At 36.9% G+C, this 144179-nt stretch overlaps 9 protein-coding genes and 1 long non-coding RNA gene across 19 annotated transcripts in view; 5 read left to right on the top strand and 5 right to left on the bottom strand.

Moving 5' to 3' along the window:
- Positions 1–3963, top strand: part of LOC121974724 — a 5413-nt gene extending 1450 nt beyond the window's left edge. Inside the window, exons 2-5 of the mRNA XM_042525907.1 lie at positions 2511–2625; positions 2723–2812; positions 3434–3532; positions 3626–3963. Of these exons, the coding sequence (XP_042381841.1) occupies positions 2511–2625; positions 2723–2812; positions 3434–3532; positions 3626–3727 (406 nt within the window). The 3' untranslated portion in view covers positions 3728–3963. The remainder of the gene's footprint in view (positions 1–2510; positions 2626–2722; positions 2813–3433; positions 3533–3625) is intronic.
- Positions 3964–27856: 23893 nt separating this feature from the next.
- LOC121974723 (NAC domain-containing protein 53-like) lies at positions 27857–31989 on the top strand. The gene is made up of 5 exons (XM_042525906.1): positions 27857–28440; positions 28547–28732; positions 30106–30825; positions 30901–31039; positions 31228–31989. The coding sequence occupies exons 1-5, from the start codon at positions 27955–27957 to the stop codon at positions 31659–31661; spliced, it is 1965 nt and encodes a 654-aa protein (XP_042381840.1). The 5' UTR covers positions 27857–27954; the 3' UTR covers positions 31662–31989.
- A 617-nt stretch (positions 31990–32606) lies between these two features.
- LOC121974722 (superoxide dismutase [Cu-Zn], chloroplastic-like) lies at positions 32607–35763 on the bottom strand. 4 transcript variants are annotated; one of them, XM_042525905.1, is made up of 8 exons: positions 35462–35763; positions 34623–34684; positions 34508–34547; positions 34191–34286; positions 34061–34092; positions 33810–33857; positions 33654–33707; positions 32607–32764 (listed from the first exon to the last, which is right to left on the bottom strand). In XM_042525905.1, exons 1-7 carry the CDS (start codon positions 35691–35693, stop codon positions 33687–33689), a joined length of 531 nt encoding a protein of 176 aa, XP_042381839.1. In that variant the 5' UTR covers positions 35694–35763; the 3' UTR covers positions 32607–32764; positions 33654–33686. The 4 variants fall into 4 exon arrangements, with proteins under 4 accessions (XP_042381839.1, XP_042381838.1, XP_042381836.1 ...); XM_042525904.1 differs by having other exon boundaries at positions 32607–32886; positions 35462–35762; XM_042525902.1 differs by having other exon boundaries at positions 33810–33885; positions 35462–35759.
- A 2087-nt stretch (positions 35764–37850) lies between these two features.
- LOC121974721 (protein SOSEKI 3-like) lies at positions 37851–41484 on the top strand. Of its 2 annotated transcripts, XM_042525900.1 has the most exons (7): positions 37851–37962; positions 38038–38350; positions 38463–38532; positions 38608–38723; positions 38801–39749; positions 40524–40847; positions 40929–41484. In XM_042525900.1, the coding sequence occupies exons 2-7, from the start codon at positions 38137–38139 to the stop codon at positions 40999–41001; spliced, it is 1746 nt and encodes a 581-aa protein (XP_042381834.1). In that variant the 5' UTR covers positions 37851–37962; positions 38038–38136; the 3' UTR covers positions 41002–41484. The 2 variants fall into 2 exon arrangements, with proteins under 2 accessions (XP_042381834.1, XP_042381835.1); XM_042525901.1 differs by lacking the exon at positions 40524–40847 and having other exon boundaries at positions 37851–38350.
- A 1753-nt stretch (positions 41485–43237) lies between these two features.
- On the bottom strand, positions 43238–46648 carry LOC121978111. The gene is made up of 6 exons (XM_042530491.1): positions 46478–46648; positions 45242–45346; positions 44814–45063; positions 44214–44301; positions 43526–43592; positions 43238–43444 (listed from the first exon to the last, which is right to left on the bottom strand). Exons 1-6 carry the CDS (start codon positions 46646–46648, stop codon positions 43391–43393), a joined length of 735 nt encoding a protein of 244 aa, XP_042386425.1. The 3' UTR covers positions 43238–43390.
- A 29131-nt stretch (positions 46649–75779) lies between these two features.
- Positions 75780–78740, bottom strand: LOC121978110 (U-box domain-containing protein 33-like). Its single transcript, XM_042530490.1, has 8 exons — positions 78533–78740; positions 78112–78233; positions 77842–77936; positions 77611–77688; positions 77389–77536; positions 77151–77276; positions 76626–76964; positions 75780–76519 (listed from the first exon to the last, which is right to left on the bottom strand). The coding sequence occupies exons 1-8, from the start codon at positions 78738–78740 to the stop codon at positions 75821–75823; spliced, it is 1815 nt and encodes a 604-aa protein (XP_042386424.1). The 3' UTR covers positions 75780–75820.
- Positions 78741–79747: 1007 nt separating this feature from the next.
- Positions 79748–122538, top strand: LOC121974718 (lysine-specific demethylase 5B-like). 6 transcript variants are annotated; one of them, XR_006110081.1, is made up of 36 exons: positions 79748–81144; positions 85051–85108; positions 86277–86399; positions 86673–86730; positions 86828–86964; positions 87744–87902; positions 88002–88088; positions 88212–88412; positions 89366–89518; positions 89601–89792; positions 89898–89963; positions 90246–90341; positions 98795–98881; positions 99013–99129; positions 99263–99470; positions 99554–99618; positions 100441–100499; positions 100607–100738; positions 100814–100970; positions 101053–101388; positions 101993–102175; positions 102267–102328; positions 103485–103560; positions 103991–104140; positions 104218–104351; positions 105515–105635; positions 105740–105813; positions 110192–110336; positions 110468–110617; positions 111659–111754; positions 111831–111926; positions 112006–112214; positions 112857–113044; positions 113737–113865; positions 117232–117403; positions 121852–122538. XR_006110081.1 is itself a non-coding variant. In XM_042525894.1 (35 exons), exons 1-34 carry the CDS (start codon positions 79799–79801, stop codon positions 113814–113816), a joined length of 5601 nt encoding a protein of 1866 aa, XP_042381828.1. In that variant the 5' UTR covers positions 79748–79798; the 3' UTR covers positions 113817–113865; positions 121852–122538. The 6 variants fall into 6 exon arrangements, 4 of the variants coding, with proteins under 4 accessions (XP_042381828.1, XP_042381831.1, XP_042381829.1 ...); XM_042525894.1 differs by lacking the exon at positions 117232–117403; XM_042525895.1 differs by lacking the exon at positions 117232–117403 and having other exon boundaries at positions 79749–81144; positions 113758–113865.
- Positions 115858–117661, bottom strand: LOC121974720. The gene is made up of 2 exons (XM_042525898.1): positions 116669–117661; positions 115858–116576 (listed from the first exon to the last, which is right to left on the bottom strand). The coding sequence occupies exons 1-2, from the start codon at positions 117499–117501 to the stop codon at positions 116162–116164; spliced, it is 1248 nt and encodes a 415-aa protein (XP_042381832.1). The 5' UTR covers positions 117502–117661; the 3' UTR covers positions 115858–116161.
- Positions 122539–127915: 5377 nt separating the features above from the next.
- LOC121974717 lies at positions 127916–132811 on the top strand. Its single transcript, XR_006110079.1, has 2 exons — positions 127916–128360; positions 132364–132811. It is a non-coding gene; the product is annotated as an uncharacterized LOC121974717 (long non-coding RNA).
- Positions 132126–136520, bottom strand: LOC121974716 (FT-interacting protein 7-like). The gene is made up of 2 exons (XM_042525893.1): positions 136291–136520; positions 132126–135376 (listed from the first exon to the last, which is right to left on the bottom strand). The coding sequence occupies exon 2, from the start codon at positions 135340–135342 to the stop codon at positions 132334–132336; it is 3009 nt and encodes a 1002-aa protein (XP_042381827.1). The 5' UTR covers positions 135343–135376; positions 136291–136520; the 3' UTR covers positions 132126–132333.
- Positions 136521–144179: the final 7659 nt, after the last annotated feature.

Genomic DNA, 144179 nt, shown 5'->3' with positions numbered 1-144179 from the left:
TATCTGCAAAAACCTGTTGGACATTTTCAAAAAATATAGTACATAAAAAATTCAGCCATGCATGCAATTTTCTATTTTTGTCAAAACAGCGTTACTGATAGAGAACAATTATAGAAACATTTATGCTATTTTATAGAATAGTTAAATTGCATCGGAGGTAATGTTTTCTGGATTATGCAACACTTTAAAGGTTTTAGCACTTGAGATTTTTGCAAATATGTTTCAAGTTTTGAGAATTTATAAGTTATTTAAAGTTAACATTGAATGTAAGAAAATTATAAAAGAACCTGAAAGTCAAAACAAGATCTAAACATTATATCTGAAGTTGATTTGGCTCAAACAAACTTACATGGAGTATCATATTACAAGTGTTAACAAAAGAAATATTCAATCTGTGCATAATTGTAAAAAAAGATAGGATTAATGATCATAAAGATATTTTCTTCAATTTTCTTGCAAATACCCTTTGCCCCTTAGGTAGTCTTGAATTGTTAGTCTTTGATACTCTCTGTTCCTTGAAGTAGAAAAATCCAATGACTCAAGATTTTGAAGATGTTATGAACAATTCTAGGCTTTGTTAATCACAGTAAATTTAATCCTTTGAAGAATTATTACACTATTATATTTTTTTTAACATCGTAAATTGTTTATTCAATAATGTTAAAGGGGATTCCATAAGCACTCGAAGACACTTCTCTCATATGGAATTCAGTAAGCACTAGAAGACACCTAACAGACTATGTAGGCCAGTTGTAGTAGATTCGTTACTTCTGATCTTCCACCGGAGAGGAACCATCTTTAGAGAGAGCTACCAAATCACCTTGCTTGTAACCTACTAACCTTGTAGATAGTTTACCTTTCTTCTTACTCCAAATTTGATCAAGAACTAAGATCTTAGTCTATCTTGTCCTCTGATTCATTAAGATACAAGACCAATGTCTAAAAGGTTAACTAGTGAGAGTCAAATGAAAATTGAGATCAATTTAGAATCCCAGTCATAGTCAGAATTCTTGAGGATCCAATCCAAACCAAAGTCAAAACCAAATCCTATGGTAAATATCTTGGGTGTAAGAGTAAATTTTCTAGACCTAAAAAATCCAAACTAAAACTAAACCCTAGATGAGTTCTCTTAATTTGTTTGAATGCCTAAGGAGAATAAGACGGTAAAGCATCACCGCTTCAGCTATGCATGTGAATCTGGCAATCATCTTGCTTCTTCGGATGATTCAAATAGAGAAAATTTTCCAAAATTTCAAATCCCAAATTAAGAGGACACATGTCAACCTTCATAGATCCTGTGTTATTTTTTTTCATATTATTTGTTTAAAGATATGGTGGTGATTGGAGCAAAAGGTGATATCACTCATCTCAACCGGGCTAGTATCGCCCTCTCCCGGTAAGATACAAGCAAATAAATCACAAGGGGCATTTTACCCTAGCGTAGCGGCACTTTGCATGGGAGGTCAGACACCCAACAAGGTATTTTGCACGGGAATTGACCCTAGATAGGTACCAACTGCACCAACCCGTGAGGGTGAGATATGATGGTGATTAAGCACATAGAAGGTTGCAAAACAAATCTCATCATGTTTATAGTTTGTAGGATTTCTTAGTTTTGTACAAGGAACATAAAAAATGGCTTGTACTGCTACTATCGATTTTACAAACATTGGCTAATGCTAAAATTCAAATGGTTGTGCATACTTAATTTATTGTCTCGATTCCTTGGATATTAGCAGTGTTCTAAAAATTAGCCTAGGTAACCGCCTCGGCGCTAGGCGCCAGCCAGCCGCATCGAAAACATGTTAGTCGCCAGTCTAGGTGGCCTTGGTGCCTAGGCTGGATTAGGTAGCCTTAGGCGCCAACTAATCGGTTGAATCGTCTAGGGGCTACAAAAATAGTACAGAGTTTTCCTGATTTGTTTTAGTTTGAACTTTTAAATTTAAAGCTCAATTAAAAAAAACTGAAATGTAACCTTAAGTTTGTGCCCGATGATGATATTGAGTTTGTGTCCAATGAATAACAAGTTGTTGAAAATTATGGAAAACAAGAAATAGAATAAATTTGCGATATTTTATTTGTTGTGTAATTTTGAACTCATTTTAAATTTGATGTTATTGTGTTAGAGTCATAGAATGTGATTTATTATGTAATTTATGTTGATACCGTGGAATCCACCTAGGGGTGCCTAGTCCCCGCCTAGGCGTTAGGCGCTGGTCTAGCGCCCGACTAACGCTTAGCGAATTTTAGAACCTTGGATATTAGTTGTTTATCTACATGTTGGTTTCATTTTTTATAATTTCTTTGTTATTTGATTTTATTGATTTGAATATTACACTTTGATTCTAGTTCAAAAATGCATATCATAGTTTAATCGCTGCATTTCCATTTGGTAACTACTTGGTAGGTGATTGATTTTATGATGAACCTCATTTACAAAGGAAACTCTTCCTTTCTAGCAGTTTTGTTTTTAATCCTAGAATTGGTAGGTATTGATCTTTTGTTTTCAGGGTCATTGAATTTGGAGTTGATGGTGGGCCAGCAGCAAAGCTTCTTGCTCCAAAATATAATGCTTTTGCGAATCATATCACCTCACATCTAGGAATAAAATTCCCGGAAGTTGATGTAAGAATTCCTCCTTTTCATGTTTGTGTTCGGTATTTAGGGATCGAGTGATAGTTGATTAATATTCAGGAAATTGCACCTTTTCTCCTTGCTTCAGATGAAACATGTAGTTTCTGCTGCCATAGCTCTTAAAGGCCTTGGTGGTCTTCTATTCATCTTCAGCAGTTCCTTTGGAGCGTATATACTGGTTAGTAATGTTTCTCTTTGTTTGCCAGTATTTGGTAGCCTTTGGTTCTTGTTTCCCATTGCCAGAACAAAGACCAGATTGATAGCGAGGATTTTAAGATAATTTTAGAATTTAGATACTGCATAATTCAATCAGCAACTCATTGAGGCTGTACTTGTTCAATGGTGTAATATTATTTATCATTTTTTTTTTCCGGAAATGACACGATTCTTATAATTTTGAGTCCAAATAGATGAAGATTAACACGATTTGTTAATAATGTGATGCAATCTAAAACTATAGGTCTAATTTGTTGCAGTATAAAATTTGGATTAAAATATGATTAAACCTTGTAAGTTTATATCAAAAGTTTAGATTTGATAGTTTTAAATTTTACAAGTTGTTTTAATTAAGAAGTTGTAGAGTGTTTAATTGTTCTATGAGAAACGCCTCGAACCCCAATTATAAGTCATCTTTCAAGTTAATAAAATTACTAATCTTCGTCAGAGTCTTCTCCTTGTGGGAGTTTTAATTTCTCTATTAGATATTTCTCTGTGCTGTATCAATTTAGTATCGTTGCTCTGTATGAGATTTTTAGATTTTGTTGCTGCGATGACCACTGACACGTTGTCTCTCTTGCAGCTGCTTTACTTGACTTTTGCGACTCCAATCCTGTTCGACTTCTACAACTATGATATTCAAAAGCCAGAATTTGTAGAACTTTTTACCAAGTTCACAGAGGTTCTATCTTATATATATGTATCAGGTTGTTCACATCTGCCAAATAATCAACTATCGTAGTCTCATACATCGAGATTCCATCTTTTGCTGCAGAATTTGGCTCTTGCCGGTGCATTACTCTTCTTCCTCGGCATGAAGAACTCGACTCCCAGGCGGCAGCCCAAGAGGAAGGCCCCTAAATCCAAGACCCTCTGACGGAATCTGGTTTTGGTGGAACCTAAAATAGAAGTGTACCAGGTGTGTGAACTTCACGTCCTTGTAAAACACTCCTAGATTTTTTGTTTTTTCAATGACAACAACATTTTGTATTCGTACCAGGTTTCCCTTCTCCTTTACTCTCTATTAGTTTATATCAAGTGTTGACCCTTTAGATGATTTTGATCATTTAATTTAATCTCATGTATTGCTTTGTTCTTGCACTTCTCATTCAATCACAATCAAAATGTTGAAACATTAGCTTGGAACTTACTTCTGGACTTTTTGATGATTTTGGTAGATGATAATTCCTGTATAAGTGGACTTTTCAATTAACAACTAATCACAGTCGTTGCTTCGTCGACAAGCATAATTTAAAAGACATGTACTGGACTAATCGGTTCTGTCGAGTGACCCTCTGTTAGAGATCCGTTCCGCAGATCGCATCGAAAATCTACGGTTCCTTATCCACTTTGATTGCGTTAAAGCTTATTGACTTTTTCAAATATTTCGTCTTCAGCATGGACTTATATCCTGCATTTCCACTGGAGCGTAATTCATGTAAAGGAAAACTCGTAGATTAAAAAACAAAATGGAACGAAGCCTAATTCATAACGAACTAGGGGTGATCATTCGATTAATTTGATCCATAAATTGATCGAATTAATTAAAAATCGATTTAGTGGGCTAACTGAGTCAAATTAAAATTTATTAAAATTGAATTAATTGAATTAGTTATTTCATTTAACACCAAATTAATTAAATTTGTTTAAAATAATAATAAAAAAAATTATACAAAATTAATATCAAATTAACCGAATGCTCACCCCTATAACGAACGCTTTCTTTTTTCATTGTCAGACAAAAGAAGGAAGAAATATTCCAGCTTCTTTATGCAAAATCCTTACTTTTCAAATCTCAAAGGATTCGTTTTTTGGTTCGGATTTATTCTTGATAATCTTAGTTATCCATCCAAGGTTATCAACAAAAACTTTATTTGGTTTAGGTAATCGATGATTCTCGATTAATGTTCCATGCCCGACACGCCAGCAAAAGAGGCATGCAACCAGGAATCGGAAAATCTAAAAAAATTGAGGTTTTTCTTGATTCCGGGGTTAACAAATTTTTTTTACCCAAAATACCCTCGGGTAAGAGAAAAATATGACAAAAAAAACGTAAAGGAAAAAAAAATTTTAAAATTTAAATAACATAATTTTTTTTAAAAAAACATTAAAAAATATAAAAAACATAAAAATGAGAAAAAAACTTTAAAAAATAAAAAAAAACGTTAAAAACATTTTAAAAAAAATTGTAAAAAAACATAAAAAATTTAAAAAACGTAAAAAAAAATAATAATAATAATTATTATTAAAAATTAAAAAATTAAAAAATTTAAAAACTAAAAAAATAAAAACATCAAAAAACAAACAAAATAAAATAAATAAATAATATATAAAAATAAAGAAAAACGTGAAAAAGAAAAAGTAAAAAATAAATGTAGAGTTTAAATAATAATAATAATAATAATAATAATAATATTATTATTATTATTATTATTATTATTATTATTATTATTATTATTATGTATAGTTGGTTTTGTAACTAAGGGTAATATAGTAAAATATTAAACTAAGTTATTCATTAAAACCTTCAAACAAACAAGTTTTTGTTGCATTACCTAAATTGAATCAAATAACATTTGGTTATGTTTTATTCCCCATAACCTTGGTTATGTGATTACCAGGTAATCACATAACCAAGGTTATACATGATAATATGAACCAAACACACCCTAATTTTTTGACATCTTCTGTCCAAGTAAATAGAGCGGTGGCTAGGTAGGTTGCTGATTTGGCCTCAACTATTATCCTTCCATGGAAGGTACTCACCCCCAAGTAAACACGACTTAGTTGTTGGTGCAACATCCCTCAGGTCAAGGTTGACCTGGTTGACCAAGCTTGAGTCTTGGTTTGGGTTTCGATGTTTGACAATACAAGGTTGATTGAAGAAGAGTCAAGTAGGTCAAGGATGACCAAATACTTGACTGGGAAGTCCTAACTAGGATGTTAGGCAGAAGAAAATCCTGGTGAGTGAAGCTAGATAGAAGAGAAGTCCTAGTGAGTGAAGCTAGGCAGACTGGAAGTCCTGGTGAGTGAAGCCAGGCACGGGGAAATCCAGATGGGTCAAGATTGACCAGACATCTGGTGAAAGTCCAAGTAGGTCAAAGGATTGACTAGATACTTGGCACGGAGAGATCCAGATGGGTCAAGGTTGACCAGACATCTGGTGAAAGTCCAAGTAGGTTAAGGTAGTGACCGGATACTTGGGAAGATGAAGAAAAGTCCAAGTGGGTCAAAGGGAGTGACCGGACACTTGGTGAGGGAGTCCTAGCATGTCAAGGGTGACCGGATGCTAGGCATGATGAACCAACATGTCAAGGTTGACCGGATGTTTGTTTGGGAGGCGTGGGACTTGGTTTTGGGCAAAAACCAGAAGCCGAATCGATCAGCCGATCGATTGGCTGGAGCCCAATCGATCGGTCGATCGATTGGGGTGTCCTTGCGAGAAGCCTTCGTCCCAATCGATCAGTGGATCGATTGGGAGGAAGTTGCGAGCGCACAGAGTGCCTCTGGATTGATCAGCCGATCGATCCAGAGGTCCTAATCGATCAGTGGATCGATTGGGAAGGTGTTGTATGTCGCGATAAGCCCTGGATCGATCAGCCGATCGATCCAGGCGAATTTTCAGAGCACAGAGGCGCTCTGGATCGATCCGTGGATCGATCCAAAGCCTCCCCGATCGATTGGGAGCAATCCAATCGATCGGGATCCGATCGTTGGCGCAGATAAAGGCCGTTGACGTGCGTCTTCTTCGGGAGAACTTCTACTGTTCAATTACGATCTTCACCAGCAACTCCACAGCTCTCACTAAGCTCCAGATCGCCAGTTCTTGAAGGTTCTTGGAGGTTCTTCCAAGTCAAGAGGCGGATCAAAAGCAAGAAGAAGAAGCTAGGGTTAGGGTTTTTGTACTCATTGTAAGCTTGTGCTTGTATTTCATTGCCTTTCCCTTTCTTCTTGTATTGAGAGTCTTGTAGAGCTTCTCCGCCTTTGGTAGTTACCATAAAGGAGTGTTTCATAGTGGAGGGTGCGTGAGTAGGTGTGGATCCTTGAACTAGTCACCTCTTGTGAGGTGGATACCAAGTAAACCATCCTTGTTAGCGTTGCGTGTTTTTGTTTCTTGTATTTCCGCTGCATATCTCTGAAGAAACAAGCAACTGTTGGGGTTGCAAGATTGCAAACATAGTCCCATATTGGAAACACATGAGAAAGATCATGGGTTTATAAGAGAAAAGATATCTCCATTGGCATGAGGCCTTTTGGGTAGAACCCAAGAGCAAAACCATGAGGGCTTAGGCCCAAAGTGGACAATATCATGTCATTGTGGAGATATCTAAATTCTTTTCGATCCTACAATTGGTATCAGAGCCCGGACTGCCAGAAGGTTTAACCACCGACTGTGCACAAGAGCTATAGTCTGATTGAGCCATGTGGGTACAATATTGACCTCAAACAAAGAAAGTGGGGACTCCTATGTTCGGTTCAAGAGGACCAAACACCAGGCAGGAAGTCCTAGTTGCGACTAGGCAAGGAAGTCCTAGTAGGTCGGGTGGACCAAGGGGCAGGAAGACCTGGTGGGTCGAGAATCGGACGTAGGAAGCCTATGGTCCTTTGTTTGAGGGGGGGATTGTTGGGGTTGTAAGGTTGCAAACATAGTCCCATATTGGAAACACATGAGAAAGATCATGGGTTTATAAGAGAAAAGATATCTCCATTGGCATGAGGCCTTTTGGGTAGAACCCAAGAGCAAAACCATAAGGGCTTAGGCCCAAAGTGGACAATATCATGTCATTGTGGAGATATCTAAATTCTTTTCGATCCTACAGCAACGACGAGCACCTAGCACGCGACGAGCTATTCACCCCCCCTAGCTACTTTTCGATCCCAACATTAGTGACTTGTGATTTAGAATAAATATTACTTAATGAAAAATCATAGCGATTAAAGGTAAGCAACACAAGTTTGATAATTTAAATTTATTTATTTTTTAATTTTATTTTATAATTTATTTAGCATATTAAAAAGAATTTTATTAATGAATATAGTTTGTGAACATTTGTGTTGTTCACGAACATTAACGAACTGAACATATATGTATGCAAGCTTCTTTGGTTAGTTTAACGAGCTATTCAAGTTTATTTGTTTAATTAATCTTGTGTATATTGAACGAACATAAACAAACTCTTACCAAGCCGAACATCAAGTTTGTTCACGAATGCTTGGTTCATTTATAGCTCTAAATGAAATGTAGGCGTTCTGTATTGATTTATTATTAAAAGAGCGCTCATCCCAATAAAATGATGCAATTATATTTTACTATAAATTAATAGTTTATTCTCATTATTATGTCTCCTATTTTTTCCACCTAAATCAATGCTTCGTAGCAACTATAAACTCACAGATACTACACGGTCATAGCAACTATGGTATCGTAGCTGTTATAACTAAATTGTCATAATTATAATAGTTAATGCTCCGTAGCTGCTACAACATGAAAAAATTAAGAATAAAATTATTCGAAGTCTTTAAACAAAATTTAAACGATATTTTTTTAGCATAAAATTTGGTCGTTATGGGTTTCACCTCATAACAAGGTGTAGATATTTGAACAATCTTCAATTTAATATATTGTGCATCTCGTGGTTTAACCCAAGTCAAACGTTATGACATCTCAAAGTTTAAAATTTAACATTCACGTTATAACAACTACGGTCTTGTAGTTGTTACAATTAAAATGTCACGTAGTAGTAGCAGCTACGGTTTCGTAGCTGCTACAACGTGAATGTTAAAACTCTAAACTTTGAGAGGCTATAACTTTTTGTTAGTGTGTGCACTTATATGTCAAGACACTTCTTATATATTTTATGGATAATTATTTCATAAAGGTAAGTATTTATCGTTAATCAATTACTTTTCTGTACATATATGATTAATAATAAAATTTCATGGATTAATGAGTATATTAATCTTAAAACATTTCTTGATCAAATAGATATCTAAAGGGGAGATGGATATTTAGATCATTGTTGAGTATGATTAGGTCGAGATAGATCGAGAGATGGATATCCAAATTGTACTTCGGGGTGCCTTGAGTTTAGAGATACACTGGACACGACCCGCTTAAGAAGATACCACATATTAAATATCATTAGTAATTTCTCTTATGAACGAGTATAACTGATCTTTTGACTTGAGACCTTCATTTATTCTATGCGTAGAGTTATGTACTTTGATGTCGTTAAAAATAGTCGTTAATCAAATTGTGATTAATACAGTAGTTAGGTGTATAACAAAGCGTAGAGAAAATAGTGTTAAGTCAATAAAAATTCATCGCTCTTTTGGATTAACAGTTACATTCTAACTGCTTGATAGAGATATTAGTAACTTGAAATTCATGGCCATGAGAGGAATTATTTTATCATTTAAGAGAAGTTTATTATATCTTGGAAATTAAGTAAAACAATAAATTTGATAATGATGCATAATGTACCGAATTAATTGGGATGTAGGTTAGATGAAGAGATTAAATTACATAGTAATCGATTTATGGTGGTTTATAGTTTAAGACTAATATTAATTTTATCATGTTATGTGACTAAAAACTGCTCCTAGATGGTTATTTTAGTCTATGTATGAATTTATACTGTCTTCATGTATAAAATCTAAAATGTCGTATGCATAACATGTAGACGTGAACATTATCTATAATTGATTATTTTAGTAGATATTAAAATTAATCAATAAGAATTAATTAGATTTTTTAATTAATTCTGAAATATTGGAAGCTAATACGAGTCAAGATCAAATATGATTTTATTTGATTAAAAAAAAAAGGAGTAGAGAATTTGGATAGACACAATCATGATGATCCTTGATAAATTTGAAGAGTATAACTTTTCATCTTCCTTAAAATATTAATAGAGGTCATAATTCTACTTAAATAAAGAATTAACGGAGATCATAACTCTTCATCTTCCTAATTAATGGAGGACAAAATTCTACTTAAATGAAGAATTAATAGAGACCTTAACTTTTTATTTTCCTTGGAGGCTATAAATAGCCACCTTTGGAAAGGTTGGAAGGATGATCTCTTTTTTCTTCTCTCTTTCTTCCATCAAAAAGAATTGATAGTGCTTCCAAAATATTATGTTGATCCAAGAGGCTACCACCTAATCAATCGTATTAAGTTCATGATCTAGTGCGCGTGGATACCGTTAGAGAAGTCACACATGAGGCTCTTATTTGTTTGTGATATTATTCACGCCTATCAAGGACTCAAAATATAATTTTTTTTTTATTTTGTTTAAAACTATATGTACCATGAAGAGATCCATGATTCAAAAGAATTCTGCTACGCTCCAAATCTATCACTATTTACTCGGGTTGAACCATTAAATTTAAACTCATTCAGAGATCTTTAATTTGACATATTGTGAGTTCTATGGTTTAAACTGAATCAAAAGTAATGTTCTTTCAAAATTATAAACTTTGGGAGACTTAACTTTGATTCTGATTGAACCATGAAATATACAATATATCAAATTGAAAATCTTTAAACGAGTTTTAATTTGATATATTGTGTGTTTCATGGTTCAATACAAATTAAAAGTTATGGTCTCTTAATTTTTTTACCATGTTATAGTAGCTACGAAATCATAGCTATTATAACTATGTAATAGTTATGATACTGTATCTATTACACTGCATCGATTTAGATAGAAAAAAATAAAATAAATATAATAATAAGAATAAATTATTATTTTATAATAGAGGAGAATTATATTATTTTATAGTAGAGGATAGGTGTCCTTTCATAATAAATTATGGGAAAATTTGCATGCACTCTCCGATCATAATTTTAATTTTACATGCACTCTCCATATCCTAAAAACTTTATTTCCACTCTCTAGCCGAACATAATAAATGAGATAAGTGCACTTAAATATTATTAAAAATATATGAATCATATTTTATGATTTTTTAAGTGCATAAATCAGGTTTGCGATGGTAGTAATTTGTTTGCATCGAGAGAGAAAAAATGAGGAAAAAAATCATACAATTGCTAATAATATATTTTTCCAACGATATTTGGGTCCATTTCATCCATAATTTATTATTTATACAGAACAATAAAGAATATTTCAAAAATAAAGAAAAGATTAAAAAAAAATATTACCCGACGATTGAGGAATGCGAAGGACGTTTTGTCGTATTCTGAGATTGAAAGAATCACCGACGAGACGAGGGACAAAAAAATACAGATTACAAAGGATGAGGCTTAGAGAATGAAAATATGACTAAGATGAGACTTAGAGAATGAAAATATGAGCAAATCAAATTCTGTAACGGTAGTTTTATATAGAATTCTAAGAGAATATAATGATTATAATTAATATATAATTAATTGAAGTTTTGTTTCCTATTGGAATAGATGTACACCATTGGAATAGATGGTTGTACAGTGTGCACTACTATGCACGAAAATCGAAGTGACATTTTTGAAATTGAAACGTCAATACTAAATAGGGGTTCTAATTAGAATTAAGTTTCAATTATTAAATATATTTTAAAAAATGTTAATACTAATGGGCCCTATTTTTATTGGGGCCCTAGGCATAGGCCTATAGGCTTTATTGACCTATGCCTTCAGCCGGGTCTGGTTTAGTTTAACGAGCTGTTCAAGCTTGTTTGTTTAATTAATCTTGTATATATTGAATGAACATAAATAAGCTCTTACCAAACCGAACACCAAACTTGTTCACAAACGCTTGATTCATTTATAACCCTAAATGAAATGTAGGCATTCTGTATTGATTTTATTATTAAAAGAGCACTCATCCCTATAAAATGATGCAATTATCTTTTACTATAAATTAATAGTTTATTCTCATTATTATCTCTCCTATTTTTTCCACCTAAATTGATGCTTTGTAGCAGCTATGAACTTATAGATGCTACACGGTCATAACAACTATGGTATCGTAGCTGCTACAACTGAATTGTCACACAAATATAATAGTTAATGTTCCGTAGCTACTAAAACATGAAAAAAATAAGAAAAAATTATTTGAAGCCTCCAAACAAAATTTAAATGATATTTTTTAACATAAAATTTGGCCGTTATGAGTTTCACCTCATAACAAGGTGTAGATATTTGAACAATCTTCAATTTAATATATTGTGCATCTCGTGGTTAAACTCAAGTCAAAACTTATGATATCTCAAAGTTTAAAGTTTAACATTCACATTATAATAACTACGGTTTTGTAGTTGTTATAATTAAAATGTCACGTAGTAGTAGCAGCTACGGTTTCGTAGCTGCTACAACGTGAATGTTAAAACTCTAAATTTTAAGAGGTTATAACTTTTTATTAGTGTGTGTACTTATGTGTCAAGATACTTCTTATGTATTTTATGAATAATTATTTCATAAATGTAAGTATTTATCGTTAATCATTTACTTTTCTGTACGTATATGATTAATAATAAAGTTCCATGGATTAATGAGTATATTAATCTTAAAACAATCCTTGATCGAATAGATATCTAAAGGGGAGATGGATATTTAGATCAATGCTAAGTATGATTAGGTCGAGATAGATCGAGAGATGAATATCTAAATTGTACTTCGAGGTGTCTTGAGTTTAGAGGTACACTGGATACAACCCACTTAAGAGGAGACCACATATTAAACATCATTAGTCATTCATTTTATAAACGAGTGTAAATGATCTTTTGACTTGAGACCTTCATTTATTCTATGCATAGAGTTATGTACTTTGATGACATCAAAAACAGTCTTTCATTGGATTGTGATTAATACAAAAGTTAGGTGTATAACAAAATGTAGAGAGAATACTGTTGAGTCAATAAAAATTCATCGCTCTCTTGAATTAGGAGTTAACATCATAACCGCTTGATAGAGATATTAGTGATTTGAAATTTATGGCCATGGGAGGAATTATTTTATCATTCAAGAGAAGTTTATTATATCTTGAAAATTAAGTAAAATAATTAATTTGATAATGATGCATAATGTACGGAATTAATTAGGATGTAGGTTAAACAAAGAGATTAAATTACACAGTAATCAATTTATGGTGGTTTATAGTTAAAGATTAATATTAATTTTATCATGTTAAGTGACTAAAAACTGTTGCTAGATGGTTATCTTAGTCTGTGTATGAATTTATACTACCTTCATGTATAAAACCTAGAAGGTCGCATGCATAGCATGTAGACGTGAACATTATCTATAATTGATTATTTTAATAGATACTAAAATTAATCAATAATAATTAATTAGATTTTTAATTAATTCTGAAATATTGGAAACTAATACGAGTCAAGATCAAATATGATTTTATTTGATTCAAAAAAAGGGAGTAGAGAATTTGGATAGACATAATCATGACGATCCTTGATAAATTTGAAGAGTCATAGCTCTTCATCTTCCTTGAAATATTAATGGAGGTCATAATTCTACTTAAATGAAGAATTAACTAAGGTCATAACTCTCATCTTTCTTATTAATAGAGGACATAATTCTACTTAAATAAAGAAATAATAGATGTTGGTGCAACCTTAGGTCAAGGTTGACCTGGTTGACCTGACTCGAGTTGACCTGACTCGAGTTGTGTTTTGATGTTTGACGAGAAGAGAGTTGTATTCTTGATGTTTGACAAGAATAGGTGTTAGGGAGATTGTAGGTGCAACCTTAGGTCAAGGTTGACCGGGTTGACCTGATTCGGGAAAAGTCCAAGCAGGTAGCTTGGCACGCGAAAAGTCCAAGTATGGAGACTTGACACGGGGGAAGTCCTGGTGAGTGAAGCCAGGCAAGGGAAAGTCCTGGTGAGTGAAGTCAGGCAGTTTGGAAGTCCTGGTGAGTGAAGCCAGGCAGATTGGAAATCCTGGTGAGTGAAGCCAGGTGAAAATCCTAGTGAGTGAATCTAAGTGAAAGTCCTGGTGAGTTAAGCCGGGCAAGGGAAAATCCAGATGGATCAAGGGTGATCGGACATCTGGTGTTGGGAAGTCCAAGTAGATCAAGGGAGTGATCGGATACTTGGCACGAAGAGGAAAGTCCAAGTGGGTCAAAGGATTTGACCGGACACCTGGTGGGGAGTCTTAGCAGGTCAAGGGAGTGACCAGATGCTAAGCATGAGATACCAATAGGTCAAGGTTGACCGGATATTGGTTTGGAAGGCGTGGAACTTGGTTTGGGCAAAAACCAAGCTCTGACCGATCCAGTGATACGTTTGTGTATCTGATCGGTCTGGTGACCAATCAGATAACAAACAGAAGGCGATCATGGTTCTGTGGGCTTACTGATCGGTCTAGGGACCGATCAGCATGGAGCCTGATCGGTCCCCGGGACTGATCAGGGACGTTACCACCTGAGGTGGGATCGGTCCAGGGATCGATCAGATTCCACACAGAGAGTTGGGCAACTCTCTGTGAAGCCTTCTGATCGGTCTGGGGACCGATCAGCACAGGGCCTGATCGGTCCCCACGACCGATCAGGCAAGGCCCAGACCGATCAGGGTGAAGCCTGATCGGTCTGGATCTAGCCGTTGTGAGTAACAACAGCTAGGTTCTGCGTCTTCTGTCTTCGTTACAGGTTCTTCACAGGCACAGGTAATATAAAGAGGTCGAGGGCTACAGGGCTGAGCATCACTCTTCTTCCTCTCCTTCTTCTAGCTTGCTGCTGCTTGCGATCTGAGCTTTGTTTGAGCTCTCCCCAGTAAGCTTCGTGTGAGCTTCCAGTCGACGGTCAGCTGCTGCTGTTGTCTGAGAAGTTGTTGAAGGCGAGTTAGTGTTTGTACATTGTTCTTGTCTTTCTACTTGTATTTCTTGTACTTCTTCTTGTTGTTGCAAGTTATTGTGGCGAGGTTTCTCCACCCACAAGGAGTATATATTAGCCGGTTCTCCGGGGACTCATCCACCGACGGATTGATAGGCTTCGTCCAACTTACGGACACGCCGAGGAGTAGGAGTATCATCTCCGAACCTCGTTACATCGCTGCGTCTAAGGTTTGATCATCTTCGTTTCGTTTCTATTTAGTTATTTCCGCTGCGCTAACCCTAATCGTAGGAAGAAACGCGAAGATTTGGGGTCGGCTATTCACACCCCCCTCTCTAGCCGTGATCATCGGTCCTAACAAGTGGTATCAGAGCAAGGTTGCTCTTCGTCGGATTAACACCCGGGGGAGCACAAGCTAGAGAATGGATCAACTCGGAGAAGACATCACGTTTCCACCATTCTACGAGTGCTGCGACTTCGCGTATTGGAAGGTAAGAATGAGGTATTTTCTTATGACTAATCTTGAAAATTGGAGTTGTGTTCAATTAGGTTTCAAGTCTCCGATGGACAAGAAAGGAGAAACCCTAGAGAAGAAGGAGTGGACCAAGGAGCAAATCCACCAATCAACCATCAATGATGAGGTAACGAAAATCATTGAATTTTCTTTACCTAATGATATATTGTGTAAGATAGGTGGTTACAACAATGCCAAGGAATTGTGGAACAATTTGGCCAAGCTCCATGAAGAAAGCTCCATTTCAAGTCATGAAGAGGAATCAAGTGAGCTAAGTAGCTCACACCATGGGGATGTGGATTTAGAAGTTGAGGGCCACTCAACATCTAAAGAAGAAGAGGAGGAGATTCCTTCTTCAAGTTCGGAGCAAGAAGAAGAAGTTTCTACCTCCGGAAGGGATGAAGGAGAGAGCGTTCATCCATTCTCAAACCTAGGTAACTCAAGCCATTTAATTTCTAGCAAATTACACATAATGTGCTTTGAGTGTAGGGAGTATGGACATTACAAGAGTAAGTGTCCAAGGAGGATTAGGAAGACTCCACCGGCACCAAAAGTCAAGGAAGCCGGAGTCCCGATACGCAAAGGCAAGGAGCACGTGGTGTGCTTTCAATGCAAGCGAAGGGGGCATTATCGGAGCCAATGTCCAAGGGGGAGGCAACCTCACAAGGACAAGAGATCGAGCACATGTATAGGGGGAGCTAGGGCAAACCCTAAGGTAATCTCTAAGGCACATTCTTGCAATTCTAGTAGGATGCATGCTAGTAGCCTTATTGCTATTGTCAAGAATGATAAGCATGTTAATTCTAGGAACCAATATATGTGCTTAGGTGCCAAAGATGTTAGTCTAGGTAAGGATAACACTAGGAAAGCCAACCCTAGGATTAACTCATCTAAGGTTAAGGGAAACCTAGATAGAAATCCCAAATCATCTAGACATATGCCTAGGAATACCTCAAAGAAAAATGAAAAATTAAAAATTGAGGTATTAGAGAAGGAGAATCAAGTCTTGAAGTCAAGACTTGATACTTTAGAAAAGGCTCTTAAGAACTTGGAGAAGTCATCTCTAGGGTTTAAGGGTCAAAAACCAATGTCCAAGGACAAGAAAGGTTTGGGTCACAAACCTAAGTCCCAAGTGGTCAAGCCCACTTATCACAATGTTCCATTCGATTATGGAACAAAATCTAGGGCTAGGAAGATCATCACCAAGGTCACAAGGGGAGTCACCCCTAGAGTTGATCTTGATGAGTCCCAAATGACCAAGGCTTTAAAGCCTAAGAGGGTCATTAGGAGGATTGCTAGGGAAGTCATCCCTAGTGAATATTTAGTGAACCCAATGAGCTCCAATAGGTATTGGGTTCCTAGGAGCGTGATTTCATCACACTAGATGAGTTAGGGTGTGCCAACCTTACTTGAATAGGTAGTTAACCTAATCATGGCAAAAGGTGGCACTTTAGGATTTTTCAAGGTATAATCAAGCCTTGAAAATGAAATTAAGAATTATTCCTAAGGTGATTAGGATGTGTCAATCTCATTTGAGGAGTTTTCTAGGATCAATCTAATTGGCACATGGTGATCTAAAAATCTTTAGTATATGATTTTAGGTCTATTACACTTAGAAATATAGAACCTATGGCAAAATGATCAAAATTATCAAAAATGGCAACTAAGGCTAGAATTAGGTATTTTCTATACCTTTATGTGCTATTTGCCATATATTGTTTGCCATATGCCATGTCATGACATCATATTTAGTTTATGATCATTTAAAATGTCATGATAATGCTTAGGTTATCTACATGTCATGCTTTATTTAAGTTTCATACTTTATGCCATGACATCATGATATTGGCACATGTTTTCATTATGATATCTTTTTATGTCATGTCATCATTTCTTGCATTTATAATCAATGAAATTGATCTAAGGATAAACAACACAATTTGATATGGAGATCAAGTTGTTGTTTTAGAAAATGCATGAAAACTTAGCCTAAGATAACCTAAACTCATATCTCACATCAAAATTGATTTGGATGTGTTTTATACACCTTAGATGTGTGTGAGATATTAGGATCATGAGTTAGGATCAAGGTGCATAGTTCTTGTACCTAGATGAGCCTAATTCGAAAATGGGGATCATAGGGAAAGCCTATGTACAAGTCATGTACATATAGCCCTAAGATTGTGGTCCTAAATTAAAAGGTTTAAAAACATTTTGAAATTGGTTTGAAAAACCTTGAGGAAGCTTTTCTAGTGATAGCATTCATCATTGAGCAAATTGATACAAAGATGAGTTAACTTTGAACTATTTCAAAGACTTTTGAACTTTGTATCAAGATTTGAAAATGGAAGTTATTTTCATAGAAAACTATTTTTCCTTGATAGTATATGGTATGAGGAATGTATTCTCAAAATTTCATAATTTTTCGAATTTTCTGGAATTTGTTGTGAGTTTCTGAATTTCGGGAGAGAAGAAATCAGAAACCGCCTGATCTGAACTTGGATCGGTCACTGGACCGATCCAGGGAAGGCTGGATCGGTCTGGGGACCGATCCAGAGGGGTCCTGATCGGTAGGCGTGCTGAATTTGCTGAATTTCGACTGTGGTCTGAAATTTCAGCTGTGGGAGTTGAGTTCGGGTTTCTAAAGGTTTGAAACTCTCCAAGACATTGTTGGTGCAATGGTCAAGGGGGAGTTGACCTTTAGGGGGAGTCTTAACTAATTGTCAAGGGGGAGTTGACTTTTAGGGGGAGTTTTTACTCCTTAAGACTTTTGAGGATTAGTGATATGGGATTGTCACTAAGTTGAGTGTTGAGTTTAGTATCAAGGGGGAAATTAAGGGTTTCAATGAAAAGTATGAGACTTTCATTAGGAAGAAACCCTTGACCTTGATTCCCTCTTTTTGATGTGTGTCAAAAAGGGGGAGAGATGTCCCAAGGGGGAGAGTGTAGGTTTTGGAAGAATGTTCAAGGAAGAACATTGGAAAACCTAAGTTAGGTTATCGGAAAACCTAAGTTAGGTTATCGGGTTAACCTAACTTGATTTTGGACTTTGTCAAACATCAAAAAGGGGGAGATTGTTGGTGCAACCTTAGGTCAAGGTTGACCTGGTTTGTAACACCCCAAATTTCATGATTTGGAGTCCTAAAAGATCTTATTAAAATCTAGAAATGTTTTGGAAAAATTCTAGAGATTTTTAGGAATTTATAGAGTATTTTTATGCAATTTTTGGAGTTCGGTTGGTATTTTTACCAAGAGGAAGAAGTTTAAAAAAAAAAAAAAGAAATAAAAGTGTTAAAACTGGAGTTTTGAACCCAAGACCTCGGGCTTGACCGAAGTCAGCCAACCAACTGAGCTAAGCAAGTTTTGTTAAATATATGGTGCGAAATATTCTTAAGCAGTAGTTAGAAACCTTTAAAATAAAAGGGGAATAAAAAGGTTGCGGCAGGATTCGAACCCGTGACTTCAATCACGAGCCAAGTCGTGGCTAACCAGGTGTGCTGCGGATGTTTTGTAAACAAATTTACAATGACTTGGTCTTAAGCCATAACCCTAGGTTATAAAAGGATAGGTAAGAGAGGGGTTAAGTTATATTCTTTTCTCTCTTTTCCTCTTCTCCTCTCTCGCGTCGGCGACTCCTCTCGGGCGAAAAACGCAGCCGAGCTTTAGGGCGTCTCCGGTGGCCGGCCAAAGGCTCATTCAAAGGCTTCTTCATCTCCTTGCGTTCCTCTCGTCGAGGAGGAGCCGTGAGCACAAGGAGGGATCGAAAGCTCGAGTTCTCCGAAGCCCTAGAATGGTTCTCGCCGGTTGTAAGTCCAAGGAACCGAGGTAAGTCGCTTACTCACCTGCAGTAGGATAGCTCCGAGGTTTAATCTTTGATTCTCTCCTTGTTCCCGAAGCTTTGCATGAGTTTCCTTGCTTTCTCTATTTTCGGATTTAAGTTAGCTTCTTGTTTGGATTTCGATCCTATTTTTCTGATTCTATGGATCATAGTGTGTTTTCATTGGTGGTTTCCTGTCCTCCGGAATAGCAGAAGGGTAGGGATGGATTGAAGTTTGATTTGATATGGTTTTGTTCCTTTCTATGGTTGAGATGTTCTGGACAGAATTGAAGCCCTATAGAAGTATAATCTTTACATAGGTATCAAGCTTTACCTAAGTTTTAAATTCCAGCAGATTCTAGCATTCCATCATCTTTATGTAGCAATTTCTGTCATAGTAATAGCATTTTTACCTTATGCCTTGCTTTGCTGGAAACGATTCAGAACCTGTAGACCTACTGAATGCATGTTTTAGTATAATCCTTGAAGCACTAGGTCTAGTATAGCAAGTTTTAGTTGCAATTTATCAGTTTCCTCATGCTTTGCTTTGATTGGAAACAGTTTAGAAATGTAGACCTATTAAGTGCAGATTTTTGCATATTATAGCAGTACAAAGCTTTGCATATTATAGCAGTACAAATTTAAGTTTCTTTGTTAGCACAATATGCAGATTTCTGTTAGCTAAATATGCAGATTTAAATTCAGTTCCCTGGCATTGATAAGCATGAACAGCCGTAGCTATTAGTATGCAGTTAGAGGCGTGTTATTACAAGAACAGTCCATAGATCATGAACATAAGCTTTACATAGTTTCTGTACATGTATTATGAGCATGCAGCTTTGCTTCTAGTTAGTATATATGCAGATTTCTATTTAAGTTTCAAGGCAGGTTCTGTTAAAGCTTATAGTATGTAGAATTTTGTAGCGTAGTATACAGAACTTTAGTGCAGTTTAGATCTCTTGGTTGTGCAGTTTAGTACTTCAATGTTAGGAATTGTTTTAAACATCTCAGTGTCTTTTTAAGAAGCATTCTTTTATAAGAAAAGTATAAGAAAGATAAAGAAAAGAAAAGAAAAGGCCGAGGCCTTAAGTAGATCCCAAAGTCGAGACTTTAGGGATTTTTGGCACACAAGGTGTCTATTAAAATGCCAAGGCATTTAAAGAAGAAGTAAATAAGCTAAAAGTATTTTACTTTTAAGAAGAGGCTAGTACCCGACATCCAAGAGCTTGTCGTTAAACAAATCCAGGTGTCCAATTCCGAGGTCTTGGCCCTGGTAGACCGAGGTCTGCTCTTTTAGGATTGGTGGCTCGCTACCCCAACCTATTAGGGAACGCGCATAAGATGGTACTATGCCTGGGCCCAAGAAGAAGTTGATTATTATTTTGAAGTATTATAAGTATAAGCTTTTGAACTAATAAAACAATGTGTTTACAAAAGTTTACAAGTATTAAAGAATAAGTTTTAAATAAGTGAAATAAAAGAATAAGTTTTTAAGCAAGTTTAATAAGAATCAGAAAGTGTTTAGAATTCAGTGAGTTAAATTCTTTATGCTAGCATGATAGTATAGACTTGTCTTACATGTTTAGCCTTTCAGTATGTTTCTTTACTATTAGAAGAGCATGAGTTAGCTTACTGTTATTTGCTATTTATGAGCATGAGTAGCTTTACATGTTAGCATTCAGTTTTAGCATGTTTTTATTTATATACATGCACATCGAGATTTTGTGAGTTAGATAGCGCTTACTAAGCAAATTTTGCTTATAGACTACACTTCCTCTTACTGCAGATACAGGAAAGGAAAAGATATAGAAAGGAAGGCGACAAGGAGGTGTTCGAGGGATGTGTGATGCCAGGACTATGGAAGCCTTGGGACTTAGTTTAAGAATGTATTAAGAATGTATTAGATGAGTCATTTAGTCTTCCGCTGTTAGTTAACTGTATGTTTTTATTTTGTTTCCGCTATTTATTACTTGCATGCTTTGATTTCATTAAACTGCGTGGTGATGTTATTCCTTTTGGTTGTGAAAATATATGTTCCAGCCGCCTGTGGCTGAGTATATTGTTGATTTGGTCACCGGTACAGGGGAGGCTCTGCCGGAATTTTTCGGTAGGGTTTCCATGTGATTTTTTAATCATACCGGTTAAGTAGAGTTAGTAGTTAAGTAACGGTCATCCTTAGAGAGTAGTAGTAGTAAGAAGGGTGGTCGTTACAGTTGGTATCAGAGCAGTTCCCATTCTCCAGCATCACACATCAGCACTATCCTTGCCGTCTTCAAGTAAGAAAGTATTTAATTTTTCTTTTATGCTTTCTTTATTATTGCAGTATAGAGTATCTACTTATACGTGCTTTAGTAAAGATAGAAGTTCTAGTTTTTGCTATTTCTTATATATAGAGAAATGTTTAGAAGTACTTGCTTGAATAAGTTTAAAGTCAAGAATCAGGATTAAGTAAGGTATATCTAGAAAGTATAGTGAGGAAGAATTTATAGAATTTAGACAAGGTGACCTAGCCAAGTGGTTCAGCCTCAGTCAGTGCAGATCCAAGAGGATCTTAGCTATGAGAGCAGATCTACATAGATAGTGGACAAAGAAGTTAAGAGACTAAGAAACAGAGAAGTGCCACTAGGAAGTTAGTTGGAAATGTGAAGACAACATGAGACAGAAATGTCCAAGAATTATTCTAAGTTCGGGGACGAACTTTTTATAAGGGAGGGAGAATTGTAACACCCCAAATTTCATGATTTGGAGTCCTAAAAGATCTTATTAAAATCTAGAAATGTTTTGGAAAAATTCTAGAGATTTTTAGGAATTTATAGAGTATTTTTATGCAATTTTTGGAGTTCGGTTGGTATTTTTACCAAGAGGAAGAAGTTTTAAAAAAAAAAGAAATAAAAGTGTTAAAACTGGAGTTTTGAACCCAAGACCTCGGGCTTGACCGAAGTCAGCCAACCAACTGAGCTAAGCAAGTTTTGTTAAATATATGGTGCGAAATATTCTTAAGCAGTAGTTAGAAACCTTTAAAATAAAAGGGGAATAAAAAGGTTGCGGCAGGATTCGAACCCGTGACTTCAATCACGAGCCAAGTCGTGGCTAACCAGGTGTGCTGCGGATGTTTTGTAAACAAATTTACAATGACTTGGTCTTAAGCCATAACCCTAGGTTATAAAAGGATAGGTAAGAGAGGGGTTAAGTTATATTCTTTTCTCTCTTTTCCTCTTCTCCTCTCTCGCGTCGGCGACTCCTCTCGGGCGAAAAACGCAGCCGAGCTTTAGGGCGTCTCCGGTGGCCGGCCAAAGGCTCATTCAAAGGCTTCTTCATCTCCTTGCGTTCCTCTCGTCGAGGAGGAGCCGTGAGCACAAGGAGGGATCGAAAGCTCGAGTTCTCCGAAGCCCTAGAATGGTTCTCGCCGGTTGTAAGTCCAAGGAACCGAGGTAAGTCGCTTACTCACCTGCAGTAGGATAGCTCCGAGGTTTAATCTTTGATTCTCTCCTTGTTCCCGAAGCTTTGCATGAGTTTCCTTGCTTTCTCTATTTTCGGATTTAAGTTAGCTTCTTGTTTGGATTTCGATCCTATTTTTCTGATTCTATGGATCATAGTGTGTTTTCATTGGTGGTTTCCTGTCCTCCGGAATAGCAGAAGGGTAGGGATGGATTGAAGTTTGATTTGATATGGTTTTGTTCCTTTCTATGGTTGAGATGTTCTGGACAGAATTGAAGCCCTATAGAAGTATAATCTTTACATAGGTATCAAGCTTTACCTAAGTTTTAAATTCCAGCAGATTCTAGCATTCCATCATCTTTATGTAGCAATTTCTGTCATAGTAATAGCATTTTTACCTTATGCCTTGCTTTGCTGGAAACGATTCAGAACCTGTAGACCTACTGAATGCATGTTTTAGTATAATCCTTGAAGCACTAGGTCTAGTATAGCAAGTTTTAGTTGCAATTTATCAGTTTCCTCATGCTTTGCTTTGATTGGAAACAGTTTAGAAATGTAGACCTATTAAGTGCAGATTTTTGCATATTATAGCAGTACAAAGCTTTGCATATTATAGCAGTACAAATTTAAGTTTCTTTGTTAGCACAATATGCAGATTTCTGTTAGCTAAATATGCAGATTTAAATTCAGTTCCCTGGCATTGATAAGCATGAACAGCCGTAGCTATTAGTATGCAGTTAGAGGCGTGTTATTACAAGAACAGTCCATAGATCATGAACATAAGCTTTACATAGTTTCTGTACATGTATTATGAGCATGCAGCTTTGCTTCTAGTTAGTATATATGCAGATTTCTATTTAAGTTTCAAGGCAGGTTCTGTTAAAGCTTATAGTATGTAGAATTTTGTAGCGTAGTATACAGAACTTTAGTGCAGTTTAGATCTCTTGGTTGTGCAGTTTAGTACTTCAATGTTAGGAATTGTTTTAAACATCTCAGTGTCTTTTTAAGAAGCATTCTTTTATAAGAAAAGTATAAGAAAGATAAAGAAAAGAAAAGAAAAGGCCGAGGCCTTAAGTAGATCCCAAAGTCGAGACTTTAGGGATTTTTGGCACACAAGGTGTCTATTAAAATGCCAAGGCATTTAAAGAAGAAGTAAATAAGCTAAAAAGTATTTTACTTTTAAGAAGAGGCTAGTACCCGACATCCAAGAGCTTGTCGTTAAACAAATCCAGGTGTCCAATTCCGAGGTCTTGGCCCTGGTAGACCGAGGTCTGCTCTTTTAGGATTGGTGGCTCGCTACCCCAACCTATTAGGGAACGCGCATAAGATGGTACTATGCCTGGGCCCAAGAAGAAGTTGATTATTATTTTGAAGTATTATAAGTATAAGCTTTTGAACTAATAAAACAATGTGTTTACAAAAGTTTACAAGTATTAAAGAATAAGTTTTAAATAAGTGAAATAAAAGAATAAGTTTTTAAGCAAGTTTAATAAGAATCAGAAAGTGTTTAGAATTCAGTGAGTTAAATTCTTTATGCTAGCATGATAGTATAGACTTGTCTTACATGTTTAGCCTTTCAGTATGTTTCTTTACTATTAGAAGAGCATGAGTTAGCTTACTGTTATTTGCTATTTATGAGCATGAGTAGCTTTACATGTTAGCATTCAGTTTTAGCATGTTTTTATTTATATACATGCACATCGAGATTTTGTGAGTTAGATAGCGCTTACTAAGCAAATTTTGCTTATAGACTACACTTCCTCTTACTGCAGATACAGGAAAGGAAAAGATATAGAAAGGAAGGCGACAAGGAGGTGTTCGAGGGATGTGTGATGCCAGGACTATGGAAGCCTTGGGACTTAGTTTAAGAATGTATTAAGAATGTATTAGATGAGTCATTTAGTCTTCCGCTGTTAGTTAACTGTATGTTTTTATTTTGTTTCCGCTATTTATTACTTGCATGCTTTGATTTCATTAAACTGCGTGGTGATGTTATTCCTTTTGGTTGTGAAAATATATGTTCCAGCCGCCTGTGGCTGAGTATAGTTTGTTTGTATTGTTGATTTGGTCACCGGTTGTCAGAATTTTTCGGTAGGGTTTCCATGTGATTTTTAATCATACCGGTTAAGTAGAGTTAGTAGTTAAGTAACGGTCATCCTTAGAGAGTAGTAGTAGTAAGAAGGGTGGTCGTTACATGGTTGACCTGACTCGAGTTGACCTGACTCAAGTTGTGTTTTGATGTTTGACGATGTTTGACGAGAAGAGAGTTATATTCTTGATGTTTGACAAGAATAGGTGTTAGGGAGATTGTAGGTGCAACCTTAGGTCAAGGTTGACCGGGTTGACCTGATTCGGGAAAAGTCCAAGCAGGTAGCTTGGCACGCGGAAAGTCCAAGTATGGAGACTTGGCACGGGGGAAGTCCTGGTGAGTGAAGCCAGGCAAGGGAAAGCCCTGGTGAGTGAAGCCAGGCAGTTTGGAAGTCCTGGTGAGTGAAGCCAGGCAGATTGGAAATCCTGGTGAGTGAAGCCAGGTGAAAATCCTAGTGAGTGAATCTAGGTGAAAGTCCTGGTGAGTTAAGCCGGGCAAGGGAAAATCCAGATGGATCAAGGGTGATCGGACATCTGGTGTTGGGAAGTCCAAGTAGATCAAGGGAGTGATCGGATACTTGGCACGAAGAGGAAAGTCCAAGTGGGTCAAAGGATTTGACCGGACACCTGGTGGGGAGTCTTAGCAGGTCAAGGGAGTGACCAGATGCTAAGCATGAGATACCAATAGGTCAAGGTTGACCGGATATTGGTTTGGAAGGCGTGGAACTTGGTTTGGGCAAAAACCAAGCTCTGACCGATCCAGTGATACGTTTGTGTATCTGATCGGTCCGGTGACCAATCGATAACAAACAAGGCGATCATGGTTACGTGGGCTTCGATCGGTGCGGGACCGATCAAGATGGAGCTGATCGGTCCCGGACCGATCGGGGCGTTACCACACGAGGTGGGATCGGTCGAGGACCGATCAGATTCCACAGAGTTGGGCAACTCTGCGAAGCCTTCGATCGGTGCGGGACCCGATCGGCCTGATCGGTCCCCACGACCGATCAGTAGCCCACCGTTGGTGAAGCTGATCGGTCGATCTAGCCGTTGTGAGTAACAACGGCTAGGTTCTGTTGCAGGTTCTTCGCAGGCACAGGTAATATAAAGAGGTCGAGGGCTACAGGGCTGAGCATCACTCTTCTTCCTCTCCTTCTTCTAGCTTGCTGCTGCTTGCGATCTGAGCTTTGTTTGAGCTCTCCCCAGTAAGCTTCGTGTGAGCTTCCAGTCGACGGTCAGCTGCTGCTGTTGTCCAAGAAGTTGTTGCTTCACAGGCAGTCGACGAGAAGGCGAGTTAGTGTTTGTACATTGTTCTTGTCTTTCTACTTGTATTTCTTGTACTCCTTCTTGTTGTTGCAAGTTATTGTGGCGAGGTTTCTCCACCCACAAGGAGTATATATTAGCCGGTTCTCCGGGGACTCATCCACCGACGGATTGATAGGCTTCGTCCATCTTACGGACACGCCGAGGAGTAGGAGTATCATCTCCGAACCTCGTTACATCGCTGCGTCTAAGGTTTGATCATCTTCGTTTCGTTTCTATTTAGTTATTTCCGCTGCGCTAACCCTAATCGTAGGAAGAAACGCGAAGATTTGGGGTCGGCTATTCACACCCCCCTCTCTAACCGTGATCATCGGTCCTAACAATAGAGACCTTAACTTTTCATTTTCCTTGGAGGCTCTAAATAGCCACCTTTGGAAAGGTTGGAAGGATGAACTCTTTTTTTTTTCTTCTCTCTTTCTTCCATCAAAAAGAATCGATAGTGCTTTCAAAATATTTTGTTGATCCAAGAGGCTAGCATCTAATAAATCGTATTAAGTTCATGATCTAGTGTGCGTGGATACCGCTAGAGAAGTCACACATGAGGCTCTTATTTGTTTGTGATATTATTCACATCTATCAAGAACTCAAAATATATGTTTATGTTATTTTGTTTAAAACTATATGTATCATGAAGAGATCCATGATTCAAGAGAATTCTGCTACGCTCTGAATCCATCACTTTTTACTCAGGTTGAACCACAAGACTAAAAAAATATTAAATTGAAGCTCGTTCAGAGATCTTTGATTTGACATATTGTAAGTTTTATAGTTAAAACTGAATCAAAAGTAATGTTCTCTCAAAATTATAAACTTTAGGAGACTTAACTTTGACTCTGATTTAACCATGAGATATACAATATATCAAATTGAAAATCTTTGAATGAGTTTTAATTTGATATATTGTGTATTTCATAGTTCAATACAAAACAAAAGTTATGGTCTCTTAATTTTTTTATCATGTTATAGCAGCTACGGAATCATAGCTATTATAACTATGTAACAGTTATGACACTGTATCTATTACACTGCATCGATTTAGATAGAAAAAATAAAATAAATATAATAATAAGAATAAATTATTATTTTATAGTAGAGGATATGTCTCCTTTTATAATAAATTAAGGAAAAATGTGCATGTGCTCCCCGATCATAATTTTAATTTTACATGCACTCTCCATATCCTAAAAACTTTATTTCCACTCCCTAGCTAAATATAATAGACACCTTATATTTTTTAGGTGCAAAAGTCCAAAAATAAATATAATTTCTCTTAAATTTAGTACATTAAAGTAGAATCAAGTATATTTTTCATCAAATTGAGTATGCCTCTTTTTCTTCCTCAATTGGATAGAAAATATGCCAGATTCTTTTTAAATTAAATGATATTCAATTGGATGGAAAATATATTAGATTATTTTTAAATGATACTGAATTTAAAAAGAATTATATTAAACGAAAAAAATAATGCTCAATTTGATAGAAAATATATTCAATTCTAGTTTAAAATATTGAATTTAAGGAAGTATACTCATTTTTAGATTTTTTTAACCTAAAAAATATATGGGATAATTTAAATATAAAATATATTCAATTCTAGTTTATGTGTTGAATTTAAAAGAAATTATATTTATATTTAAATTTTTTACTTATTTTAGATTTTATATATATAGGAATAATTTGATAATGATATTATCTAGGAAATAATTTTTTTTAATATGAAGATTGTATATAAAATTAAAATTACGAGGGGAGATTTTTTTTCATTAAAATGCGAAAAGGTCTGCACTGCCCTGATCTGACCGCTCATCAAATGCATCACGACTCCTAAAGGCAACTACGTACGCAAGCGAAAAAACTTGACATCTCACCGTGGAATCTTCACACGATCGGACCCGATTACGTGGCATTTGAAAGAACCTTAGATGGTACGCGTAATATTTCGCGTAAGAAAGATAAGTGGGCGTAGGTTTCGTAGTCTCACGGGAATCAAAGGATCAAAGATAAATTAATGAGAAATTTCTAGAAGCTGTGCGTTCCGATCCTTTATTTCTTTCCTTTTTGATCGAGTCGGAACCCTCGACTTTTTTTTTCTTATCCAATCCCTAAATCGATCCGGCTTCCTTCCGATTCATGAACGCTGACGTCGCCTCTTCCTCCGATCTCCCGCCGCAGCCTCCGCCCCCTGTCGCGCCCTGCCTCGCCCCCGGCTTCCGTTTCCACCCCACCGACGACGAGCTCGTCTCCTACTACCTCAAGCGCAAGGTCCGCGGGCTGCCGCTCCGCGTCGATGCCGTCGCGGAGGTCGACCTCTACAGGTGCGAGCCCTGGGAGCTCCCGGGGCTCTCTCGGATCCGCAGCCGCGACAAGGAGTGGTACTTCTTCAGTTCCCTTGGCCGCAAGTATTCCAACCAATCGAGGACCAACCGCGCCACCCCTCAAGGGTACTGGAAGACCACCGGGAAGGATCGACCCGTCCTCCGCGGCACTCACATGATCGGCATGAAGAAGACGCTTGTTTTCCACGCCGGCCGGGCGCCCCGAGGCACCAGGACCAACTGGGTTATGCACGAGTACCGTCTCGATGACGTGGACTTGATCAAGACTGGAATTTCTCAGGTACTTCTTGTGACCGATCGATCCTTTTTTCCCCCTTTTTTCCAAAATTGGAATCAAACTGTTTTGATCGAATCAAGTATTGAAACAAGAGTCATGGGTGGGGAAGGACGCTTATGTTATTTGCAGGATCTTTGAAAAGAGTGGCTCCGGGCCAATGAACGGGGCTCAATATGGAGCACCGTTTCTTGAAGAAGAATGGGAAGAGGAGGCCGACGGTGTCGTTTTGTTGCCAGATAGTGGGGATTATGTAGCCACAGAACAGGAATATTTTGAGCTCAGCGATTTCATGCAGGTTTGAGAACTAGTTACTTCGTTTTCATTTGGATATTTATCTTTCGTTGTATAATTATAAGTTATAGTACAGTTAATTATGCGGCCTGGAACTTGCGTATGTTGATTAATTTCATTTTGTTCGATAACATATTTTTCTACGTTTATATAAAATTTAATCGAGACAAATTCTCAATTTTTGGCCCCATCCCCTCTAACTCTCTCTCTCTTTTTTGTTTTTAGATTATTTATGTTGCTGTTATGCCTCTATAGTTTTTTTATTATTTATATAACGCATTAGTTCAACAATCATGAGTTAACTGCTTGTCCTACAGTCTATTGCTTTGTTTCATCTGTTGCAAGCTGATTCGAAACAGCATGCTGTTTTTAGTTTATGCTTGAGTTTGCATAATAACTCCCTGCTTCTAGGCCTGATTGCACAAAGATCACTGTCGACTTCAGAATCTATCTAACATCCCTTTTCAAATTGTTGATTTATATTAGTCCGTGTGATAGTTTTCTGAATTAAGATATTGGTTTCAAGTTTGGCACTTGTAGATGCTTAAGCAATTCTCTGATGTTGAACATGTACACGACAAATTGGAATCTTCAAACTTTAGGAAGAAGCCTATTTGATGTATCAGTAGTCATTGTATTTCAAATTAAGCCTCACATTCAAGTATCTGTCAAGCTTTGCACTATTATATCACAATGATAGAAGTATTAAGTTATGAGTTCATTTTTTTCTCTTGTACATTTTATAAAGTGAAAAATCTGCTAGATGTCTTGAAATGTTGATATTCTGAAACCAAACACTACTAGTGACTGTTTATGGGAAAAAACATTACTTTGACTTTCTTCCAGTATATCTGTTACAAATCCGTTGGGATTAAAAGTGTGAAGGTTTGAGAGACCAAAAAAACTTTATGTTATTTAAAGAGTTCTAAATGAGTTGGTGTCACTGCTGAAATGCCCTTAGATATATTGATAATTGGCTAGAAAAGTAATGTAACACCGGAAATAGTTAGGACTGAGTGTCTTATAGTGTGCAGATAATAACTCACTTTGTTGGATCAAGGGAGGAATTGCTTGTCTACACTTGTTGTTGCTTCAGCGTTATTCATGTGGAAGTGCCTGCATCAGCATAACATGGGGCCACTTCTTTCTAATACCATTGTAATTGGTATGAATTGATGCATGTAGTGGTTTTTTCTAATAATTTATTTGTGCATATGACTAGTTGCTGTGTTAATTGTTATCCACAAAATTATTCTGACAAAAGTTCCTTGACATAAGCTTGTCTAAAATAGTCTCAACCAGGTGTCAATCTCAATTTCAAACTTGGTTTGACAATGAATTCTTACTAAATAGTTTGCACTTTTCAATTGTTTTCAGAGTGAAGATTCAAAGAATCAACAGGAGAATGCTTCCGACTTTACAGCAGATTTAGACAGGAAGGAGTGTGGTAGCCTTGCTGAAGATGCAACCAATTTCCCAGATGAAATAATTGAAGATGATAATTTTACCAACTTGGTTGATGAGCCTAAGCAGCAGAGTGTAGCTGCTGTTGCTCATGAAATGGAGAAGCAACTTCCTGCTGATGATTGTATTCATAACCAAGACAATCCAAATATCAAGGAAGAATATGTGGAGTTGGGTGATACAATAAATGCCACAAATCTTTCCTATCAGGAATATGATAATTATCCTATGAAGACTTGCCATGCACAGGACATGCATGTGATTCATGAGAATATCAATTTACGGAAAATGCTTGAAGTTGAGGAATACTTTGACTTTATCAATGAAGATACTGAGCAACCAGAACAACAACAAATATTCCAGCCGGAGGATAATATCTATGTTCAACCAAATAATTTGAATTTTGTATATGATGGTTCCCTTTCTAGTCAAGACAAAATGGCATTATGCAATGCACCTAGTGATGATCTTTTCCTGCATGAAAATACAGAAATCAATGGACTTCTCTACTCACCCACCTTGGGACCGTCTGATTTTGAGATGGTTGACGACTTATTAGCATTCTTTGATGCAACCAACGATACTGGTTCACAGAGCATCAGTCCACCAGACACATTTGACTTTGTTGAAGAGGTAAGATCCAGTATATATCTGATATAGCTGTCATATTAAGACTCGGACCATAATTTATTCCTTTTTGCTCTACAGGTTGGTTGCTCAACTAGTAGGGCAGCAACTATGGTGCCACATACGACTATTATCGATGGAGCTTCATCCTCGGGTTCTTCTGGTGTTCATGTTGAGTCTGGGGATGCATATAAGGAAATCGTCATAAAGCCAAAACCAGGTACCATAGTGTTCTTTCTTAATGATAACACTTTTTAAACAAATATACTAACTGTACGTCTGTACCTACAAAATGTATCATCTACTTTGCCAATGGTTTGTTGGGTCAGTTAAACTATCAACCACTCTTGATACGTTAAGTGAACATTAGGTTATTTGGTGTTTGATTGTTAAACTTTTTTGATCCAGATGACCCTACCGAAGAACCTAACAACAAAACTGCAAAGAAGCATCTCATGAGCGTGCTAGGTGTAATTTCTCCACAGGCGCCATTTTCTGAGTGGGATTCTCTACCTGGAAAGCTGTCTACTGCTCATTCGGCTAGCCCGGTCCATGTCACAGCAGGCATTATCCAAATCTATGGTTCAACCATGACTGAAGATGCTGCCAACTGGTCCTTGCAGAAGGATGGGCGTGTGCATTTCATCCTTTCCTACAGAGTAGTTGATGATATGGTTTCAAAAACTGCAGGCCATGATCTTACATCAAAATACCAGATTAATCCGATTTCAATGGCACTCCGAGGTGGCCTTTACTTGACCTTCGTGTCATGGCTAATTCTGGCAATCGCCTATGGTGTGGGGATGAGATACATGGCGAAGAAGTTGGTTCTATACAACTGATTCACAGTTGACCGTAAGGGAATTGAAGAAACACAAATGCCACCGATTCTATGTTCTGCAAATGTCACGGATAAACAATTAATTGTTTCATCGCTGGAGACCACACCAATTCAAGAACTCAAGGTAGCTGACTCACTACATTTCGTTGTTGTGTCTGCTTGAGCTTTTGTTTTAGTTTATCAAACCATGATGTGTAGTTATAGCTTCAACTATCTGTGGTTTTTAAAACCCAAGTGGACCGGCAGTCCAATCGGTTGAATCCAAAAAGTTAATTGTGATGAAAACTGATATAGAAAAAGAAGAAAAAACCAGATTACTTGGCTTGTCATTTGTTGCAGTTGACGCTTTTCCTAGACTTTATTATTTTTCTAGTCGGTATTTTGCTCGGTGAATAAGTTTCTGGTTAGTTCTTTAATTTCGTTATCAAAACATTGACCATCGTAAGTGCCATGGTTGTGCCCTTCTGAGATTTGTTGGGAAGTTCTTGTGCTACTGCAGGGGAAAGAGTTTCTACTATTCCCAATATGGCTATCAATTTTCTTCTTGAAGGGCTAGTTATTCTTTTACATGAAACGGAATCATGTTAAGACATTTTGGATCAAGACTATTGCAGCACTATTAAGCTCATGAAAATTCATTGAATTATAATTTGATATTCATTCATAAATTTTTTTATGAAGTGGGCAAATCTTTTATAATTCCTGCGTTATCTACTCTGTCAAGCTGTTTTTCTTATAAAAACATTTTTATAATTTTCGAATTGGATATTTTTATTCATTTCTTTTAAAATTCTATCAGACTGCATTTGAATGTTAATAATTTATATTCAATCGTTAGGCTAATTCTCTGAAGAAAAACAATCGTGAATAGGAAAAGAGTAAATTGATGATAATAAATTAAACAAGATTTCCTTTGAAAAGAGGAAAGCTTCCATGTTTAGAACGGTTTCTGGAAATGGATTAATTTATTATACTTCAAAAAGATATTCTGCACAATCACTTTTAGACAAGTAAAAGTAGTACCAGTTACGGCAGCATCTAAAGAAACTTTTCAACGCAATTCCTTTCCATCTCGTCGACCGGATTCATTTCCAATCCACATGCCTGAAAATTGTGAAATTTAATCTAATGTATTTGACATAAAAACAAGATTCGATCTCTGATATCATGAAGCCACTAAGAAAGCGTCTCAAGTAATGACTCCAGTAGAGTCAAACCAACAACACCTGCACAACAAATTTTACAAACTTAAATCAGGAAGTCCATACGGATAAGCAAGAGCTAGTCAATCAATCCGCTTAATAATTAATATCAAGAGCAATCCAAATCTCACTGGTTCCTGGTAAAAATTGGTTGATAAAGGAAAAAAAAAAAAGAATTCCTGAAGAATGTATACCTGCCCTTAATGGAGAGACCATGGCCATAAGTCGAGTGAAATTTGATCAGGAACAGGAATCACCCGAACTAGAATTAGTCTCTCCAAAGTTAGATGGGTGAGGTTGAGACATTTGTTAATTCGACTGAATTACTTGCGGGTTCAGTGGAAGTGTTTATGTACGAGGAAGTTTGGAATGAGGTAGATAGTTGTGATGGTATTAACGAGACTATGACAGGGTGTTGTCTTAACTAAGGGCCTAGATGCTTTCTGTTAGTTTAATTAACTAACCTCTATTACTTTACTCGTATTCTCCATCTAACAATCCATTTCACTAAGTAGGTATTTAATCTACGTTAAAGGGCAAACTTTTGAACAAGAAACACGAGTAATATCAAAGCATTACACTTGTGCTTGTGTTTGAACATTCAATGTATCATTAGATCCATCAATGCATAGCAGATGCTCTTGACTTGTGTCATCCCCTTTTCTTATACTAAGACTACTCCAAATCCTAAGCTTCTATTTTCCTAGTGAGCCTTACAAACTAATTCTCCTTGCATTTTTTGCTACTTAAAAAAACAACAAAATAATTCTTGCAAAATGTGTATTACATACCGCATGCCAATCTTCCTCCAGCATTTCCAGTGGTCAGGCTAAGTTCATGACCACCTAGAAGAATCAAAAGAATGAGTGACGAAATTCAATAGAGATCATGAACGGATAAATTTGATAGCAATAGATCATTGAAAAGAAATAGCAACTATCCAGTACCTTTACCAAGATCATCCTCAAGTTCATGGACCACGAAGGCACGGCCAACTACAGAATTCGGGCCAGATAATGGTATCTACACATTCGTTGGAATGAAAAAAAAAAATGGAAAAAGATGCAAAAAAAATTTTAAAAAAAAAAGAAAGAAGAAGTCAGGAATCTAAAAGGATTTGGCAGTGTAGATAGTAAAAAAGGAAACTACAATAATGCACGGTAGTGAAACCAAATAACATTTGCATCAAGAGTAATACCTGCTTATCCACAATTGTAGCCTCAGCCACACCTGCATTACCGGAAGAACAATCATAATGCAACTCAATCAGCTCTCAATTAGTACATCAAAAATATACATGTAAAGGAAAATTATAGATGGATGTCTACCTTCAAAGTCAGCAACAATATTTCCTAGGTCACCTGCATGACGTATTTCATCTTCAGGAGCACCGTGTGTCATTTTGTTAGGGTTGAAATGAGCCCCTATTAAAGTGGATTGGTGTTCAAAAGCAAAAACGATAAATGAGAATGAGATGGTAACAAATGAGCAAAAGACACATACCCGTTAACTAAGAAACCGTAGTAAGTATATGGAAGCTAAACTATAAACCATAAGAGAATCAAAACCACAAGAACTCAGTGACCAGAGAAACGAGAAATCTATTACACAGGCAATAAGAGTCCAAGGAGTAGCTAAGCAAGACCTGTTGATATGCAACCATTAGTTGTATCACCATACTCATGCTGCAAAAGAAATACATTAGAAATTATTGTTTACATTTTGAAGTGAAGCGATGAGTATCCATGCATAGAACTCACAAGATGAAAACCATGAAGTCCAGGAGTGAGTCCAGTGACACGAACATTCACAATTGTAGGACCTAACGCAGAATTACAAGGAGTCAAATAAAAAATTAATATGCATCTTACTCAAAAGATAATAACAAATTCTGTACAAATTGCATTAATATGGTAAGAAAACTTTATATTTGAAACTCTTTCTATCATTAGAGGGCATGTCCTAATTCACAACTAAGAGATGCACAAGAAACTCAACTCTTCTCGTTTTGCCAATAACCTAAAAAAAAGGTGCCATATATAGAACAGTTTTTCCCAGCATTGAAAAAACATGTGAGCTCGGATAATTTATAAAACACTTAATTTTTGTGTCTTAAGCTAGAAAATTATGGGTACCATCTCTATCAAACAAAAATCTAAAAAATCTAATAAACAAGTATAATTCTTGCTACTACTAAACAAAAGACGGAGCATACAAAGGGTTTCAATCTATGACTTTTTCATGATCTAGAACTTTAAATTCAGCTTTGACTCGAAGCATAACTACCCTTGTTAGAGAAAATATGAAGAAATATATTTTCTGATCCGATAATCAATTGGCATACATTAAAAGTCTCCTAGAGATAGTGAGCCCTGCAGACAACAGGTATTCAATTCATTATGTTTGACCTCATTTCATTATCTAACAAATCAAAAACTTTCTGCGATAGCTAATTTCAAGCCAGTATAAATCCAAATCAGCATCCAAAAAGCAAATGCATTTCACTCAAAACGACCCAAAATCACTCTCCAGCCTTTCGCTAAGCCCCAAAACCAAACGAAACAGAAGAACAAGGAAGCGAGCTACATAATTAACTGACCATCATTTTCCTGGACGAGGGTGACGACCCCCTCTACGTTGGAGGTACCCTTGAGGACGGCGACGGCCTTCTTGACTGCAGCGACGACCACGAGGCGCCTAACAGCGGCAGCTCCGGGGGCGAGCGAGGAGGTCGAAAGGGAGAGGCCGAGCGGCCGGGCGAGGAAGGCGGCGTGTAAAGGGCGAGCACAGGAGGAAGAAGAGAGACTGAGGGTTTGGTATTGCGCTGCCATGGATGGCTGGAGCAGGTGTCCACGAGAGCAGCAGCGAACGGTCGAAAAGATAAGGAAGAAGTCTCTTCGCTTCGCCAAGAAGCGGCGTCGCTACTGCGGAAGGACCATTAGGCCCAGTCCGTGAAGCTTCATTCTGATTAATGGGCCTAGTTATTGCCCTTAAATGGTCTGCCTTACTGAATACTTAAGTTTGTTGAACTACTAAAACCCGTTTGTCTGTGAGAACAAATATTTAATTTTCGCTATAAAAAAATTGATCGAAAATTATTGAAAGAAAGAGTATTTCACACACACAAAAATGGACCTTAATATTTAATATTTTTGAAAAAAGATTATTTAATTTCAAGTTAAATAATCAAGTTTCTTCTTCACATAATTAACGTGTGACGATAACGGTCACCTTATGTATCCCTTCACAGTCCATCCTAAAATTTATAAAAGGATGGTATATTATGATATTGAACTATGGGTAAAATAGAGAAAAATCTTTAATCATAATTTGAATTTTGCATGCAATCTCACTCATAAAAAAGTTTGTTTCCACTCCCTGTATATAAAGTTTTATTTGCTTCAACTCCCTGATGCAAATATTGTGACCTAATTGTCCTCAGATTTTTTAGGTATAAAAGGTCCAAAAATGAGTATAATTCCTCTTAAATTCAGCACTTTACATTAGAATCGAGTATATTTTCTATTAAATTGAGCATATTTTGTTTCCTGTTTTAATATAATTCCTCCTAAATTCAGCACCATGTAAAAAGAAAATCTAGTATATTTTCTATCTAATTAAGTATCATTTAAAAAAAATATAGTATATTTTCTATCAATTGAGTATCATTTAAAGAAAATTTAGTATATTCGAGTATATTTTCTATTAAAATTGTCTTCATATTTTTTTAGGTATAAATAGCTTAAAAATGAGTATAATTTTTATTAAATTCAGCATTTTAAACTAGAATTGAGTATATTTTCTATTAAATTGAGTACGACTTTTTTCCTATTTAATATAATTCCTCTTAAATTCAGTACCATTTAAAAAAAATTAGTATATTTTTCATCCAATTGAGTATAATTTAAAGAAAATTTAGTATATTTTTCATTCAATTGAGTATCATTTAAAAAAAATCTAGTATATTTTCCATCCAATTGAGGTGGAAAAAAATCGTATTTAATTTGATAGAAAATATACTAGATTCTAGTTTAATGTACTAAATTTAAAATGATTTATACTCATTTTTAGACTTTTTATACTTAAAATATCAGGGGCAATTAGGTAAGTATATTAGACTAAGGAGTGTAAATAATTTTTTTTTTCAATAAAAAATGTATGTAAAATTATGTTTACCAATAGAGACGACATGTAAATTTTCCCTTGACCTATCTCATAGGTGGGGCATAAAAACCAACTCTACTCTATTTAGATGGGGGAAGAGAGAGATGATTGTTGCTGAAGGAGAAAAGGACAATGATTCATGAGTTGTTGCCTGGTCTACTGAAGTTCTAAAAGCATCAAAATTATCTTGTTCAATTATTGCAATAGAACCATGCTCATGGCATCATAAACCCTAAAAATAGGGATGGCATCACTGTAAGACAACCATGACATCATAAACGCGATCATATTTAATTTTAAATTTTCTCCCTAAATTATGTTTCAGATTAATTATATTATGAATATGATTAGTAGTAGATTTCCATGTTAGTATGAATATAAATCTTGTGTGAGAAATTCTTTGTAATTATTTTATTTATTTATTTGTCCTGAATTTTACATCTTCAAAAAGTAATTTGACAATATACTAAATCTCAAAAAAAAACAGCAGTAAAAATAATTAAGGCTAATTTTGTTTTTATGAAGAGATAGAGACAAAACTTTTAAAAATAACCAAACATGACAGAGCAATCGCTTTCCTGATTCATATTGATTGTCTGCTTCTTTCTTTCTTCATCTAATTTTTAATTTAAAAGTTTAATTAGCCCCACAAATCCAATCTTATTGATTGCCTAATTTTTAATTCGTTCGAGGCAAACAAACAAAAAAACAGATATTTTAATTTTTAAAATTAGATTTATAATTCATAAAAAAACTAAATATAATATAAGTAAATTGCATGTCTATAAATGAAGAATTACATCGTTCCCTCCCCTCCCATAATAATAAATCACATTTCATCTCGCTCTTCCCTCGTCGTGTTAGAAGGAGGCGACAGCGAGCTGCTGCCCACCACCAGCAGTCCACTACCTCCTCATCCTCCTCCGCCACTCCTCCGTCTCACCTCCACTATTTTATACTTCCTCTCCTCTTTCTGCTTCCTCCTCCTCCCTGATTCCTCTTAATTCGCAGCCATTGTCGATTTCTCCGTCCAATTCCACCAATGGCCAGCTCCTGAAGCATGGCGTGAGGGAAAGGACGGGAAAGGGGTTTGAAGCGAGGAGAGTGTCAATGGACGCCAGGATGAGGAGGTACGCGCCGCAGGTCAGCCCGGACCGGACCAGAGTGTGGGCGGAGCCGCCGCCGAAGCACCACTTCCAAGCGCAGGAGCGCCAGCAAAGGGGGAAGATTCCGGTTGTCTATTACCTCTGCCGTAATCGACACCTCGAGCACCCTCACTTCATTGAAGTCCCCCTTTGCTCCCCCGAGGGACTCTACCTAAAAGGTAAAAATTGGAACTTTCTTTTCTGTTGAGCGGATGAGGAAGGGGTTTGCTCCTTTCTTTTTCTTTAAAAAAAAAAGGCGTTTTTCATTCTGTTTCGTGTTTGATTTTGCAGATGTGATCGAGAGGCTTAATGTGCTGAGGGGGAAAGGGATGGCCGCCATGTATTCGTGGTCTTGCAAGAGGTAAGCTATCGAAATTTGAGATTGTGAGAACCCTAGTTTGCTCGAGTTTGGTTGGATGATTGGGTTTTGGTGCAGGGGCTACAAGAATGGCTTCGTGTGGCATGATCTCTCCGAGGACGATCTGATTCTGCCGGCACAGGGAAATGAGTATGTGCTCAAGGGTTCCGAGCTGATGGATCAAACCCCTCCAGGTACATTGCAGACTTGTATCCCTCTCTAAATTTTACAGTTCTAAGGTCGGGTATAATAATGCGTTTGTTCGATTCAGAACGGAACAATCATGGAATGGGCAATGCTAAAATTCAGAATCTGAAGCAACCCCCTCAGGATCCATCACCAAGCAGTTATAAGGTCCAAGAAGCTTCTTGTTCTCCATCTTCAGTCGGGTTGGTAACTAAGGACACAAAGTTTCCCCCACCATCACCTAAATATTCATCACCTCCTCCTGCTATGCAAGATGCTGAACTATTCCCTTCAACCCATCGATTGACTTCCTCGGGGAACTTTTCGCCAGAGCCTGGTGGTCAAAGTGCCCCACGTTCAGCTGTGGGCTCTCCGAACCCGGACGAGTACAAAATCTGCAATGCTGTGGTTGGATCTCAGGATGCTTCAACCCAAACTGAGGGTGGAGATGTACAAAGAACCAAAAATAAACTGCAAAATGTTAGTGTCTCTTTCAGTGATGGTTCTCCACATAATGGCTACAATGAGAGCCAAAATGAGCAGACTCTACGTTTTAAGTTGGAACCTGAGATTGCTATAGTTGGGAGATCACCAGCAACAACAATTTCAAGTGATATTTCTTCTGGGAGGATGAATACGTTAGAATCCTTGATACGAGATGAAGTGAACAGGAGGAATAATCTTAGTGTTCTGGAAGGCGAGGAAGATTTCCACCTGAATGGACCGAAATTTAAAACCACAAGTATGCTTATGCACCTAATCACTTGTGGGTCAACCACTGTTAAAAACCACTATGGCTTTGGATTTGTGCCAACTTATAGACCAAGGATCACCAATATGAACTTCACCTCGCCATTGTCTACCAATTCACTTGTTATGGGTGAGATAAACTGCCTTGCAGAGAGCCAAAGAGAAATAGGGAAGGGGCTAAAGCTGAACGAAAGTTTTGGAAGGAGCATGATTGAAACAAAGTACAATGAAGAAATTGGCGGACTTCCTCGTATAAAACAATCTTCATCTATCGATGAGGACAGGTAGTGCAGAATTGAACTCAAGATTTTAATTTATTTTATTTTATTTTTTGAGTGAGATATTTCTAGTGTTGATTTTTCATTTTGTATAAAAAAACCACTAAATTTGTTTACTTTGGAGTTTACTTGAGTTTGAAGCTCACATGCAAATGTTGTTGCCAATTAGCTTGTTCCTTTTTGCTTAAGCTATGATTATTTACTTGTTGCAAAGCAATCCCTTAACAGCTTAGGAGCTCAATAGGTTGCCAACTATCCCATACAGTCATTTGTAGCTGAGAAGATGCTAATTGAAATTTTTTCTTCTTTCTTGGTATACCAGGAAGAGCAACATCGCCTGATTTTTTAGAACAAGACTAGGACTCTTTTCAAATTGTAGTTCTTATCTCCTATCCATTGATCCCTTTGTCATTGTAGCAATTGGGAACCCGAAATTCTGATTTGTCTGCACAATCATCTGTTACCCAACTATGTAGATTTAGTACATTTAGAGATCCTGATTTTTGTTAAATTTTGTGTTACATTCATCTCTTTTCTCTTTTAGCATCTACATTGTCAAAGCTAATTGTGTCTGACAAATTCACAGAATCAAAATCTCATATGCATCATTCTATGCATTAGCAAGAAATGGTGGCACAAAGGCTCGACATTTAATACCAATCCCTTTTTTTTTCTAATTTTAATGTCGTCTTTGTACCATCCTACATTAATGATGTATAACACCCTTGTTATCTAATTTGAGATCCATATAAAAGAAGTAAACACAAACTTCCAATGCAGAATTCTTGACGTGCCTTATAATTCCAGAAGAGATGGCAAAAAGGCTGTCGATTTATCTGAGTCTAAGTTTCTCCTTAGGACCATCAAACTTGCAACCTCCAAGCATTCAAGGAACGATCAGAATGAATCAGCGGTGAGCCCAGTTTTAGATACAAGGATGTCTCCTGCCATGCCAGCTATTTGCAAATCCTCACCACTCAATTCATCAAACGGGGGAAGCAAACGAATTATAGAGAGTTCCTCAATAAATGGAACATCTGCTAGGTTAGAGTCTTTTAGAAACAGGACTCCTTGTCAAGAAACAGTGATTCAAATTGAAGAAAGGTTGAATTATATTGCCCTCATTCCCTGCCACTTGACATTTATGATTCTCATGTCCTCATTCTTCTTGTTTTATTCCTTCAGGCTTACTTCAGGAGCTCGAGTTATCATCCAATCTGGATCTCGGAGTGACAATAGTGAAGGTAGTTCTGATTGACAACAGGATCTACTAATGTCTCTCTCATTTTGCAACCGGTTGTTTTCTTACCAGCTGTAGTTGGAGGGAAGACAGTCTGTGGCATTTATTAAAGTTAAATCCTTTCTCCATTTAATTCTAGTTGTTTTGAGTTGCCTTCACTTCAACAACACTTGTAAGGAACTTTATAGTTCCCGACCTGAAAAGGAACCTCCTTTTTTCCATAAATGCCTTCTGAACTTCTAAGCCATCTTGAAACGATTGCGCGGGAAGGATACTGCTTTCATTGTACATCAGCAAACTGAGTTTCCACTCAGTTATTTCCGGAATGAAGAACAAGCGGCACAAGCTACAAGACTGTCTTGAGATTTTGTACAGATGTAAAACACTACAAAGATTGTTGCAATCTTTGAGAATTTGTATCCAAGAGTAATTCTAGAGCCTATTGTGATAGTTTGTAGTTTCTATAGGATGTATGACATCTATGAAGCAATTCTTTCAGTAAATGATCTAGAAGACTGTATTACTATCGCTTTATGAGTCAAGTGCAATCCTCTTCTGCAGGTTGTTCACCTGAAACAAGCTGCGAATTTAACTGATACTTCAGAAAAAGGTTAGAAATTATCATATTTAATATGAGCAAGTCCAAAGCATGTCCCTGGGCCCTGGCCATGTAGATAGTTGCCAAAATAGACAATGTTACAGCATCATTAACATCTATTTTATATTTTTAGAGACCTCAAAAGACATCAACCAACTAAACTGTCCTCATTTTGGCTATATTCTCATTTTTTAATGAGTCTAATCAATAGATTACATCTAACAATTTAGTGTGATTTTTTTATTTATTGCATGCTATCTTCTTTTTTTTTCTGTACTTGCATTTTGAATTCATGATATGTCCCTGTATTGGTGTCTGGTGAGGCCACCAGCAACAAACAGTTCGAACTTAAAAGGACATTTGTTATTGTGGAGAACATAGAAAGACGATATGGATAATTAATCTTAATTTACCTTAAAGACTTTGGGCATTAATTAAACCTGTCGTTTTCTGCTGTATAACTACTATTTGTCTTTTTGATTTGCTGGCGCAGGGAAAAGACAATGATCATGTGACGAAGCACATCAATCTTCTTCCAAATTATATTTAATAAATGCCCTCTTTTGCATAATTTCTTAATTTCTCTTGTTTAGGGGCATATAAATTCCTTATCTGCTCGAATCAAGCTGGTGGTCCTGCTAAACAAAGATTTTCGAGTTTAGATTTTCCTTTCTAAAATGTTCAATTCAGATTCTATCTTATCGATAAGACCAATTTTTTTTGTCATCAAAATGGTCCTCACCAAACAGTGTGATAGACAAAAGACAATTAATGGGGGAAAAAAACAAAGTTGGTATTTAAAAATTATAGATCCATTTTTCTCTTAGTTCATTTTGTAACTTAGATTATGAAAAATTATTAATTTATTTGTGTTTTTTTGTAGTTTATGCCAAATAATCAAAACCAAACCAAACTCTCTAGCTACAAAATTAAGTAAACTTTTTAAAGAACGTAAAAGTAATACATAAAAAATAGAAAGTGAAATCTCCTTTTTCACACCAAAGCAATGTTTTTTTTTAGTTAGCATCAATTATCAAATTTACATATATTAATTCTAAGATGATCATCTAGCCCTATAAAAATTTTTCATCGCCCACTAAAGTAAATCAAAAAAATATTCGCAAAAATTGTCTCATCAATTTAGCATTCTTAAGTCATCTACAGTAAATATGATCGTCAAAGAAATATTATATCGTGTGAAAAATTATGAGCTGGTTTAGTCAATTAATGTCTTTCCTATACATGTAGGGCCTTGTGACCTTATGTTAGAGTAGTGGATCTTATACTAGAGTAGTTGGTAGGGCATTCAATTAATTATATCATGTTAAGTCATTGCAAGTATATATAATTTATGAATTTACATAGTTTTTCTAATAATAATTGCATAAAATATAAGATTCATAATTTAAAATAGGAACAATAAATAAAATCCACTACCCACCAATTGGCATACAAAAAGGAACAATAAAACTATGAAACAATAAAGCACATTGAAATTGTCTAACACTCCATTATTTTCACCTTCTCCCATCCTTGCACAAGCAAATCTTATTAGCATACCTTTTTTTTTTTAGTATAGCAATGAGTGGCTTGAAACATATTTAACGTTATACTATTTGGAAATCAAAACCAATATATATATATATATAAGTTCCATGAGCAAATTTTGTACAAGAAAATGATCATTAAAACAGAATCTTAGAATCCAAATAGATTAAAATAATTACATAAAATCTTCAAATATATCAAGGCAAATTTGGTTGTTATGTGAGATAATCTTCCTTGCTTCTGAAGATATTAAATCATCAGCTAGTCATAGAGACCTTCATCATGCCAAATGTCAACTAAAAAATCAACCATTTCCTGCAAAATAAAGTAGGATGTTCAAGTATGTAGCAAGATATAAGACAATGCATGGAGTGAGTTAAAAAGAATTTGACTCACAGATAATGGAATTGCCTGTGGGAAGGGTCGACTAGTGGATAGCAAGTCATCGTATGTTGAGAACCAGCTGAAAAGAAAAGACGAGAAGGTTAACAAGACGAGGAAGAAAATTTTAGCGAAAAACATTAACACATCGTTGCAAGATTTTACATATTGCATGGGTCAAAATGTAGCACACTTAAAAAATAACATAAAAATTACTGTAATAGAATGAATTCTAAGATGGAGAAACAATGTAATTAGAAGTGATTTAAGAAATATGAATTACTAGTGATTTAGTCTTTATCCGTAGTTGATCCTAAATGGTTGCAACAATTATGACTTCACAACATTTATCAAATTATAAAGATTCTGAAAGACGAATTCATTTGTATTGTGTCCTACGCATCAAATTTCTCTAGTTACTCCAGCATGGATTTAATTCCAAGTCAAACTTTCTTTGGTTCTAAGATAACCATAGCTGAGGTAACTATTTAAGAATAAGTAATGTCTAGATTATTCTAACAACCATAATAAAGTAAGAATACTATAAATATGAAAATGCCTTTAAAACTATTGGAAAGCTAAAATGGAAATTACATTATTACAAATAGAAAATGGCCAAATATCAATGAATGCAAATGGTTCTATACAATACACAAAAATGCTAAAAGTGACTCTTACAGCTAGAATAACATATATGTCTTACGTTATTGATGGTTCACTTGGTATTTTGCGGCATTTGTTTGAATTGTCTCCTAACCATTCTCGTCTCATCTCATTCCAAGCTATAGTGCCTAAAAGAGATGACACACATTTTTGCATAAAGACAGGTTTATTGCAAATTTTTTACATAAAATTAAAAGTAAACCATGGAACAAGAAAGGATGTCAAACAACAGAATTTTATTGAAAATTTTGGTGTATAGATACTATCACTAAGGCCATATACCGAAATGATAATAAATCACTGAATCACCGAATAAGAAAGTTATCATAAGATGTAAAAAGAGGTCTTTTCAATTGATTAAATAGTCATCTCTGTTGATCACATTCTTTTCTTTGCAAAATGTTAATGAACATCAAATTTCTAGGTGAGTTGGTTATGAGAACTAATTGTTGGTTATGAGAACAAAGGTAACATATGTAGGAACAAAGTAGACAGATAAAGACCACGAGCATAACCAAAAGCTAATAATAATATAGTAGATAATCTGCAATCTGTTAGCTGGGCAAAGATGAATTTTGTCCTAACTTTTGCTAAGATTTTGAACAGATATGGATATTCCATTCAACTATTTGAGACGAACCTTGGTTAACAAAGGAGTCATTTTTTGTATTCTCAACTGCAACTTTTGTGTCCTCACAAACAGATATGGGACTTGAAGGTAGGTGTGTATCAAGCAAGCTAAGGCTGTTGACATTATTCTCCATATCTATAGGGTTTGATGAGCATTGCCCTCTCCAACCTCTTGAAGGCTGATCCCTTTTGAAGGGTGACTTCAGTGTCCTTTCTAAACTTGATCCGACATCACCTAGGAGTCCCAAACAACAGCTGCTCTGCACAAACTTGAAAGAAAGTAACTTGTGTCCATGCTATGCTTTTATGACTAGGAAATACAAATTACACTTGAAGATAATTACAAGATTGCAATTTTAATATTATCCAAAATAGACAAATCCAAACTTAACAGAATTAGAAAGAATAGTCCTTATTTTGAGAAACAGAAACGCTTACCCCATGAAAGCTAAAAGCAGGTGTCTTTTGAAGCAGCATCCATCCATCAAAATCATGCCTAAATGACAACTCAACTAGTGATGCAGAACATAGCTTCCAAATTTCCTATTCAGTGAAAAGTAAAAAAATGGATAAGTTTCAAATAGGAAGTAGCTGATGAAGCATTTTATTAGGGTAATTAAGCCCATACATAACAAGTTGTGATTTTAATGCTGAATTAGCACAATCTAGTCAATTGAGCACAAATCACGATTCAGTGGTAGACAATGTATCAGTCACTTATGGATACTAATAGATGAAGAGAATAAATCTTACTTAGATTTAATATGCTTCCATAATAATAAAAATAAAATCCAATCCTATAACTCAACGTGATTGTTGGATCATCAGAATAGTAGATTGGGGAAAAAGGTAAAGAAGATGGGAAATAGCTCTACTAGAAAATGGTTAGCCAACCACTTATTGGAATATTTCAATCTACTAATATGCATGCCATCATATCCTGCAGTGTTGGACTAAAGAAACCAATCGACCCAACCAAACTAGCTAATCATCTTTGCATTGTTCGACTGATGGTATCCAACGATGATATTTGACAAGGATCCTGGTGATCGTATGTTATCCTGCTGGTAATCCTGGTTAGCTAGGCATGTGAATACACTACGTATAGGCAACTACCCGCATCATTTTGCTCTAATTCAAACCAAAATTCAATCTCGAGCTGGGCTTAGTCTAAGGTCCTAAGTCCAAGCATGACCAACGGAAAAAGGGCTCATAGTCATCGCCCAATGCTTCATTAACCATCAAACAAATGTAGATTGGACAGAACCCTAATCCAAAATTATGAGCCAAACACTTAGAGAGATCTTTCGACCTATTCATATGCATATCACCAGATCTTGCATTTGGCAAGAGTTAAATAGCCGTAAAACCAAACTAACCAACTTCATCCCCTCTGCCCCGTTCATCAAATCTAAAAGTGCCCAATTTGATGTCTGCCATGGACCAGAAGGATGCTTCGTTTTTAGAGAGAAAAACAAAGAATAAAAAAAAACACATCGTAACAAAGATAAGCCTACTGAGCAATCCAAAGGAACATTTTGATAAGACGAGCAGACAAGCCTCGAACCGAATCGAGATTTCAGGGAGAAAACCAACACATTTCATCATCAATTCCCGAATTCCAATACAACGCACGGGAAGAAGGGCGGCGAGTCAAGGAGCAGAATTGCATACCTTCGGCGAGATCGGTGGAATTCGGATCGGATGGGGTTGAACGCAAGGATTGGATTTGCTACTTGCCTGGATTCCGCTCGCTCGCCCGCCCGCTCTTCTTAAAGGCCGCGGTATTGCGGCATATCGAGGTGCGCGACGCTGTTTCTTTGCTGCTCGATTGTCCAAACGCATCTGAACCTTCCCATATCGAACCCCCTGTTTGTCGGTTTCCTAGAGAGAAATCTGAGCCGTTCATTGTGCTTGAAAACTACACACGTAATCTGAGCCTTTGATAGTTTTGTGGTAATTTTTTTTTTCCTAACAAGGATTTACATAATAATATAAAAATCATGAATCTTCCATTAAAGAATCGACGTGAATAATGCAATACCGAGTAGTAAAATATTATTTAAATTTTATAAACTTTCTATTTAATTAAAATTAACTAATGCATATATTAAACTAATTGTTATAATAATAAAAATTATTAATGAAAAAAATGAAAAATCAAATAAAATGGGCGATTTGGTGGATGAAGCAAATTAAATATAGAGAACTCAGAATATTAACATTTAATCATTTCTCCTATCTAATATGATTGAGAAATTAAAAAGATACACGCTGTCTATGGAAAAATCCAAAAGGTTTTCTTTACTCTTTGCTTGTACTCACTACTAGAAATATAATATATTATGACATTTTCTTCGTGACATTTAATTTTAAATGTCACTATAAATATTTTTTAATGACATTTATCAAAAAAAAATATTTTAAATATAAAAATATCAATTTAAAATAAAATATAATGACATATTTTATCAATGTCATTATATACCATCCTAATAATAACTTAATTAAGTCATCTTTTTATTTTTGCCCTACTCTAATCTAACACTAAGCCCTCACGACGCCGATTGTGGGGCATTGCTGAATATGGAAGGAAAAATAAAAAATAATCTTAAATCACGACTTGATTTTTAAGAAATGGGGATAAGAACATCATTTCATCCTATTGAGAAATGATCAAAAAAAGTTTATTTACCTCCAACATCTTTTTCAATTGGGGAAAAAGAGAAGAGCATATTTTGCAAGGTTCTAAAGCAAATTAAAGTTTCAGATGGCTATGCATCTAACATATCACGATGTGTTCAAATGAAACCGCCAAAATTAATTGGTCTAAAAAGTCATGACAAACACATTCTGATGCAGTAATTGTTGTCAGTAGCACTACGTAGAATCTTATCTAAGTTAGTTTGAATTATGTTGATTAGATTAAGCAGATATTTTCGAGAGTTATGTAGTAAAGTAATCTCTCATATGGATATGACTCGTCTAAGGAGAGATATTGCAGTGATCCTTTGTGAGTTGGAAAAAAAATTTCTCCCTCATTTTTTTATATAATGGTTCATCTAACTATTCAATTGACTATTGAAGTACAACTTGTTGGGCCAGTTCACTATCGTTGGATGTATTCAATTAAAAGATAATATATACATCTTTTTAATGTTATTATATTTATAATATATTATTTGTTAAATAATACTAATTGTTGTGTTTTTGACATAAGGTACCTAGGGACATTGAAGTCCTATGTTCGAAATAGAAATATGTCAGAAGGATCTATTGCTGAGGGATATTTGGCTGAGGAATGTTTGACATTCTGCTCTTTATATTTAGCAGATTATGTAGAGACAAGATTTAATCAATCATCAAGAAATGATAATGTAAATATTGACTCAACATTTTTATTAGATGTGTTTAACATATCTGGCCATGCACTTGGAAAGGTCATTGCAACTAAGTTTGATATTGAGATATTAAAGAATGCACATCAATATGTGTTATTCAATTGTCATTGCTTACAATCTTATATAGAGTATGATTTTATATAATTCATGTTGTTTAAATATATAACTATTTATTCATCATTATTTATGAAATTAATATTACTAATTTGCAGTGAACATCGTGGAATTGTGCAACTTAGTCATTCTCATATTCCACTATACCAAATTGAACGTATACATAGTGAAACTTTTGCCTCATGGTTTGTTAATCATGTAAGTTGTGTTGTAATAGTTAATAAAAATACATATTATTTTTTTTCAAATATAAATGAGTAAGTCCTTCTTGTACGATAGATTGAAGATACAAATCTTTCAGAAGATGATCCTGTTTCAAATGATTTGAGATCACTTGCTAGAGGCCCGAATATCATTGGGATACAATATCATAAATTCGTTTCAAATGGATTTAGATTTCATACAAAAGAAGTGGAACGTAAGAGGAACACTAAAAATTATGGTGTGATTGTTAGGGCAACTACTTCAAGTTATTCAAGTATAAAAGATCACAATCCAGTATTAAGCGAACTTGGTTATTATGGGATTTTGTAAAATGTGATCGAGTTGGATTATGGGGGAGATCGAAAAGTTACTTTATTTGAATGTGAGTGTGTCTCCAAAGGCAAACGACTAAAATTTGATGAAGATGGTTTATGTTGGCCAATTTTAAAGATGTTAGGCGTCGTAATGAGCTTTATATTTTAGCATCTCAGGCTATGCAAGTATTTTATGTGGAAAATCTAAATGATTGTGATTGGCATGTCATTATCATGATTGATGCACAAGTGAAGTATAATATACACTACAAGAAATTTTGGATTTAACCACACCTAATAGACAACGATTTTTCAAGAAATTATTGTCTTTTACACATTTAACAACAGTGATCTGGCGATAAGAATGGGGGACCCACAAATGGGGTCCCGTCCTAGCGGAACCAGAGATTACCCAGCCAAAGGTTTGGGTTTCCGACGCCAAAGCAGGAGAACCGGAGCCGAGTGGCCGAGCGGAGGTGTCCGCTCGGCCGAGGACAGAATGGCCGAACGGAGGTGTCCGCTCGGCCGGAATCGTGGCGAGGTAACAGTGGTTAGCCGAGCGGCCTATTCGCTCGGCTCGGGATATGGTATGTCAGCAAAGGCATGATGATTAGACTGTACGCAAGATGGCACTATTAAAGGCCCCACCATCACGTCACGGAAAGGTCGATACAGTAGCAGTATGGTCTTATGGATGCCCTTCTGACAGGCCCACACCTAGGCATGGTCGAAAGCAGGTGATTGCTTCGATTGGTGTGCCCAGGCTCCTTCGAGAGGTCTATATAAGGCCTCCACTTCTTCAACCGGAGGTATGCAAAATCTACATTTTCTAAGCGACTTTCTTATTCCTTCGCCTAACTTGAGCGTCGGAGGACCGTCGCCGGGACACCCCCCCCGACTCGGTTTTGTTGCAGGATCGCCGGAGCATCGTGCAGTTAGTCGGAGACCCACATCAGCAGCAGGGGAGCGCCACGTGCCCAGCGTCCGTTGGTTCAGCATTCAGACAGGATCAATTTGACGCCGTCTGTGGGAACCCTCCTGCATCCGAACGGGAACAATGGACGAGGCTGGACGACAACACATGGTGACGCTTTCCACGGAGGAACTCGACGCTCTGGTCGAAATTAGGGCCGCCAAGCTTGTGGAGCAAAAACAGAAAGCAACAGCCGAGCGGCCGGAGCAGCAAGCAACGTCTGCGTCTGGTGGCCGAGCGGAAGCACCGCAGGCCACCGTGGTATTTCATCAGGCTCTATTCCGCACCCCTGAGGCCGTACCAGCTCATAGAGATAGGGGATCTTCTTCGGATGAAATGCCTAGACGAGATGATAGAAAGGGGAAAGCCCCCCGAGCGGACGCATCACCCGAGAGGATTAATCGCCAGTTTTCAGAGGCTATTCTGCGAGATCCTCTGTCGAAGCACTACGTGCCCCTCGACGATCGGCGAGTATAATGGGACAACCGACCCGGATGATCATCTGGGTAAGTTTGATAACACAGCTACACTCCATCAATACACAGATGGAGTAAAATGCCGAGTTTTTCTTACCACTCTCTCGGGATCGGCTCAACGGTGGTTTCGGAGGCTGCCGGACGGATCTATCACCAGCTTCAAAGACTTCCGAACGGCCTTCCTCCACCACTTTGCAAGCAGTCGGCGATATCAAAAAACCAGCGTTAGTCTGTTCGCCATCAAGCAAGAAGCCCGTGAATCGCTCCGAGCTTACATCCAGCGATTCAACAAAGTGGCGATGGATATTCCAACGGCCACATCGGAGACCATGATGAATGCCTTCACACAAGGCCTAGTGGATGGGGACTTCTTCCGATCGCTCATCCGAAAGCCGCCCCGAGATTATGATCACATGCTACACCGGGCCAACGAATACATCAACGTGGAGGAAGCGCAAACCGCCCGGAAAAAGGAAACTCCAACCGAGCGGGCACCTACTCATGCCGAGCGGAAACAGCACGCCGCTCATCAGCCGCTCAAAGGACCGAGGGCCGAAGCAATCCGATCCCCCCACGCCAGATCACACGTGCAAGAGGTAGCTGCCGCTCGGCCCAAGCCAAAGAAGAGATGGACCCCGATGTTTTGCTCCTTCCACCGGACGGATACGCACAACGCAAGGGATTGTCGAAATCTTCCCTTCGTGGCTCATCCTGTGCCTCGGCATGCCGAACGACGGTCGCCCTCAGTCGACAGGCGACAGAGAACACATGAAGCCGATCGGACGCGAGCTGATAGGCCACAGCAGCAACAGACTCCTGATCGGCGTCGTTCTCCAAGGCAGGAGAATCGCCGAGCGTCCAGAGAACGGTCCCAACCGTCCGCTCGGGAAGAGGAAAATAGAAGCAATACTTCCCGAGGCGAGATCAACGTTATTACTGGCGGGTCGACCGGAGGAGACTCCAACCGAGCTAGAAAGGCGAGCGTCCGGCAACTCCAGATTCATGCAGTCGGCTGCAGCCAAGAACGGGTGAACGGACCGGAAATCAGTTTCGGACCAGGGGACTTGGAAGGAGTCGAAGTACCCCACGACGATGCCTTGCTCATCAAAGCGGTAATAGCTAATTACACTATTCACCGCGTATTTGTTGACACAGGGAGCTCGGTCAACATCATATTCAAGAAGGCGTTCGATCAGCTACAAATTGATCGAGCCGAGCTGCTGCCCATGACGACCCCGCTCTACGGGTTTACGGGCAACGAAGTTCAGCCGGTCGGACAGATTCGGCTGGCTACCTCGCTGGGAGAAAAGTCGCTCAGGAGGACAAGGACAATAAACTTCGTGGTGGTCGACTCTCCCTCATCCTACAACGTAATTTTGGGACGACCGGCGCTCAGCGAATTCCGAGCGTTCCCCGTGGAGGACAAAGTGGGAGAAGTACGGGGAGATCAGCTAGCAGCTCGGCGTTGCTATATAGAGATGATCCGAGCAGAAGCCTGTTCTGCTCGGAAGGCGCCCCGGATCGAGGTAAATGTCATCACTGAAAAGCCACACTCTTTAATTTATGAAGAAAAAGAGGAAGTGCAGATTCACCCCACCCGATCGGAAGCCACAACCTTTATTGCGTCCGATCTGGAGGAAAAACAGAAAGAAGAACTGATCCAATGCCTCCAAAGGAATCATGATGTCTTCGTCTGGTCGACACACGAGCTGCCCGGAATTTCGCCGAGCATAGCGCAGCACGAGTTACATCCGACCGGACGCTCGGCCAGTGAAGCAGAGAAAAAGGGATTTCAGTGCCGAGCAGAATGTCATCATCCGAGCGGAAGTAGAGAAACTTCTGGAGGCCGGCCATATACGCGAGGTGCAGTTCCCGAGCTGGCTGGCTAAGGGCGGCAAGTGGAGAGTCTGCATCGACTTTCGGGACTTAAACAAAGCATGCCCCAAAGATTTTTATCCCCTGCCCCGGATAGATCAGCTGGTGGACTCTACGGCCGGCTGCGAATTAATATGTATGCTCGACGCTCATCAGGGATATCAGCAAGTGCCGCTCGCCCGGGAAGATCAAGAAAAAGTAAGCTTCGTAACGGCCGACGGCACTTATTGCTATAATGTGATGCCGTTCGGACTGAAGAATGCGGGAGCCACATACCAGCGTTTGATGAATAAAGTATTCAGAGAGCAGATCGGGCGGAATCTAGAAGTTTATGTGGACGACATTCTCATTAAGTCCGTCCGAGCGGCCGATCTCTTCAAAGACATGGAGGAAACCTTCCGAACGCTGCGCAAGTATGGAGTCAAGTTAAATCCCCAGAAGTGCCTGTTCGGAGCAAAAGGAGGGCATTTTCTGGGGTATATAGTGACCGAACGGGGAATCGAAGCAAATCCCAGCAAGGTGAAAGCTCTACAAGATATGCCGCCTCCAAGAAATACAAGGGAGGTGCAGCGTTTGACCGGTCGGATAACCGCCCTATCTAGGTTCATCTCCAAAATCGCCGACCGGAGCCTTCCTTTTTTCAAGATCTTACGCAAAGCTACAAAATTTCACTGGGACGAAGAATGCCACCGGGCGTTCGAAGATTTGAAGGCATACCTGAACTCCCTCCCGATATTAGCCAAGCCGACTGCGGGTGAGCCACTTCATATGTACTTGTCTTCAACCGAGCATGCAATCGGCTCAGCTTTAGTGAGGCCGAGCGGAGAGCAGCCGGTGTATTTTCTGAGCCACATTTTAAAAGATGCTGAATCTCGTTACACCGGGCTCGAGAAGTTGGCCTTTGCTCTGATTCTAGCCGCTCGGCGCCTCCGACCATATTTCTTGGCTCATACCATCATTGTCCGGACGAACAGTCCACTGGGAAGAGTACTGTTAAATCCAGAAGCGTCCGGACAGCTCATCAAATGGACTACAGAGTTGAGCGAATTCGATATTCAATACCAACCCCGTTCGGCAATCAAGGCACAATCCTTGGCAGATTTTATCACCGAAGTGCAAAGGCCAGAGCCAGAAGCCATGTGGAAGATATTTTGTGGACGGATCGTCCACTCGGCTCGGAAGCGGGATTGGAATATTATTGCTCTCCCCTGAAGAAGAGAAGATGCACTTATCCGTCCGGCTGGATTATAGGGCTACAAACAATGAAGCAGAGTATGAATCCCTCATAGCCGGCTTGCAGGCAGCACGGCATGTGGGAGCCGGTCGGGTGACACTTTATTTGGATTCACAGTTGGCCGCTCAGCAGCTTTCTGGCACCTTTGAAATCAACAGCGCTCGGCTCAAACTATACGCTGAGGCCTTTGAAAAACTCAAAGCTAATTTCCGAGAGGTTCTTATCCAGAAGATTCCCCGAACGGAGAACCAGGCAGCCGATGAGTTGGCCAAACTAGCAAGTTCTATAACGCCGGTCATTATCCCTAAGCCAATTGAACAAGTATCTTTGGTGGCACACATTGACCGGATGGAAGGCCTCATGTTTCCGGACGACTGGAGGACACCCATCACGGAGTTTTTGCGCTCGGGCGCCACACCGGCCGATCGGGATGAAACCCAGCTGCTCCGGAGGAGGGCCGGTCGGTTCACACTTATCGGCGATCAGCTCTACAAGAAGGCTTTCTCTCGCCTGCTGTTGAAATGCGTGAGCTTGGAAGACTCGGCTTACATCCTCCAAGAGGTATATCAAGGATCGTGCGGAGGACATCCGGGCGAACGATCATTAGCTAAGAAGATCCTGCTAGCTGGATACTTTTGGCCGACCTTACAAATAGACGCCGCTCGGACAGTATCTACTTGCCTTTCGTGCCAGAAGTATCACAACTTCTCCCACCGACCGGCAGAGGAGATGAAGGCATCAACCGTTTCATGTCCGTTCGATTAATGGGGATTGGATATTGTGGGTCCATTTCCGATGGCGACTGGGCAGAGGAAATTTTTGCTGGTGGCGGTCGATTATTTTTCCAAGTGGGTGGAGGCCGAGCCGCTAGCCAGGATCACCGAACAGATGGTCAAAAAATTCATCTGGCAACACATCATCTGTAGGTTTGGTATCCCTCGCCGATTGGTTTCCGACAATGGGCGGCAATTCACAGGGAAGGTGCTAGAAGATTGGTGCAAAAGCTACGACATCGAGCAACACTTCACGTCCGTGGCTTACCCCCAAAGCAACGGTCAAGCCGAAGTAGCCAATCGGGAAATTCTCCGTATTCTGCGCGCTCGGCTCGACCACTTGGGAGGAAGTTGGCCGGATGAAGTGCCGGGCGTTTTATGGGCCATCCGAATGACTCCTAAGGAAGGAACGGGCGTCACACCCTTTCATCTGGTGTACGGCGGCGAAGCGGTCATTCTGGTTGAAGTCGGCGTCGAGTTCGTCCGGGTCCAATGCTACGATGAAGGCAACGCCGAGCGGAGGAACATGGAGCTGGATTTGGTTGACGAGGAGCGAGCCAAGGCATCCGTTCGGCTGATGGCGTACCGGCAACGGATGAAGCAAAACTACAACCGGCGCGTCATTCCCAGATCATTCCAGGTCGGCGATCTTGTCTGGAAGAAAGTCAAGCCGGTCGGCGACGTCGGCAAGCTTGAAGCTCCGTGGGTAGGTCCCTTCAAAATCATCGAAAAGCTCCGCTCGGGCGCGTATTATTTGGAGGATGAGGACGGTCGGCAGCTAGATAGGCCGTGGAGCGTGAACCACCTCCAGCCTTACCGGGCGGGGTGAAAGGTGTGCCGATATAAATCATCCTGTGTACTTTTTTCGACTGAATACTTGAAATGCAGAAATGAAAAATCAAGAGAACAAATATAAGGCATCGTCAACGAGGAACGAAGGCCCCGAGCCGTTCGGCCGGAGGTAAATTAGTCGAGCCAAACGCTCGAGGACCGAAGGCCACGTGCAGGAAGCGAAGTGGTGTAATATGGCGCTAATTCTTTGTATATTTTCTGTTAGCCTATATCCTCATAATGCAGGAATCAAAAGTGATAAAAAGGATGGCAAAAAGCTTCGCCGAACGGAACGTCAAAATTAGCCTTAAAGACCGTCTAGCCCAGACGTTAAACCGTAGAGACGAGCCGGCGTCTATAAACCCTCCGAGCGGAAGACCGTCTAGCCCAGACGTTAACCCGTAGAGACGAGCCGGCGTCTATAAACCCTCCGAGCGGAAGACCGTCTAGCCCAGACGTTAAACCGTAAAGACGAGCCGGCGTCTATAAACCCTCCGAGCGGAAGACCGTCTAGCCCAGACGTTAAATCGTAGAGACGAGCCGGCGTCTATAAATCCCCGAGCAGAAGACCGACGAGCTCCGTCGTTAAAAATCGAGAGACGATCCGGGGTCTATAAACCCTCCGGCCGGGAAAACCGGGAGACGAGCCGGCGTCTATAAAAATCGAGCGGAAAACCGACGAGCACCATCGTTAAAAATCGAGAGTCGGTCCGGCGACCATAAATACCCCGGGCGGACGAACGAATATCAGAGAATAAGAAACCGCGGAAACCACAAATATTAAAACATTTAGGCCCGCTCGGGCGTTGGTCCTTCGATACTTGGCGTTTGTTGACTTCACACAGGCTAGATACGTGCAGAGCGAGTAGGCCCTCCCGCTCGGACTTTGTTTAATGGGTTAAGCTGATCGGCCGCGTGACGGAGAACACTTAGAGCATGACTGACTCTAAGCATAAACGTTAAGCAAACAGAAGAATATTATGGATAATGATCAGGAAGACGCAAGCAAAGACATAATTGCATTAAAGGGAAAGCATGCCGGACGGCAAGTACAAAAAGTTGCGCTGGGCGTAAGAAACGCAAAAACAAGATAGAGACGAGGAACACTCTTCACTCGGGGTCTTCAAAGTTGAAGAAACCGTCCGGAATGTCGTCTGTCATGGCCGCCAGATCGGAGGCGGGAATGTGCATTCCCGCAGGAAGGTGGCCACCCTTCTTCAAGTAGGCCATAGTGACCTTAACAGCCTCGGCAAAGGTTGAAGAGACGCTGCCGCCAAATTTCGTGCCAAACCTCTCTGAGCGGAGGTAATCTTGACGTGCAGCAGCCAGACGACTCGGCTCCCCTTCCTTGTACTTTCTGAGCGCCGCCCGGGAGGCAATTAGTGAATCTTGGAGAACTTTCTGGTCCACCTCCGCTTTAGTGCGTTCAGCTGAGCGCCCATCCGGTTCGGCAGTTAGTTGGGCTTCCAGCTCCTTGGATCGCTGATCTAGGGCTCGGACTTCAACTTTCATCTTGTCCAGATCAGCGATCGCCCGCTTCTTCCGGCTACTGGCGCGCTTCACGTCTTCGTCGCGCTTCTTCACCAAGCCTTCAAGTCGAGCCACCTCTGTAGCCAAGTCGGCGGCCTTCTTCTGTTCGGCCTCGCGGGCTTGTTTCTCCTGCTCGGCCGATGGACCCCCCGAGACTTGGAGTTTTTCCATGAGACCCTCCAGCTCGGCCAGCCGATGGCTAGTGGCGATTTGCTCAGCCCAATGCTGTAAGGGAAATAATAAAATCAGGAACCGAACAGTATCATGGCACAGGAAGAAAAATGAACCTACCTGAGTGGCCTGCTGCATGTGGTTATCGCCGAGCTGCTTGGGCGTCATGAGGGCCACCCGAATCTGGGCGTCCTCGAAAAGTTTGGCGAGCGGGCCCGTCAAGGTTATTTCATGAACGGGGCTTGATGGCCGATCGGCAGACAATAAATATTCCTCCGATGGGAATCGAAGGGTAGTCTTGATGGTCGGGTGGCCGGCCGCCACTTCCTCAGCCGCAGTCGTCTGGCCTGAGGACTCCCCTATGGTTGAAGTTTCGCCCAACCGTCGTAAGCGACGACGAGTCCGTGTAGGAGAGCTAGAGGGCTGTGCGATGGGCGAGGCCACGGGGGTCCTGATCTGCGACGGCGTGCGATCTGGAGAAGCGATCTCGAGCGGCGCCTGTGGTTCGCCCTCTGGGGTCGGCGGAAGGCTGGAGTCTCTTCGACGTTTCCGCCGAACTTCCAGTGGTGAATCCCCGGCCTGGGGGACTCCCAGCTCGGCTGGAGTAGAGGAAACAGGATCCGCCTCAACCTCCGTTGAAGCGGATTGAGTAACTTCTGTTTCAGGGGCGGACTGCGCCCCCCCCCTCTCCTGCATCTGCCGAGCGGCTGGGGATAAGACCCCGCTCGGCGAGTTCTTTTTTGGTAGCCGCCTCAATTTCCACGGCCTTCAATTTCAGATGATCGGTAGCCTTGGAGCGCCACATGACTTCAGCTGCAGTGGAAGAAATTAAAATCAGTTAGACAAAAAAGGCGAAGGGAGTAAAGAGTCCTTACCAATGCGGTAGGGGAGATTGGCCCGAACGGGAGATAATCCAAAAATATACAACACCCCCTTGAGAAGCAACTGGTCGATTTTGTACCTCTGACCGGACAAGCAATTTGCCGTATGAAGGTAGGCCGGATTGCTTCTGAATTTGCCGAGCTCCGGCTGGGTCGGCACAGCGGTCTGCCATTTGGTTCGGAATGCTGGCCGCTCGGGAAGTCGTATATAGAAGAAGAACTCCCTCCAGTGCTTGTTGGAGGTTGGCATGTTCTCAAAAAATTTGAAGCCTATTCTACTTTGGAAAATAAAAGTACCCAACTCAGATTGTTTGGGGTAGAAGAAGTAGTGGAATATTTTGGGGTCAAGTGGGATACTGTGCAGCCTAAAGAGGACGACCACCCCGCTCAGTAGCCTAAAGGAATTCGGCACAAGTTGGCCGAGCGGGATGCGGAAATAATTACAAACTTCCAAAATAAATGGATGGGTAGGAAATCTAAGGCCGCCCTGGAATTGGTCCAAAAAAAACAAATAGTACCGATCGGCGGGTTATGGGGCCGGTCGGTCGGGCCGGCTACAACTATTTCATGATCGTTCGGGATCCCGTAGATCCTAACAGCGCGTCGGGCGCGCTCCTCATTGAACCTACTCTCCATACTCATATACCACGGACCGTGAACCTCGGTAGCGGGTGCAGAAGTGCTCGCCATGACTAAAGAAGGGAAGGAAGCCTAGCAATACTCGGAAACAAGGGGACGAGAGAAGAGAAGAAGCTTACTGAGGGAAGATCAAAGGAAAGAATCCCCAGGAACTCGAAAACCGCCGGAAAGCAAGCACTGGGAGTCGCCGGAGTAAGCTAGCAGCAGGCAGCTTCGACAGAGGACGCGCGATGAAACAGAGAGTGCGGCGTGAAGGCCAGAACGAGGGCTTTATACAAACGAGACCGCTCAGCCTCGTCCGTCGGATGCAGGGCACAAGAGACGAGGTCGTCATCTAGCCGTTCATTTCAAAACAAAGGGTGTCCCATCGTACGGAGCGTCATCGCCACTAGAGACGAGCCACGTGGCGCTCTGTCACCGAGCGCAATTAATGCGCCCATACCGCGCATGCTTCGGCTTAATGAAAAAGACTTGCGCGATTTTTAAGAGGATTTAGACAAGCAAACATCCACGTTGGGCGCCAAGGCATACAAAGCGAAGAGCCGAGCGGCTAAATTTGGCATGAGGGCCGAACGGCTCAAGGGATATCAGTAGCAGCGATAAGGCGACGACCGCCCGCTCGGACACATAGTCCAGTCAGTCGGGCTCACTGCCTCCTTCGACTAGACTTGAAGGGGAGACGAGTGATCCGGCGATAAGAATGGGGGACCCACAAATGGGGTCCCGTCCGAGCGGAACCAGAGATTACCCAGCCAAAGGTTTGGGTTTCCAACGCCAAAGCAGGAGAACCGGAGCCGAGTGGCCGAGCGGAGGTGTCCGCTCGGCCGAGGACAGAATGGCCGAACGGAGGTGTCCGCTCGGCCGGAATCGTGGCGAGGGAACAGTGGTTAGCCGAGCAGCCTATTCGCTCGGCTCGGGATATGGTATGTCAGCAAAGGCATGATGATTAGACTGTACGCAAGATGGCACTATTAAAGGCCCCACCATCACGTCACGGAAAGGTCGATACAGTAGCAGTATGGTCTTATGGATGCCCTTCTGACAGACCCACACCTAGGCATGGTCAAAAGCAGGTGATTGCTTCGATTGGTGTGCCCAGGCTCCTTCGAGAGGTCTATATAAGGCCTCCACTTCTTCAACCGGAGGTATGCAAAATCTACATTTTCTAAGCCACTTTCTTATTCCTTCGCCTAATTTGAGCGTCGGAGGATCGTCGCCGGGACACCCCCCCCCGGCTCGGTTTTGTTGCAGGATCGCCGGAGCATCGTGCAGTTAGTCGGAGACCCATATCAGCAGCAGGGGAGCGTCACGTGCCCAGCGTCCGTTGGTTCAGCATTCGGACAGGATCAAACAGTTTTATTGAAAACTGTTGTTGTTCACCATAATATTTTTTAAATAACAATAGTTTTTCAAAAAACTGTTGTCTAATGTGTGTCAAAGACAACGGTTTTAAAAAAAACTATTGTCTTTTAGTGTTGCTTATGTGATAATATACAACAGTTTTATTAAACTATTGTCTATTGAATGTTGTTGAATCCTAAAAGTGGAAGTTTATTTATTTAATAACCTACACATATAAATCTAAACAATCTCATGTTTTCCCCCATTCCTCCTCTTCTCCTGCCGATCTCACCGTCACCACGATCTCCTCTTCATTGCTGACCTCCGACGCAGTCGCTGTTGCCCTCACATTCCTGAAGCCACAACCATTGCCACCCGTCGAGGGTGCTGCCGGTTACTCCCAATCACCGCCGCCCTTTCCCCTCTCCCGTGCCCTAGTTTCCTATTGCAGCCGCACCGCCGCCATCGCAGATCACGCTGGCACCACTCGAATACCGCCGCCTCCTCGCGCTAGGGCATCGCCATCTATTCACGGTGTCAAGCCCAGCCTAACAGTGTCGCCGCATTCCTCTGTTGGTTGTTACTCGGAAAACCTATAGGTTCCACTGTACAAAAATTTTGTACAAAGGTCTGAACCTTTTCCTATCTACCATGTGTTCTTTTAAATTAAATTTTGGATCGCCTGCGGAACTTAACATGTTTGATCCAAAACTTAATCTATTTGTTCTTTTAGGTTTTGACTTGGATCTCCTGCGGAACTTAACACGTTCGACCCAAGTCTCCTTAAGTTATTAATTTCATTAAATATTAATTTCCATAATTGGTTCCCAGTACTGACGTGGCGAGGCACATGGCCTTCTTGGATATGGGAGCAACCACCACCGACTAGACAAAACCTTTTATAGAAATCTAATATTTAATTTCCTAAAATAACTTTAGGTTAACCGAAGAGAACAATCAAATCACAAGGAAAAGAAAAAACAAAAGAACACAACATCGAAAAATATATTCGAAATTCTAGAACGTAAGCCTCTTGTATTTGGTATTATTTCCATAAATAACTAGTATAATGCGGAAAGAAAAATTACTAGTTATACCTTGTAGAAAAACCTCTTGATCTTCTACCGTATTCCTCTTCTAACCTCGAACGTTGTGTGGGCAACGATCTTCCGAGATGAGAAACCACCAACCACCTTCTCCTCCTTGCTAGGTTCGGCCACAAAGGAAAAGCTTCACCAAGGAAGAAAATCAAAACACTAACCAAGCTCCAGGAGATACTAGCTTTCTCTCCTTCTTCTTCTTCTTCTTCTCCGAGTAGTATCCGGCCACCACAAGAACTCCAATAGAAGAGGGAGATTCGGCCACCACAAGAGAAAGAGAAGGAGATGATGGCCGACCACACCAAGGAACAAAAGAGGGAGAGAAAATAATAGAGGTTGTATCTCATGAAGGCACCCTCACCCCTTCTTTTATATTCCTTGGCCTAGGCAAATTAGGAAATTTAATTACAATAAAATTTTCTTAATTTCCTTGACATGATTTAATTGAGAAAAATAAAATAAAATTTCCCAATTAAATCTACATTAGCCGGCCACATCATTGGAGAACAAATTGGACAAGTTTCAATCAACAATTAAAACTTCCTAATTTGTTTCCGGAAATTTTTAAAAATTAAAATTTCTCTTTAAAAATCTCTACATGGTTAATAAAAGAAATTTCTATAATTTTAATTTTATCAACATGTGAATAATTTTTAAAGAGAAAATAAAATATCTCACCAATTTACAAATAAGGAAAGAGATCTAATCTCTTCCTTTAATCTTTTGTAAATTTTACAAGAGAGATAATTTAATTTTAATTCTCTTTAATAAATTATTTCTTCCACATAATAAAAATTAAAATTAAAATTAAAATTCTTTTTAATTTATTTTGGCCGGCCCCACTAGCTTGGGTTCAAGCTAGGGTCGGCCACCCAATCTCATACCTAGGCCGGCCCTAGCTTGTTTCCCAAGCTAGCTTGGCCGACCCCTATTGGGTGGGTATAGAAGGTGGGTATAGGTGGGTATAGAACTCTACAAGTAAGAGGCTACGATAGGGACCGAGAGGAGGAATTGGTTTTGGTCTCCCGATAAAATTAAGCATCCCGTGTTCGCCCCGAACACACAACTTAATTTTATCAACGATAATTCATTCCACTAGAGAACTATCATTGAACTACCGCACCAATCTCAAATTACATTTTTGGACTCTTTCTTATTATGAGTGTGTTAGTCTCCCTGTGTTTAAGATATCGAATGTCCACTAATTAAGTGAGTTACTGACAACTCATTTAATTAATATCTAAGTCCAAGAGTAGTATCACTCAACCTTATTATCATGTCGGACTAAGTCCACCTGCAGGGTTTAACATGACAATCTTTATGAGCTCCTCTTGAGGACATTATCAACCTAGTATCTCTAGGACACAGTTTCCTTCTATAATCAACAACACACACTATAAGTGATATCATTTCCCAACTTATCGGGTTTATTGATTCAACGAACTAAATCTCACCCATTGATAAATTAAAGAAATAAATATCAAATATATGTGCTTGTTATTACATTAAGATTAAGAGCACACACTTCCATAATAACTGAGGTCTTTGTTTCTTTATAAAGTCAGTATAAAAGAAACGACCTCAAATGGTCCTACTCAATACACTCTGAGTGTACTAGTGTAATTATACAATCAAGATAAACTGATACTTAATTACACTACGACCTTCTAATGGTTTGTTCCTTTCCATTTTGGTCGTGAGCCACTGTTTATAATTTATAAGGTACTGATAACATCATCTTCTGTATGTGACACCACATACTATGTTATCTACAATATAAATTAATTGAACAACTACAAACAAATGTAGATAATTTGACCAAATGTGATTCTTTATTCAAAGCAAATGTTTACAAAAGCTTAGGCTTTCAGTATACACTCCAACAATCTCCCATTTATACTAATGACTAAGCTGCCATATCTTCTACCATACATCTGATTCTCATTCCCTCCACATGCCGATCGAAAGCTTTCGCCGGGAGGGCCTTAGTGAAAGGATCTGCCAGGTTATCTGCTGATGCAATCTTGGCGATGACAACTTCTCCTCGCTTCACGATATCTCGTATCAGGTGGTACTTGCGCTCTATATGTTTACTTGCCTTATGAGCTCGTGGTTCCTTCGAGTTTGCAACTGCACCGCTATTATCACAATAAATTGTGATGATTTTGGGCAAACCAGGAATCACATCTAAGTCCATTAGAAAGTTCCTGAGCCATACTGCTTCTTTAGCTGCCTCTACTCGACTTCCATAGTTGAGTCTGAAACGTATTTCTGCTTAACACTCCTCCATGAAATGGCTCCACCTCCTAAAGTAAACACATAGCCTGATGTAGACTTACTGTTGTCCCTATCTGATTGGAAATCTGAATCCGTGTAACCCACAGGGAGCAGATCGTCTGCTTGGTAAACTAGCATATAATCTCTAGTCCTTCTAAGGTACTTTAATATATGCTTTACCGCAGTCCAATGTCCTTATCCAGGGTTACTCTGATATCTGCTGACCATGCCCATGGCAAAACAGATATCAGGTCTCGTACATAGCATTGCATACATTAGGCTTCCTACAGCCGAAGCATAAGGAACTGCTTTCATGTCCTCTATCTCTTTCGACGTCTTTGGAGACATCTCTTTAGATAGAGCTACTCCATGTCTAAAAGGTAAGAAACCTTTCTTGGAATCCTGCATGCTAAAACGAGCAAGGATTGTATCTATATATGAAGCTTGGGATAGACACAACATTCTTTTCTTACGATCCCTTATAACTTTGATCCCAAGAATGTGTGCACAATCTCCTAAGTCCTTCATATCAAATTATTTGGACAACCATACCCTTACGTCTGATAATACCTTGACATTGTTGCCAATTAACAAAATATCATCTACGTATAGTACAAGAAATACCACCACGTTTCCGTTACACTTCTTATATACACAAGACTCATCCGGACTTTGAATAAATCCATATGACTGGATTACTTCATTAAACCGGATGTTCCAAGACCTTGAAGCTTACTTCAGTCCATAAATGGACCGATTGAGCTTGCACACTAGATGCTCTTTGCCTTTTTCAATGAACCCTTCTGGTTGCTTCATATGGATGTTCTCTTCAAGACTTCCATTAAGGAAAACTGTCTTGACATCCATTTGCCAAATCTCATAATCCATATGAGCAGCAATGGATAAGAGTATCCGGATAGACTTAAGCATGGCTACCGGTGAAAAGGTTTCCTCATAATCGATTCCCTCTTTACGAGTGTACCCTTTCGCAACAAGCCTAGCTTTGAAGGTTTCTACCTTCCGTCATCCCTCTTTTCCTTTGTAGATCCAGTTGCATCCAACGGCTTTTACACCATCGGTGGTTCTACAAGCTCCGGACCTTATTAGAGTACATAGACTCTATTTGAATTCATTGCCTTTTGCCAAGAATCGCATCTATATCTTGGAGTGCTTCATCATATGTCGGGATCAGGTTCATGTTTACCCGGGATCAAGTCCGAAGACTCTCCCAAAAACATGAATCTCTCAGGCTGCCTTACAACCCTCCCACTACGACGAGGCACTGTCTGTGGTTGTGTATCATGTGTGACACGTGTTGCAGTCTCTTGTGGTACTTCATCTTGTATTGTTGGTACTAAAGTAGACGTGTCCTCTCTAAGTTCTTCTAAAACAACTTTGCTACTGGGCTTGTGATCCATTATATAGTCTTCTTCTAAAAACTGGGCATTGGTGCTAACAATGACCTTATGATCTTTAGGACTATAAAATAAACCACCTTTTGTTCCTTTGGGATATCCTACAAACACGCGAACTTTTGTACGAGATTCTAACTTATCAGCATCTGGTTTCAGCACATGTGCTGGACTACCCCAAATCCGAATATGTCTTAGACTGAGTTTTCGCCCATTCCACAATTCTATGGGAGTAGAAGAAACTGATTTAGAAGGTACTAAGTTCAGAACGTATACTGCTGTTTCCAGAGCATATCCCCAAAACGAATTTGGTAATTCTGAATAAATCATCATCGATCTAACCATCTCCATAAGAGTCCTATTCCTTCGTTCTGCCACACCATTCTGTTGGGGTGTTCCAGGTGCAGACAATTGGGATTGAATCACAGCCTCTGATAAGTAATTCCTAAACTCTCCTAAGAGGTATTCGCCACCACGATCAGATCGTAGTGTCTTGATACTTTTACCTAATCGTTTCTCCACATCAGCCTTGTATTCTTTGAACTTATCAAAGCACTCAGACTTGCGGCACATTAGGTAAATGTATCCGTATCTTGAATAATCGTCTATGAAAGAGACAAAATATTCAAAACCTCCTCTTGCTTGGACAGACATAGGACCACACAAATCAGAGTGAACCAATTCTAACACTTCTTTGGCTCTATACCCCTTGGCCTTGAACGACCTCTTGGTCATTTTTCCTTCTAAGCAGGATTCACAAGTTAGAAAATTTTCCAACTCTAATGAACTCAAAAGTCCATCGGTTATAAGCCTCTGAATCCTACTTAAGTTAATATGACCAAGCCTTAAATGCCAAAGATATGCTTGGTTTATTTCCGAAGGTTCTTTTCTCTTATTAGAATTAGAAGATGAGTTATAAATTTCCATGTTTTGCTTTGTGGAATAAATTGGATTTAAAGTATACAAATTGCCAACTAATGCACCAGAACAGATAATCACTTTATTTCTTTTAATAACTACATCGTTACTAAAGGGAACTGAATATCCATCTAAAAACAGTTTAGAAACTGAAATTAAATTCTTTCTAAAACTGGGTACATAAAGACAATTTCTTAAAATCAAATTTCTATTTCTACTAAAAGATAAGTAGACGTCTCCCACTGCAACAACTGCCACTTTAGTAGCATTGCCCATGTAGACGGTAATCTCTCCTTCAGATAGTTGTCGGGTTTCCTGGAACCCCTGCAGGGAATTGTAGACATGATCAGTGGCTCCCATATCTACACACCATGTGCTGGTAGATAACACCGCTAAACATGTTTCAACAACTAGAGCATGATATATACCTTTGTTTTGGTTCCTACGAGGACAGTCCGCCTTCCAATGTCCTGCCTGCTTGCAGATGAAGCACTTGCCCTTTGGCTTCTTCACTCCAGCTTTAAATCCCGTACTCTGAGATTTATTCACTTTTTTTGCTGAGCCAGCTTGTTTCTTCTTCTTCTTTCCTTTCGGTTTAGAAGTAGAACCATTTTCAGCATAGTAAATTTGAGAATTATGACGAAATAATCCTTCTGCTGCTTGAAGTTCTGTCAGTAGTTCCCCTAATGAATAAATCCTTTTATTCATATTATAGTTCAGGCGGAACTGCTCAAAACTTCTAGGTAGTGTTTGGAGGATCATATCGATCTGGGTTTCCCCATCAATTTCTCCTCCAAGGATCTGTATCTCGTTCAGATAAGCCATCATCTTTAGGATATGATCCCTTACAGGAGTACCCTCTTGCATGGTGGCAGTCATTATCTTTCTCATGGCTTCTTGCCTAGAAGCCCTATCCTGATAACCAAAGAGTTCCTTGAGATTGTTCATAATATCATAGGCTGTTGGTAAATCTTGATGCTGATGTTGCAATACATTTGACATTGAAGCCAAAATGTAACACCGCGCCATCTCATCTGCTTTTACCTATTTCCTATGAAATTCAATCTCCTCTTGGGTAGATTCACCAGTAGGTGCTTCAGGGCACTGCTCAGTCAGTACAAATTTATAGCTTTCAGCAGTAAGAACAATGTCTAGGTTTCTTTTCCAATCTATGTAATTAGGTCCAGTAAGTCTATTCTGTTGAAGTATGATGGACAGTGGGTTGAAAGTCATCCTAAGAATCACAAATAACTTTTGGTCATAACTCTAAATTTAGAATAATATTGATTCCTCAAACAATACTATTTTAAATTAACCAACACCTCATAACACCGTGAATTTTGTATGCCACGTTAGTGTGGACGTATACAAATTCAACATTTGTAAAAGGAGGGTTTTAACCCATTAATTTTATTATCTTGTCAACCTAACTTTTGACAAATAAAATTAATAGTTGGTATTATTTGGTCACACAAATAATAATAGTGACTCCGATGGAGAGGATACTATTAGATGTGTCTAAGTGTATATCATTACTTGACACTAAGTCCATTAATAAGATTATGCCCCTTCCGTTGGGGAAGATCACACGCTCTTAATTAACTTCCTATAGTCATCCAAAAATGGAAGTCTGTTCTAGTGATCCGCAAACAAGCTCATCCGTTATGAAGGAAGGCACTCAGAGCCAACGCGCAAGCTTGTTTGCATCACTTACAAACCAGTAATGGAGACCATGGGATTTATTTAAAAATCCCTCTCCCACTTAGTTATTTATAAATAAGGAATTTTAACTATGCTAGCCTACTAAACTGGTAAACTAACATGCACACACAGCACAATATAAAAGCAATAAATAGAAAATCTAATTTCAACTATTATGGCTTTTATCTCTAGTTGTCCTCCGTGTGTTGTCATCCCAAGCTGCTGCCATATTTGGCCACCGCCACCGGATCTAGCTGTCGCATCTATCTTGCTCCTAGTTCCGCTGCGCATCTGGTCCTTAGAAGGTTCCACGCTTTGCAAGATTCGATCCGAGACATAAATAGAATTTTACATTTTTGATCCTAATAAAACTAAATACAGCTCCTACTGTATTTTAATACAATCATATACACACATATAAATGCCCTTGACATGTCCAAGGGTCCAATCACACACATAATAACTAAAAGCCATAATAGTTGGATCCTGCATCCACAAAGTTAGCACATCCTACTATTAACCTGCCTAAATTATGTATGACATGTGCATAATTAACCTAATACCAAATACACAGAGGCAAAACCCTAGCTCTGATACCAATTGTTGGTTGCTACTCGGAAAACCTATAGGTTCCACTGTACAAAAATTTTGTACAAAGGTCTGAACCTTTTCCTAGCTACCATGTGTTCTTTTAAATTAAATTTTGGATCGCCTGCAGAACTTAACACGTTTGATCCAAAACTTAATCTATTTGTTCTTTTAGGTTTTGACTTGGATCTCCTGCGGAACTTAACACGTTCGACCCAAGTCTCCTTAAGTTATTAATTCCATTAAATATTAATTTCCATAATTGGTTCCCAGTACTGACGTGGCGAGGCACATGACCTTCTTGGATATGGGAGCAACCACCACCAACTAGACAAAACCTTTTATAGAAATCTAATATTTAATTTCCTAAAATAACTTTAGGTTAACCGAAGAGAACAATCAAATCACAAGGAAAAGAAAAAACAAAAGAACACAACATCGAAAAATATATTCGAAATTCTAGAACGTAAGCCTCTTGTATTTGGTATTATTTCCATAAATAACTAGTATGATGCGAAAAGAAAAATTACTAGTTATACCTTGTAGAAAAACCTCTTGATCTTCTACCGTATTCCTGTAACGACCACCCTTCTTACTACTACTACACTCTAAGGATGACCGTTACTTGACTACTAACTCTAATTAACTGGTATGATTGTTAATCAAATGGAAACCCTACCGAAAAATTTCGGCAGAGTCTCTCCTGTACCGGTGACCATATTCAACAATACATGCAATATATACTCAGCCACAAGCGGCTGGAACACATATCAATCAACCACGCAGTTAAATAAGTATCAAACACACCAATATCTACTTACTAAACTGAACTCATCCTACATGCAACCTAAACAGAATAATCTCAAATGACATGAACTTAAAATACAACTCAAATGTTTACAATAACTAAAATGCGGAAACTAAAATTAAAACTTCTTTCCTAGTCCCAAGGCTTTCATAGTCCTGGCATCACACATCCTTCGAACACCTCCTTGTCGCCTTCCTTTCTATATCTTTTCCTTTCCTGTATCTGCAGTAAGAGGAAGTGTAGTCTATAAGCAAAATTTGCTTAGTAAGCGCTATCTAACTCACAAAAATCTCGATATGCATGTACATATATCTATAACATGAACTAACTGAATGCTTACTAAAGACTACTCATGCTCATCTAATAGAAAAGAATCAAACAGGCTGAAATGCTAAACATGTAAGCAAGTCTAACATAAACATAAACATAGGCATAAACATGACTTGAACATACTTGCATGCGTACTTATAAACCTACTATTGTGGTGATCTAGTTGCACTTAGCAGTACCGTGACATAAGTTGTTGATCAAACAACTACTCTAGCGCTAGGTTGGTAGGGATCCGAACTTAGGACCGGAGCCCCCCTTTATTCTGGCGCGCTCACCGGGCTTAGGTCCCCAGATCATACCACCATCCCAGAACATATCTTAGTTGATTCTGGCGCGCTCACCAGGCTTAGGTCCCCGGATCATATCACCATCCCAGAACATATCTTAGTTGATTCTGGCGCGCTCATCGGGCTTAGGTCCCCGTATCATACCACCATCCCAGAACATATCTTAGCTGATTCTGGCGCGCTCACCGGGCTTAGGTCCCCGGATAATACCACCATCCCAGAACCTATCTTGGTCTTTTCTTTCTTTTCTTATCTTTCTTATACTTTTCTTATAAAAGAATGCTTCTTACAAAACTGAAATGTTTAAACAAATTCTAATACTACAATGTTTAAACAAAATCTGCATACAAGTTTAAACAGAAAGCTTAACTAAAATCTGCATATTAAGCTTATCTAAAATCTGCATACTAAGCTTAACAAAATCTGCATACTAATACTTTATTAAATTTACATTGATCAACATGTAAATCTCTTTTCTCATTTTCTAAACTAAACTTCTATTCTGAACTTATTACTTGCATATCTAAACCTCTAGCTCAGATTTAACATAAGAAAATTATCTAAACCTCAAGCTCAGATTTAACATAAGAAAATTATCTAAACTTCATGTTCAGATTAAACATAAATAAATTATCTAAACCTCAAATCTATATACTTGAATGAAAGTAACACATCTAATTGGATCTTCCACATAACAGGACAATCTCATTGAATCCATACTAACAAAAGGGAATGCGCTTACAAAACTTTATAACCAACCCTCTAACATGAACCTCCTTAATTTAAATAAAAACTTCCTTAATTTTTTTGCCATGAAAAGGAAAATTTATTTAATTAAAAATAATTTTTCTCTTCTCAATTTACAATGGCCGGCCATTATACAAATCTCCAAGCAAATACAATTTTAAACACAAATTAAAACTTCCTTATTTGCTTCCGAAAATTTATAAAATTTTTCCAATAATTTTTATCCCTTCATGATTGGTTTATAAAAAGGAAAATTATAAATTAAAATATCTCTTTTAAACATGTGGATGATTTATAAATAAGAAATTTTTTTATTAAAACTAAAACTTCCTTTTAAAACATCTCTCCACAAAAAGAAATATTTTAATTAAAATTCTTTTCATCTTAATTCCATGTGATCACGTTGGCAATTGGCAAGCTTCTCACGTTGACTTCATTGCCAAGCAAAAACGTGACTTAATTGCCAAACCAAAACATGAGTTGCTTAAAAAAAACTTCTCACGTTTTAAGCAAACGATATGTCACAGCAAGTAAATATGAACTTGCTGTTCACGTTGATCACAACAACATGAAGCATTCTTGGATAGTAATGTCAACAACATGGACTATAAGATGAGCTTAGATGGATACACTACTTTATATATAGAGAGGCTACGATAGGGACCGAGAGGAGGAATTGGTTTTGGTCTCCCGATAAAATTAAGCATCCCGTGTTCGCCCCGAACACACAACTTAATTTCATCAATAATAATTCATTCCACTAAAGAACTATTATTGAACTACCGCACCAATCCCAAATTACATTTTGGGCTCCTTCTTATTATGAGTGTGTTAGTCTCCCTGTGTTTAAGATATCGAATGTCCACTAATTAAGTGAGTTACTGACAACTCATTTAATTAATATCTAAGTCCAAGAGTAGTACCACTCAACCTTATTATCATGTCGGACTAAGTCCACCTGCAGGGTTTAACATGACAATCTTTATGAGCTCCTCTTGAGGATATTATCAACCTAGTATCTCTAGGACACAGTTTCCTTCTATAATCAACAACACACACTATAAGTGATACCATTTCCCAACTTATCGGGCTTATTGATTTATCGAACTAAATCTCACCCATTGATAAATTAAAGAAATAAATATCAAATATATGTGCTTGTTATTATATTAGGATTAAGAGCACACACTTCCATAATAACCGAGGTCTTTGTTTCTTTATAAAGTCAGTATAAAAGAAACGACCTCAAATGCTCCTACTCAATACACTCTGAGTGTACTAGTGTAATTATATAGTCAAGATAAACTAATACCTAATTACACTACGACCTTCTAATGGTTTGTTCCTTTCCATCATGGTCGTGAGCTACTGTTTATAATTTTATGAGGTACTGATAACATGATCTTCTGTGTGTGACACCACACACCATGTCATCTACAATATAAATTAATTGAACAACTACATTTATCATAAATGTAGACATTTGACCAATGTGATTCTTATTTCTAGATAAATGTTTATACCAAAAGCTAGGCTTTTAGTATACACTCCAACATCTTGGAGCTCTTGTGGTGGCCGGATACTACTTGGAGAAGAAGAAGAAGAAGAAGGAGAGAAAGCTTGCATCTCTTGGATTTTGGTTGGTGTTTTGTTCTTCATCCTTGGTAAAGCTTCTTTATTGTGGCCGAACCTAGCTAGGAGGAGAAGAAGGTGGTTGGTGTTTTCTCATCTCGGAAGATCGTTTCCCACACAACGTCCGAGGTTAAAAGAGGAATACGGTAGAAGATCAAGAGGACTTTCTAGAAGGTATAACTAGTAATTTTTCCTTTCCGCATCATACTAGTTATTTATGGAAATAATACCAAATACAAGAGGCTTACGATTCTAGTATTTTGAATATGTTTTTCGATGTTGTGTTTTTTTTGTTTTATTTATCCTTGTGATTTGATTGTTCTTTTCGGTTAACCTAAAGTTATTTTAGGAAATTAAATATTAGCTTTCCATAAAAGGTTTTGTCTAGTCGGTGGTGGTTGCTCCCATATCCAAGAAGGCAGTGTGCCTCGCCACGTCAGTACTGGGAACCAATTATGGAAATTAATATTTAATGGAATTGATAACTTAAGGTGATTTGGGTCGAACGTATTAAGTTCCGCAAGAGACCCAAGTCAAAACCTAAAAGAACAAATAGATTAAGTTTTGGATCAAACGTGTTAAGTTCCGCAGGCGATCCAAAATTTAATTTAAAAGAACACATGGTAGCTAGGAAAAGGTTCAGACCTTTGTACAAAATTTTTGTACAGTGGAACCTCTAGGCTTTCCGAGTAACAACCAACAAGTATCATAATTGTCAACAACTTATATGCATATACAATTTCTTGGATACAAAATAGTGGTCCATTATGCATTTTATCAAATGTGTGTCTCCAATATTTTATATCTAATAGTAGTCCCATGCGGGGTTGAAATGAACAACTATTTCATTTTTTACTATATATGTTTGAATGATATATAATTACATGTATTTCCTTTCCATTTTTAACTATTGACCTTTTATTATTTATAATCTGTTACTAACTATTATTTGTAGTATGAATGACTCTTAAGCGTTGAACTAAGAGGAAATCTCATTTTAAACTTCAAGATAAGATAGATATACAACCACCAAGTATAAATACAAATCACACAAATCATGAACAAGGTAATGTCTCATTTTATGCATGACAAATTTAGTAACTAATTGTATTTCTTCATATTTATCTTTTCTTAATGAAATCAATACTTTTACAGATGATCAAAACATATAAGGTACCTTGAATAACCAAAGAGATGTAGTTTCAAATCAACTACATATTGATATGCAAGGTGATGACCCACTTGTTGAAAACATGTCTTCAGTTCCAGACCAAAATGATGATATGAACCAAGAATAAAATGAAGGTAACATATATGAAAAATGTAATAATTTAATTGAATCATTATTTTAAAGTTGTATTATAACTTTTTTTTTGTACAGCTAGTGAAAATGAACATAATACTAAGAGGAAAAAAAAGGTCCTACATTAATCAAAGAAATTTGGGGCCGACCTAGCACACTACCACACATTAAAATTATACGTGATGATATGGGACGTCCTATAGGAACAAAAAAAAAAAAAATTACTGATTTTTTTTGTTCTTTAGCAAAAAATGGTAAGTATTGCTTAATTGATGTAGAAGATTGATATAAAATGGCAATGGACAAAAAGAAAGATATGTTAAATGTTATCAAGATAACTGAATTACTTTGTATAATTTTACTATTTAAAACTTTTAATTTATGCAATAATAATTTGTCTATATAATTTTTTACAGGATAAGTATGACCTTCCTTTAGGAACAGAAAATTGGACATTATACTCAATAGCAAAAAAATAGAGAAATTGAACGTCTAAACTAAAAAAAAAGTACTATGATCCTGAGTTGTCAATTCAAATTCTTTTACAACAAAGAGATGAAAGAGCTCAAGTAGAACAATATACGAGACTAGTTGCTTTTTGGAACACAGAAAAATTAAATGTATATATTTTATTTATTTAGAATATAATGTTAATAGACTTTTATTTTATGTATTATGTGTAATTTAATATATTACGAAAGAAGTGAAAAGAATAAAAATGCTATAAAGCAAAGGATAATGAATCAGACCACGGAAAGGACATTTTTTTCTCAAGTGCAACAAACACTGGTAGATCTTTTATCATATTATAATTTTATGTGCATTTGATTATAGAAATTAATAACCAAATATATTTTCAAGAAAAAAAAGGAGCATCCTTTAACACGAGTTGAATTATTTTATGCCTGTTTTACTCATGCTAATGGAAGTCCCTCAAGTAATATTGTAAAAGAAAGATTGGTAAGATACTTTACACTCTTCATTTATTTTATTTAAAAGTATTTTTTAATTATCATTATGTATTAACTAAGTATTAACATGTTTTAAAGGTTGCAATGAAAGAATTAAAAAATCAACTTCCTGAATATTACAATGATCAAGTGAACCCGAATGATATATTTGCTCAAATCATGGACCAGATAAACCTGGTCGAGTACATATGCTTGGTGATGGTATTAGCCCATCTGATTTATGGGGAGTAGTTCCTAATCGTGACACATGCAATCGACTAGTTATGGAACAGAATGCAAAGTTAAAATAGATGAATGAACAAATCAAAAAGCAAGACCAACATATTATACAATGTTAGAAATAAAGATTTCTGAACAATCAAGCATAAATCCTCTTTCAAATTGTAATAATAGTCAACACACTTCATTGAGTAGTAATCCACAAGGTTCTATTCCATCTCATCTAACTTTACAGGTAAGATTTTTTTAATTTCTATTTTATTATATATTCCACACATCTTGAAAATTTTTTGCTATATTTTTCACTTTCATGTAGATTGGAAGTTATGTCTTGATCAAAAGTTTATTTGATTTAACAAAAATTGTGGCAAAAGGAGTACTCCTCAACATGGATCCAAATAATATAGTATGGAGGTAAAAACTAGAACCAAATTGGTGTGAAGTACAAGTACTAGTTGACCAGAACACGAAGAAAATTTAATTAGACCTTATAATATTTTACAAAGGTTTGAGGATACACTTGGAGAAATGATAACTTGGCCTTGTTATCTGGTATGATTTAAACCTTTTAGTAAAATGTTATTAATTTTTTATATTTATCATGTTATTAAAATTTTAAATAAATATGAAATGTATTTGCAGTTGGCAATAAACGAAGATTTCTATTAGTACATATATAATAATACTTTATATGTTTCTCATTTGATAATTTTGAATCTTTTAAATTATGTTTATTAGGTTTATATTTTCACTGTTTAATTTACTTATACAAATTTATTGATTGTATTTGTAGGTAACAAGTACTTGGATTTTGCATATGATGGTTGAAGATGGTTGATAGTAAATTAGTTGAGTTGTTATTTTATAAGACTTTGTTAGTTTTAAAACTCAATGATTTGTTAGTATTTTGTTAGCATTGGATTCAATACTTTTACATTAGTATTGCATTTGTACTTTTGTGACGATGGGACGAATTGTGATGATATGGTGAATGAATTGAATATTTTGGATGTAAAACGTGTCTATTCTTATTGTGGTGAATTATGATGATGGTTAAATTGTAATGATGTGTAACTTTTTTTATCGTGTGATGAATGTGTTTGTATTCTGAATAAATATTAGTAATTTATTATGATGTATTCTAAATGTTTCTATTTAATATTTTCAGAGTATCCTCAATGGGGTGTTAAATGAGTATTATAGAGTGTTCAAACCTTTGAACACACACTCTCTCAATTTTTTTAAAAATGTAAAATTCTAATATTATTTAAAAATATAGTAAAAAAGATGAGTGAGTGGACGGTGGAACCCATAAATAATGAGTGTTAATATTAAAAGGGATGTGAGTGAAAGAGATATGTTGTTATAATGAGTATGCGACAATGAACCCTGTGTTTTTTGATGAGGTGGTGGATGTTATAATGAATTAGCATTGCGGATATTCTAATAAAATATTATAATTGATATTTAATAATGTCATTATAGATTATATAAGATGACAGTTTAAAATATCCCTATAAATTATCATTACTAACATATTTTATGTCCTTATATAAAAATCTAAATAATTTATAATTATCAATATAAATTAGTTTAGGTAATATTTATATTTACCCTTATTTAGATAATAAAAAGACATGCATAAATGTTCATGAAATATTTTTTCGTGACATTTTCAATTGTCATTATATTCCTATATTTAAGATATTTTTGAATTTAGCATAAATATTTTATAATGATATTATACAAATATAAGAAATACTAAAGTGTCTATGTTAATACCATTTCAATAATTTTTTTTTAATGATGTCACCATAATTTTATTGTCACTAAAAATATATTTTATGTGTATCCTTACATACCTTAACTAGTGACTTTAATCTGCAAGTTCCTCAAGATAAAAGAGACAAACCATGTTCTTCCCATCCATGATCCATGAAATTCACAAATCCTCCCATATTTGATTACTAAATGGAGCTTCCGAAGGAATTAGCAGCCATCGCTCGCAGTCTATCGAGTGCTCTCCATTCCGCCGACCTGAGGCCGGGCCTTTTCTTCCTATCAATATTACAGCACCTCAACGCCAGTTGCAACAGCTGCTTGGCGTTCGCCGCCGGCCAGTCTCCGGCAGACGCATCGAGGATGCAGTTCACAGCTCCTTTCCTGATCGCCTCCTCGACTTGCTTTGCAATGTTCAGCTCGGGCGAACCCGTCAGCAGCCGCAGAATTACGATGCCAAATGAATATATATCAGACTGCGGAGTCAGCTCTCCGCTCATCGCGAAAGCAGGGTCCATGTATCCGGGCGTCCCCATCGGGTTGGTGTTGTGGCAGAAGGTTGCCTTCTTCGATAAACCCCGATGCATTACCCTCGCAGTGCCGAAGTCACTGAGCCGACTGATATCGTCCTCGTCGAGGAGTATGTTGGAGAATTTTAAGTCTGCATGCACAATCGGTTGCCCTCTGTTAGGGCTCGAGTGTAGATACATGAGAGCAGAGCGCTGCTCGCTGATAATTCGAATTCGATCCTGCCACTCCAGACCTCGAGCAAGCCTTTGGCTCAGGCTGCGATGGGGCAAGTACTCGTAGACAAGCGCTGACAGTTCTGAGCAAACCCCGATGAGTTTGACAATATGAGGGTGCTCGATCATACTTAATACTTTCAACTACGAGAAGCAACGAAATCTTCATCATATATATATTTATTATATGTAAAATTGAATCGAAATTCAATACAAGAGACTGGAAGAATTTGCAGCTACCATTATTTACCTCTTGATGGTATTCCTTTTGGCTCTGATTACTCTTGGGGCTTAGCATTTTAATGGCGACGTCATTTCCTAGGAGCCTTGCTTTGTAGACTGGTCCGTATCCACCTTCTCCGATTCTTTTGCATTCACTGAAGTTGTCAGTTGCCTTCTTAACTTGAGTCTCAGTGAACTGTCTGATGTGTGGTGGAGTTGCTGGATCATCGTTGTCTTTTCTTCTCCTATTGAAACTACTGCTGATCAAGTTCAACACGGGCGCCTTCCTGCCCGCGTCAGGCTTCTCTTGTTCAGTTTGACAAAGCTTCTCTCTGACTTCTTGAAGTAGCATTTCATTTCTCTCTAACTGCAATCGGTAACCTTTAGCTAGTTCAGAAGTTCTCAGAAAACTAAAACTGAAACTAAATCATATCGGCATTGTTCTCGTTTATGTGCACGAACAGGTCATACACACCTGACTGATACCTACAAACTACGCATGCAAAAACCTGGTGTGTAGTAAAGCTTTATTTTAACAATTTAAGGAAAAAACCTCGACTGAGATTGAACTCGTGGTGTCCGATCTTTCATTGCTGTATTGTCTGAGCAAGTAGTTCAGAGCTTCTTGCCTCGAGTTTACAACTTCTCCAATATCCTGATCAACCCCATCTCTCTCTTCCTATACACAACCACGGAATGACATTTACCAACAGAGCACAAATCGACAAAATTAAACGAGGAAAAAGGCTTTTTTTGCTTGCATAATTTTAAGGTTTTTTTTTCCTACATACCAGTTCATTTGCCGGTGTCACGTCAAGTTGACCGTCATTGACCTCTGAAATTCTGGAAACCAAATGTGATGCAGGAACCTGATGAGTTCCATATTCTCGCTGTGCATGCACATGAATTTTCTCAGAAATAACTTCGCTGCAAGGAAATCTGATTACCAGTGTAAGAAGGTAAAGTAGCAGTTTTCATATCTACCAGTGAATTAATTCTAGGATTAAGCGTACCTAGTGGATATGAGCTTTCCTTTTCGCACATGCCAGATCTGACAATACTGGAGGATAGAGATTTGATTTGCCATGGACCTGCATTTTGAGCTATTGAATCAACTGGAAATTGATAAAAAGTTGAACTATAACTTAAACTACTCAAGTCTAAATCACTCGCAAAGATGACTCAAACTAGCATAAATTGGATCATATTTGAAGAATATGACAGATAATCATACGAGGGCTTACCTTGAACCAATGACAAGCCTCTTAATTTGACATTTTTCAACAAGACATTTAACCCCTTCAACTACATCTTCGTGTTCAGTGTGATGTTCTGTGACCTTGATGTCAAGAGATTATAAGATAAACATTATACACTGATCTGAGTGCATCAAGAAAAGTGTAAAATTTCTTCACATTTTAAACAAAAGGAATGAGATTAATAGCATGTACAGAGAAAATAATAAATGAAAAAATTAAAAAAATTGTAAATCTGAGTACATAGATGAGTGCTACCATCCTTTCAGCACACAAATCTTTGTAATCATCTATCATGTCTTGCATCTTTCTCCTCTCGTCCTCTCTGTGTTTTGCTTGAGATTGTTCATTCCCATACTTGTAGTTAAATTTAACTCCGACTGCAAGCATGCATCGTGTAAACAACTTTGTAACCATAACAACTAATTTAGGATGGCAATTCGAAGTTTAACCTCAAAATAAAGTTTATCAACGACTGTCTACAGATTGCATACTAACATTACTCGTTTTGAGTAAATGAAGAAAGAGTATGCAACGATCTTTAGATCCCACTAGGAATAGAGTTCATCAAGTACCAAAAACTAAATCGGTAAAAAAAAACAGAAAGAGGGAAAGATGAATCTTACATCTCTGTAAACGAGAGGTACTGTACAATGAGTGAAAGGTTCAGAGATCTTACAATCAGTGGGTATCCACTTTGAATGCCAGTGTACATGGACAAGGCCTATGGTGTCACGTGGGAAATTCCTCATCACCCAGAGCAGGTTTTGCTTTTCTTTCTTATTTTCCTTTCCAACAGCCACATGAATGGTTTCACTACTGCTATTGAATTTCCCAATTGCTTCTTCGGCGACAGGTTCTAAAGGAAGGTCTGGAATTGGATCCATCATTAGCCAACACTCATCCACTCGTATGTTATTTTCCTCTCGATTTTAAAGGCTAATGGAGAACCATAAGAAGTAACTGACAACCGTCAGAAACAAGGAAGTTGAAAGGAACTGAATGGTTTTTTTCTATCCAACTGATTGCTCTAGGTGATGTTGTTCTCTGTCCATACTGTTGCATCGTTTGGCAGTAGTTATGAATGCTTTAATCCAGGTGGAAAATGGTCTTAATACGAACTGAATGGTTTGGTTCTATGCACACTAGGATTTGTTCAAAAGAATATAAAAATGGATTCATTGTGGTGTGCTGTTTTGTTCTACGAATTCTTTCTTTTTTATTCATCAGCAGATGCTTCATTTCGTCGGATGTGCTGTTAAGTGCTAACGGATTTGGTTAGAAGGTGGACACTCAATTATGAATATTGCTGATCCATGCATCACTGGGAAAAGAGGTTCTTTACTTCGTTTGATTCAAACATCCAACGATCTGAGGAAATAGTATTCATCAGCCGGCCGAAAAATTGACTGCTTGTCAGTTTTGCAATTTGGAAGTCCTCATCCGATAATAATAATAATACTAAATAAATAAAGGCCTTGCTAGAAGATGAAACCCGCCTCGTATAGGGTTTCTCTGGAGCTAGGGAAAGCTAATCCAGGTTGAAGAGGAATCAATTGCTCGCAGTCGGCCTTCAAAAAATTAATTAATCTTATACTTATGATTATTTTTTATATTTATCTCATATATTTATTTGCCAATCCTAAATAATAAAATCTATTACAATTTTATTTTGAAAAGGCTAAATCGTAAAGCCAATCACAAGGGTTCCTAACTTCCTATACTCTCTTAATTCCACAAACCAGTCGACCAGTGTCCTGCTTGGACGTAATTTCGTGGTCCCCAGAGAGCAGACTCGTGAAAATGCACTGACCGTTGGATACAAATCGGTGGACCCATCATCGTGACCTGTCACACCTTCGTTCTTGTGGATGTTAACTCCTCGGCTTGGTTGATTCGCACCTTCTGCTGAACCCTACTCGGTCGAACCACTGCCCCACTCACGATGGGGAAAGGGCGACCACGCGCCGTCGAGAAGGGTGCCCTAGGGCACGCCCCCGGCGGCGGCGCCACCGCCTCCTCCGTCTCCACCTCTTCTTCCGGCGTCGTCGAGGCACCTGTCTTCTACCCCACCGAGGAGGAATTCGTCGACCCCTTGGCCTTCATCTACAAAATCCGGCCCCAGGCCGAACCCTTCGGCATCTGTCGTATCGTCCCTCCTCGGTCCTGGAATCCCCCGTTCGCGCTCGACCGCTCCGCCTTCACCTTCCCCACCAAGTCGCAGGACATCCATCTCCTCCAAGCTCGGCCTCCTTCTTGCGACCCCGACACATTCCGCCTCGAGTACGGACGCTTCCTCGAGTCCCACCTCGGCAAACGGTCAACCCGTCGGGTCGTATTCGAGGGCGAGGATCTCGATCTCTGCCGTCTTTTTAATGCCGTTAAGCGCTATGGTGGCTATGATAAGGTCTGCGCGGGTAAGCTCTGGGCTGACGTCGCACGCTTCATTCGTCCGGCATCTAAGATTTCCGAGTGCGCTAAGCACGTCCTCTGTCAGATCTATCGTGAACACCTGTACGACTTCGAGGAATACAACAGGCGATTGAATCGGGGAATTAGGAAGAACAGGAGTTCTAAGCCGTCCATGATGCGGAAGACTTTAGCCCAGCAGGAGGCCCCTGGTCGGAAGAGAAGAAAGAGAGGTGTGGGTTGTGATAGATTGAAGGAGGTAGTCAAAAAAGAGGAATTGGATCAGATCTGTGAGCAATGCAAGAGTGGTTTGCATGGCGAAGTCATGCTTCTATGTGATCGGTGTGATAAAGGCTGGCATTTGTACTGTTTGTCCCCGCCTCTACAAAGCATTCCCCCGGGTAATTGGTACTGCTTGGAGTGTGTAAATTCTGATAAGGACAGCTTTGGTTTTGTTCCTGGGAAGCTGTACACAGTCGATGCTTTCAGACTGATAGATGATCGAATGAAGAGGAAGTGGTTTGGGCAGACAATTGTCAGTCGTGTTCAGATGGAAAAACAATTTTGGGAGATCGTTGAAGGTAGAGGAGGGGAATTAGAGGTCATGTATGGCAATGATTTGGATACTTCACTATATGGGAGTGGATTTCCTCGACCAAATGACCCCATTCCATCATCAGTAGATCCAAGTATCTGGAACCAATATATATCCAGCCCATGGAACCTCAATAACCTACCAAAGTTGCCAGGTTCTATGCTTCGCTCTGTCCGTGAGAATATTGCTGGCGTTATGGTTCCTTGGCTCTACATTGGGATGCTTTTTTCATCCTTTTGTTGGCATGTTGAAGATCATTGTTTTTACTCAATTAATTACCTTCATTGGTATGCATCTATTTCATCACATGCCATTTTCAACTTGATACCAATGTGCTTTAGTAAGGTTCACTGATGTTGTGTGTTTATGGTGAAAATAAATGTTAAGCATAGAAAGATATCATGAGTCATGACCACTCAGTACTTATAATCTGATTTACTTAACACATTACATAACAAAGTTTATATTATCTATTGTTTGTTTTACTAGAACACTTATGAAATCTCTTTTTTCATTAAGGTTCTGTTTTCTCAAGATATTGGAAAGTAGGGTTTTTAAAATTTTGGAAGGTAGTAAAGATGGATGAGGTGAAATTTTTTCCATAGTTTTATTTACTTGGGAGAATATTTCTTCCTATATTTACTTGCGATAAAAATTACAATTTAGGCAGATGACATGAGTGCCCTTAGGTTGGCATGTTTGTAGGTGATTTGATAGGGGCATGTTATCTTAGGTGATGCTACCATTCAATGTGTTAGAGAAGTATGATGCAGTTTGGGCCTGATAGGTGTTTGCATCAACTAGGATTTTGAGGAACTTGGTTATTGTGTAAATAAATGGGTAGTTTAGTCATTCAACACATCAAAAACTTTATTGTCCATTTCCATCCATTGTTTATCTGGAACAGAAAAGGTGGTGGTAGATAAACAAGAAAAAGCTACACCGTGCTGATTCTTTTTGGATTTATTTTTCCCAAACTAGACTACAATGGAAAGAGAGTGCCATGCATTCGGTTTGTACTTTGTAGGAGTCTCTCTCTCTCTCTCCCATTGGGTTGTTTTTTTTCTTTTTTCTTCATCTCTAAATAAACAAAATCAAAAGTGAATGAGGGGTTTTTAATACATCATCATCATTAAGCAGTGGTTTTTCAACTATTTAGGGTTGGCTAAATAGATCTTATAATTCAATTTAGTTCCATGGAGCAGTATATCATTAGTAATATGCAAACCAATTAAATCAATTTTTTTTATTATGTTAAGCTTAGTTATGCTTAGTGAAGGGGAGTCTTGGCGCAATGGTAAAGTTGTTGCCATGTGACCAAAAGGTCACGGGTTCGAATACAGGAAACAACCTCTTGCAAAAAGCAGGTAAGGCTGCGTACAATGGATCCTTTCCCGGGACCTCGCATGGCGGGAGCTTCGTGCACCGGGCTACCCTTTTTTTTTTTGAGTTATGCTTAGTCTTGTTTTACGAGTTACAGATTTCACTCGTATCCGATCTATTTGTCTCCTTTGAACATTTTAGGGCCATCTTAATATATTGTTTCTCATTTTGCCATTTGTTGAATTGCATCTAAATGTTCCTAGATAATTGCTTTTTTTTACCTATCTTTTGTTGTAACCTCATTTATCCATATTTTAACATCATATTTTTACTTCATTAACTTTTGATACTTGTTTCTATCCATATAGATTGCAAGTCGTACTACAATCTTTTAGAGTTTCTCCTTAGTCTGCTTAGATATCAATTGCACATAGATGGATGATTTTTCTCAGTTTTTAATCAGTTTCACAATAATGATGGTCTTTATATGTTATTTTATGACTGTTATCTTGATATTGTACTTGTTCTTGAGAACCCTTCACAAAGATAACAATTTTTTACACATATTGTTTTCTTCTGACTATGGTTGATATTTTTGCCTATTTTAATTGATTTATACTAATGTGGTAGTTTTCCTTATCACAAACAAATTATGAAGCCATAATAATTTGAATGCAATTTGCTTGATGTGCTTGGATATCAAAGAGTAAACCTTTAAAGAACATCTTTATGGTTAATGTTTGACTTTGTAAATATCTTGGGTCTCCTATGGATTTAGTGTTACTTAGAGCTCAATGGCAGGAGAAAGTCAATGTTAGGATACATGCCTTTACTGTTGTTGCTTCTATATTTTGTGAATCCTTTGTTAAATGTCTCTTTCTAATCCACTTGTTGTACAAGTTATAGCCTTTAAACTCTCTGTTTCTGGAGAACTGTGGAAGCAGCATAGACCTGAGAGTTGAGTTTTGTCTATTCAGAATTAATGTCTAAGTAATACGTACTAAAAGACATTGTTGTTGGAAATGACAACTTTACTCATGCACATCTTCCTGATAAAGTAGGGCATTTTAACTTTGGTTAGTCTTTGACAGAACTGAACCATTTTCTTGTACCCAGATGGGTTAACCAGTTTTTCCAAAAACTTGCCAGCTCAACTGGTTTGTTTTTCCTTTTTTTTTGAAGCTATTTCCTATTTTTTCCCCAATGGGACTGTTGATTCAGGTTAGGTTTTATAACTACTGTGATATAGATAGCAACTTTTGTCTTCTCTAGACATTTTAGCACCAGGATTCTTACATATGATAACTATTAATTGTATTACTGTTGGATTGAAGATGAATCATTATCTATACCAAGAGCTTTTTCATTGGTTTTTCTTCTTGGTGATCCTCTTTATGCCCTTACTACAAGTTTTTGTTTTTTTGGGAACTTCTAACTAATGTTAGGATGTCTCAATAGTTTTTTTTTTTCAACATTGCTGTCACTACTGATCTTTACTATGTTGATAACTTATTATTTCATTTATCGCATTGAATCTTTAAATAAGATTTTGTTTGTATTCTGGTATACTGTTGGTTACTCATCATCCTAAGCAATATAATTCTTGTGGATTGTTCATGGATTGTCTTGTTTCAGTGTTCTAGACTCATTAAGGATCCTTAGCTATCATACTTGTTAAATATCCATAATTTAGGCTATTTAGCCTTGTAAAACTTGGAAATATTTACAAGTGATGGTTCATTTTTTCTGTGCATCTTCACTTTTCTTGTCTACTGTCTTGGAAGAACATTTGTCTAGTCTGTATATGGTTTTGTTTGGGCATGTTAAATATTTTTTGCATGCTGTAATTAGGTGGTCCTGTGCTTGCCTGTTATTTAACAAAGTGCAATCTAGAATTGCATTTGGTTACACTATACAATGTTATGTAAGGCGTAGGCAGTTAAAAATGTGTCATTTTGCTGGTTGTGTTGCTTTATCGTGGTGATAATGAAACATAACCTAGGTGGTTGGCTGCTCCACATAAGTGGACGGTGGTACATATGCATGATATAGTTATTAAGCTTCAGAGGCAATCATTGCTCTCCTTATGCATGCTGACTTGTGTTGGACATTTAATAGAGGTGGGCCAAAATCTACTTTGTTAGATTTTTTGACAGACAACAATTGCTTGCAAACATGGGTGGGAAAAATAACTACTACAACAACAACCAAGCCTTATCCCACTAGGTGGGGTCAACTATATGGATCTTTTTACGCTATTAGGCTCTATTCCCTATTATATCATCATTTATACTTAAATAAATTTTATCTTATTTTATTGTTGCTAACCAAGTCTTTTTTAGTCTTGGTCTTGGCCTTCCTCATTTGATGTCTGTGTTTGTCATAGTTTCACGTCGCTTGGAGCTTTTATTAGTTGTCTAAATATATGCCTGTAACATCTTAAACGTGTTTGTTAGAGTTTTCTCTTAATAGATGTAATTCCGACTTTCTCTCTAATGCTTTGAGAGAAAAATAACTAAATTGAAAAATTTATTGTAATGAATCTTTTGCTTTCGAACTATGGGTAGGACATATTGCTATAATTTCTTTTAATTGGATATACTTGGATTTCTTTTCCTTGTTCCATTTTTAATTTAAAATTTCTGTTGATTGTGGTAGGTAAAAGTGGCCATTATTGTCTTGCAGAGAGTTTAGTAGTGGAAGGGATAAGATTCATGTCACTATTAATAACATACATGTTTTTTTGCTCAACAGTCAATTAGAAAGTCTAAATATTTATATATGCACGGATATTGTGATAAAACTTTAAGACATGTTCTTGTGGCAAGTATGAACAAGTATCAATATCATTTTACATTCTGTAATTTCAGGGGAGAACCAAAGTGTTGGTATGGTGTACCTGGTAATAAAGCAAATGCTTTTGAAGAGGTAATTTATTATATTATTTTTAATTTTTCTTAGCCTTCTGAAACTATGTGTATCTTTATTTCTAATTTACTTACCTTTCAATGATTGAACTGGAGATAAGAGTCTATAAGGTAGAGTAGTTAGATGTGACAATGAAGTGGTTTTATAACTGAGCTCTCTTCCTATTTCATGGATGTTGATTTGCATTTTGTTATAGATCGGACATGAGTTATCAAGGTAAGGTACATATAAGTCAAATTAAAGAAGTTACTGTTTTAATGCCATTCAATCTTCATTCTGAGAGAACTATGGTAGTATGGCTTTACACATAGTGATAATTTTTCAATACTTATTTTCCCAGTCTTGAAACTCAATTAAGTTTAGAGAAACATAAGCTTGCAAAGTTTTTTGGTTCCTGATATTTACATACTATATAATAATAAGCCACTTTCTGCATTATGCATTCTGCCGATTCAGTCTTTGTGAAGTTCATTGTGTTTGACCTGTAAGGATGAAAATGGTCAGATACTGTTAAAGCCATGTCTAAAGTCGAAACATAGATCCCAATTAACTACTGCATACCTGAATTTGTCCTACACTCTTTCAGATTCTTATATTGTTTTAAACACTATTTGGTTTAGTGTGCAAGTTGTTTTATAAATCAAGCTTGACCACCTTGGTTTGTGCATCTTTACCACCATTCCAGAGTCTCTCTTTTAGATGTTTTATGTATTTGTAAATTTTAAGCAACTAGAACCTGCGCTGTGTGATATCTCCATCATGGTGACTTGGACAAACCAAAAACATGTGATCTTCCTTTCGGTTTAAATGACTACAGATGTGTAACTTGCATAACTTCTCATTATTTGCACAACTAACCTCTATGCTTCTGTCTGATATTTACTCATTTACTATCTTTCATTTTCAAGAGACATCTAAAGTGCAACAGAGATAGACCATCTGTTGCATGCTGATGTGCAAGTACATTTTATGTTTTTTTATTAGACCACATAAGTACTTGTTCATTAATTCTTCACATTGCGTTACTACATTTCCTTGGAGATCCTCTTTTTATGCATGCTCAGGAACACTATCATTCTGATTGCAACTTGGTTGCAGACTGTCTCTTTCATCGCTTTTATGGTTCTCAAGGCTTATGCAAACCAACTTATTATATTTTCATTTGTAGGTAATGCGTAAAGCTCTTCCAGATCTCTTTGAGGCTCAACCAGATTTACTTTTCCAGCTTGTCACGATGCTTAATCCCTCCATCTTGCTAGAAAATGGTGTGCAAGTTTATGGTGTTTTGCAGGTAAGTGAAATGGAAATGATCTATCAAAAGTATATGTTGTGTATATTAAATATATTAACTTGAGATATTTTTCAATTGCCTATTAGGATTATTGGGTATTTTATCTAACAGTTCATGTTGGTTGGGTTTTATTTTAATGAGGCCATTCTTTCTCTCTGTTGAGGGATAACATGAAATCAGATGACTGCATCTTCTAGAAATATATTTCTCGTTAGCAGTAACAGTACTTCTTATTTAAACTTTTTCAATGAAACCTGTCGTACTCTGTTCCAGGAGCCTGGAAACTTTGTCATTACTTTCCCGAGATCTTTTCATGGCGGTTTCAATTTTGGTAGGTGGCGATTTAATTAACTGATGTGATAATTGTGTTTCAACTTCTGGTACATGCTATATACTCCATGGTATAAAGCTTAACAGCTGCCTTTCAGGTTTAAATTGTGCTGAGGCTGTCAATTTTGCTCCTGCTGATTGGCTGCCTCATGGTGGCATTGGATCAGAATTATATCGGTTGTATCACAAGGCTGCTGTTTTATCCCATGAAGAACTTCTTTGTGTTGCCATCAAGGTTTGATTTGTTAGTTTCTTCTGATGTGCATCGTGTCATTTATATTTTGGTTAATATCTATGTAATTTAATTTTTTTGCAAGTTGTTATAGATTTATTATTAACATTTGTTGACTTGTCTTTTATTTATATAATTTCAGTTTAATTATTCTGAAGCAATTTGTATGTTTTTGAAGTCTAAAACTTCTTTAAATGAAATGACTACTTTTTTATATTGCAATCATATATAACTGCACAAATTATTCACATCTTAGCTGAAAAGTTTGACGTTTCTTGATATTTGTTGCTGAATCAATTAGATCCATCGCATTGTTTGGATGATTTAAGCACATAAGATGTACCTTTTGACTCAGTGTGACCCATATCCTATACTGACTTCTCTGATCATTCTTTAATATGTGACAGTGTTTCTATATTTCTAGAGCTGTATATCAAATAGTAATATAGACAACACTCCTACCTTAGTTGAGAATTAAGCCTGTGGCCCGCAAACTCCATTAACCTAGCTGGGAAACAGGCAGTATGACACTTCTGAATGAATTCAATTCTAGTCCAATAATGTTTTCATTTCAGCAATCATCCTATATTTGACCATGTAAAGTTCACATGCATATGAAGCTATGGACTATGAATACTTGGTTTGCATTTTCTCTAAGTTGTTGGTTCCTGTTACAAACTGGTGTTGAAATCAGCAGTTTTCTGGTGTTGAATTCAGCAGTTTTGCTTCTTAAGGCATTAGTGTATTTCTAAATCTTCTATACTCGCTAACAATAATGGCAGAATGGTTGCGATGCCAAAGCTTTTTCCTATCTGAAGGAAGAAATGCAGAGGGTATTTGATAGAGAAAAGAAATGTAGGGAGGAACTATGGGTCAATGGCATTGTCAGGTCATTGCAGATGCATCCAAAGAAACATCCCCATTATGTGGGTACTGAGGAGGTAGGTTTTCTTTTCTGTTTTTCATTTCTACAGTAATGTATTATATGGCTATTGTCTTTATCTTCGTAATGGTTCAATGAAAATTTGATTAATTTTTAGGACCCTACTTGCGTTATTTGTCGACAGTATTTGTATCTATCGGCTGTTTCATGCAGCTGTAGGCCATCTACCATTGTCTGTCTGGAGGTATGACATTTACTAAGTATAATAGCTATTATAACTTTTAGTTTTATTTTGATTTTTTGGTGTATTGTATTAGCATTTTAAATAAAAAGTGCACATTTTTTTCCTTCTATTTTGTTCTACTAGCACTGGGAACATCTTTGTGAATGCAAACCCAACAAACTTCGTCTCCTTTATCGTCATACTCTTGCGGAGCTTGGTGACTTGATTGATATGGTGTCTCCTAACTCTAAACTCTCAAATGTGGATGAGATCTTACCGTTATCGGATGGTTTTTCTCAAGGATGTAGATCTTATAATGGCAGATCAAGTGCCATGACGAAGAAGGTTCATTTATGTTTTTATTCGTCTTTGGAAGAGTAGATACTGTTTTCTATTTGATTTTTTTTCTTAAGAATGAGTTGTTTCATTTGGGAGAACTGCTTTTATATGAGCAGTCCAATTTCCATGCTTAATATTTTAATTCATGGGAATATAACATGTTTAACTTCTAGTTTTAACTCTCATGTCAAATCTTATGCTTTGATTTTAACTGATTCACTACAAAGTTTAACTTGAGAAAAAAAATTCAATCATATACACCTGGATGCCACCATAGTGGGTTTTCCAGTGTCAATGTTTTTTTCTCCTGAGCTTCGAACCTTGCAAGTGAAGAATTGGCTTTGATCCGTTATTTGTACCCACTCTTTTTAATACTCAAAAGAGCAACCTAGAATGAGCTCTAGTGATTATTTCTCTTATAGCATTTAGTATACTAGGGTTCTAATAATTCACAACATTTGTAAACTTTTGCTGTATAATGGTCTTGTCAGTTTCATAGGCTACAATTTCTATACTTTCACCATTAATGTTGGTCTGCTCTAGAGAATCATTTCATGTCAACACAGTGTCATTTGTCCTGATTACAGAATCCTATTTCAGCCATCATAAGCATTCTTATAAGTTTATGATCGCACTTTATTATCACTTCCTTCAACCTTTGTCAGTGTTTCCATTTCACTTTCATAAAAAAGAAGATACCAAAAATTAAATGAATATTTTCCTTTTCTTTAGAACCTGACTAGAGTTTATATATAGTTGGTACTTGGTGTCATATTTTTTATTGTTAATTTGGAATTGTTATAAGCATTGACATGAGATTGTTATAAGCATTGACATGAGACTTATCTCTGTGTAAATAGTCTATGAATTTCTGGAAGAATTAACTTTTTTTTTGAATTATTATATTTCATCTTCCCCGAAGGAGTACTTAAAAGTTACAATATACTTTATCTAATCAGGTGAAAGGCTGTGAAATTTCCTATTTACAACTTGCTAAAGATTGGTTTTCTCAATCCTGCCATATTTTGGAGAGTCCATTTTCAGATTCCACTTATAATAGTTCTCTAACTGAAGCTGAACAATTTCTTTGGGCTGATCATGACATGGATCCTGTAAGATGTATTTCATTTGTTTGAGTCATACTTATGCATAGTGAATATAGCAAGTCTAACCGTTTCATATTGCATTTGATAGGTGCGTGATATGACATTTAAGCTAATTGAGGCTCAAAGATGGGCACGTAATTTAAATAGTTGTCTGTTTAAAGTAGAGAGCTCGGAACAATCTCCACATAATCATTATGAGAAAGTAACATTATCTGAGTTAGAGAATCTGCTAAGCTTTCAAATCCTGCCTTGCTGCCTGCCTGATTTCCATAAATTGAAGGTTGTAAGCATACTTTATGTTTTTACCTCAAGTCACAAAAACAATTGGTGTTAACTGATATCATGTTTTCCAGTGAAATTTTATCTGTCTTTTTTTGTTGTACAGGCAGTTGTAGGGGATGCAGAGACTCTAGTTACTGAAATACAACACGCCCTTTCATCTTCCTCAACTGTAAGCTTAAATATAAGGATGAATCATTGACATGATAAAGTTGGCTCATGTACCAAGTTCCTAGGATTTATGATGTGCAATATTTTTTTACTGATTTCTTCTCATGAAATCCACAGTAAATTACAATTTTATATTCTAGTAAAATACTAATAAAGCATTGCTGGTGCCTAATTATTTTTAACACATTTACTCCATTACTCTTTTGGATTAACTGGATCCTTTTGTTAAAGACACTGAATTTGTCCTAATTCTAAACTTCCTTCTTAACATCTGAATTTGCAGATTGGCACATTACAAATGCTATACTCTAAGGCCACCAATTTTCCAGTTAGTCTCCAAATTGTTGAGAGATTATCCCTTGAAATTTCATCTGCAAAGGTCTAGTTCAGTTCTTTATCTATATTGTTCAATGGATAATAAATTAACAGGCCAGCTTGCAATGCAATCTGTTATTTTGTTCCCTTATTTTTAGCTTCTCTGAAGGGGAGTCTTGGCGCAACGGTAAAGTTGCTGCCATGTAACCAAAATGGTTACGGGTTCGAATCCTGAAAATAGCCTCTTGAAAAAAGCAGAGTAAGGTTGTGTACAATGGATCCATCCCTGGGACCCGCATGACGGGAGCTTCGTGCACCGGGCTGCCCTTTTTTTTTATTTTTAGCTTCCCTAGGCTGATTTGAGAGAAAGTTAATGCCATGCAATACCACAAGAGTACATATATGATTGTTAGATCATTGGATTTGTTTTGTGGTCCCGTGATCCCCTTATAATGTTAGGACAAGAGCATGACATAGAATTTATTAGATGCTTTGAGCTCTTGATAAATTTTTAAACTATATTCTTTATTAAGGTTGCAACAATTCTAAGAGACAAATATATTCCTGCTAATTTATTATTTTGTTCCACTTTCTAATTGAAATCTGCTTATACATCAAGATACCAGCTCAAGACTATGGCTGCGAAAATTTACTGGATCAAAAAATTGTGTGGAATAATTTAGATACAGTGTGCTATAATTTATACAAGAAGAAGTACTATGGTACGAGTTTGTTGGTCGAAACATCAAACATGAGATATGATATTAGACATGATTCATATATATGTTGCTCTTCATAAGAGGTTAGAAATTAATATATTTAATTCTTGAATTTACATGTCTTAAGTGTTTGTACATGTGCGCTAACTATTAACACCATAACAATCAAGCTTTATCCCACTAGGTGTGGTCGATTATATGGATCCTTCTATGTCATTGGGCTTTATTCCTTACTATATCATTTTTTATATTTAAATAAATTTTATCTTATTTTGTATTGCTAACTAAGTCTTTTTTAGTTTCCTCGTTTGATGTGCATATTTTTCATAATTTCACATCGCTTAACTAGATATTTATTGGCCATCTAAGTACATGCTTGTTCAATCTTAAATATGTCTCTCTCGTAGTTTTCCCTCAATTTCTAATATTTTCGTTTCTTATCATATCCATTCTTCTATGTTCACACATCTATCTTAACATCCTCAACTTTGCAACTTAAATTATAATCCAACATTCAGCCTATATAACATAACAAGTTTAAATATCGTTTTGTAGAACGCCCCTTGAAGTTTTAAAGGTACTTTATGATCACATAGAACATCCGATGCTCTCCATTTCATCCATTTTGCTTGTATTATATGTAAGACAACTCTCTCAATCTTTCCATCCTTTTGCAAAAAAGATCATAAATACTTAAAACTTTCAATTCCATATATTTCGTCATCTCCTATTTTAACAATTATCTTATCTACTCTTATTACGTTTAATATTGCTAAATATAAATGTCTTACATTTTATCTTTACTCTACTGCCTAAAATCTTTCACTTTTAGTGTTCCTGTCAAGATTCGAGTTTAGCATTTATTTCTTCATGTGTGTCATCTAACAAAACAATGTATCTACAAACAATATGCGCCATGTTATTGTGTCTTCATGTGTTCAGTGAGTTCATCCAAGATTAGTGTAAAAGATAGGGAGTTAGAGTTGATGTAACTCTATTTTTATGAGAAACACTTTACTTAATTTACTTGAAGTCTTCCCTCTTATAATTACATTCTATACATATTCTTAATTAGTTTAATATATATTGTACTAACACTTTTTTTTGAATTTTCTAAATATTTCTCTTGGGATTCTATATTAAGTTTTTTCTAGGTCAACAAATACAAAGTGTAAATCTTGCTTTTGTTCTAATACTTTTCAAGTAGTTACTAAAAAGATGTATAATTTCTATTGTTGATCTTCTAAGCACGAGTCCAAATTGATTTTTGATCACTGTGTCTCCTTAATATTTTTCTATTATTCTTTTTCAAAGTTTCATTGTATGACTTATTAGTTTAATACCCTATAAGATGCACAATTTTATACGTCTCCTTTGTTCTTATATAAGAGAACTATAATACTTACCCTCAGATATTTTTTTTGTTTTTAATATCAAGTTAAATAATTTTGTAAGCTATTTAATATTTTATTTCTTTAGGCACTTTCATACATCTATTAGAATATCATCTGGTTCAACTACTTTTCTATTTTACATCCCATTTAAAGTTTGTTCTACTTCTTAAATTTGAATTCTCCGATAAAAACGAAATTTTTATACTCATTTGTCCTACTTAAATTACTTAAGTTGATCACATAAATCTTTATTAAAAAGTTGATAAAAATACTTATTCTAAAATAACTTTGTAAGTCATTTAATACTCTGTTTCCCTAGACACTTGCATACCTTTATTGGAATGTTATTTGATCCAACTACTTTTCTATTTTGCATCCCATTTAAAGCTTATTCTAATTTAAATTCTACGATAAAAATTTAAATTTTTATACTTATTTGACTTACTTAAATTACCTAAGTTAAGTTGATCACTAAATCTTTATTAAAAAGTTGATAAAAATACTTATTCTAAAATAACTTTGTAAGTCATTTAATACTTTGTTTCCCTAGACACTTTCATACCTCTATTGGAATGTTATTTGATCCAACTACTTTTTTATTTTGTATCCCATTTAAAGCTTATTCTAATTTAAATTCTACAATAAAAATTTAAATTTTTATACTTATTTGACCTACTTAAATTACCTAAGTTAAATTGGTCACTTAAACCTTCGTTAAAAAATTAATGAAAATACCTCTTCCAAAATAATTTTGTAAGTCATTAAATACCTTATTTCCCTAGGCACTTTCATACCTCTATTAGAATATGTTCAACTACTTTTTTTATATATTTCAATTAAAATTTGTTATACTTTTAAAATTTGAATTTTATACTCATTTGACCTTTTTAAATTACCTAAGTTAAGTTAGTATTCTAAACTCTCATTAAAAAATTAATGAAAATATCTTTGTCATCGTTCTTTTATTTCCTCATCGTTTACTTAGTATCCTATTGCATTCATCTTTAATACATCTTATAAGATCTCTTATTTGTTTCTCTCGCTTTAGCTATTCTGTAAATACATTTTCCCCCTTCTTTTGTATCTAATTTTCAAGGTTTTAGAAGTCGCTAGGTGCTAGTCGGCCTACAACGCCTAGCGCCTAGGTCGCCTAAGCGGGGACTAGGCGCCGCTAGGCGGATTCCTCAGTATCCCTTGATTTATGTGGACATATGCAAATATGAATTTTGTAAGGTTATTACCGGTAATGGAGATCTAATTATGTCTTAAACTATCTCCTGATATTACAAAAGTGTTAAATTCAGTGAATGACATGGATTAAATAAATAGAAAGTGCTAAAATAACTTTTGCCAAGATCAACTAGAATGGAATTTAAATGACTCACAAGCAGTTCACATTCATTTAAATTCCTCGGTATCCTTGAATGGTAGTGGGTTTATGAATGACATGAGAATATGAGATTAAATAAGCAAATGCAGTTCACAAGCAGAATGCATTTCAGTAAGTGCTAAATTCAATGAATGACATGGATCAACTAGAATGCATTTCATCGTTGTCATATTAAGTGAAAGAAAAAATAAATCGTAAGTATTAAATTCATAAATGTAGTACACAAGACTGCATCATTGTGAACCACTAAGCAAAATATAATTGTTGAATAACATAAGTTATGCCTTAATAAAATGAGTTCAAAATTACACAACTAATAATATATTAATATCTCATAGACTTATATTTATTCTACTTCTTTTTCTCCATAATTTTCAATAACTCGTTCTTCATCGGACACACTTAATACCTTCATTGTGATCCTCCTCTTCTTCTTTAGATGCAAAATCATCTTCATGAAGTTCTCTCACTTTAGAACTTCTTCGGATTGTAGATTTTTTCATCTGCTCCACTTGCTTCATCAATCATTTGCTAAGTGAACCCAAAATTTAGTTCAACTTCATCATCTTCGCCACTATCCACAATCCAACCTTGTGCATTAGAAGCATCTTTTGCAAGAAAGACATCGGCATTCCATTCTTTTTCTTTTTTTTGTTTGTTCAACAATCTAGCATTAAATTAGACAAATACTAGATTATTCAATCTGTTGACATTCAACCTATTTCTTTTTTTTTTGTATGAATCTATAAAAAAAAAGAGAGTAAATATTATAAGTTAGTAACATGACTATAAAACTTTACAAATTAATACTTTACTTTAATTAAAGATTTAAAGTTTAAAGCTTACTCCTTTGAATGCACTCCAATTTCATTCACACCCAGATGAATTTGTAGTGAATGAAAGTATTCTCAATGCCACTCTTAGCAAGTTGGGTGTGTGAGCACCGTATGTACTCCACCATGCACATGTATTAAATGTATCATCATTTTTTTCATATGTTTTTGCTGCCAATATTTTTCCTAATAACCTAGTCTTGTCTATTTTATAAATTCTTTGTTAATAATTGTATCTGTAGATCTAACTCATTGGCATGCAAAATTTCATACATTCAAAAATCTTCGTCGTGACCTCCTCATAAAGAGCAATAGAATTATCTTTATAGTAAAAATAGAGATTCAACAAAAATGCAGTGGTATGCAATGATGTATCAAGTCTATCATTTATTTTTACTCAATAATCGCTATGATAGGCTAATAGTTTGATTCCACGTTGTTTAGGGTTATCTTGATATCTTCTTTAGCGTGAAGATGCTCTCCATATAGAAACCCCATGGATAACTTTCTATTTCCATCTACCAATCGAATAACTCTTACCAAAGGAGTAAATATTTTTAACAAAAGTGTCACACCATTCCAAAAACTCATGCTCATCACATTAGAGTAAGTCAATTTCCCTTTGTTTTTGACCATTTACTTTTCTCCCACATATCATTTGTAAACATGACCTTTAAACTAGATTTTTTTTTCAATCAAACTTTGCAATGTTAGGAAATTTGATGCAAACCTGGTAATTCCTGACCGGATTATATTTCTCTTCTTCGTGAAACTTCTTATCACAAAGTCTCATGGTGAGCATAAATGAAAATGGTAAAAGACTTGGCTTGCTCAATAACCTTTTTATATCGTGGAAACTTGCCAATACTTTCAAGCATGAGATTAGCAGTGTGAATTGCACATGAACTCCAAAAGATCTCAGGTCTCTTTTCTCTCATCAATTTAGCTGCAGACATTGTCTGTTACAATTTGAACTCTTACTTATTCAACACATTTGCCAACATACTCAAAAATAAGTTCAACTGTATGTACCTCGTCTGATGACTCCTCAGATTCTAAAAATATAGTACCCAGCTTGCAATTAACACATAAATTTAAGATGTTTTTTTTTTCTATCACTCCATGCATCTGTCATGATTGAGCGCTCATTCTTTGTCCATTCTTCTTCATAGTTCTTCGACAGTTTTGTTTTTTCAACTTCAGCTTTCAACAGTCTTCCTAAGCTGATATTAAGTTGGAGGCTTGAATCTCAGCCCAAATTGACTCATTGCCTCCATTAGTTGTTTGAAGCTATCATTATCACTAGCATGGAATGGGATTTCATTTTCATAAAATCCATCTCCTAACATGTTGCTGAACTTGTTAAGTGCTCTCTTTGAAAAGAGCTTCATTTATATTTTTTTGACGAAGCACTTTACGCCCACTGGAACCTACATTTCCTGGAGCAATTACCGATGCATATCTATCCATGGGGTCAAGTGAAAACGTTTTTTTAATTCCATTTATCCCTTTAATCTCAGGACTTTCTTCTTCGTCTAGAGAAATAGTCATCTCTACAACTTTGTTCTTCCATTATTTTGTTCTTCTTTCTGTTCCTCCTTTCTAAAATAGCCTGTTTGCACATATTTTTATCTTCTTGAGATGCTTTTCGACAATTAGATACATTTTCAGGTATATTTTCTATGTGCTCCTTGATCCTATATACTCCCTCGACATCATTTTTTCACATAGTTTGCATTTAATTTTGTCGAGTTTCTTAGGATCAGTCAACATCTCATACTCCCATCCTATGTAAATGACTTTCTCCTAAGAATTCTTGATTCGGATTGAGTGACGGATGCTATCGAAGATGAATTGCTTGTCATTGTCATTGTGATAACCTAAAAAGTGATTTAAGAATAAATTTAGGATATAAATCAGTAAAAAAATAATATAAATCAATAAAACAAATATTATTAGAATATAAATGTGATTTTTATAAATTAATGAAATTCATTAGGATTTTTAAAAATTTTAAATATAAAATTATGAATATAAATATGGTTTATATGGATTAATAAAATTTATTAGAAATTTTTAATTTTAAATATAAAATATAAATTAATTAATAATAGCTATCAGAATTTTAAAATTTTAAATATAATATTATTAGAATATGAATAAATTAATAAAATTTATTAGGTTTTTTTTTAAAATTTTAAATATAAAGTTAGGAATATAAATATGGTTTATATGGATTAATAAGATTTATTAGACAATTTTAATTTTAAATATAAAAATATAAATTAATTAATAATATTTATCAGAATTTTTAAATTTTAAATATAATATTATTAGAATATAAATAAATTATTTTTTTTTTAAAATTTTAAATATAAAATTATGAATATAAATTTGATTTATATGGATTAATAAGATTTATTAAAAAAATTTAATTTTTAATATAAAATATCAAAATATAAAATAATTAAAAATAGTTATTAGAGTTTTTAAATTTTAAATATAATATTATTAGAATATAAATTAATAAAATTTGTAAAAAGATTTTAATTTTAAATATAGTTTTTATATAGTTTGTTGGGATAATTTAATTAGGGTGTATAAAAGTCTACTTAAATTACCTATTTAATTGAGGAATTGTTTAATTAAATAAATAATAAATAAATTTTTTAAAAAAGGGAAAATCACGAGCGCAGAACGAAGCATGGGGGACGCGTTCCCGGACGCGTCTGGCGTCGCCGCCGCCATCGGACCCGTCGTCAGAAGCTTCTGGCGGTATCGGAGGCTTCCGGCGGTGTCCCAGCATCACATCCAGCACCTGCGACACCACCGGAAGTCGGACGACGTACGCGGGACGTGCGCCGCCGCCGGACGTGTTCCTGGACGCGTCCGTCATTGCTGGACCCGTCGTCGTCGTTTGCCTAGGGCGCATTTTTGAACATTGCTAATTTTCGATATAAGAGTTTTTTTTTTCACTTCATTCTCTGCTTTCTTGGCCACGTATGCTAACTACTATTCTTACAATTTCTGGTGACTAAGAAACTGGTTCTTCTAATATATTAATAAATTATAATGGTTACAATTTGATAGGACTTTTATTGTTTTAATGCCTCTTCTTCATTTTCATTCATTAGGTCAGAATGGGTTCAAGGAACGTGGCCCTCTCACTTAGCCATCTAATCCTATCTATAATTGTATTTTAGATAGCAAATATGTTCCTGAGAGCGTTTGCCTGATTTGAATTTCTTGGTACATAATAATTCACGCTCACTTTGCTGATTGCTATCGGAAATGAGTTTGCTTACTCAACCTTCTTTCTTTTTTTCTGAATGATTTAATACCAAGCAAGATATAAGATTGGTTCAATACTGATTTGGGTCCTTAGTTTGACTAGTATGATGCATACCCTACTGAGTTTGCGGCACAGATACAGGCATTTCTGAATCTCCCCTTCACTTTGTACGCATGCTCCATTTTGTACCTTTTATTACATTGCCATGTTACTTCCTTTTTTCATTAGTTAATTACTTGGTTGGGGCTATGCTAGTTTGTAGTTCAGAGTTAATGAATCAACTGCATCTGCATCTTCCCAGCCATCAAAATCAGCTTTGTTTTTTGCATCCTCCTCGCTTACGACTTTTGATAGTATTCCCTTTCTTTTTTCCCCATCAACTTCTCATGAATTCTTCTATTTTACCCAAAGTTTTTTGCTAAAATGGGCCCACCATTTTAAAGGGTTATCACTTAAAGGTGAATTGACCAAAATCACTTGAAACTCGATAAGTTTCTTGAACCGGGCACATCTAATTTTAGCCTGCAGAGAAGCAGTTTGCATATGAGATATCAAGTTTGATTTGGAGTAGCATGTGTTTTGTTGCAAACAAAATCTTGTAACAGGTGCTAATTTCTTCCGATCATTGATGAGTTGTGCAAGTTAAAACTTAAGAAAATGAGATAGTGGCTTCGCAGATTTGAAAGCCCCAGCTCAGTGTCATGTGTATTTTTTCTGCATTGTAACTGATTGTTGGTAAAAGTTGTAATCTGTATTGAAGCTTGCTGAGGTGTATTTGGTAATATCTATTGTCACACAATAATTGGTTCTCATCTTCTTAACTTTAGTATTTTCATATATTCTGAATTTCCACTATCCACCTTGATTATGATTTTTCATGATGCTTCAGAATTGGTTGAAAAATGCTCATTTGTGCCTCAAGGAGAAAAGGCCTGATGTTATCAATATTGATATCCTAAACAAGATAAAGTTGGAGGTCTGTTGTTTATGATAAAAGAGCATTTTTGCAGTTTGCTGTAGATTAATTTACTTTTCACTTTTTGGTTTTCTGCATAAACATAAACAAGGTAATTTACTTTTTGATGAAAATTTCCTTACTTTTAACAGATGTTAGAGCTTCATGTTAACTTTCCAGAAATGGATATGCTTTCAAGATTGTGTGATGAGGTTGAATCATGGAGAATCAGATGTAAAGATATGTTGAGAGGTTACATTAGAATGAAGGTAGTGAGCATCATACTACTGATATTTGTTTATTTTATGAGTTTTGTGTATCATATAGTTAGCTTTCTTTTTGTACCCTATGCAATGCCCATTTTAAATAGTACAGATCAAAAGACTCCTGCTGATTGTACAGGAACTCAAAGATTTCCTTGTGTCTACTGATCATCTGACGGTCAGCATTCCAGAATTGGATCTGCTAAGGAAATACAGCTCTGATGCTCGATCTTGGGTTTGCCATCTCCAAGGTGTTCTGCAAAATCTTGATAAGCGAGAGGACTATGGAAACATTGTTATAGAACTTTCATGCATTTTGAAGTCTGGCTACTTGTTGCATGTGCAAGGTATAGATTCTTAAAAAAATTTCTGTCTTAAGTATTTTGGTTAGAAAAATTCTCACTCTTATCTCAACTTATATTTGGACCAGTTGATGAGTTGCCTCTTGTTGTTGCTGAGCTAAAAAGGTCCAAGTGTAGAAAAAATGCTTCAAAGGTATTAATTCATTTCTGACAGATCTTGAATTCTTCTCTTTCTCATCATTTCAGAAAAAAGATGTGCATAACGAATAAGTTATATTTTGTTAACTAGTTTTGTATCGTTCATACTTATGGTCAATTTCAGTGAACACATCTCTGAACATATTAGCTGACAGTCTGGGCAGCAGCAGCAGAGTTTTTCAGTTCAATCATTGTGATTTCACATTGGAAGGAGAATGTAGAAAACCAATAGATCATTAATAATCTTGGTGGTGTACAGGCATGTCTTAGTCAAACAAATAAGGGGAACTATTTCTTATGGAATACTGAATATTTGATACGACGGACTTATCTCATTCATAATATTTGATATGATGTGTTTTATTAGTATATCCATATATTCTCTTTGGCAGCTCATTCATGATTTCTGTGCATTGACATTACTAAACTTTTGTAATAGAGTTCAATATAGTGTCTTTGGTAGCCTTCTGATGGCATCTTTTTTTTGTTGTATCTATTTTTGGTTGTTTCAAATGGAACTTTACATTACTAGTGTTAGTCAATGCAGAAGTTTCTGCACCATTAAACCCTTGGGCTATGCTCTGAGCACCAGTCTGCTAGCATTAGTAGATCAAGCTCCTATTTGCCTCTAATTCTTTCCCAAGAGTCAAAGCACTCACTTACAAAGTTCTACCTAATTAAACGTTGACTTAAATCTTTTTCTCTTAGATCAGTTTTTTTTCCTTCTATATGTCCCTTAATTGTGATTAATGCTACAATAACGATCTAATCTGGCAGTTACTATTGATTACTTGTCTCTTATTCTTTGCTTCTACAGGCACTTTCTACTCCTATGCCTTTAGGTTTCCTTCAGCGTGTTTTATATGAAGCTTCTAAGTAGGTTCAAAATTTTATTTTAGTGTTGCTTAATTTACTTTGACTTGACCTCTTTATATTATGTCATAGGTTTCAGTCATGTGTAATCTCTTGAATTTCTTTCCCAGGTTAAAAATTGAGAATGAACAACTGTTTGTGAATGTTTCTAAGATGCTCACGGAAGCCATTGCTTGGGAAGAAGGAGCTAAAGCTGCCCTTGAACATGTAGCACACATCTCTGTGTTTGAAAAGATTTTAACGTAAGAACAAGCTATTATGCCCTTTTTATATGCTTTTTGCTAGTGTGCTTATGATGCAGTCATTGTCCGCCTCAGGGATTCTGATGCAATATTAGTTGGTCTTCCATCTCTTCCGAACATCAGAGATGCAGTGTCAATGGCTAAGATGTGGATAAGTAGATCTCTACTATTTTTAAAACAAACTCCAAATGCGAATACATCACAACCTTTGCTTAGAGTTGATGATTTGAAGGTTCACATCTTATCATGAATTATCTTCTTTTACTCATTAATCTGTTCTTTACACATATTTTGAAGTGGAGATGGTTTTGCAGGATTTGGTTGCTCAAACTAAACATTTGAAAGTCACTATGGTTGCTACTGACAAACTTCAGAGTATTGTTGCAGAAGTTGAAGGATGGGAGCAAGATAGTTGTTGTTTATTAGAAAATGTCAAATCCCTGTTTGACACATGCCATTCTAGTTCAACTATTGACAATCACCTTTCGACAAAGATCGAGGAACTACTCAGAAAAATTGAATCTTCCATAGAAGTTGGGGACCACTTGTGTTATAATTTTAAGGACTTACCTAATCTGAAAGTTGCAGCTGTGTCTTTGCGATGGTGCTTGACAGCAATCTCTTTCTGCTATAGGATTCCATTGCTAAAGGTAATTCATCCGATTCTACATTGCTTATGGTTTGCTTTTAACTGTACCAGAATTCTATCTTATTATTTCTTAGAAATACAGTTGCTAGTGTGCAATTGTATTGTTACTAGTTTATTTCTTATTTATGCATATCTGCAATTAGTTCCAGTTTTGAATATCGCAAATCCAATGGATCTGCACTATGCTGACAATATTTAGTGTGATACTATCTTAAGCTCTCATGCAAGACTGCAAGCCAATCATATTCGTACCTGTATGCAACTGTTCTACCACCACATTTGCGATCTGCAACTTTAAAATAATTTTTGTCTCTGCTTCCTTTATTTGAGGGTTAAAAGGAATATGGTTTTCTGCTCCATGCTATATTGTTCTATTTTCACTCAATAGATTTCCTGTTAATTGAACACTTTCACAGAATTACCTTTTACTTGGTTCCAATTTCTAACAAGTCAACTTCTATTCATTTCAGTCTTGTATTTTCCTCATGTTGAACTTGATTATCTTCTTTGCCCAAGCAATATTAAAGTTCTAGATATATAGAGTTGATATATTTTGATGCATGTAGCGCCTCAAATGAGATACTAAGTGAGTTTTGGGAAGACAGGATGTTGATAGATTACTTGATGAAGCAAACCATCTTCCTGTAATCTTCTTGGATAGCCATCTTGTGCAACTGTTGAATGTGGGAGTTAACTGGCTTAGGAAGGCACTTTGCACACTCCCAGAACTTAACAGCACTAAAAGGTGCAAGTTGAAGGATGTTGAACTTGTTTTAGATGAAATTCAGGTCAGCCATTTTTCTTATTTTGTCACATGAACTTTCAGATTATTTGTTTTTGTATTGTTGGTAAGATGATCATGATTCCTAATTAATACAGGAAGTTATTGTTCCATATCCAATGATGGTTACTCAGATTCAAAATGCCATCCGAAAGCATGAGTTAGTCTTCAGACTGTATATTTCACTTTTGTTTATTTCAATCATCTATTTATGCGTATTCACATGCCTGTTGATGTTTGTTGACCTGAAAAGCTAGTAAGATTTCATTTGTTTCAAAAACAGAAATGTATCATTGGTAAGAATTTTTAAAATAAATTATTTTCAACTAGTTAGAAAATTTTGTTTATGTTTATATAAACATGAGATGGTATTTGTTTTCCATTGTGTTTTTGGACTTTCTGATGGCATTTAATTCCACAACAATCAAGTCTGCTATTTTTATGAACTTACGTCATGTAAAAATGTGTCCTTAGGTTAAAAGAAACAACTACAAAATAATTAATCAACTAGTTATCATGCTTTATATGTCAAAGTGTTAAGTATGCCTTCTTGTAGCCACAGTATAGGGTACTTGAGCCTTAGTTTCAAAATAAAACTGGATTAAGTTTGTTCTTTTTTGTTTTATTTTCTTCTGTTGATGCAAACTGCAAACAATATGTTAAGGGGTGTGGCTTGAGTGAAGACTATTAGAATTCGCATTGGATCTATTTTCTAACATTGCATGAAGTACCTATGAAGAGTTCAATTGCCAGCTCCAAATAGTTGGTTCTTGCATCCTATGTTTTACACTATAATTGTTTAGAGTATTATTTCTTTCCATTGTTGTATTTCCAACTTAGTTTTTCTTATTTCATCTATTTTTAAAAAAAATCGTTGTGGCTGTGGCTTATTTTTTATTTTACATTCGCATTTTAGTTTCTACATATTCAAATATAAAGAAAGTGTCAGATGAGGATGCCACAATTAATCCTACTGATCCAACCAAACTCAAAGGGGAAATGAAATGACACGGTAGTTGAACACCTCATTTGAAGGTTTTGGTAGAGAATAATGTTTTTTTTTTTTTGGTTAAGGAAAGTGTCATTCTACCTAAGTTTAAACTTTCAGTTTTGTCCAGGTTTTCATTAGATAAAACCTTTGCTACCCGGAAAACATTATATATATTGTAAAATATTTTCCATGAAACAAAAATATCCAACATGGTAATGTACCATATAATTTGCAACTGTTGTTTATTATCGCTCCTAATAAACTGGAAAATGTAGGTATTTCTTCTACTTTTGTTTGACATCTCCTGTCCAATGTCATGGTGCAGGTCCTGGGTGGGCCAAGTTCATGCTTATTTTGCACTTCCAAAAGGACAGCCATGGCCTTCATTATTGAAGCTGAAAGTAATGCTCTACAAGAAATTCAACAATATTATAGGAATTTGGATTTACTAAAATATTTCGTCTAAAGACTACTTTTGTTTGTTGTATGTAGTCTTATATACAATAATCTGTATAAGTAATTTGATGCAGGTTTGCACTTTCGAAACAGGTTATGTGATTAGCATTTCATAAAAATTATATAGATTATTATTAGTAATATTTTATTTATTCAAAATAGTTCAAATGTTTATATTTTCTGGAGTAATGTTGTTTAAAAATTTTAGAAGTTCTCTGCTTTCTTTTATTGGATAGTGTCATTGTTTGACTACAAACTAGATTTTTTCAGCTTTTCCAACAAATGATTGAAAGATGTTTATTTTTCAAATTAGGTGATCTTATCCAAATCCTCATTTGTTTTGTCTCATTAGCTCTCCATATTATACTGTTGCAGAAGCATGGTGAAGCTGCTGCTTTTATGTGTTCTGAGCTTGATAAAGTAGCTTCTGAAGTAGGAAAAGTTGAGAATTGGTTGTCCCAGTGCCATGCTATTTTGGAGCCAGTATTTGGTAACTTGGGCTCCTTAACTTCCAGGCTAGTGCAAGTATGTTTTCTTAGCAAACATACTTCTCATGTGATTAAGAAATACTGGAATATATCTCATGTTGTTATAATTTACAGATCAAAGATTCACTTGATAGGGCTTTGCGTATATATCATGATTCAAAGGGACAAGGAGCCAGAGGGTTCTGTGTCTGCTGCCCCAATTATGGAGGGAATGAAGAAGTCTATACTTGCCTCATATGCAATGATCAGTAAGATAACTCGCCTTATCTTAAGATATAATGACAACTGCAAGAAGCCTAATATCTTACCATTTGAGGATGGCTACATACATCTTAATCTGAGACGTTCTCAAGCTCTCATCATATCTAATGTTACTTAACTTTTGGATTGAGCTTGACCTTGTCATTAAGAAATTTGGAATGGATTTTTTTATTCATTTCTAACATTAGGAACTTGCTCATTAGTCTTGGTTCAAGTTGACTCAGTGCTGATGCATGTGGACCAATTACCTCTCTGTCACAAATCGGTGTGTCCGTGTGAACAGAACTTTTATGGTTGATTTGCTGTGATTATACATCTATTAGGGTGGTAGTTAGAAGAAGTGTTTGAAATCTCGTGCCGTACTAGACGAAACAGGCGAAACATTTTGTTCCGTCTGCCGCCCGACATGAGGCCGTGGTCGAGGGGTCGTGCGACCCCGTTGGCCGCGTTGGAGGGGTTGTGTGACCCCGTCGGCTGAGTCGGAAGGGTCGCACGACCATGTCGGAGGGGTTGTGTGACCCCATCAGTTGCGATGGAGGGGTCGCATGAGCATGTGGCGCAGGGCGTCGCGAGACACGGGCGGGCTGAATTTTTTTTAATTAAAACTTATATTAATAATCTTAATCAACTTCTAGCTATGATAGAGATAATCTAAATAAGTTTAATTAAATCCTAACAAAATTATCTCATTAATTATATATATTTTATTTAAAAAATATATAATAAAATTTCTATTTATTTATTTATCATATGAGAGTATTAGGATTCCATTTTTTTAAATTTTTTTAATATTTTTAAATGTTCATGTTAAATATTTTATTTTTAATTAATATATTTTATATTTAAAAAATATCGAAACTATCGTATCATTCCGGTCATAGATTGAAACTCCGATACGGCACGAGATTTTAAACTATGGTTAGAAGTCTTATTAAATTTCAATTGTGGTTGTACCATCCACTCTTTTCTGTCGTGGTTGTTGTTTCCATGTGATCATAAGCAATAGTGCATCCTTGCACAGCTCTCTATCTTTGAGAATGTGCATCTTTGACAATCTAAAAGGAATCTGGATCTTACTGTACATCAGGTAGAGTTGATTCTTGTAGTTCATTTTCCTTGATGCTTAGGAATGTCATAATTGAACTGGCAGGTACCATTTTTCATGTGTTGGACCACCACTTGCTAATGCTTCTATGACAAACGAGTATGCATGTCCGTTGTGTGTTTATGTTGAAAATGGAGCTCTACCAAGAAATGAGAGCCAATTGTTGGTATGTAAAGTGCTGTATAAGTTCACATTTGACGAAATTTTTCACATTTAATATAAGTACAAGCACTCTTTCATTCATGCGATGTTGGTATTTGTTTTGTTCAGTTTTCCAAAGGAAATCGACCTGAAGTCAAATCGTTTTTTGAATTGGTTTCAGCTGCTTCAGATATATTTGCTAGGTATGAAGAATTGATGGGTTAATATAAATGAATGCTTCATATCTTATATTAACTATTGAATATATTCCATTTATTTTTGTTTAGATGCAATCACATGTGAATTTAATGTATTTGATTTTGGACATTCTGTTATCCTCTCTCCTCTCTCCTCCTCTTCTTTGGTCTTAGCAGATCTATACTGCCGTGGTTCGATCTCTAGCTTTGGCGCATTTGCAGGAATTTTTTCTCCAAATGACGTACCCAACCAAGGGATGTTGGGCCTTTGGGTCATTCGCCGTGAGTGTTTCCCGATTACCCTGGTGGTTGGTGGGAAAATTCTGTAGGGCCGGACACTAGGGCTAGTTGTGTTTATCATTTTTTTTAGCAGATCTACACCGTCTTGTGTTAATACACCATATGTTGGTTGGCATTAGAATCATCTTGTTTCAATCGGACACCAAAATCCCTACAAAACCTTGTAGCTATTATTGTAGAATGCTTGCTCCTTTTTATTTCTACCATTTTTTGTACAAGTGGGTGGGCACGATCTCTTGAGTCTAACTAGTGACCGAAGATACCCCAATTCAATATCATGTTTTTCTTTTTTTGTATAAGTGACTATTGACCCTTAGGTCCAATTTGCAACTCAAAGATGGGGATGGTCATATTGATGGAAGCTTAAGGATTTGTCGTGCATATGGGGATTCTGATAATTATGACTTATACAAATAATGCTGGATAAAGTGGTTAACTATTGTGCCCAACATGTCAAGTATTAAATCAACAATAACAACAATCAAGCCTTATCCCATTAGATGGAGTCGACTATACAGATTTTTTTACGCCATTAGACTCTATCTCTTACTATATCATCATCTATACTTAAATAAATTTTATCTTATTTAATTATTGCTAACTAAGTATATTTTAGTCTTCCTCGTTTGATATGTGTGTCTAGTGCATTTATTGATCGTTTAAATACATGTTCGTACCATCTTAAATGTGTTTCAGAGTTTACCCTCAATAAATGTAATTCTAACTTTCTCTCTAATGTTCTCATTTCTTTTTCTGTCCATCCTCGTATGTTCACACATCGACCTTAATATCCTTATCTTTGCAACTCTTATCTTCTGCTCGTGTGCTCGGGCTATAACTCAACTTTCAACTCCATATAACATAGCAGGTCTAATTGTGATTTTGTAAAACTTTCCTTTAAATTTTAGAGGTATGTTACGATCATATAAAACAATTGATGCTCTCCTCCATTTCAACCAATCCCTCCATCATTTTGCAAAAATGATTCTAAATATTTAAAGCTCTCACTTCTAGGTAATTTGTCATCTCCTATCTTAATAATTGTCTCATTACGTTTAATATTGCTAAACTTAAATTTTACATATTCTGTCTTTATTCTATTAAGCTTAAAACCGTTGTTTCCCACCAAGATTCTAGTTTAGTATTTACTCTTTCACGTATTTCATCTACCAAAATAATATCTGCAAACAATATGCACCACAGTATTGGGTCTTGAATACAAGTTCTTCCATAATTAATGTAAAAAGATAGGTACATAATCCCATCTTTATTGAAATATTTCAGTTACTCCGTATGAAGTTTTTACTTTGGTCGTTACATCCTTATACATATCTTTAATTAGTTCAATATATGTTACGTTATCACCTTTCTTTTCTAGAATTCTCTATATAATTTCTCTTAGGACTCTATTATAAGCTTTTTCTAAGTCAATGAATATTATATGTAGATTTTATTTTTGTTTCCATATTTTTCAATTAGTTGTCTAAGAAGATTATAACTTCTATTGTCGACCTTCCAGGCATGAATCTAAATTGATTTTTGATCACCATGGTCTCCTTAATTTTTTATTATTATTATTATTATTTTCTAAATTTTTATTGTATGACTCATTAGTTTAATACCCTAACAGTGCACAATTTTTTACGTCTATCTTATTATTATATAAGGGAACTAGAGTACTTACCCTCCATTGATTAGACATTTTTTTTTCGATTTTAATATCATGTTAAATAAGTCTATAAGTCATTCAATATCTTATTTTCCTAGGCACTTTCATACCTCTACCGGAATATCATCTGGTTCAATAATTTTTCCGTTGTGCATTTCATTTCAAGTTTGTTCTATTTCTAAATTTGAATTTTATGATAAAAATTTAAAATTTTATATTGATCTACTTAAATTACTTAAGTTAAGTTGGTAACCTAAACCTTCATTAAAAAGTTGATAAAAATATCTCTTCCACCGCTTGTTTATTTCTTCATCGTTTATTAATACACTATTGCATTTATTTTTAAGATATTTTATTTCGATAAGATTTTTTGTCTTCCTATATCTCACTTTAGCTATTCGATAAATATCTCATTGCCCTTATTTTGTATTTGATTTTTGATAATAATCATTCAAAAGTTTCATTTTTTGCTTCATTCATTACTTTTTTAGCATTTTTTTTTGCTATTGTATATTTTCTTAAGTTTACCTTGTTCTTACAATTATATAATTCCTTATAAGTTGTTCATTTTTTTCCTTCACTTTTTCTTGTACTTTCTCATTCCACTACTTAAATTCCTTACTTAGTGGTGCATATATCTTTGATTCACTGGGTACACTCTTAGCTACTATTTTCAACTTTGATACCATCTTATCCTATGTCAGATTAGAGTTACCGTATATTTCATCTAATGCTAGTACTTCTACCTTCTTCTTGAATATATTTTGTTTCCCATCCTTTAACTTTCACCACTTAATTCTATGAGTCGTATATATTTTATTTTTATTGATATTATGCTTGAAGCGTATATCCAACACTACTAACCTATGTTGGGTAGTTAAGTTTTTTCCATGAATGACTTTGCAATCTTTATAAATCTTTCTATCCCTCTTCCTAACTATAAGAAAGACAATTTGCGATTTATCATTGTCACTTTTGAACGTGACTAAGTGTTCTTTTTTTTCTTAGAATCGTATTAGCTAATATAAGGTCATATGCTATTGCAAAATCAAATATAATTTTCCCTTCATTTTTTGTTCCAAATTCATAACTCCTATGTACTCTCTCATATTCGTCATTTTTCACATGCCTATTTAGATTATCTCCTATTAAAATTATTTCATTTGATAATTTGACAGAATATTTTGTAATACTTCATCTAGTTCATCTCAAAATCTTGATTTGGTCGCGTCATCTATATCTACTTGCGGTGTATATATGCTAATTACGTTCATAGTTTCTTTCGTCACTATTATCTTAAGAGTTATAATTCTATCCCCTTTTCTAACTACTACAATTTCATCCTTTAACGAACTATCTACAACAATACCCACTTCATTTCTTGTTTTACTCTTTCCTGTGTACCATAACTTAAAATCCGAGTTCTCTATTATCTTTGTTTTCTTGTTTACCTATTTTGTCTCTTGTATATATACAATACTAAGATAGTGTTTGGTTTGGTTATTTTTCATTTTCATTTTTTGATAAAAGGGAAAACATTGTTTGGTTGATAATTTTCACATTTGTTTTCTAGAAAAAGAGATATTATTTTATGGGAAAATAGAGAATGTCTACAAGTCATTTTCTAAAAAAAAGGGAACACATGCGTTTTTTCCAAAAATGAAATCAAATGCTCTTTAATTTTTCTCCTAATCATCACATCTACTATTATCTCCATTGATTTATCGAGGATTACTATGTTTCACGTTTCAAATCTTAGACTATTAGTTTTCCTATAATATTTGTTCTTATCCAACTTATGGTGAGAACTCTTGCGTACTTAACACTACACCCAAGTTCTCATGGCGATGTAGTGGTCTTTGCCGATGCGTTACAGTCGGACCTTGCAACGTGAACTCTTATATATTTAACACTACACTCGAGTTCTGAAAATGTAGCGGTCCTTGTCGAGACCTTACAGTCGGACCTTGCAACGCGTTCCTTCCGGGGAACAACCTAGCATTAACACAATAATTTAATAGATCCATTCATTGAATATTTTCCATAGTTTAATACCTAGATGACAACCTAATGCAACCCTTCTTTATCCGGGCTTGGGACTGACCATGACTCGTTTGTCATGGGCGGAGTTGCCAAGCATTAAATCAAATGAAATTTTTGGTATGTATGTAAACTTTGTTTCGTTAATTACTGAATAACGGATTAAATATGACTGCTATCTATTTTTGACATTAAAGGATAGTAATAAGTTTTGATTGATTTTATTGTTAATCTATTTTGATATTTTGATAATTATAGGTTCCAAATTTTTATTTTTGTAGCATCAGTTTATAGGATGCGCTTCATTGAAATTCCCTTGCCTAATATTGAAGAATTATTCTATTTTATTTTTCAAACTTTTGTTTGTTTTTGTAGGATTGAAGAATTGAATTTGGTGGAAAGAATTGTCGAACGGGCATGCGAGTGCAAGTCCTTTTTGTCTGAAATAGTGAAATCTATTACTTCTCACTATGAAAACGATCTCAGCTCTATCTCTGAGAATATTCTGATTGCTCTGAAGGTTGTTTTTGTTAATCCAGTTTGACACTAATATTGTTTTTCTGCTTATTTATTTGCTATTATTTAGTTGTATTGATTTACTTCGTTTCTTTGATTCTCATAATAGCTGTGAATTTGTTATAACTGTACTAGGCAATAACTGTGACTGGGATACATGATCCCCAAGGTTGCTGCAATCTTGAGTCAGTATTGACAAGATATTCTTGGAAAGTAAGAGTCCGGAAGCTTTTAGCAGGATCAAAGAAACCTGTCCTTTCACAACTTCAGAGGGTTATGAAAGAGGTAAAGAACTTTGTTATTTGATCATTGGCAGTTCTCCTTTTAAACAGCATTCTATGGAAAAATTTCTGCCCATTTGGCCTTTTGACATTAAACATCTTTACATATTACTAGTTTACTAAGATATTGCTTAGCTTTCTATTGATATTTGCTCTTTGTTTATTTTAATCAATTAATAAATTTTAGATTGTCGCCAACAGATAGTTACTGCTCATATTCAATGAATTATAGATAGAAACAAACAGTTGTGAGTTATAGATAGAAATTGATACGCTCAAAAATACTTAGTGAAGTGGTAAATTTTTTGAGTAAGAAAGTTAGTCTTCACCTACATTGTAGGTGTTAAGAGTTTGCATTTGCAAGAACATTTCCAAAAGGAATAAGACAAGGATGGAATGTTTGATTTTGTGTGTTCGCTCATCCATCGCTGCATCAACAGGCAGTTTTTCAAGGAATAGAGAACCTGCATAGACTTGGTGTAGCATCATGCAGTATTGCTACAAGAAATAAAAACTACATATCATGTTGACTAATGTGCGATATATTGTATTCTAGCTTAAATCTTAGGCTGCTCACTGGAGATGAGACCAATTTCATTTTATTCCATGGGCAGTAGCATTCATATATTGAGGATTCATAGTAAAATGTTTAGTCTAACTTAGATTTTGTGATTGCTCACACATTCATTCCAAAGTAATATGTTATGTCTTAAGTAATTGGCAGGCAGTTCATCACTTAAAGCAAAGGAACGTATTTATTTTTCTTTATTTTTATAGATTCAATATAGCCTTCATATGCTTCTCTTTGCCTTTTTTGAACTATAACTCTTATCAACTTAATTTAACCATGGTATTCTCGTTGGAACATATGCTCAAATAATTCTTGTTCATGACTACAGAAATTAGGTGCTGTTATGGTAACATCTCACATTTTTTAAATTGGCCACAGTTCAGAGTTCATATATTAGAGTTTCTAAGTCCTTACTGCCTGATGGAACAACACTATTCATGCAATTAGATGTATCTTTTATGTTTAATATTGCAGGGTACAGCTATGGGCATAACATCTGAGGATCACCTCATGAAGGAAATTACAGATATGAAACAGATAAGCCTGCAGTGGGTAGATATTGCCAAAAAGGTAAAAAAACCATTTTGGAATCTCCTTAACATACTTGATTTAAATAGAGATAAACGAATGCATCCATGTATTGCAGGTGGCTTCGGATTCAGGGAAACTTGCACTTAGTGAGGTCTACAAGCTTATAATTCAAGGTGAAGATTTGCCACTTCATTTTGAAAAGGAATTGAAGGTATACATTATCTCTAGAATATTATGAAAATAAGATCTTGTTTTTATCCATCCTCTAAATTAGTTTAAAATGTATGCAGTTATTGCGAGAAAGAACTTTGCTTTATTGCATCTGTCGGATGCCTAATGATCAGAGAGCAATGATTGCATGTGACCAATGTGATGAGTGGTACCATTTTGAATGCGTTAACTTGCATGAACCTCCTCCTAAGACCTTTTACTGTCCTGCATGTCAACCAACTAATGGAGTAGCTGTATCTCTTCCGTATGTGATATGCAGTGAAGAGAGGTAAGAAATTGGAGATTGTTTTGGATTATTGTGTGATATCTTGCTAATAGGATTCTTGATTTAGTATTCTCAGTTAAATACATTCAATTTGATTCTATCCTGGATTATATATGTAATCATATAGGACACCTGGTATGATACAATTTTATGCTATTTGACATTAGGATAACTCACTTTGCCGATGATTGTTAATGGAGACTTAGAAAGGCAGTAAGAACCTGAAAATTATGCTCTCGCATCACCTAACTAAATGTCAAAAACATGGTTTTGTACAGTCTGGTGCTGGTTTTTATGGCATGCTATTTTGATCTCTCGGAACTTGATCTTCACGTATCATGTTGGTCTTTGTGCTGACTTGTTTATGATGGACAATACATACTGGTTCAATTAGTGGCCAGAACTGTATTTGAAGACTTGATAAAATGCAGCTTTATGTGTGCAGAATGTTCAATGTGCTATGGTAGTTTAAAACATGCTATCATGCTTCAACCTAATCTGGATAACTTGACTATATTAATGAGGAATCAAATTAATTATGTTGCATTACCTATTTAAACTGGAGCTTCATATTTGAGCTTAATATTATGGAAGCTTAGTCATTTCTTTCAGACATAGGTCGATTGATTATCAAATGCTTTACAGATCAAACAATGAAGCGGGCCCTAACACACCTGCCTGTCATAGGGAATCTAAACATATAGGTTCAAGAATTAATTATGGACACTCACAGGATGCGGTTGAGTTACTTGATGTTTTAAGATCTCATAATGGTATTGATCAGCTATGGAGAGAAAATAGAAGGCCTTTCCACAGAACCACTAGGAGACGTGGTAAGATAGAATATCTTGATAATTTGATGCTCACTTTTGAATTAACAGTGCAACTTTCTGTCCTTTCTGTTCATTCTTATGGGTGATGGTTTAAAAGCAAAAAACAAAAGGTTGTGGCATCTCTCTCATAATAGTGAAGTATTTTAGTATGGTTACTTGTACATTACTGTGCTGCGTCAGGTGCATATCCCTTAAATTATGAAACTAGTTATTGGGCCTTTGCCCTTCTTTTAATTAGTTTATCAGTATGACATAAACAAGTATGATGATCAATTAACATGCCAACCAAAAATTAGGTATGAACACATGGCATGTTGGTGGATTCTTATATCTCAGTCAATTGTCATGGGGCTAAAAATTAATTGCTAAAAAATCTATTTACTACAACCTTTGTTATTTTAACAATTAATTTATATCATGTGTGCCGTTTTGATTGCAAAGTCAAGCTATGTGAGCATGCCATTTTCCAAATTCATGTGAAGTTACAAAGTAGTGCTAAGTTTATTTATTATAAACCTCAAATCTTAGGCTATTCTAGGAATTAACCCATGTGTCATTGATTTCGTGCATTGCATTCTGACCGTAAAAAAACTGAGCCATGAGGACATGCCATGTGTCACTTGTCTTGTGGGCTACAAATTATTTTCTAAAACAGTATTTTCTAAAACAGTTTACTCATTAAAAACGTCAAGCCTTCCCTATTTACTTCGTAGGAATGCAATTGGAGAGGGAGGAGGCACAAAAGGGAAGGGAACGTGGAACAATAGGATGAGGGACGCTGGACGGGGTGAGAAGGCTGTTTACTTGACAGGAAGGACAAGGTAGAATGAAATGAAGTGTGAAAATATCCTTTATCTATTGTCATTGCAGGGCTATTATAGTCTCCCTCTCTCTCTCTCTTTTTCTTTTTTCATTTTCTCGGTTATTTACCTTTTGTCTGCCCACTTTTGGGTACATGTGTTTCAAAAGATAGGAGCAGAAGTGATTCAGGATCAACATAGGAGGATCCAATATTTCGGATGACATAACTTTTGACTCGGGACTTGAATTAGATTCTGTTAGCAGTCACACATGCATAATTCATAAAATCTACGTTTATTACCGGGGAATCCGTAATCGCCAATTTTCGGATCCAAATTAGACCCCTTTCAGATCTTTTTTACTATTTTTCTTTTTTTTTTATGGTATTTAGGGTATTTTTTGGTATTTCTGGTATTTAGGGGTTAGTGATTGTCTATATCAGCGTTTTGTTTTATTAATTTTTATCTATTACAAAGTTTTCTTTTCTAGTAAGGTGTCTTTTTTTCTTTACAAGATTGGAATTGAGGCCTAAAATTTAGGATTTCTTTCCTTTTTAAGTCTTAGGATCTAGAGTTTATATAATACCTATGAAGAATTTTAGTATTAACAAAGTTTCTTTTTGTTCGAGTTTCTCTTTATTCTTGATGATTTTTCTTCTGGCCTTCTCAATTTGGCCTTCTCATCAGCATAATCGATAATCGATATCCTGTCCAGTGTCAGTTGTTATTAGAGTGAAGGTTATCGTCGGATCCAATGGAAGGTTGTTAATGGCCGCGCAGTTGCAACAATAGGCAGGTTCCGGCTGAGGAAGTCTTGCACCGTGATTGTAGCGTTCATGACATAATGGCGATGGAGGATTTACAAAGGCAAGTCACAAACTTAACTCAGCGTCTAGTCGAGGCGACGCGAATTATTGAGAATCATGGGCTCTTAGATCGTGGGATCTCAGGTTGTGGATTTTAGTCTTCCTTCGAAAACCTTTTTCACCAACATGCTACATACCAGGAGTGCCATGATTGGGAGGAGCCTATGGAGATCTCAATTTTTGAGTTGAACTATCCGAATTTTCTAGTTCGTTGCAAGCCAAGGGCTTCATTGATTGGATCAACGAAATGGAACGGATTTTCGACTATAACCAAGTGTCAGATCGGATCAAGTAAAGTTGATTGCCATTAGACTGAAAGGGCGAGCATTGGTGCAGTGGGATTAGATGCGGCGCTCACGGGACAAACAAGGCAAATTCCAAATAATCGACTATGAGGAGATGAAGAATATGAGGAACACTTCCTTTCAGCTACACCTAAACCCTATTATAGTGACTTCACTCGTTGAGACAGGGCGCGAGATCGGTCGAAGAATATACGAATGAGTTCTACTAGCTGGTTGGCCGAAACGATTTGTTAGAGATGGAGGAGCAAATGGTGGCACGATACTTAGGGGGTTGCTTCTGACCTTGCAAGATGTCCTCAACCTTCATTCATTATTGACGGTTTCATAGGCCTACCAGCGTGCATTGGCTGTTGAAAAACAACATAATCGGAAACCAGTGGGCTGAAGCGACCAAAACAGTTGGCTAGCTTCCCTTGGAATTCTCATCCTTTTCAAACATCAACCACAATAGCAGCCACACCACCCACCACAAGTTTACTCTAAGACCCTTATCAGATGTTCATCAAAGATGAATAGGCACATAGGGTGAACCAATGCAAGAAACCTATTGTTGATTTGTAGGACAAAAATTTACTGATCGAGGAAGACATGATAAAAGATATCGTAGCAATTGACGAACCAGTGTATGAGCTGACGATATGCTTTACAGTGTTGACCATGAGCAGTGTTGCACGGATACGGATACGGGTATCGTATTGGATACGACACGGATATGGGGATACGAAAAATTTTAAAAATATAGGACACGATACGGCTAGGATACGGCGATTATTAAAAAATAAAAAATATTATATATATATATATATCGTATTAAAAATTAAAAATCTTATAATAGAAAACCATGTTCATATTAGATCAACCATAATATCCATTACAAACAAAAAGTAAACATAACAAAATGCAACACACCAAATACATCTTAAATAAACAAGTAAAACTGTAAAAAAAATCAAACATCCATATCGGTCTCATCGCCAACACCGCCTTCGTCAGTAAATAAGACCGACTCCAATTCAGGTTCATCAAGAGACAAATTGGCAATTTCAAGGATAGCAGCACCCTCCATGTCCATGGAATCAAACCCATCTGCTTCAACATCCCACATCTTACTTTCTCCTTCATTATAATGTGGACTCCTAATTTTTTTCAAAGACGAAAGTTATAGTGAACATATACCAAATCTTCCGCTCTTTGTGGTGTTATCTTGTTCCTCTTCAATGAGTGTATGAAATTGTAGGTGCTCCAATTTCTCTCACAACAAGAAGAAGAAGATGGGTGCCCAAGTAGCTTTAAAGCTAAACTTTGAAGAGTTGGTGTAGAAGCACCATGGATAACCCACCACTTAGTTGGAGACATTAAACCTCGATCACGCATTGAATCATTATCAGAAAAATCATCAATGGCAGCTGAAAAAGAGGCAAACTCCTCATTAACACTTCTTCGTTCGGATGAATTGGAGTAGTATCTTTCAATGCACTTTTTCCTTTCCCTTGAAACTTCGATGTCCCTATGAGGAGGAAGACGATTAGGAGATTCTTGGAGCCACTCATGGCTATAATACCTACATAAAAAGATTGATAGTTTAACATCATTCATAAACTAATATTTCTAATTTGCTAAAACTTAGAAAGTTAAATTTTTTTAGAGATTTACCTTGGATTCAAAGAATGCGCCAAACAATGAAGAGGTGTATTGCTTTTATTCCATCGCTCCACTAGAATATTATGAACAACATCATAAAACTTTGAATCTCCACTATGAGGCCCCTTTGAGATAGCAACTCTCATTTTTTCTATCATTTCATCCCACCACTCATAAACTAAATGAAGATAAGGCTGATCAGTGTCTGCTTTCCTTAGCATCTCATAAATTGGACTTGTGAAAGCAAGTATATAATCAATTTGTTCCCAAAATTGATCATCCAATATCTTGTACTTCATTACTCTGGCCTTCACTACATCATCCTCCTTGTACAAATCCCATCTTTCACTAATCACCATGTTTTGAAGACATTTCTTGATTTGTCTGAACCTTTTAAGCATAATGATCGTAGAAGCAAATCGAGTATCCGCAAGTGATAGCATCTTCAAGTTTGAGTTATCGTTGAACATGGATAATCTCATATTGTGATTCATGATAAAATTCTTGATCATTGAAGCATCATTTGCTACTTCTGCTATCCACTTGCATTCATCAAAGGCTTCTTTGTTTTGTAGAGAGTCAGTCGGTGCACAAATATTCTTCAAAGCAAGATTCAATGTGTGCACAACGCAAGGAGTCCAAAATATGTGTGGGTACTTTGCCTCAACGAGTAGCCCAGCAGCTTTGCAAACAGGAGCATTATCGGTGACCACTTGGACAACATTCTGATGTCCCACTTCATTTATGGTATTAATGAGCAACTTAGAGATGAAAGCTTTATCCTTGTACTCACCTTCACAATTTATCGCCTTCAAAAACATAGGACCACTTTCGCAGACAACCATGATATTAATTAGCGGTCTTCTTTGCACATCCGACCACCCATCACTACAAATACTAACTCCCTTTTATTTCCAAGCAGCTTTTGTTGGCTCTAAAAGCTTTCCAATATGAGCTTTTTCTTTTTGAAGAAGTGAAGTTCTCAATAAATTGTATCCAGGTGGAAGATAACCTGGAATTGTTCGTTGAGTAGCCAAACTGAAAGCACGAACATAATGAGGATTCCTAGCAATATTGAAAGATAATCCCCCAGTGTAAAATAACCTTGCAATTTCAGAGTGGAGCTCATCTCTGGCATTCAAGTTAAAAGATTTTTCAAGCGCGCCAAGTGGTCCTTTCCTCTTCTTTGTTGGATCATCATTTTGCAAAATACCACTAGTACAAAATGAGGATTTTGAAGCCATATTTGATGATGTAGATGACGAAGGCAGCGGAACTTCTTTTTGTTTAGAATTCTTCTTTCTCAATTCTGCATCATCAATAAGTTGTTGCATACGCTTCATTTGATCCATTGTAACAGCCGTACAACCTGCAATTCCAGCACCTTTTTGTTTTAACAGGTGTGCTTTCACCCTTGAATATGATCCTTTGCACACTTTATTACATATATTGCATGACCAAGTAACATTTCCTCCTCCAACTGCCTTTTCCACCTTGGTTACAAATTTCCACAAAGGAGAATAATCATCAACATCCTCATGTGCACTGCCACTCTCATTTTGAAAACTTTCCATGGCAAGTAAACTGAAAATAACAACTAACTGAACTAAGAAATAAGAAGCAATGCGGGGGACTGGGGAGCCTATTATTAAACTTATCAGAAATCGTACCAAAAGCAAAAACAAATTTGTGAACTCAAAAGAAAAAACAAAAAACTAAACTTACCACTTTACCAGAAAGAGGGCAGCGACGGGAGAGCTGTTGCGAGCAGCGGCGGGAGACGCTGAGCAGCGCCGGGCTGCTGCTGGCTTCTGTGAGGGCTGCTGTTGAGCAGGCGACGACGCATCGCCTGGCTTTTGCAAGCAGCAGCGGCTACGCTGGCTTGAGCAGAGAGGCGACGCTGGCTTGAGCAGAGAGGCGACGCTGGCCGCTGGGCTTCTGCGAGCAGCTACGAACTGCTGTTGGGTTCTGCGAGCAGTGGAGCTGTGGCGGACTTTCTTCGAGCAGCAACAGGCGACGCGGCGAAGAAGTTGTCGCGATGGAGAACACAGAAAAGGAATCGGGGGCGTGGGAAGAGTAGTTTAGGGTTTTTTTGTGATTTTAATAAATAGTCCTCATAATTTTATTATTTTTCATTTTTACCCTCGAAATTTTTAATTTTGTTACAATTGTGTCCAAACGTGTCCGAAAACGTGTCTTGTCCGTGTCCTAGCCGTGTCTGGCTGGTCAAACTTGGAAAAAGTCAACGACACGGTTTTTGCCGTGTCCGACACACGTATTTGCGTGTCGTGTCCGTGTCGTGTCCGTGTCCGACACACCCAAAAATTTTTTGGGAGGGGTGTCCGCGCTACATAGACCATGAGACTTTGGTTGTGCGTAAGAGTCCCCAAAGGCGAATCAGGGGATGAGTGGCTAAGAATTAATATTTTTCACACTACCTACACCATCGAAGTCTGCAAGCTAATCATTGACGGCGGTAGTTGTGACAACGTAGTATCTGAAGAGACTATCCAGAAATTGCGATTGAAAATGGAATGCCATCCCAAACTGTACAAGTTGTCTTGGTTGAATAAGGACCGTCACAACTATGATTTTATTTTACATAATGGATATTTGTTTCGTAGCTTGTGCGTTCTAGATTACTCTGAGGCAACCAATCATGAACGAGCTTCATAATGAGGGACACTTGGGACATGATAAGACATTGGCCCTCATCTCTTATGGTTTTTGAAGAGCGATGTGGCCCGCTTTGTTGACCGATGTTATGTTTGCCAACAATCTAAGGGGATTCTCACCAATGCAGGCTTATACACTCCTTACATGTTTCTGAAGCTCCTTGGTTCGATGTCAACATGAATTTTGAGTTAGGATTATCGTAATGAACCTTAGATTCGGTTCTTGTTATAGTTGACAGATTCACAAAGATGACGCATTTCGTAGCTTGCAGGAAAACTATGGATGCTACCTAAATTATCCATCTTTACTTCAAGGAGATCGTGTGTTTACATGGTGTTCTTCGGTCCATGACTTCAGATCAAGATACCAAGTTCCTCGATCATTTCTGGAAGAGTGTATGGGAAAAATTACACACGCAATTGAGCTTTAGTAGTGCCTACCATCCTCAGATCGATGAACAAACCGAGGTGGTGAATTGGAGGCTGGACAATCTTCTGTGATGTCTCATCGGGACCAAGCTGAAGTAGTGAGACTTGATGTTATCTCAAGTAGAGTTTGCTACAACAGATCAAGAAACAGGACCACAGGATTAAGTCTTTTTGAGGTTGTGCGGAACCTATCTAGGTTTTGGATTTAGTCTTGTCCCACGTATAGGACGATTTAGTCCTAAAGCCAATGGGATAGTAGAGCATCTTCGGAACATTCATGAGCAAGTGAAACTGGTAATTCTTGATACTGATATCAAGTAGAAGACTCGGGTTGATAGTCATCGTCGTTAGATACTTTTTGAGGTTGGAGATTTATCTAGGATGTATTAACTTGTGATTGTTTCCTTATTTGCAAGTATAATAAGCTGAAGGATCGGATCATGTGAGATGTTGTAGAAGATCAACTATAGGCCTACAAATTGTGCCTTCCTAGTCATTTGAAGATTTTAGATGTCTTTAATATGAAACACTTGACTCCTTACTCCATGAGCACTAATGAAGCTACTACGAACTCGAGGACGAATTATTTTTAACCCAGGGCGACTAATGCAAGATCCAATCTTATTGAGGGCATAATTTTAACTTGGGACTCATAATCAGGCTTTGTCAGCGGCCATCCATGCTGAATTCAAATTATGTTTGTTATCGGGGAACCACCACTAATTTCCAGGCTCAAAGTCCACCGTTTATACCCCTTTTAGAGCCTTTTTACTATTTTTAGTAATTTTTATTTTATGGTGTTTAAGGTATTTTTTGGTATTTATGAGTTAGAGATTGTTTATATCAGAGTCCTATTTTATTAATTTTTGTAAATTACGAAGTAAGATTTTTTTTTTCTTTTTTATAAGATTGGAATTGAAGTCTAAAATTTAGGATTTCTTTCCTTTTTGAGTCATCGGTCCGGGGTCTACCTATCAGCTGTATGAAGAATTATCCTCCAGCATTAATAAAGTTTCCTTTTTTTTCTAGTTTCTCTTTGTTCTTGATGATTGCCTTCCCCTAAATTCCAAATAATCACTATCTGTCCGGTGTTTTGAAGTTTGGTCCTTCTGCTCTACTTCCAAATTGTTGGAAGAACATATGCTTCTACTCCATTCCTTTTTGCTTCCTCTCCATTTCATGGAAGTAAACAAGGCTAATTGTCGCTTCAAGGCTGTAGCTGGCAAGCTTCTGCCAGGTTTCGTTTTTGGCCTAGTGATAATCCATCATCTTAGCAAAGCAGAGAAGCATTTTGCTAGAAGATGGCAAATGGACATGGTTTATGCAGTTTCATTAGCTTACACCCTAATTTTGGCTTACTACGTAATGTTAACATGGTAATCTTTTGTATATAATTTATTTGACATAAAAGAATGTGGTCATTTGACTACCTTGATATTCTACTTTTTCTTGTGTCTTATTGATGTGTTTTAGAAACATATTAACCTAGTACCTAGGCAGACTTGGTAACTTGAAAAATTCTAGTTTCTCCTATTTTGTTGATCTATAGTTTGTTGCTTAGTTAAGGGCTGATGATTTGTTCCAACTGTGTGATTTATGTGGAAAAAGTGAAAAGATTTGTAGCTGGTCTTAGCTTGAGATACTGATTATTGGAAAATAATCTTTCCCTTATTATCTGATCCACCTATCTAGTCTCCTGGTTAAGATTTCATGCTCACACCAATTGAATGCTTGGTATTCTTACCTCTGTAACCTTTGAGATGAGAACAATCTTTAGATTATTTCTTCGTCTCTTAGATCAACTATTGATACTTCGCAAAATAATGCAAATGGTTGGATAAGCTCCTTATAGACGAATTTGTATAAAATTGAGATTTATTGTTTACTATATTGGTGTCTCAACTCCCATATTTGTAATTTTAGGATCAAACTGGTGTGTCTCAGTCCATATATGCCTTTAATTTAGTGATCCGACATGGAATAACACTTTTTTTTTTCTTTCTGATTATTTAGTTGTTTCCCTAAGAGTTTGTTCTATCTAATAAAGAAACTAAAATTATGCAACTTATCTATTTTGTGGCCTTCTTGCAGTGGAGCCTTAATTTTCCACTGGTCAGCCTCTTCTAAACTGCTTGCTGAATAGTCGTTCCTGGCAAACCTGCACACAATGCTCGTATGACGCAAGAAAAAGACACTGCATGATCACGAGTGTATCAACCGGACTTGGCCACTGTTAAACAGGTCTCCATTTGACTGTGCCGTTAAAGTCAAGTTTCAAATGAAAACTTTTCTAGATAATTGTTCAGGCTCCATCACTGTAAGAAAGGGATGGGACTAAAGGCACACTGTGAGCAGTCCTTTCTGTAGTGGTGCATGCTGGAATGGCTGGGGTGGGAGGTCCACTTGCACTTGGCCACGGAAACATGGTGACATCAGATTGATGTGAGCTTGGGGGGTGTGGGATTTTGAACGCTACTTTGTGGTGCCCTTCGCTCCTAGCACTTCACATGCCCCTGTCTGCCGAGAAGAAGACTTCGACTACCGAGTGCATGCAATTTCCACATGATTTGCAAGATGTTTCCGTTGCATGCGAACCATGTAGACCCCTTAGCTTGTTTTAACCTTCAAATTCCTTTTTGACCACGACTTCAAGTTTCATTATATTTATTGTTATAAATTTGTGATGTGCTCCCCACACGAAGTATTCTCCGATTGTCTTGAAGCTATGGGAAGGCAATGTAATTTATTTATTCAATTTAATGTAATTTCACAGTTCAAGATTTTCTCAATAAAGATTTTTTTCATTTCCTTTTTAAAAAGTTAGTCTGCAGCGCTTCACCCTGTTGATATCATTGCAAAATCCAGATTCTCAGATTTGGAGCTGGAAGTGTCTGTCGCTATATGTTCTTTGCCTTGGGGGAAAATGTAAGTCCGTATATCTTGAATGCTTTCTAGTATTTACAGCCAAAAAGGATGAGTTATCTACTACAGAGCCAGACCAATCCTGTCGCATACAACTATTATATCGGCTGTGTCAATAAAAACATGCTGGTAATGCTTGCTTACTACACTTATCTACACTATTTTTCCCATCAGAATGTAAGCTTCGAGTATTTGCTTAATTTTCAGAGATTTTATAACTATGTTCCTTTTCTGTCAATTATATCCCCTCTAGTTCGAGGGAAGAGGTAATCATATAAATAGATATGAAAATAACACAGTAAAATAGATGGTTTGAGATGGTTAAATCAAGGGTGTTTGCACTGCGTGTGCCATTAATGCTGCCCACGTTCTTCCTAGTAACGTCGGCACACGATGTCAACCAGTGCGTCAACCGGTGCTGGGCATTGTCAGTGATCCAGTGTGGGTTTACATTACATTACCATTCTTTTTCTGGCTTTCGTACTCACCATGACCTACGTGTCTATCTACGTGACTCTTGGCAGCAACTCTCAACTCATTGGCTAATGGACAGAAATCTTTTGCTCTAATCTTGTTTTTAAATTTAATACGATTTTTAATTTTCATTTGATCTATCATAATATATATTTTATATTAAAATTTAGCATTGATTTGAGATTGCTTAAAAGGCACAACAAACATTTAACAATGCTCAAAGACTTTTTTCCCCGTGTTACTCCTCTATAAAAGTGGGGTTTTTTCTTCTCCTTCCCCTCTCTTTACATGCAATAAACTTTCTATTTTCTCTTAAGTTAAATTAAAATTTTATTTTTCTATCTCCTTTGCTATCAACAACCACTGAAATATTAATTTTTAAAATCAACATAACAACTTAACATTATTAAAATTTCCACTTTTCTATCTCCTTTGCTATCAACAACCACTGAAATATTAATTTTTAAAAATCAACATAACAACTTAACATTATTAAAATTTTCATTTTTCTATCTCCTTTGCTATCAACAACCACTGGGATATTGATTTTTAAAAATCAACATCACAACTTAACATCAAGTTCGTTGTGGTATTGATTTTATAAAAAATAGTAACGAATGACCTATTTGAATTTTGAAGCATTGTAGAAATTCACAAGGGTTGGATTGTGTCCAATCAGATCTCTTTAGGTTTATCAATGAGTTTCAGTCAAAATTCATTGATAGATCTAGGAGACTTAGATTTTTTGAAAAGTTGATATGTAATGAAAGAATGTAGTACCATGAAGATATTTATGATATCCATGTCTGATTCTGACATCCCTACGATAAGTTATGTGTATGTATCAATTGTCTGGAAGTCATAAACTTTGAAAAACTTTTGTTCAATGTTATTAATGACTTTAAGCTGATATCTCTGGGCACATATAGACTCCGGATTACTTTCAAAATCTATAGCACTTGGAATGGACTCAATCAGAGTTCTCTATGCTAAACAATAAGTTTTAATCGAAATCCATTATTACTTGGAATGGACTCAATCAGAGTTCTCTAGGTCTATCAATAAATTTTGATTGAAACCCAATGATATATTCGAAAAGACTTTAAATGATGTTTTTGGGATTGAAACTATCATTATGGGTTTCACCCGATAACAAATGTTGATCTCTAAACGAGGTTCGATTCAAATCAAAGAGCGTCTTGTTGTGATACCTGAGTTAAAAATTTTGACCTCCGGAAGTTGACATTTGATAGATATACATAACTTTTTATAGGGATGTAAAAGCTAGGCAGGACACCATAAATACCTTCATTGCACTTCTCTCTTCTATTATATGTCAACTTTTTATAAATCCAAATCTTCTAGGTCCATCAATGAATTTAAGTTAAAATTCATTTATGAACCTAAAGAGTTCCAATCGGATCTATTCCAAGTGTTACAAATTTTTTAAGGGTCCCAGAGTTTGTATGTGCTTAGAGATATCAGATTTAAGTTATTAACAATAGTTAACAAAAAAGTTTCAAAGTTTATGACTATAAGGTAATTGACCTATGCACATAATTTATCGTAGAAATGTCAGCACTATGCATGGGCATCATAGATACCTTCACTGCACTATCCTCTTTCATTACATATCAAATTTTTAAAAATCTAAATCCTCTAAGTCCGTCCATGAGTTTTGGTCAAAATTCATTGATGAACCTAGAAAATTTCGATTGAACCTTCTAACTCTTGCAAATTTTTGCTGTGCTCCGAAGTTCAAATATATCATTCTTTACTATTTTAAAAAAATCAATACCATAACGATGTTGATGTTTAAGTTGGTGTTTGTATTTTAAACACCAGCACCACAATCAGGGGCATAGCCAGAATTTTCAATTAAGAGGGACAATTTTAAAAAATTCATGAAACGAGAAAGGAATAACTTACAACTTTTGGAAGATTATTGCTTTTGAGAAAATAGAGATGAAGAAGTAAAAAAGAACTTTACTTTCTTCGTTAACAACCTTGACTAGTTTCGGTGAGGTCGACAATAACACAAAGAGAGCAAGGTAAGACAAAACATGACTATTTTGTTGTGCCAATAAAATCCTAAAAAATACAAGAAGAGGAAGAAGATAGGAGGGTTGATGGCTGCTTGATCTTGTTGTTAAAAGAGGGCAGCAACTGGTGTTGCATTTCTTGTTTGTTGGAGAAGAGAAAGGAGAAGAAAAAAGCTAGTGTGCTCTAGAAGAGGAGAGGAAAAAATTGTAGGTTTACTAACGTTGGAGAAGAGAAGGAGAAGAAGCAAATGAGGAAGAAGAGGAAGAAAAAAAATAAAAGAGAGGAATGAGTGTAGAGTTGGCATACGGTACGTTGGGATGTAACATGCATAGAGAGAAGAGGGAGAGAAAAAAAATGAAAGGTTTCATCAAAATATCCTAATTCTTTTTAAATCGTTCAAACTCGTTTAAACATTAAACTTGGTTCGGTCATAATTCAACTTCAAATCAATTCCAATTAGAACTAACATAATTCTTATCTCATTGAATTTAGTTCAAACTCGATTCAATTTTAATTTAGTTTCCTTACTTTGTGCCCTATAATTTATTTCATCCATTTATTATTATATATTTTATTTTTAAAATTCAATATTTAACATTTCAAATCGTGATATTTCTTCGTAGAAGTGGTACTAATGGATAACTTAGGTCATGAACTTTCTAAATATGTGATCAATTTCAGTTTTAGACATTGAATGGTGATGAATCAACTACTCAAAGTGACGATAAGTTCCAAATATATATATATATATATATTATTTTTTAATAAAATGTGAGAGGGGGCGGTCGCACCCCCTCTCCTTAAGGTGGCTACGCCCCTGACCACAATGATTATTGTGGCAAAGGTGATGCACTCATCTTAGGCGTCCCTCCAAGTCTGTCCCAAGGCATTTGGAAGAGAGATAAATCATTGGGATCGAATGATGTCTTTTTAGGGGAGAGAGATTTTATTCTCTCAGGAATTCAATCCTTGTTCTCTTGTAACAATCTACCATCAGAGTACCAACTCAGTTATACCCATGGAGGCGGTTGTTGTAACAAAAGATGATTAGACTCACCTCAGACGTTCCTCATAGTCCGTTGTCAGATTATGTCAAGGGAGATAAATCACAAGGTCAATTTATAGCTGACCACCAAGTAACTAGAGGGTAGAAGGGGTTTCTTTTTTATCTCTTCTCTCATTGTAGTTAACTTATTATCATTTAGTAGCATCCCATAATAATTATTGTGTGCATATAAAGGAGAGAGAATTGAGTAAATTTTAATTTAATTTAAGATGTAAAATAGAAACGAGATGGCCCTTTCAACATTCTCAAATCTCGGTGTCTTTGTATAATCCCAAACTCGGTACACCCTTTGGAAAATAACCGATATTAGAATGCTTACACGGGTTAAAGATTCTTGCCATTCTAATTATATTGTTCTCTTCTCTCTGATGTTACCTCCGTTGTCCCTCCTTGTCTCCTCCGTCCCATTCTTGTTGCCGCTTACTCTGTCTCTGTCTCAACGTGAACTTTACTCCATGGATTATATTTCGAACAACAGAACTGCCAAATTCTTCAAGTCGATAGCTCGAGCAAACTCTTGAGCAAGGATCGATCGCCTCCGCCCTACCCTCAAAGAAGGCAAGAGAGCGAGAGCATCGAGAATGGTCATGAATAAACTCTAACATGGCCCAACGGCGAGCTTGCAATAAGGAATTCAAAACAAACAGAGGTGCATTGCATTATGCATAGGCTGGAAAGAATTAATCCAACTGTGGCAAAGTGACAGGCTCTGCTAGTCGGGCTTTAGAAGTTTGGTCTGCTTGCGACATCGACAGACAGCGACGACCCGTCCTGTTACCACGCACCTTACTACAATACACCGGCAAACTTCTCCTTGATAGTAATTAAGTAAATTGTACTTTTGCTAACTTTATGGGGGAGAGAGTAGGAACCAGAGTGCGGACCAACCACTTTCAATAGTAGAGTTAGACAAATGGTGTTGGTATCTAAAGCAACAATCAATAGTGACGACCATGAAAAAAAGGCAAAAGGAGGGGACAAGTGAAAGTAAGTTGGTGTTCTCGATTTGTGAAGGGAAAATTAAAAACAAAGATTTTAGAGGACTTTGGCCATGCATGCAGTTTTTGTAAATGACAAAGCTACAAAAGTTAGCCTGGCATCTTCATGTGCCCTTTCGCCCCATTCTCGATAGAAGTCATCTACCCTTGTAGTTGGCTTTGTCATGTCTAACCCATCCACAAGGAGAAAATTAAAGTTGTTTACCTAATAGCATGGTTATATACATTGATCAATTCCACTCTCGTAAAAGTTTGTGCTCTTATGATTGTTTCATCATCTTCATCTTCATGTCCATATCACTCTCACTAAGTCATATCATATCTAATATACATGACCTTAAACATTATGAAAAACTTAAGGCGCATGGGAGATCGATTAATGAATGATGACTAATGTCCTACTTCATCAAAAACCATGATCAATGTCTAAATTGATAGAATTATGCATTGGTACATCATTCCAATCTATGGGAAGCTAAAGGTACCATCGTGTGGAAGTTCACCCTAGCTAGCATCTCCGTCGAAGCTTAGCCTCACGGCGACTAAAGTTAAGAGACGTCTCGACCACATGAAACATTGCGCCTAGCTAACCTGCCTTTGGGTGTTGATCTATATATATATATGTTGCGTGTGAATGATCACATTTGAAAGCATAAGAGTAGATTATCAATTAGGGGAGGAATTGGGCAATAATTGATAGTTTCCATTGACGTGAAGCAATGCAACACCAACAGCTATAGTAGCACCAACACCAACTGATGCCCCCACAACTTTTTACCCCATTTCTCTCTCTCTCTCTCTCTAATTAATTAGAGCCAACCTTCTTTAGGAGCATAAAGGAGAGCACAAGAATGAACCAAAGATGAAGGAGATCGGTAACCGGAGTGGGCAGCTGAAGGAGGATTCCAAAGGGATCGCATTGATCTCTTCTTCTTCATCATTTTTATTTCTTCTTCTTCTTCTTCCTCTTCTTCTCTTCTTTAATTTTAAATTCTTTTTTTTTTCTAATTATGGTTTAATTTGAGAGAGATCATGCGGTTCCTTTGGAATTTTCCATCTGTTGCTGAGTAATTCTTCACCACCTACACATCTTTCAGGTTCCTTCTTCAAATGCTTTTCTTTTTTCTTTTATTTTCTACTAAAGATGTCTTAATGAGGATTAATTAAATGGGAGTATGATGATGATCATGTGTTCTACATCTTTCCTGATAAAAGTACTTATTGTGCTATTTTCTTTGATCCATGTAAATAACCTAACTAGGTTTAGATCGTGTTGATTTTAGTTTAATTTCTATTTAACGTGTTATTATCATTTTGTCATGTTGATTACCAAGGAGATTAATGATATAGCTTCTATTTTTCAGTTCTAGTGAGATTTAGTTCTTATTAATTGATGATCTCTTCATTATTTTGTCAAATGCTCTAATCAACATGAATTGCAAATCTTTGTGATGACCTAAATTTGTATGTCATTTCTGTTCATGCCAATCCTAATTCTTGGGCCCAAAGGCCCAACTGTGGGCATTCGTTAATGGCCATTTTTATGAAATAACTTGAAATTTTGAGAATTTATTAAACTTGTAATATAGTTTTTTATTTACAAAATCACACACTGAAATGAGAGTAAGATCATAAAATGAATCTCACAAATTTAATAGTGATATTATTTTATCAAATTTTACTATTAATATCTCATTAAACATTATTTTTATGATGATGATTTTAGGCTTTTAGTGTTTAAAATATAAAAATTATTTAGTTTAAGATGCTTCTAGCAGTTCATTCATAATTTTTAATTTTATTTTAACCACTAAAATGTGATGATCAAGATGTTTTGGTAAAATGATATTGTTGGCTTATGTGACTGTCATTATGTTCATGACCTAAGTTGGCTCGTTTGTTTTGGGGTTTATATTATAAATCGATTAACACATTTATAATAAATTAGTCATCCTATTTTATAATTTGTTTATGAAGATAAAAATATTTAATTAGTTATTTAATAAGGACATATAAATCTAATTATGTGGATTATAGTTTCAATTTATATATAATTAATATATTTTTACGTTTAAAGTTTATTGTATATCGATCATTTCATAATTCATTTATATATAAGTCATCTAACTTGTTTAGTTAAATAAGTTATAAATGACCAACTTAAATTATCAGCTCGGCTTTTAGTCCTCTTAATTAAATTAATCTATGGTGTTCTAATATCCTTATTATTTTTCTAATTAAAATGTTTTAAAGTTTGTTAAAGGTATGGACATTTTCAGAACGAAGAAGAGCCCTTGAGTAAATATCAGCATGCAATCTTTAATAAATATTAAACTTTAAATGCCTTTCTTTGATAAAACGTTATTTGCAAATCAACCATTTTAAGGATTATTTAGATGTAAATTTATTTATTTAGTGATCGCTGGAATTGTGATGATTATTTTTTGTAATACGTACTGGAGCATTTTAAAGCCCAGGAGACATTATGAAATAGGTTAAGATTATATATATATATATAGAGAGAGAGAGAGAGAGAGAGAGAGAGAGAGAGAGAGAGGATGGATGCTGGGGATGTGACGTTATGATTTTCTGTAGACTTCGCTCCCACTTGCAACACAAGAAGCGTCAGTGCCGAGTCAAGGAAGGCGTCGTCTTTGGTGATGACCCTCCGACTCTCAAGTCAATCTCTGACGAAGCAAGAGGAAACAAGAAGCGAGGACTATAGCGTAATAATAGAAATCATGTAAAGTATCCTTATGTCGATGCCTAGACCCCCCTATATATAGGGCTCTTGTAGCGTGTATGCATACTTCTTAAAGTGGACACGCTTTTCCAAGTTTTTCTGAAAAGATATGTCAGTAAAGTGTCCCTAACACAGTACTTTAACGGGCCGAGCATATCTCTGAAGTGACAGTGGAATCTTCCACCATACGATCTTCTGTCCAACCATACCACCTGCCAGCGGTATTAGCTCCCAAAAGGATGTCGAAGGATATTCCGCTGTGTCTGTTGCTTGGCCGAGCGGAATGACTGTTCGGCCAAAATTATGATATCCTTGCATTATTTGCTGCCAAGCCGAGCAGGATAACCGCTCGGCCGAAAGTCCACCGTCGCATCGAGCGGGAAAGCCGCTCGGCTGAAAGTCCACTGTCCGTGTCATCCGCAGTCGAATCGTGCAGGATAGCCGCTCGGCATGAAGCCCCCCATCCACATGCTCGACGAGTATCACTGTCTGCATGCTCAGTTGATGTCAAGTCTATTGTTAGGCTAAGCGGGGGAGCTGCTCGGTTCGGCTTCTACGCGTTCCTTGAGCGTCGGTTTGATTCCTCCCTATGCCCTAGATAATGGGTTGGTGCTCAACCACCGATTGGTGTATAACTCGCTCGATCGACCAACAACATTCATCCGTTACCCTCTTGACTTTGACCTCCACACGACAGTAGGATGAGGCCCTACCTAATCGCCGCATCAATATATATATAGCGATATGTATGCTTGTTGTTGTTGGTTTTATTTTTACTCAGAGCTTTCCATTTATCAGTAACCCATGTATGATTATTCAACTATCTTTCTGATCACATTATTATCTCTCGCTTACACCCAAGTCAATCAAACGTGTTGTAATAACTATAATATTTTGTAGTTGTTACCACTAGAGACATAGCTAGGATTCAAATTTATTTGGAGTTGACCATTGACTATAATTGATATAATACATTAATTAATTTAAAATATAAATAAAAAATATAAATATTAATTTTTTAAAATTATAAAATAAAAGTATCTAATATTCAATACATTCAAAAGCATAAAAAAAATACTATTGTAATTATGATTTTAGATTATTCTTAATCAAATTCATTAATTATTATATCATTATCAATTTTTAATTTCGCTAAAAGATAATTAAAACCTTGAAGAAGTTGTTGTGGTTGAAAGAGCTCGTTTGGAGAGGGAAGCAACTGTTGCTATTAGAGAGGAAGAAGGAGAGAGCAACTAGGAGTGTTGTTGTTGTGTTGCTGGAAAAAAAAATAAGATTGCATCTGTTGGAAAAGAAAGGAGCAGACGACGGTGTGGAAAAGAAAGGGAGGAGGGAGGAGGGAGGAGAAAGAGAAGGGATCGAAAAGAGAAAAGATATAAAGGTCGGTGTGACAGTGTATGCAGTGAGAGTTGGTCGCGTGGGAGAGAAAAAAAAGTTAAAAAAAAAAAGAAAAGGAAAAAGAGAATTTTCTTAAAAAAAAATCCTAAATCATGGTAATCAATTTAACTTATTAAATTTAATTCAATTTTAATTTAATTATGTCAAATCAAAATAATTTTAATTTGAACCCATAAATAATAGGAAAAAAAATAGGACAATGGATTTGAAATGAGTGATCCATGAATTAATTATGGGGCTGACAAAAAAAACATGATAGACATTAATTTTTTTGGGCGGGGCTCGAGTCCACTTTAACCCAAGGATGGCTCCGCTCTAGCTACAATGCAAATTTAACAACGTTGTAGCAAGTTGAATTTAAGCATGTAGGATCTATAATTTTATAGCTATTATAACAATTGTAGTAATTACAATATTTATAGTTGTAATACATGTTGTAGCAATTACTATTTCACAATTATAATTTTGTAGTTGTTACAATTTAAATTTAACTATATTATAATAAATCAAATTTAATTATATTACGATTTCATAACTGTTACCATCCGTCCTACCTAACATTCAAACGAGTTGTATCAATTAAATTCAACAGTCGTAGGATAGGCCTGGGTGCTATGTCCAGTTTTTTCCTACCTTCTCACTTAAACCAGAATAATCATAAAAGACAAATTCAAAAGAGCAGTCGCTAAGCAGATACCAAAGGTTTCAAGTAAATACATCAAAAATTTTGTTTGAAAGCTAGAGAAGAAAACGCCTAATGATATTCACAAATTGCTACACCATGTTAGTCATTTTAGAACAATTAAAATCTAACCTCCAAGTTATAACTCCTACAAAGAACAATAAGAACAAAAACAAGGACAAGAAGAAACATTTTGCTGCACAGAAATAAATTTGCTATATCATCCTATTTAAATCAAGCTGTCTGTCTTTGCCGGCAGACGACGGAAGAAATTTAGCGGCGCGGAAGGCATTCGGTTTCGGAACCTTGGGTGCCTCATGATATAGAAGCCAACTAGAGCAACCGACACTTGCAACGGGGTGGTGTAAAGCACAATCGCTGCCATCACGCTGAACACTAAGAAGATGACAGTGGCCCGTGGATCCCTCCAGCTAAGCAATGCTTGCAGCCTCTCCCCTTGAGTGGCCAAATCTCCGACCACAGTTTGTATTCTTCCGGCCACGCTCCTCAATCGATCATACCTCATGCGCACTATCTCAGAGCTCCGGCTGGTGGGGAATGTGTCAAACTCCTCGTCGAGCTCATCAGGGTGCACTGCCTCTGCGTGCGAAAGCTTTATGTTCATGTGAGGAGGATACCGTGGGCGCGAGCGGTAATTCCAAAGGCCTATCATGAACATGTATAGAAATAGAGTAGGAAGAATCAGTTCCGGAAAGCACACCAGCGTGGTGAACAGAATGTGCACCAGTACAGTGATGACAGGCTTCTTCCACACGCACACACTTCCGAACCATTTGCCCGCCGCAAACAAGCCTGAGAAAACTGACACGAGCCTGAAGAAATTCGCTTTGCTTCGACGCATGCTCCACATGTGGGAGTCGACATCGGACATGCACTCGACGACTTCCTTTCCGAGGGGTGGCTCCATTCTGCTAAGACGCGCCGCGATTATTTGAACTGCTTGGTGCCGGAGCATATCTTGCTGCATCATGTTCAATGGCTGTACGTAATGCATCTTGGGAAGCAGGGGCCGCGAGTATATGGACATCATATTGATAAACGATGTAGAAGAGAAGCGCACGGCGAGATGGAGTTCGCCCATCTTCTTGACACCTGAGGAGTGTAAAACTAACAGTGGATACGAGTGTGTATACACCCGGCCAGCTTCAAGAGTTGAAAGACGTATACGAACCTTGCCTATCTTCGAGTCCTTGTTGCCATTAGCACCCTTTTCCAGTTGCCAATTGTCAAAGACACCAACCGTCAAAACTGTAGCTGGGTCATAAACCTCCCATGTATACTGCTCGTTGAATTTTGGAGAAAGATTGTCAATAATGGTGCGTGTGCGTACCCATTTTCGCCCGTACTTGGCGACGCAGTAGGAATCGCATGCCCCCTTTCCTTCTCGGGTTTTCATGGGATGAAGGCCTTCTGCATTAAGGATGCCAAGCTCAAGTAACCCAATTGACGGTTTCCACAGCTGTTTTGCTGTTGGTCTGAGGTCGCTACTGTAGTGGGTTGACTCGTCCAGTACATGATACCCGCCTTCCAAACAGACACGCAGATGAATTTTACCTGAAAACTTGTTTTTCTTCAGTTGGTCGACATCGATCACGCCAGGCTTCTCGAGACTGAACCACCGAGCATTGATCATGTGATCGTCAAGTCGCTTTTCAATCGAACCCAAAGGGATAGCAACATGGCCTATCACCTCATCTTTGTTTGCCCCCACGCGATCTTGTACAAAAATTAGGAGTTGATCCTCAAACGGTTCAGCTGTCGCAAACATGAGGTCTTCGTTCCAAAGAGGGTTGAATGTCCGTGCCTGAACTGCTCTCGTCTTCAGGATCTGATTTCCTAGTTGTACCTTGACGTGAACATCCGGGATGCGGGATGAATGCCCGCTTGCTGTGAAAATATCTTGTGCCTCGATAACATTGACTCGAACATACCACAGCCTGGGCGCATGGTAGACTTTTGATTTTGTGTGAGAGCTAATCGCCGAGGCATCTAGAGCTGCAGCTGCATCTAAGTGCCATGCATCAGCAAACGATTCATCAGCTTGGGTACCAATCCAAATTGCAACCATCAGTTCACCCTTTGTTTTGTCCCCATTCTTGTCCTCGAGCCGGTACCACTCAGGAGCTAACGGACTATCGGGCGGGACACGCGTTGGAACATCATTCAAGTCAAAGTGAACAATCCCAACAAAGTCATCCTTGATCAGATCTTTATCTTTCACTATTACTTCAATAACTGATGACTGTACCCGTTCTCTAGGAAATGCAAATACTTCATTCCACGTTGGGTTCTGATTCTTCTCAAAATGTCTGGTCTTCCCCTTGTAGTTACCCACCCTTACTTCAACGTAAGGGTCGAGGCTTCCTGTGATATCCATCGTAGGTAAGTCTCGTGCCTTGACGGCACGTACAAAAAGATATTGCATCTGTTCCACCAGATCATATGTACTAGCAGGCTTCTGTGCAGGAATGACTCGACCTGCGACAATCTGACCGCCTCCGAGAAGAGGATTGGTTTCTTTTAGTGCATAGTCCATTGGTTGCTGAGAGAAGGACGATGAAAACATCCTGACAACTTTGGAAGGCTGAGACTCATATTTCATGGGATCAGCCACATGCGTCACCGGCTTGATAACTGGAGCAGAGTATTGTTGCTGCTGGATTTCATTTGGAATGCTGCGAAATGAACGTTTAGGTTCTTTCTTGGGAAGACTTTTATTTGCCTCTGAAACTTGGTCAAGCCCTTGATGAAATTGGCTGGGAAGGAGATTATTTGGGCGACGGTCAATAGCTGGAAGTGGGTTGGAAGGTTTGATGGAAGGGTCATCTGTAAGAAATACTTTCAGGCCTAATTCTCCCTTCACACGTGAAAACATTCCACGTTTCTCCAAAGGATAGTGCATCATTAAAGTATCTGAAAAGGGAACGAAAGAGGTTCCAGCAATCTGAACTTTGCCAAGGAATGACCTCGGATACATGCCTTTGTTCATGCTGTAAACATAAGCTTCTAGTGTGAGTTCAGGGAGGGAAGAAGGATCTGCAATGTTGAAGTAGAAGAGCTCATTCCAGACAGGATTAAGGTCTTTTTCTTTGATGGAAGTACGGAATTTCTGGCCATCAAAGTGAAGCTCCACAAAGGGACTAGAAGATCCTTGCTTATCCTTAGGTATAAGCTCATGCGCACTTACAACTTCCACTCCCAATTTTAATTTGCTCATCTTTGTCAAAGCTTTATCCCTAGTGTGAGACCCCCTACATAATTCAAAGATACAAGATAGCCCAAAATCTCAAAATAAGCAATAGAATAGAAAAGGGAAAATTTCATGGTTCAACAAGAGTCAGCAAAAAGTTTACAATATATATTTTTTTAAAAACAAAGTAATAGTTTATCTGAAAAACTTTATCTGAATGGCAATAAGAAAATTTAGTTTCAGGAAACAGACTGTGAATCATATCAAAAGGAACAACATTTATGCTAAAAGCTTTTACCAACAAAAAGGTTTCTGTATCTTGATGTTTTAACTACTTTAGAAACAGATAGAATTGGCAAAACATTTCAAAGAGAACAGTTATTATGTAAATTGTGTGAGTTCATCGGATTTAAGCAGCAAATTAGCAGCAAAATGGAAAATACTGTGGAAAAGTCCTCTCAGAATTGCCCAAATTGCTTCCACTCATATTAAGCAGAAACGAGGAAATAATTCACTTATAAAATTCCATAGTCACACAAGAACAACGGATTATAGAAGCCAGAACTCTCTAGTGGATCATTGTTTGTGCCAATTTATAGGAAGAGCCAGAATGCAGAAAACATGTATGCAGGACGAATAAAACTACTTGCACAAGATATTAAAATATTAATAAGTAACAAAAGACAAGTTTTTTTTTTTTTTTATTTAAGAATCACGACGATCAAGGCTCTCCAAGAAAGAAATCTCCAGTTTCAGCCGAGGAATCGATGTTCATTCCCTCAATTCCGCCAATCGATGGTTTTCTACTCCTGTACCAACCCTAATCCACCACCACAAGGAAGCTTTCTTCTCCCGACTTCCGAACCAACTCTCCGTTCGAAACCACAATTAACGATTCAATAAGATGGCAGCGGAATCGGCGTGAACATCGGCAAATAGAGACGACGATTGAAATCAAATGCAAAAGTTGCTCACTTATCAAGCCGAAGCCCTTCGATCCTTCTCGCGATTTGGCAGAGCCGGAAAGCTGGTCGGCAATGGGCACGATTAGCAAATCGGAGATCAATTCTCGTAGGGAAGGGGAGCACGTCGTCGTCTCTCGAGGCTTCTTCTCGTCCGACGCCGTCGTCTTCCTCTACTTCTCTCTCTCTCTCTCTCTTCCCGTTGTTTGATTGTTTCAAAGTGGGACGGTCAAAACACTCGTTTTCAAACCATGAACGGTTAAGGAAATTAACTGATTCTTAACCTTGAAGTTATCGCATAATCATAATCGGAGAAATAAAATATAATTTAATATTATTTTATTCAATATTTATCATCTTAAATAAATAATTAAGATTATCAATAATAGCCCTAAATAATATGCTATATAAATTTGCACGGAAGAATTATTTGTATATTTGATTTAATTTTTTTTTAAAATAAGAGAATGTTTTATTTTGCTTTTATAAACTATTGTCTTTTCAAAATATGTTAAAGAGTTTTATAATTCCTATTTCAGTCTCATTAATTTTATTTATTTTTTATAATAGACAGAAAAATTAAAATGAAGTGCTCGAGTAAACGGTTGCGTGCGGGACGACGGAGTTGTTGAACCAACTATTATGACTAATATTATTAGTAAGTTTTTTCACGTTATTAGAATATTTTCGTTTTAAATAGTACAATTAATTATTGATTTAATTTTTTAATTATTATTTATATTTTGAATATATATATATATATATATATATATATATATATATAGAAAGAATTGTTATGCTACAGACTCTATAATACGGATTGTTACGGACCAATTGTCATTTCTATTTTCTTCTTCTTCGTTCTCTCGCTGTATGCTCGCCGTCTCATCACCGCACCTCGTCACCGTCCAGGACGCCATCACTTGCTTCTACCGCACCGTCCTTTCCTCCGACAAGGAGCTGTTCACCCAAGTCGTTTGGTCCGCCAACTAAGTCGGTGGTGCTTTCCTCTCCGTCACCATAAAGTATGGAATTTCACCCTCGAAACCCCACGCCCATTTGTTGAGGAAAAAGAAGGCGCTGGCGATTCCGCCATCAGCCTCCACTGGGATACCTCTGTCGCCGCCTACGAGTCCGGGCTCGAGCCGAGCAAGGCCTTCTACCTCGCCATGGTCGCCGACGCTGAGTTCGCGCTGCTGCTGGGCGACATGTGCGGGCAATTCATCGAGCATTTCAGGGCGACGCACCCGATCGCGGCGTTTTCGATGGTGAGCCGACGAGAGCAGGTGAGCCTGCGAAACTCTCTACTCCACCAAATTGGTGCTAGTCGACGGCGGGAAGGAGCACGAGATTATGATCCGGTGCAAAGGGGATGAGCTCAACGCCAAGGAGTCGGAGTTGTACGTAGAGGTCGACAAGGAGGTGGTCAGCGTGCGGAGATTGAGGTGGAATTTCAAGGGGAATCAGGCCATCTTCCTCGACGATTCGACGGTGGGCGTGATGTGGGGCGTACACGGATGGTGGTTCTGCGACTCCTCCTGCTACGCTGAATTCCTGCGCGGTCGTGTTCGGATTCTGGCGCTTTTGGATTCCGACGTGGTCACGTCCGAATTCCGACGCGGTCACGTCCAAATTCCGGCGCGGTCGCATCCGAATTCTGGCGGGGTCGCGTCCGGAATCCGTCGTGATCGTCGCAATCCACAGCGAGAGAACGAAGAAGAAGAAAATAGAAAGAACGAAGAAGAAGAAGAAGAAGAAGAAGAAAATAGAAAGAGGTGCGGTGACGAGGCGGCGCGCATGCAGCAAGAGAACGAAGAAGAAGAAAAAAAAAAAAATATATATATATATATATATATATATATATATATATGTGTGTGTGTGTGTGTGTGTGTGTGTGTGTGTGTGTGTGTGTGTGATTTCATCTCATTCTGAGTTCTCAAAGTCCATTAACCGGCTTCGGGTAATTTTTTTTAAAAATACCCAATTTGCAACGAATTTAGTATTCATTGCAAAATTTCCAACAAATTCATGCGTCGCAAAATTTGTGATGAATCCATGGATTCGTTGGAAAATTTACAACGAATACTAAATTTGTCGCAAATTGGGTATTTTTTTAAAAAAGAATTACCCAAAGCTGGTTAATGGACTTAGACAGCTCAAAATGAGACGAAATCAATTCCTATATATTCAACTAATTCTCCTAATTATATAAATGCTCTCAAATATAAATTTGATCAAATGTTTTTTGATTAGTGATTTTTCAAACACCAATGTATCTAAGAAATATAATTCATATTTAAAAAAATTATATATCCAAATATATTGGGTTAAATTGATTTTTGAAAATATGGATATAATTAGAAGAACTATACGAACACATAAAAATTGATTTCATATCGTTCTGAGCTCTCTAACATTAATTTGTAACTCTAAAGTTCAACTAATTAAATTTACTTTATAACTCAACATGTTCAACTTACATTTGAAATTCATCTAATTGATTTAGTGATGTGCGTAGATTATATACTCTTTTATGCATGTTTTTACGCACATTTACATACTTTGAGCATGCTTGATCTATGCATTTTTATACTTCCAGCTTTCCTTTTAGCATATTTACTCTTTTGGTTCGGAGATCTGCTTTTTGTGCATTTTCTGTACACAGGAGTCGATTTGGTGAAGAATCTACATCTTTGGGCATGCATTGGAGGAAACGAAGGAAGAAAGCACCAGGCCGTGTACCTCACACTGCCATGCACTGGGATGGAGCTCAGGCCGTGTGGAGTTTGGCACCAACAGAAGAGGAAGATGACATGGTCGTGTGAACCTCGCACGGCCGTGTCAAGATTTGAAGCCAACCAGAGCAGAAGCCTTACATGGCCGTGTGGATCTACACGGCCGTGTGAGACTTCCAGAGACCAAGCGGTGTGGCGTGTGCACCACAGTGTATCATTCGAGAGCGAGAAGGGTTCGGCGTGGAGTCACACTAGTGCAGTTGGAGAGAGGCTGGACATGGCCGTGTGAATCTCACAGCCGTGTCACGGGCCGTGTGGCCCGATTCCTCCTCTATTTAAACCCTTCTTCATGAATTGAAAGGATCTCTCCCCTTTGGGAGAAAGCAAGATTTGGTGGTTTCCTCCCATTCTTGGGAGGATTTTGGCGATTCTTAGGGAGATCTCGACGATTTTGACTCCGGAGCGAGGATTGGATCCGAAGACAAGGCTTCTTCGTAGATAAGTTTTCTCTTTCCCTCTTCTTGTTTTCTTGGATTGGGGATTCAAGGAATGCTTGTAATCTCTATTCTTTCGGGTTTTCTTCCTCGATTCATGGAGTAGATCTTGTATTCTAGGATTAAGGGAGTATTTGTATGATGGATTGATGTAATCTCTTATGGATTTGCCATTTTCTTGTTTCAATGACATTATCTTGCTTGTATCAATTAGATCTTGAATGATTGATGGTGATTTGTGCTTAATTCTCATTCTTGATTGATTGTTTGGATTTCTTATGGACTTGGTAAGGATAAACTCTCACTCGATCATCCGAGGGATCCACGTGACAGGTGCAAGCCCGTGTAAGGACGTTTGAGAGATAATCTTGAAGAGGAAATAGGAATATTCAAGAGAGTAGGATGGATTCTATGATTAGCTTCTTGTATCTTTATAGATTAATAAGTTGTGGGCTTCTATGTTGATATCCGAGGAAGGCATAGTAATAGGTGCGCTTCTGTGTAAGGACAACGTAGGTTCATGTCTCATTAATCCTATTTAGATACATTTCTCAGTCCTTAGCCGGTTGTCTATTGTAAGAGGGAACCGGCAACTTTCTACATGTTTGGCAATTGAGGAATAAGAATTGGTGAACCATTTACATTCAAGAAATCTTACAAAGAAACCGAAACTCCTAGAATCTCCCTTTATCATAACCCAAAATACTAAACTATTGTTTGTTGATCTTTAATATTAGATTTGTTTGCCTTTACTTTGCTTTTGAAACGATTGGATAGTTGTTTAGCTAATTCGCATTGAGACATTTCTAGTGCTTATTCCAGTCCCTGTGGATACGATAATCTTTTATATTACTTGCGACATTTCTGTACACTTGCGGAGCGTAACATTTAGATATGGGAAAAAATATATTAGGCCAAAATAATATTTGAGGATATTTATATAATCAATAGAACTAGACAAACATATAGTAACTAATTTTATCTCATTCTGAACTCTCTAGGTCCATTAACCGACTTCAAATAATTTTTTTAAAAAAAAAACTTATTTTGCGATGAAATTTGTGATGAATCCATAGATTCATTGGAAAGTTTGCAACGAATACTTAATTTGTCACAAATCAGGTATTATTTTTTAAAAAAATTTGCCTAAAGCCAATTAATGGACCTAGAGAGCTTGGAATAAGATGAAACCAGTTCTTGTGTGTTCCTCTAGTTCTCTTAGTTATATAAATGCCCTCAAACATAAATTTGACCAAATATTTTTTGATCAGTAATTTTTTGAACACTAATATATTTGAGAAATATAATTCATGTTTAAAAAATCACAGATCCAAATATATTAGTTAAATTAATTTTTGAAGACATGAATATAATCAGGAGAACTATATGAACACATAAAAACTAATTTCGTCTCGTTTTAAGCTCTCTAACATTAATTTGTAGCTCTAATAAGTTCAACTAATTAATTTTGGTTAGTAACTCTAACACGTTCAACTTACATTTGAAATTCATCTAATTGACTTAGCTATGAAAAATAAAATATATTTGGTAAAAATAATATTTGAGCATATTTATATAATTAGAAGAATTAAAGAAATACATAGGAACTGATCTCATCTCATTCCGAGCTTTTTAGGTCTATTAACATGTTTTGGACAATTTTTTTTTAAAAAAAATCAATTACGACGAATTTAGTAATCGTTGCAAAATTTCCAACGAATCCATGGTTTTGTCACAAAATTTCCAACGAATCCATGGATTCATTGGAAATTTTGTAATGAATCAGTATTAGTCGCAAATTCTTAGTAATAATTCATAAAAAGTATTTGCAACAAATTCAATATTGGTTGCAAAATCTGCGATGAATTCGAGATTTTTTCCAAAATCTACAACGAATAATGTTTTTGTCCCAAAAATTGTGACGAATGAATTATTCGTTGCTGATTTTGCAACAAATATTTATTTTCATCGCCAAATTATAACAAATTTAGCGACGAACTAGTTTTTGTTGTCGATCTACTACAAAAAATTTTTGTTGCTAATTTTCGACAAAATGTTTCTGTTGCTAAATTAATTGCTAAGTAGCAACATTTTATAGTTTTGTCGTAAAACTAGTCGTAAGTTTGGGACGAAAAAAATTTGTTGCAAATGTTCGTCCCTAAATGATTGGTTTTGTTTTGTAGTGTTTTAACTTTCCGGTCTAGGGGGTTAGAATTTAGAATCACAAGTCTAAAAAAATTTCAAATAAAAAAATTACATTAGGTCAATTTCAATCCCTTCTGTTTTTGTGAATCAACCTCCCAATCGACTGGTGGGTGGCGCTGCTTCAATCGATTGGAGTAGCAAAATCCGAAATTTCATATTTAGAGTTTGTCAATCGATTGATACATCACCCCAATCAATTGTAAGCCTAAATTCAACCTTTCCAAGGCTGAATTCGCATCTTGCCTAGTCCCGGTTGACCTCAACCTACCAAGACTATTTTTGTCCATCTATATATATATATATATATATATATATATATATATATGCACCACCCCGTGAGCACCTTAGTTGTGTGACTGAGAGTTAGGGTGCTCCAATGTGATTCAGGTCCCCCGACTCACCTGGGGCACCTAGATTACTTTCAGACGCCCTGACTCATTCAACCACACAGCATACACACACACACATTCGTTATGTTGGGCACCGTGCAACGTGACTACGTTGCGCGCCGATTGCGTAGCGCTCAACATATTTTTTTATATTTTTTTTATATTTTTTTTTGAACTTCGGGTTTAACCAATTAATGTTTTGGCTTTAGGATTTTGGGGTTAGAGTACAATGTTAAGCAAAAAAAACTTATGTTAGGTACTTAGAGGTTTTGTGGCGTAGGGTAAGTGACGTAACATTCCTCTCTCTATATATAAGCATAAAATGTTAGACTCGTACAAATACAAGTCTAATACTTATGTGGATTTTGTGTGTGTGTGTAATTAAATCACTAGGCTAAATTAATGGTTTAAGGCTTTTGGTATACCAAACATTATGCGATCTAATTAAGAAAAGGCTTTTGGTATTCTTAACGGTATGGAATTAATGGGTAGAGACTCTTGGGCTCTTGGGTTTTAATGGGAACCCTATTGGAATAGTATATAAAGGGCTTTTGTGGTTATGGTCCCCAAGATATCAAACTGTATTGGCACCCTAACTCTTATCAATTCCATCATTGAAAGAGAACCATTAGAGTCATCTGGTGGTTTGATTGAGGAAGATCAACAACCTCTCCTATAGTATAATTAATCACTTTCACGATGAATTCAGGTATGTGTTATTGTTGTTTATTCTAACAATTTTGGCATGATTTAGATCTTGTTGTTGTTCTTGGTTTAGAACATATTAAACGTAGTTGGTTTAAACAATTGGTATCAGAGCAATAAATCGTGCTTAGGTTGTTAGATTTATTCTATATATGTTGAATTCTTCGCCTATTCGGAATTTGGGTAATTAATATGTGTTGATTTAGGTTCATGTTTATATGAATATATTTGTGTATGTTCGTTCATATTTATGTTGACGGCTGAAACAAAATATTTTGATTCATAAAACACTTCAGAAATTTCGTCCGTTGTGTTTTTGGATGACTTTATTTTGGGGTCACGCATTAGCACAAGACGTTTAGGAAATGTTTACACCGCGGCGCAGGTTTATGCGTGTCTTGTATTTCAAATTGTATTAATTACAATAACATGTTGCCAAAGTAGCCTCTGTTATATAAATTGATCTGATTTGAAATATGAAGATGTGTATATTTATTATTCATGCGGATAATAATCGACCCAAAGGAAGACTGTTATTTGGCCGAATAATACATATGCGAGTGGTAATGAGCGTGTGACAGTTGTAAAAATTTTACTCATGTGGATAGTAGTCGATCCAAAGAAAGACTATTATTTGACCGAGCTTATTGTCAATGCTTTGATTACTACGTGGAGAGTACTGCTTGCAAATTAATATTATTGCCCAAAGCTTAAATATTAATGTTGTGTTTAGTATCTTGTTTAATTGGGCCCACCTTTATGCTATTAGATTATGTCTAACATAATATATTAATTGTGAGTTTATATATTTTATTTTTGTTATGAATTCAGTTATTGCGGCTGCCTCACATATATCTACAAATTTGAACTCGATCCCTATGCTGAATGGGTCGAACTTTAAGGCTTGGAAAGAGCACGTGGAAATCGTTCTAGGATGCATGGATCTGGACCTTGCATTACGGACCGAAAAACCCACTGCAACTCCGGAAGACCCTAATACAGTCAATATAGAAAAGTGGGAACGGTCTAACCGCATGAGTCTTATGATCATTAGGCGTTCCATTCTAGAATCTTTTCGGGGCTCTATGACTGAGAACAGTGATGTCAAGAAGTTTCTCGCTCAAATTGAGACTTACTTTGCCAAAAATGATAAATCAGAAGCGAGTAGTTTTCTAAATTCACTCATTTCCATGAAGTATCAAGGCAAGGGGAACGTTAGGGAGTACATTATGGAAATGTCTCATCTCGTTGGAAAACTTAAGGAATTTGAGATCGAGATTAAGGAAAATCTTCTCGTCCATTTGGTTCTTATCATTCTTCCTGCACAATTTAATTAGTTCAAAATAAGTTATAATACTCAGAAGGAAAAATGGA

The sequence above is a fragment of the Zingiber officinale genome, chromosome 4B (assembly GCF_018446385.1).
Source record: "Zingiber officinale cultivar Zhangliang chromosome 4B, Zo_v1.1, whole genome shotgun sequence".
Lineage (NCBI taxonomy): Eukaryota > Viridiplantae > Streptophyta > Magnoliopsida > Zingiberales > Zingiberaceae > Zingiber > Zingiber officinale.
Note: the sequence above shows the minus strand (reverse complement) of the source record. Positions and strands in the feature narration are given on the sequence as shown.

Excerpts from the sequence above, each read along its gene's own strand:
- LOC121974720 (XM_042525898.1), bottom strand. The coding sequence starts at position 117,501 with ATGGTTGTCTGCGAAAGTGGTCCTATGTTTTTGAAGGCGATAAATTGT. Across the intron at positions 116,577-116,668 it reads GCGCATTCTTTGAATCCAAG|GTATTATAGCCATGAGTGGC; the intron begins GTAAATCTCTAA and ends CTTTTTATGTAG.
- LOC121974721 (XM_042525900.1), top strand. The coding sequence starts at position 38,137 with ATGGACGCCAGGATGAGGAGGTACGCGCCGCAGGTCAGCCCGGACCGG. Across the intron at positions 38,533-38,607 it reads TATTCGTGGTCTTGCAAGAG|GGGCTACAAGAATGGCTTCG; the intron begins GTAAGCTATCGA and ends GTTTTGGTGCAG. Across the intron at positions 39,750-40,523 it reads TCATCTATCGATGAGGACAG|AATTCTTGACGTGCCTTATA; the intron begins GTAGTGCAGAAT and ends CTTCCAATGCAG.
- LOC121974722 (XM_042525902.1), bottom strand. The coding sequence starts at position 35,693 with ATGGCAGCGCAATACCAAACCCTCAGTCTCTCTTCTTCCTCCTGTGCT. Across the intron at positions 33,886-34,060 it reads CTACAATTGTGGATAAGCAG|ATACCATTATCTGGCCCGAA; the intron begins GTATTACTCTTG and ends ACGAATGTGTAG. Across the intron at positions 32,765-33,653 it reads TGGAGGAAGATTGGCATGCG|GCATGTGGATTGGAAATGAA; the intron begins GTATGTAATACA and ends CACAATTTTCAG.
- LOC121978111 (XM_042530491.1), bottom strand. The coding sequence starts at position 46,648 with ATGCGTTTGGACAATCGAGCAGCAAAGAAACAGCGTCGCGCACCTCGA. Across the intron at positions 45,064-45,241 it reads CTGCTTTTAGCTTTCATGGG|AGCAGCTGTTGTTTGGGACT; the intron begins GTAAGCGTTTCT and ends AAGTTTGTGCAG. Across the intron at positions 44,302-44,813 it reads TGACTCCTTTGTTAACCAAG|GCACTATAGCTTGGAATGAG; the intron begins GTTCGTCTCAAA and ends CATCTCTTTTAG.
- LOC121974718 (XM_042525894.1), top strand. The coding sequence starts at position 79,799 with ATGGGGAAAGGGCGACCACGCGCCGTCGAGAAGGGTGCCCTAGGGCAC. Across the intron at positions 86,965-87,743 it reads TTCTTTGTGTTGCCATCAAG|AATGGTTGCGATGCCAAAGC; the intron begins GTTTGATTTGTT and ends CAATAATGGCAG. Across the intron at positions 100,500-100,606 it reads GTTTTATATGAAGCTTCTAA|GTTAAAAATTGAGAATGAAC; the intron begins GTAGGTTCAAAA and ends TTTCTTTCCCAG.
- LOC121978110 (XM_042530490.1), bottom strand. The coding sequence starts at position 78,740 with ATGGATCCAATTCCAGACCTTCCTTTAGAACCTGTCGCCGAAGAAGCA. Across the intron at positions 77,937-78,111 it reads ATTTGTGTGCTGAAAGGATG|GTCACAGAACATCACACTGA; the intron begins GTAGCACTCATC and ends CTTGACATCAAG. Across the intron at positions 76,520-76,625 it reads AAAAGGAATACCATCAAGAG|TTGAAAGTATTAAGTATGAT; the intron begins GTAAATAATGGT and ends TGCTTCTCGTAG.
- LOC121974723 (XM_042525906.1), top strand. The coding sequence starts at position 27,955 with ATGAACGCTGACGTCGCCTCTTCCTCCGATCTCCCGCCGCAGCCTCCG. Across the intron at positions 28,733-30,105 it reads AGCTCAGCGATTTCATGCAG|AGTGAAGATTCAAAGAATCA; the intron begins GTTTGAGAACTA and ends AATTGTTTTCAG. Across the intron at positions 31,040-31,227 it reads CGTCATAAAGCCAAAACCAG|ATGACCCTACCGAAGAACCT; the intron begins GTACCATAGTGT and ends TTTTTGATCCAG.
- LOC121974716 (XM_042525893.1), bottom strand. The coding sequence starts at position 135,342 with ATGAGCAAATTAAAATTGGGAGTGGAAGTTGTAAGTGCGCATGAGCTT.